Consider the following 144,179-nt stretch of genomic DNA (forward strand, 5'->3'; position numbering starts at 1 on the left):
GTTATTATGAAATTGGTTATAATTCGAAATCGCGGGAATTCGCACCCTCCAGATTCAAGATTCTGAATTGTCCGTCCGTGCGGTTAACAGACAAGTCCTGGCTTGCCCAGTTCAATCCAATCAAAAAGACTTGGGTTCCGTACGGGATTGCCATTCCATTAAAAGCTTAAATAGTTCTAACTCATGTAAGCGTAACTCAAAAGTGGCCAGTAAATTATTCAAGGGTAACTGTTGAACCTGCTCGGAGTTTTCGAACTCCTCACAAAAACTTCATTCAGCCATTCACATTCGTTCACCTTTGCAAAATTTGCATTCGCCATAAAGGTGGATTCATCCGGTTTAGAATCATTAACTTTGGAGCGTACTTCACACAATACCTTTGAAATAGGGAAATCGATTTTAAATTCCCGCCAAATCTAGCTACAGTCACTGTACAATTGCCATTTTCTCTAAGACCCGTGTGTTAGAATCAGAAAAGAATGCAGTTGTGAGATTTTAATATTATATTTTAATATTAACAAAATGTGCAAGAAGATGTTTGAATGTCACTAAAATTCATCGAGAAAGAAAGTTAGTATATACATTTGACATGTAAACATTTGACATGTTTGTAAAACTTTCGTCCCCGTTCAAATCAGCCTTCAGATGTTAATAAACACGGGTATGATTTGAATTTGCTTCACGAAACATCGTTGTCGGCAGCGAGCAATGATTATTACTTATCTATTTTAATCGGTAAGTATGTTGATAGGTATTTGTCTGTATGTATGTATGTTTATCTGTTAGATGCACGCGATATCTCACGAAAACGAGATTGAATCTGCTCCAGATTTTGCATGTGCATTCATCTTATCTCGGACCAGAAGCCTATTGATTTTGGGCGAATTATGCGTATAATTAGCGAGTTATCAATCAATTATTGATATAGTGATCTAGATTTTTGTAAAGCGAGTGAATTTTGAGACCCGCCGAGTGTGAGTGTGCGATGCGCAGTGCGCAAGTTACAAGAGCGGATGAATCGAAACTGCAGTTTCTGTTTTGGCGGATCCCCTAACTATCGTTCGATAAGTCTTCGGTTTCCAACCGATATTCTCGTTTATCAGTCATCAAAATGTCTACGGCGGGGAATGATAACGTGATAATTGCTATTTGATTATTGGCCGTATTCTGAGCACACAACACAATTCAATTGAGGTTAGTGTCTGAGTAATAGTTTTTTAGGAGTTTGTGACAAAGGTAAGAAAACTTACGCAAGTTCCAAATGAGTATATGGCTAATAAGTTTAGTGAACGATCCAAACAGTGATAATTTTTACTTAATGAAATAGGGGAAGTATTTGTAGCATATTAAAGTTATTTTAACAGCCTCCGGTTCAATAGACGTGTTTTACCACGAAATTTAATATGATTGACTCAGCCATCGAAATTAGAACTAACTAAAGTATTGAAGCGACACAATCAGACGAGTCGTCGTTCCCAGTACCATATTTTCCGACTTCTATTAAGCGGAGTCATCTTGTACAAATTTGCCGACTAAGAACATTGGTACAGGATACACATGCTTCGACACGACCTTGCTGTTGTATTTTGGTTTCGCGTTCAATGTTAGGGTAAAATTAGAAATCGGATTAGTTTAGAACAGGATTTGTTTATTCGTGGTATTCTGGCATGAAGATGTACTGTGCTATTGTTGAGTTCGAAATGTGGGCATTTTGACATCAAGGTGATGGTTGTGTATTCAAGGTGAATGATTGTGTATTAAAACCGGGTAATGAGGTGACATAAGATATCCACACTGGTACAAAAAAGAATAATTAAACAAGTGTTTAATATCTTGATTGTAGTTCAGTTGTTAACTGAAACAAAAATGGTTTACCACCAATGGTTATCTGTACATATTTACACAGCCTTTTATGCCCTTGTGCCTATTTCTTGTTATTTCATTTATAACAACGTCATAAGCCAAAATATATTGGTAAAATCGCCTTCCGAGAACCATTAGAACGTGTTCTGCAAACCAATCTTGCCTGATAGCAATTTAAGTTGTTTCGAACGGACGCGATTGTTACGTTCTGGTTAATTAAATTTTTCTATTGAAAAAAAGGGTACTCCTGAAGTATGCGCACCAAGATGCCGCACAACCTGAACCCTAACCTGGTACACAACCTGAGTTCAGTTTGTGCGCCATCTTGTTGCACATACCTCAGGAGGTCCCGTCCATGATTGCCCTTTTCAGTTTGGATGAAATTAAACGGGATTCAGCCTTTTCGTATACTATTAAATACTATTAATAAGTTTAGTAAAAATTACTAATATTCGCTAAAGCAGCACATCATATCAGTGTTTAGATTTCTTGGTTATTTTACAAATGGGAAACTTTATTGCCTGATTTAAATATTGTTGATTATCCAAACTGTGCAATTCAGTTTAATTACTTGACTGGTTAGTCGTACCGCCCGTAATGATTTGTTTCGTCTTCTGTGAGTATTTAATTTAGCTGACTCTGTATTGGGAAGTCTAATCATTCTGTGAATCTGCTTTTGTCTTATCTAAATCGCGTTCAAATTCAAACCAAACTACTGAAACGTCCTACTCCTGCCACCTTGCTAAACTCAATCTTTATTATTCATCACTGAATCTCGGACAAACCTTAGATTGGACTGGCAAAAGTGTAATCATCATCTAGTCCTAAGGGCAGCAATTATGCCGCAGGGAATTTTAATTATTACATTTGCGCTCTGTCGGAGTGACGACAGTTTGAGAATATATCCTCGGCGAAATGCAATATTGGCCTACCTTCCCTTCCGCTTAATATAATTATGTAAATCGTACACCTTATTTTTTTATCCATTGCACTCACAGGAGCTAGTCAGGTATCGTGCTGTAAACGTGTAAAGGACGATCTCACATATTTGGGTTCGGGGTATATATATTCTCTGCAACTGTGGGGAATCAAAGGTATGAGCAATTGAAATTCGACTGCAGTAAATGTACTAGTCGTACGTAAAGCTAGGCATCATGTTAGATGCCCATTGATGTGATATTTCCCATATTTATTCCTATATGTGAGTGTGGCGAAGTATATATTTGGGCGAAACTAAAGGTAGCTTTGAGGCAAGAAGCCTAGAACATAAGGTTGTAAAGAGCAAAGACAATAGGATAAAGCGGCATTGTCCGAACATGCACTCATAAAAATTTGAATTGTAGGAATGGATAAATGACAGCATATTAGTATGAAAAGACGGGTATTCGACACAATGTAGATCTATGGAATCTTCTTTATTATATTGTTGGTATTCTTCTTTTTGTTACCGTATGATAAAAATAGCTTCTCTCATTAATTACACTATCAATTACTTTGAAATTTTCAGTGGTTATCGATTGGATTTTTTCGCTAGAAGGCTATTACTTCCATCAAAACTTTCTGTGAGTTCTATGTGATTCGTTTTTTACTGCGAAATTTTGTGTGATGACCTATTGCAAATTGCTACAAATTATTTGTAGCGTTTTTCCGACCTCTCTCGTGGACGAGGTAGGCCTACTTTATTGCTACACGAAAGTCGGAAGTTTTTTTATGGTACCGTATCGGTACTGTATAAGGTAAGGTGGACAAGTGCTTCGTTTTGGTCTCCGTGGCCGTATATTTGAGTATCGATCTCTTGTTTTAGGAGTCATTCCACATTCACAAAAATGTGCGATGGAAGACAAGCTGCACGTTTCTTGGAGCGTAATTGTCTCTGTTAGATAAGAAAAATTAGTTTATTTCTTCTTCTTATTTCTAGTGATTAGATGGCATTGTTTAAACTAACGCTTATCTTCGTCTAGATTACACTGCTTCAGCTTCCCCGTGGTGAATGTTATCTTCGATGTTCTAGTCTTGGTTTAACTAGATTTCGTTGATAAGAATAGTTCTATACAGTTACATATATATATATATAGTGACTTTTTCTATCAATTGCCTTGAAGGAAGTGCGTGTGCGTCCAAAACGCATTGCTTACAACTTGAGCACACTTTACGTGTATCACTATAAAAAAAAGCCTGGAACCAAATGCTTTCTATCAGATTTCATTATTACTTTACTTCGGGAGTGTTTTTTCAGAGGGAATTATCGTTTCCTGTGATTTATTACTGTTGTTAGTTTTTTTTTGTAAGGTCGCGCACTTACCAACGCTAAGTCGCGTTTATAGCCGTGTATAAAAATTGCTCATCCGGTATTAATTCTTCCTTTTTTTGAAAAACTTCATAATTTTGATCCGGATCGAATTTTACCGATAATTAACATAGGTTATTTGTTGAACCCATATTATATAAACGTCAATTTATTTATTCGGTGTTTAACGTCATATGAGTAAATCAGTTATTACACCTGTTGCCAGCGGTTATTCATTGCAGCTTGCTGTTTTTACTACAAATCAGCTGTTCGTTTTCAACTTTTTTAACTTCGAAAGTTATCATGTTAGGTAGTTTTTACGCGAAATTGGAGCTTCGATAGTAAGCGCAGGTGTATATAGCAGCAAAATTATAGCTACGCTCGCGGATTTAGCTACGTTCATCTTCAGGGCGATGGAATAAGATTGTATTTCAACAATATATTGGAATTTTAGTGAGAACAGACCGTTGGCAAAGTTTTATCATTAAAAATTGGATTATGTGTCGATTTTAAGTTTAAAGTTGATGTTAATTACAGCACGATGTTAATTACAGCAATTAAAAAAATAATTATACTTAATTTACCACGTGATGGTTTCTGGCAGGATACAACTTTTGTTCATTTGGTCAACTCTTACAACGTCGGTAAAAACTAAATGTTACGTCGTGCAGTGGAATATTTTTCTTACATTTATTCTTATTACATTTATAATTATTGTATATTAGAAAATATCGTTTCTTTGAATAGTGTATTGTAAGGGATGTATCCTGCACTGCAATTAAATGGTCGCAAATCAGACGATGTGAATTGTTCACAAGAGAAACTTTATCTAACTTCAAGATCAACACACACAAAGTATCAAAAATATCTCGACCAGACAGAACGTCATGGTTATCCAGGAAACCATAATTTGATGTTCTCCTCAACAATTTCTTCTAATAACTCGAAGAAATGCAGTATACCAAACGTTCTAACCGACAACCAACACAGCGGAGTTACAGAATTCATGAACTGCCCAAGTTCACCGTTGCACGAGTATGTTGCTGGTAACTGCAGCAGAAAAGGGAATCTATCACATGAAACAATTACAATGTCGAGCAATAAGTCTGATCGAACTTCACTAATAAATAAAAAGCCAAAGGTATAGCAGATTTTTTTCATGTGTTTGGTGTTTTATGTAAAGGATTTGATAAATAACAAAGGGACATGGTTTTGTACGTAAAGTATATTATCACTATTATTTTAAATAAAAAATCATCTATAAGAATATAAAGTACGTATATTATTAAAGTGAATTCGCGATTTTTTTTATTTTACGTCATTCGACACCAATTTGTCCGATGTCATAGGTATAACTAACTTTCCCTTTTTATTCAGACCGCGCAATCGCATGGCAGCGGTACTTTACCAGTGCCGGGGCATCAACGAATATATTATCATCATATGTTACCTACGTTAGCTGGATCAAATACATCAACCAAGACTTATTCAAATTATCGCCAAGAGCCCAATCACACATCTGGGCAGCAATGCCGTGAACCGTTGGCAGGCACTTATTCGCAAGTAATGAGTAACCAGCAACAGCCTTCATTTTCCTATTTACCAATTATAGCCAATCACATTACAAACAACAAGCAGCAGACACAACCAGTCTACCGTAGCAAACGAATTCAGACTTCAAATTTTGAGCCAAATTTCTCACGGCAGTTTCCAATTCCTCCACGTGTGATTAATAAAATTTCAAATGAGCAACCAAAGCCTACATTACTCAATTATGGAAATTCACAAATCAAGTGTACTCAAACTAAGGGCCCATCTGTATTTCCAATTAGGACCAATTACATTCCAAATGAACAATTACAGCCATCCGAGCGCAATATCAAACATGCTGGCTATAAGACACAAAATTTGTCTCTTAATACGCAATATTTCCGTCAAACTCCTGTTTGCCAGTCAATAAGAATCAATCAGATGCCAAGAGAGCGATCAATACCTCTGGAAAACAGTAATTGGGTAATCTCTCCACGCGAGGCTCAATATTCTAGTTTTAATCAAGAATGTTTGAATGTAACAAACACGGGCATCGCTATAAAAAATCCAATTTTGTTTGCAAATCTGCAGTCTCGCACTACATGTAAATCATTGAACAAAGAAGTTCAACGACAGTGCGATGGACCTCCAAACAAACGTTTGAGGAAAGATGTTCAAGTTAAAGCGACGTCTGGCGCCTCATCGGAAAACTCGCCTGTTCAACAAAAAACAAGTTCCTCCCCAAACAAACCAGGCATAAGCACCGATCTATGGGATTTAATAAAGTCACCTCGAAGGCCTCGCGACTTGAATGATGACGAAGACATTTCAACGTTTTGGGTTGTGGATCCTGATATATGGGAAGCGGAACAACGCCAACGTCATCGTTTGATTGGTGATGTTGTTGTGCAAACTTCTATATCTGAGAATAGGCATTCCAAGCATGTATGCAATAAGGATAAAGGTGGAGACGGTACTTCCTTACGTTCAGCTCTAGACTCAAGAGCTGAAGCGACAACAAACTCTAATCCTTCAGCACCAGTCGAGAGCAAACATTGCGTAAAAGATTTAATCGCCAAATCTCCATCTGACATTTCAATGCAAAACTTGCATCCTCAACCAAAAGATTCCAATTTAAGTGGAACAGATTCAAATTTGTGTCAAATGATGTCACCACAAGATTCTCTTCATTTTAACGATGACGACGTGCCAACTTTTTGGATTGTGGATAACGATACTTGGGAACAGGAACAACAACAGCAACGAAAGGTTTCGGTAAAAAATGTTATCGCGGAAACACTTTTGAGTTCCCCAAATCGATGTACTAGAGACGAGAGACAAAACAGCCCTTTTGAGAATGTCAGTTCTTCTTTACAAACTGTAAAATCCCAAGCAACCGGAGCAATATCTGTTACGTCGGGGCCAATTGGGAACAAATCATTAACAATCAATTCCAAGAATGAATTCAATTACAAATGCTGTAAGCACAAAAACAGTTCCGCACGGTCGCTGTTCTCTAATTCAAATGCGAGCGGATTCTCTCCTGAACCCGGGAAAGACGAAAGAATGGGCGGTGTGGAAGAAAGCGTTGATTCCGATTGTGAACAAATGCCCGTGATTATTTCTTGTTATTCCCTTAGTAACAGAAACGAATCAGAAAAATTTGTTCACGATGAATTGCATAGCAAATCTATCACCGACAAAGATACAGAAAAAGTTTTAAAAGACGAAGAAGCGGTCTTTTGTGGAGAAAAATATTTTGATATTTATACTTTGCAAACTCTGTGTTGTATTGCTCTACAAAATCTTGAATGTTTCCGCGGAATTAATCGGACAAGGAAAGAAAAAGAACAAAGAGAAACTGCACCCACGCCGAATACTAATGCTTTACCTACATCCATCTTTAAGGAGCCAGAAATATGTGGTCAGGAAGAATTAACATTAACCTCCAAAATGTTTCCGCTCGAAAATAAATCGATTATTCAATATAACGATTCGAAGCTGATCACGGAAATGCTTTCAAATGATAAATTGTTTCGAGAAATAGTACCAGAAACAATTCTTCATCAAAGTAGTTTTGATTTGGACCGTAAGTTTTCTAGCGATTCTGTAGGAAGTGTAAATTCTTTTTGTAGCAATGCGTCTACTATTTCGATACTCTCAATTATGGAATACGATACAGAGTATGGGGAGAGAAATATGGATCAGAGGTCAAAGGGAGATACAAAATCATACCCGAAATGTCCTCATGTAGCAGTTTCTCCAGTGACAATTGATGAGCGAAAGAAAACAAATCCTGAAGTACTGATTTCCAGAGAAAGAAATTTGTTTGATGATATTAGTTTTTCCAACGATTTATCTAAACAATATTCAGATGAAATTTATAATCCGGATAGCGACAAACGAACTGAATCAGATTTAAAGTTTGCACCTTCAACTAAATGTGATTCAGCCAAATCTGATTCATCTTCCCGAGCCAAGCAGGTCTTACCGAAACGAAAGGTAGTTGTCAAATTTAATACGATACGTAAAAAGTCGGCACTCAATGAAAAATCCAAACACGCCGATACGCCTAAGCCGCCGTTCATATCGAGGAATCAACATGCTTCACAAAATATGTATAATTATGATGTAGATGATGAAGATAGCCGCCAAAATGTCCTCAAATCTGACAATTCGCACCACTCCCCTCCGCCACTTTTATACTATCCTGCTAATGGATCATACAACACTCCGGATTTGACTTTTCGTGGAAGCGGATGTAAGAAAGAGATGTTAAAATGTGCCGTTAGCCCTGCAACAAAATCTTCAACATCAACCGTCTTAAATATGCCAGCAAAAAGACAAATTGAAGAACGCAACGGGGTTGTTTCTAAACCTTGCCTCACAAATAAAGTATGCAATGAGAGACGTGCCACCCAAACTACAGTGAGTAAATGTATTGTATTTGATATGGTGATAAGGAATATGTAACTTTATTGTATCGTGCACATAAGGAACATACATAGTATATAAAGCGATATTGAGTCATAAATATGTCATTTATATTCCTTGTATTTCAAAATTATAGTCGTCGTCAGCTGACCAGCATGATGAGATTTTTGTAATGCAACATCATATTAACGCAGAAATAGACTCTTGTACATTGCCAAGAACTTGTGGTGGTAAGTGCTTTCGCGAATTAGTTGTTGTTAACATGAAATAGTATAGTTTGATTATGCATGGGCCATCTTATTTACAGGTTCACAGACATACTTATCAACGTCACCAGAAGATTCGACTTTCGAAAGGAATGAACCAAAACGGGACGGGCCAGAAAATGGGGAAATTGTTTTGAAAAAATGTTTTGTCAAACTACAAAGGATTGATGATATATTTTAGTGGCTTGACCTTGTTTTATCTACTTTATTTTCAATGTGAAATAAAAGTATTGTTGCTTCGTTGGAACAAAGTGTCGTTTTCCTAATTAAGTGTTGCTGAGGTTTTGATGCTGCTGTGAAAAAATTTGCAGTTAATGGATTTCAAACTTTAGTACTTACTCACAGACGGTTGACCCACGTGGCCTATGAGATTTTCACCAAGAATTGTTTCCTTTGAAATAACGGGGAACGCGTTTTTATTCCGTCACGTTCCACCGGTTCGGTCACGTTTGTTTGCACTCGGCACTTGGCCTCCTCCCTATTCCTGTACCATTGTGCGATGTTCGTGTCATTTATCTGTTCATTGTTCTCTTGCTCTTTTTTTCTTGTTTGCAAGATGATTTCATGCGCCGGTTATAAGGCATATAAAGTCAGTGTATAGACTACTGTCTGACTGCGTGGCCGGCTATCAACTCGGCATTGAATGCAATGAATTTGTAATGTTGGACTGTATTTTTTTCTTAATAGCAAATTTATTGGACACGAAATGATATTATGTTGTTGTTGTTGCTAGAATTTCTCTTTAATTAGCCCACTGGAGCAATTGCTATGTATATTTAGAGCGCTCCAGAAGCGTGTTTACCAATATGGAGGTAACTAATTTTGTTCGCCTACTTTACATTAAGTTGTAGAAAAGAGACTGAAGGGGGGAAGGGGGTATATTCACTTGGCTAACCCAGGCAGACCCGAACTCGTAATAGAACTAAAATAAGGAAAAATAGCAATAAAATTATGCCCTGACCCTAAACTGATACAGAGATACAGTTATTGCTGCAAAAGATTTGTTTATCTGTTACAATGGTTCCATTAAATTTGAACCCACGTACATTTGAACCCATGACAATTGCACCTGTATGCTATTGCATCTATGGAATTTTTTTTGTTTCACGGATAGTTAAACCCATACTAACCCTAACCCATGGGTTTTAGCACCCGCATATTGATTGAACCCGTGGATATACGCATGGGTTCAAATGTACGTGGGTTCAAATGTACGGTCACCGTTACAATATACAACATAAAGATTAGGTATGCTATGATGAGGCCCTGAAATTACTTATGGCCATAAATTGCAAATTGAACAGGTTTGAATTTTATTATAGATGGCCCACAACTTAGAACCACTGACCCGGAAGCTTTAACAATGTATGCTGCTGAATTAGTTTCATGTGAAAATACATAAAGGTCATTATAAATGAAGGACTGTCTTTGATGATCATTGATAAAATCTTGTGGAAGATGGCATGAGATTGGAGGCCACGTTGGCAAATTTGGTGGATGATACTTGACATGTGAAATAGAGGACTTGAGCTTAGCACATCTCGTGTCACATGTGCGTAAGAAAACGAGGGAATTGTCAAACCTTTCGAATTCTAAATCGAATAAGGTCCAGAAAACTAGAGAAAATGCAAATACCAATAAAACAACACCTATCATATTTTAATACAATTGTTTCCATGCAACTCCTGACAGATTAATTCCTAAATGTTTCAAATGCAGTCACTTCCTGAATCAAAGAGTGTAGGAATATGAAACGTGAGGGATTTGAAATTGTGATTTTCGTGTCTACAAAAGGGGCACTGGTCGAAGCAGTGCGGACGCAAGAACCCATGCATGGTTCCAAATTGTAAGCAAAAGCCTATACCACGCCACTGGTCATGAAACAAATAATCGTACTATTTCAAATGTTACTGAACAAAAGAAAAGCTCTGTTACGGACAACATTGAGATACCCCATTTTGATGAATCTAATTTTATTGCAGCTTGTTTATTGCTACGCAGTCCTTTTTTATCAACTACATCTCTTTATATAGCAAACTTGACTTTTACTTTCAAGGTGTGTGATGTCATAATCGTTTGGCATACATCACAATAAAAACCTATACTATACAACCCGAACATAGTATGTTGTGAACCAGGTTAAGGTGATCAGGTTGTGCGCCAATTTGGCGCGCACACTAATCAAGCACCAAAAAGGTTTTAAATAGCAAATATTTCAACAATTTGACCCGATGAGAAAAAAACTAGTATGATTTTCGTACTCAGCACCCCAAAATTCACCTAAATCCGCTCTGAAACCTTGGACACCAGAAAATGCGTTGGTCAGTGTAATAAGTGGTAATTATAGAAAAAAATATCAATCGAATATGAAAGTAGATTTTTTGAACACCACTATTGCCAACGGCTGGGCACAACAAACTGTCGGCAGAACCTCCGAATAATTTTCAAGGAAAGTGTGGATATCCATTTTTGCATGCGAGTTAGAGGGCAAATAATTCAAGTATTTCAATAAACCATTAACGAGAATATTGGTCGGAGACCGAAAACGTATCGATCGAAAGTTAGCAGATTCCCCAAAACAAAAACTGCGGTTCCGATTCATGTGCTCTTACTCCATAGCGACACCGTGTGTCCCGTCACTAATTAATAAATAACTGGCTAATTATACGACCTAATTCATCCAAAATCGATAGGCCTTCTGGTCCGTGATATGATGAATGAACATGCAAAATTTGGAGCAGATTCAACCTCGCTTTCGTGAGATATCGCGTTTTATCTAACAGACAAACACACAAAAAAACAGACAAATACCTATCAACATACTTACCGATCAAGATCGATAAGTAATGAGTAGTGGATCGGTCCATAGACACGTCATTCATGCATCTGTATCACAAATATCAATTTCCCATGTTTTGAGATGTCTGTTCTTCAAGTTGACACTCAAGAACATTGTACACCATATATATATATAAAGTACTTAAAAGAATGCATATTAAATAGAATATGCTTATGGCATTAGCGCTATATGTATAGCTATATATGCATATTTTTGGCTGCATTTGTATATCGTGTTACCAACATGATCGGTCGAGGCGTCGACACCGTCTGGTCATTATTAAACAACAAACGATTAAACAATTGTTAACACAATTGCAGACCAATTTAAACTGAGATTGAAGCGACGTTGCTTTAAGTAACAGACAATCTGTTATAGTATGAGACTTTGGTTGGTTTAGATCGCATAGTAAAACAGCTATGCATATACATCCAACTCAATATACATATACCGCCATTCGGATGATATACATATACAGCCAATGCCATATGCATATACAGCTCATTTTATAAGAATTCTTTCAAGTACATACATACACCAATACTGGTACACCGATGTTCAAATTACCGATATATATTACCACCACTCACAAATGGTTTATTGAAATACTCAAATTAATTGCCTTATAACTCTATTCACATGCAAAGATGGGTATCTACACTTTCCTTGGTAATGATTCGGGAGGTCCTGCAGACATTTTGTTGTGCACAGGCGCTGGCAATAGCGGTGTTCGAAAAATCTACTGTGATATTTGATTGATCTTTATAGTTACCGCCTATTATTCAAAATATAAATAACACAATTTTGGTAGCGAAAAAAGTCAAATATGATAAATTTGAGATAATTTGGATGATAAATCGACATGGGTTCAAGCTGTTGCGCACAGCTCTGACGCAAACATGGACCCAGTGGAAAACAGTCGACTCATTTGTTAGCAATCGAGCGGGATGCAATGAAAGATAATTCAGTTACGAGGACACGACTGAAGCAATCCTAAAATTTCACGGCCAATCCCCGAGGAATGACGCAATATCCATTTATGTTCTTTTGCAGTGTTTCCCACACTTTCACTGGTGATGCGTTTGTGCACCATATTGGATTTAAAAAGGCCAACAAACAACAGCGAAGGAATAAATTCGCTACAGTCAAAGAATTAAACAAGCAATTTGCTTTGATTGCTTGTTTAATTCTTTGACTGTAGCGACTTTATTCCTTCGCTGTTGTTTGTTAATTAATTCAGTCATCGCGATTGGCACTTCGTGAGGACATGTATCTTGTTGTCTCCATAAAACTCTTCCGTCCCCTGCCATGGGTTTGGTGACCCTTCAGTTTCGGAAAATATTTTTGAGCACTTTCAATTCCATTTAAAACTTTGATTTGCACCTGCTAGTTTTCCTGTCGGATGTAAGAAGTGTTCGTGGCACTTAGGGGCTTTCCACGGCCTAAAACTATTTTACAAAATCACAGGCCATTCTTTCCATAAGCTGGACCATTGTTTAAAAAATGTATTTTCCACTAATTATTAAAATGAGTGTGTTTTTCCTGTAATAATCTCTCATACTCGATTGCATGACTGTCAACAATACAGCAAATCTAAACGGAAATAATTTCGAATTCATGCCAAAATACAAACTCAAAAACCCACTTGCAAGTACCCTAAATAAAACGATATACCTAAACATGATTTCAACAAGTTATGTTTCAATATATTTATTTGAAAATGAACTAAAAAATAATCATGCGCAAAGCTCTTGCAATAAGGCGGAACTTGCAGAGAACGGTAGACATAAGTAAATATATAAAACCAATGAAAACGATATCACTCTTTATCCAGCTTGTATTACTATCTATAAAATTCAGCTACAATTTTGTGCACCAAAACCGTCGTCAGCTGTCCGTCAGATGATTTAACTTTGTAGTATTTGTCAATTGTTTCAGGTAGATTCAGAATAGTAATATTTGTATTAAAACAAATTAATTAATATAAATCAAGTTTCAATTATTAGAAGATTTTACAGAAATAGTTGAATAATGTCAGATCTTCATCAGTACATATCCCGTATTTAGAGCTCTCTCCATTCAGACAGCGCTCGTGGATGTCGTTTTAATGATTATTGGAAATTCAAATTAAAAAAAGGTTAAAGTATTGTTGGTTGTATCCCATGCATGTTTATACAACATGATAATGATTGATAGAATGTAACAAACGTGGTTATCCATCATTATGGATTCACGCAACATATATTAAGATGGCTAATGCTTCTACGACACAAACAAAATGATTTTACAACAAGGCAAATGTTTCAGCCATCTTGCTGTAACCGAATCAATTTTTTTTACACGGTTGGAAGCATATGAAAACGATTACTTAATATTCATATTGATGGCGAATAGTAATCTAATTCCACAATCATTGTCCCGCAATTGATACATTTTGGCTGTTTTCATTCTTATAAAGCATCTTAATTCCTTCCTTCCACAAAGGAGTATGCCAACTACCTGGTTATGAACAAGATATGATGGGTAGCTATACATAGTATTCCTTGTCCACCTCCTTACCCCTTATACTGGACTTATTATTACTTTTTACTGAGCCGTTTTTCTTTTTTACAATTGAACCAGCATGTCCGTTGGCATGCCCGTTGCTAACCTTAGCGCCAGGAGCGTTAGGGTCCATATGATAATGATTTTCGTCTTTGTGCTTGTACTTGTAAATGGCAACCAAAAGGATTACTATACAAATAACTGCAGCTCCTACTATTCCCGCAATCATTGCAGTAGTCCCATTTAAAATTCCCCCCAAGAATCCAGTTTTCACGTTTGACCCATTATCATTTGTGATCTTTTTATCTCCATTACTTAAATTTGCAGATCCATTGAATTTTGTGTCGTTAAAACTGGATTCAACTGTTTCAGACGTTGTCAACTTTGGAGTTGACTTTCTTGTAGACTCAAAAGATGCCGCACCAGTAGAACGAGTAATTAAAGGTGGTATGATTACTCCGGGAGTCATCTGCGTATCCTTGTCATCTTTTATCATGACGTTGTCTTTTGATCGGTTGCCTTAGTAGATGAATTTGTAACGATGATTAGTTCAATGTTGTTGTTGTTGTTAACGGTTATGAGTGACATCCACAACGAAAGCAGAAACGTGAGGTCGCCATTTCGTCGCACGGTCGTCATTTTGCAGGAGGTGGTCGGGTAAATTGGGAAGAAAAGGAGAAGAAAATGATGAAGATGTTGAGGGACATTTTAAAATAAAGATGCAAACAATAAACTGTTAGATTGAATTAAGTGGAATTGAAGTTGAAATTAATACATGATAGAAGAAAGATATATATATATATGATGGTATGTTTAGTTTTAAGATTTTGATGTCGTCCTCAAGATGTCATGATTTGTGAGTTAGCAAAATAGCACAAATTAAATAGTACAAAAATAAATGAACGTGAATAATATTCTAGATTTTGCTTTAAAAGCGCGGCAGAAAAACGGAAAATTTTTCAACGTCGCGGTGAAAATCTTATTTCGTTGCACAAAGGTGAGGTATATCTTAGCAGACTGTTTTGTTGCGAAATAAAGCGTCTTGCGTAATTAAACTACGTTATAATTTTTTTAGAAACAAAAAATATATATCATATATATAAACTTTTATTAATATGTTCATCGAAAACAGCGCAAAGTACTAATTATATTTCATAATTATCTGAATGCACCCGAAACGTAATAGCAATTTCAATACAAAACGGGACGGCTAAGATATTTATTTCGACTTGACTAAATTATTTTATAGGAAATGTTGCGTTATAAGACAAATCATAATAAAAGTACTGCTGTCATCATATCCGCATGGTAAGTTTATGTTTTAGGCTGCATAGTGATGTTTTGTTTATATTTTCAAATTTACGTTTATGCGGTAGCATCAATGTACCGATGAAACTATAAATTTAAAAACAGTCCAAATCAGTGACAAAATAAAAACTTTTCCGACTTCCACGCGTGCAGAATTTTCTTCAGAATTTTGAAAATATAGAATAGCTGTTGTAGAAAAGGAGAAACCAACAAGAGAATGTAGCGAAATAATGAGAAAGAAAAATCGAAATTAAGAATAGGAAAGCAGGGAAAAATAAAGAATAAAGTCAGAGCTGTGTTAAAAGGGTGTTGATATATATACGTACACATATAATTATGATAATTATAGAAATTTTCATTTCGCGATGATGGCCATTAGTTGAGCTTAAATATATTTATGTAAATTTTTCGAAATCATAACATATCAACCATATATTCGCATAAATTAATCTTCAAACTTCATATAAGTTTTGAAAATATTTTCCTCCATATTTAAAATCATAAAATCAAAATACCTGAGTCGCCAGAGCAAACTTCCTCGCCATCGCATTCAGTCCCCTTACTTGCGTTCTGGAAACAAAAATTTGTTCGCAAGTTAAAGCATTAATGACAAAAATTACAATTGTGTTGTTATTTATGGATTTGTTGAGTGTACTGAAAAGTAATTCACATTATGCATACACTGTAACATTTCGGGTATAAAATGAAAGTTTTTAAACTACAAGAATATTATTATACATTATATTACCTCCATGGAAACTGGCCGTGTTGATGACGTTGTGAATGTCGTCATTGTTGCCATGGTAGTTGGATATGGAAAATTCCCAGGTGGAGTGGGTACAACTGGAGGTTCATTGATTAAATTTACCTCTCCAATAATCGAGACTTGATTGCTCCCTGAAAAAAAACGGAAATACCATTTGAGCGATTGACAATGTACAAAAAAAAAAGGCCTGAAAATTACTCGAGGGCGGCCGAGGCCAAGAAAAAATATACAAAATGGATATTTTTGCGAATCATATATGTTAAATGCATTACACAATGTCTACTTTACTGAGCGAATCATGTGTATCACTAGCTGTGTCTTGGCGATTAAAGCAAAATATTCGTGCTCAACTCATGAAAATGGCATACCTTTAATTACTTCCATTCATAAATAATAAACAAAATAGTGATTCAATAAATTGAAATTGTTCATTTAGGAACAACGAAATTAATTTCCCATTGATCTCAGATTTAATTCAGAGGACATGCTTATGCTAGAAAACTTCATTTAAATTGAAAACATACAGAATTATAAACATATTATACCTTGAGCAGCTAAGGTAAATACACTGACGTCATTGAAGTAGAATCCTGACATTTGACCTCTGAAAGCTCGCACTACTTTCAAGGCTCTCTTCGATCTAGAATTTCTAGAAGAAGGAGGTTCTAGAGAGCTGTCCATCATGAGCCCACCAACTTGAATCATAGATTGAGAGTTAAACACAGTGTTTTTTCTTTCTGTAAACATTCGATGTTGTAAAAACTGATTTAAAACACATGTTCGAAGCAAATTATTCACATTGGTTGCACCAATGCTTTACTGCAGTTACAAGTCTCAAAATACAGTTTACTACGTTTGAGTGATATAAATATGACTCGAAATGAACCCAAATTTTACACTTTTTTAAAGCAATATTTTTTACGTTGTTTAAATAACTATATCACTTTTACGCGACGTTTCTTACTATTTATTTATAATATCTTTAATAAAAATAAACATTACAGCACAACATGAAAGTTAGCACAATTCATATTAATATATCAAACAAAGCATGCTATGGTATAAACATTTATAACTTTATAACATGTTTGGGTACATCACAACCGACAATCGCAGTTTTAACTTCAACTTATTCAACTGGATTAAATACGGGTATGAAAGAATATAGGCTTCATCATGGCCAGTATAGTCAGTTTAAGTTGGAATATATTATTAAACTTTATATCAATTTATTTGTTGAAATGTTTATGAAAAATAAGATAAACGTTTTCAAATCGTTCTAAAAAACGACTTTTTCAACCAACGACAGCAATATCTAGGTATTCCTGTATGAAAAATTGACCTCAACAAATATAAACAGTATTAAAAAGCAAACAAATTTAAATTGTTTTATGTTGAAATGTATACAGAAACTAAGCCTCTACCTTTTCCATACATAGTGAAAGTCACCAAAGCAGGCTATATAAGATATAATAACCGTCACTTGATTCTACTTGAACAAAACGGTCGAGTTGACAAAAATACTAATGAATTCCTTGTATTTTAAGCGAAGTTAGCAAAGCAGATAGCAAACATACAGCAGTGAAAGTGTGAAACTAGAAATTAGCGACCATTACAACAAAAGATTAGGAGTTGAAAAGTATAGGTATGAAATAGAAATGTTAGTGTATGATGAAAATTGTCCTGGGGTTTAGAATTACAAAAATGGTAAATTTGAACCTTTGTACAGTTGCAACTAAAAAGCAATTTGCGACGATACTGTAATACTGTAATTTGCACTGGTATCATATTATTATCGACTGCAAAAGTGACTGGTTTAAATTTTAAACTTCAGACCTTGTTATGCTCCGATCCTGTATGGTTCTCTATCACTTATACCAACTCACTGTGCGCAAAAATACTACTCCAATTTGAAACGATGCAATTCTAATTTAAAGTCTCATCACCGCAAATATCAATTTAGAATTTTCTACAAACAATCACGAACTTCCTCCAAGCAATAACAACAGTATGCGTAGTATGCTCTTGAATGACTATTTCTATTCCAGCAACCATCAATGTAGTAGAGGATGTCATATAGCAAGCGTACAAAAACAAGCATTTATTATTGAAATATTGAGTTTTGCTGACTATAACAATTTGCATGATTTAAAGTTGCATCTCTCATTTTTATAACAAAACTCTTCATTGTGGGCTTGTAAATATATAATTCACATATCTACAATGTAACTGTACATTTGGACATCGCACAAAACTCAACAAAACGCACGTATAATAATAGACAGTGCTTGATGGTTAGATACACGACAGACGCACAGATATATTTAAATTTAATTATACCTTTCCCTCTTAACCACTGATTCACTGTCGGTCGGACAGCAGGTGGTATAGAGGTAGCAGCAAGAGCAAAACGATTTCGGGCATTTCCTACAAAAATACACATTGGTATTCGTTAGTGGGGAATTTTGAGAGAGAAAAATTTCGAAAGAGGCAAAAGTTGCCGAAATTAGAATGCGAAAGAAGCGAAGTGTGAATTAGTAAAGAAAGTTCTTGAAATTTCAATAAAATAGAGTAATATAATTTTAAATTGAAATCCCAGAAATGGTAGAGGTTGGGGTATATGGGATATTTTTTTTCGTTTCCAGGTGCAAAGCGAATTGATAATATTTAATACCGGTTATGGCGTTAAAAAAAATTGAGTTGCATGAAGGTTCTACGCAAGCATAAGGAATTCGTGAGTAATTAGTAGAATGAACAATCATATCACTCACTATCCCAATTATACAATATGTTCAATATTAGTCAAAATTCGAACGAGTGATTATTATAAAGATATATGGAGAAGCAAACAACTACACATAGAAGTTAATAATGAATAAAGCGTGATAGAGCGCTCATTGGCGTAGTTGTATATATTGCACGTAAATAAAATGTCAAGATTATATCGTGTCACGATATTTACGAAATAGTGGTCAGAATAGTATAGCACACAAGAGGTTAGTAGTAAAAAATGTGATTGTTAGCGCCCTCTTGCGACAAAAATATTCACTCTCCACGTCTTAGTTATTACGCAAAACACACCGAAAACACGCAAAATAATAGTCGGAAGCTGATTGAAGGATTGCCGTTATAAATATAGTAGAACTGGTGTGGCTTTAGCGGAATCCAACAATCAGTTTCTGTTAAGAATGGATTAAAATTCACGACGTCAAAGAATTCTCACCTGTCTGTCCAACACTTCTGATCGGCCAGCTATTGACGCGCATGGTCGCGTTCATCCATTTTCTGCAAATTACCACACGATGATACTGACCATCCACTACACTCATTGGTTCCCGCAATACAACATCCTTGTTGCCAATATTAAACCTCAGAGTTAGTCTTCCATTTTCCTATAATAAATAGAACACAATAAAGTATATCAAGTATCAAAAATCATCTCTCCACTCTACACAAGTAACATCGATGAGAAGCTGTTTGCAATCATATACGAAATCCATCTAACAGCAGACTGTTGAGATACTATTTTACTAGAAGATGACAACGAAAAAAATATTTTTAATTTCTGTTGATAAAGAACTTCATCACAAAACGTTGATTCCAATTTTCCAAAATTTAAAAATAATATATGAAAATGATATGACAAATGGCTTAGTCTAAATAAATCCAACAAACTAATATCTAAAAAAGTTGAAAAATATTTTTGCATTGGGTCGAAATTGGTTTTAAATTGGCTTGCCTGCTTTACTGTTGTATATTTTGAAAACACCGTATGTGCGACAACCCAACTTACAACTCATACCACATTAGTAATTAGGAACGGAATAGGTAGATGATTTGTCGTTACGCTTTCACCTTTTGTAGGTTCGGTTAGATATTGCGATAAATTTAATATTGGCACATAAAAAGAATGTAACATTATATTTAAATAGCAAATTGTCTATCGCGATACAGTATTCATAACAGCAATACATCAGAAAATCGAGCAATATGTTTTTATATGCTGCAAAAACTCCTATGTACACAAGGCGGTCACTTACAATTCCTAATTCCATATAATCCTTGATGGTACTGCTTGCCATGCTACTGATTCTGGCTATAACGCAGTTTCGTTCTTTGGTCGCGAATCCCAAAGCTAAATTGTCTTTACGCGAGCTTGGAAACGAAGCAGACGGCCATTCATAAACTATCATGCCTCCATTGAATCGAAAAGATGGACCTCCTGTGGGTAAGATTATCAAATGCAGTTACAAAGCGTTATGTTTAGTAAGCATTAGTGCTATCACGGACAAAAAAAAATTTCTTGAAAACAATTTAGTTTTTATTTCTGAGAATGTTTCAAAAAGATTGTTAAAAATGTTTATCATTACACTAATTATGTGGTTAATGATCCAATGAGAGTTTGGAGCGGGAGAGATTACGCATGGAATTCTACAAAAAAGTAAAGCAATAATCATGCATTTGATTTATTTTGTTTTACATGGAATAACATGCAAAGCTCGACTGTTTTACTTATTAATTTCAAAAACGAAATATGTTTAAAGTTTCAAAATGATACAAATTAAAATTCTTGTAATGATAAATTTTACTTCAAGTGTTTTGTTAAAGACGCAATCCGCAGTCGTGTTACGGTGTTAAAACTCGTTAAATTTTCGTCATCATTCTCGTGCAATTGAAAAGATAGGTTAAATATAATCCTCGACAAATGAAAAATTTAACAGATATCATACATTTCAGATAACTACATTTCTCCATGCAAGATGATGATTTAAAACATGCAGGAAATGTTCAATAGAATAAGGCTGTGATTCTCTATATGTATATAATACAGACACTCGGTGATACAATCTATGCCAGGCGAGTATGTCCGACACTTCGTGTATGTCCGATAAGTTTGTGGGTATAAAACTAGAACAATGCACATAAATCTATGTTAGTTTTGTTGACGGAAAGATTTCTAAACGCAAACTGCAGGCATAAAATATTTATATCTAAAGCAAGTGCATTCCAAAGGCAGTAGTAAGTCCAGAATTAGTCATTAATTCGGTGTTATATCCATGCCTTTAGTAAGTTAATAAATTCATGCCAAAATATTATTTGTTAATCACGTTAAAAGCGGAAACGTTCTTACCGGTCGATGTGCTCACATCTGTTTGTACCAATAAAATAATAATTATTCATTAGCCGAATCACGCTAAATATTTTTAAATCAGAAAATAATCGGGATATTAATTTCTTGTTTACTTCAGCTTAATTAATTTCGCGCAAATGAATACAGGATATTGAAAAATTAAACTTCATTTAACACTACTTTACATCATGGATCATGTACATAAAACAGTGGTACTTCACTTGGACAGGCCCTCGTATTTTCACCAAAATACAACACAGTACGAATGTAAATAATGTGTAATGTAATGATTTTATAAGTGCTCCCAAGGCATGGTGTTCAGCAAAATGATAGAAGAAAATCGATATTGTAGAGCTTATGGTACTGGGAAATTAATTGCCGTGTTAAAAAATATTCTTTTACGAGGTGCTCGTCACTTATACGAATTACAAACATTTTCTATTTGTATAAAATAATTTCATTTTTGTAATATACTGATTTGGTAGAAATTCAATGATTGGAATTGGTAAATAACAATTAGTTGTTATTTAAGTTTACAACTGCAATCGATTTTCTTTGCATCATTTAAGCAAGCATCTGTGCTCAAAAAGCAACAAAAATCAGAAACCTGGATGTTCATGAAATTCGTTTGAATTTCAAAATATTACAAAAACTACGTTTTAATCAATAGTAGGGGAAAGTATTAACAAAACTTTTTTGGTGTTTCGAATATGCTCAGAGTAAAATGATTTTCAATTGTAAGGCATGACTTTAAACAAACAATATATATTTGTATATAGCTATAAATATAGACAGAACAGTAATCATCTTTTCAAAAAAGTCACGACTTGACGATATGACAACGTAATTAATTAAATTTGATAGTTCGTTCAGCCCATACCACAATTCCCAAAAAATGAGAAGAAAAAGTCATTTATTTTTCGAAAGAAGTAACATCATTTCATTCCTATAAAATTGCCCGGGATAATACTTACGTTCCGTACACGTTTTTCCTACATGTGACGTCATGCTACAATCGCAAGTGAAAGAATTCCATTCTTGAAGGCATACACCTCCATTTGAACACGATGTATTTGTGCAAGGTTCTTTCGGGCCTAGGTTAAATAATTATTCAATGAATATGGGCAATTTAATTTAAATATCAATCGTTCAAATTATACAAGATGTATTTGAATCATGAATTATATATTTAGTTGCAAAATGGCTGATCTCATTTTTGATATATGCATATATATAAAATACACAAATATTCTTCAACCATCTTCGTCGAAAGTTAGCTTATTTTCATCAGCTTACCAATACAGCCGCTCCGTACATCTCCAGCTGATATTATTCTGTCTTTGAGTAGTTGTGGGGAAACTCCATTGAAATCAAAAGTACCCAAACATCCTTGAAAACCTTTGCGAGAAGCTACTCGATCAGGTAGTCCATTGTAATACAAGTCATTCCTCACGCCACCAATGAATAAAAAACCTGGAATGAAGTCACAAATAAATATACCTTGAATCATATCTGTTATTTACCCTGGTTCAATGCAAACTCCCCCAGTATGGGAATTCTGTTGAGTTTGCTAAGGTTGTCGTAATAATACTGTATTTTACGTCTTTTCATACCTTTGAGGTCAAGATTCCTTCTCAAATCATTGCCATGGTGAATTACCATAGTACCATCCACTGACAAAGTGTGCGTATTCGAAACATCACGAACGATCCTAATTGAATGCCATTTGTTGTCATTGATGGGCTGTTGATCTGGTGTGCTGATAATCTAGAAATACAAAATTATCGCATTAATTGAGTTCACCTAATTCGGTTTTAACTTCAGAATTAATCAATTCCTTGTTGCACATGTTCCTATAATTTTGTAGCTACTACAACAGGTATATATTTAGAATAAATTAAAGATTTATGGTGCTCTAGTGACTATTTTCACTTTGTTGACTGCCAATTGAAGTGGTTTAACGTTTATAATATTTCTGTTGAGCAAAGGCTAATAATATTTGATTATATATCAGTATCAGTAGCAAACAAACCCATATAATTTTACCTGTGCACCATTTCCCAAGTTGTAAACGTAGTGTATAAATCCACTAACTAATTCAACAGCAATAAAATCAGAGTCTCGTCCTGCGTTATAAAGAATCAATCCATCCGATACTGTAGTTTTCAAATTAAAGAACAGAGTCATAGACCTGAAAAATTAACGTTATATTAATAAAATAACGTTATGTAGTAAGATCACTTTAATCCAATACAATCGAGCTTGTGCGTTTATAACAACCAATTTCATAAGTGAATCATTAGGACCAAGTTTTTCACCCACTTGTATGCATCAAGAGTAGTAGTAGAAATAAAGCTGTCCTTATCGTTGAAAGTTACTGCATTCGATATTATTTCTGTCTCGCCCCACGTTCCGGTAAATCGGCAAGGAGTTTGTTGTTGAAAACATCTGAATTTATTCACAATATTGTTAGATAATTAAAGTGATATACATACATATGCCATGGACTTTATATTATGTTTGCTAGATTAATGTTATTATATCCGAGTTGCGAATTCTGAAACAAAATAGAAAAAGTTGCCGTACCTTTCTATAAATGCCTCGTTATTAAACATAAGATTTTGAATTAGTCCTGCAAAGGGTGGATCAACTTCCGACTTTAACTTGGGTAGAACTTGTTCCGTCACTTTTCCCAAATGAATTGCATCAAACTGAAGTTCGGTATGACCAACCGGGAGTTCATCTGTAAAGCAAGTATCGTCATGCAAATGAATAATATCGAACAAAAGTACTAATTTATCACTAATATTCACTTTGCCGTATACTTGCTACTCATGCATGTAAGTCCATAACAAGTAGATTCTCGAGATAAAATAAATTTGATAAAGTATGAGATGACAAATCGACTGAGGCCCAAAAGAGTATGAAAGGAAAGCAAAAGGAAATAAAAAATGGGCCTAATGTCGATTGGAAGCGAGAAAGATAAAGAAAAAATATTTGCCGGGAGATATCAGAGCTTCAAAGAACTTGTTAATTTAAATTACGCCTTAGTGCAGTGGAGGAGATTGAAGTTTCTTGCTACCAGAGTGTCAAAATTAGAAAGCGTGTGTATTCAATCCAGATATGTTAAGAATATTGTTGATTTTTATTGCAAAAATAGAAATAAAGCATGAGAGATGAAAGAAAACTTATACTGAAGTAACTCATTCTTGACTAGAATATTTGTATTACTATAAAACTGTGTCACTGAAATATAGTATAGTACTGTTATTAGGCATGTTGAAAGAATATTAAACTATTACAGACCATAATTATAAATGGACCATGGTTTAAGAAAAACTGGTGTATATATAGATCACGTTTGGGTGAATTATAGAACTATTTTTGGCAAGCAAGAAATGAAGACAGCTAATTGTGCAGTGATGTGTATCTCTACAAGGAATGGGTTTACCGTTCAGGGTCAGTCTGCGCAATAGCATCGACCAGAAACTTTCGATCTCTAAAATCAATAAATCAAAAACGTTTTATTATATTGTTGAAGGTTCGTCGAGATCATTGAGATCAGTGTATCGATTTAAATTTTGAATATTATGAATAATGATCGACATGAATATTCAACACGAATTTCAAATTTCCCAGCAGTCATCATGTTATTCTAAAAGGACTCCAAATTCTTCTTGTGCAAGCAGTGAGCCTGCCATCAACGGCACTTTTATAATGTTTTTGTTTTGTTTCAAGTATATATCAGGACTAAGAAAAACACTTTTACCAAGATTCTGATACTACTTACTTCCATCAATTTTTCCGTCTACCTCAAGACTAACTCTCCGACCATGTCTCGAAATCTTTACAGTGTGCCATTTGTTGTCATTTAGACCCGATCCTCGGAATAGGCTATCCGGTCCTTGACCTGACAATTTTGTTCAAAACTTATTTATTTTGTTTTGGTAATATTAGTCGGGTTAACAAATAAAATTTAAATTAACATGATACTTAAAAACAACACAGAAGTGTTACAATCTCAAATTAGCCTTACACGAATGTGTCAAATAAGAGTTAGTATCTTATAATAATGATTTACATGCAATTAAGATGTATCACATGTACAGTACATAGAACTTAATTTAATGATCATCAAAAAAATAACTAGAAAAGGTAATTTGTTTCTCAAAAGATTTTTTTAATTGTGCGTACTAAGTTCTGGCAATAGAGAAAAGCTAATCAAACCTTGTCGCTAATTTATAATAAACGAAAATTATAGATAATACCAATTGAAAAAAAAACGAAAAGTATATTGGATTACTAATTCAACAAAAAAATTGCCAGATTTTCGAATAATAAAATTAGATGCAAAATCTATTGATGACCATTATATGGTGGAATAATCGGATATAAAATAATTATATAAGTATCGAAGTAATGCGGAAGAATTTTTTCAAACGCAATAATGAGAATTTAAAATATTGTTTTAGTTCAATGTCACCTAAGAAAATTTATATATCTGGCCGCATTGGTGCCTAACCACTTTATTTGGGGAATTGTGTCCAAAATGATGAATTGGAAAGAATGACCCGAATGTATGAGTCAACTAAAGATGATCTCCATATTATATTTTTTGACTGAACTCAATTTTTCTTTACTATAAACTGTAATCGAGACACTCGCTGTGTTGTATATTTAAGTTCAGAACAGCCTTTACTCAGGGCCAAAATTTTTCACCCCTGTGTCGACAACATGTAAAAGCTTTTTGCCTCTTCCAGTACGTGAATTATTGATGTTGTATGTAGACGGTAGGTTCCATATTTTTATTGCCAAAATATATTTTGCACTAAAATCATCGCAGACAGTTGAAACATTGTGAGGTCGACTAATCATTTATTATTCGTCTTAAATAAACTAAATTCGAGACGATCAGGTTTCACTGCGGACGGAATTAGGATTTTCCTTTCAGACTGTTGCAATGTCATTGGTTATTCAAGTAGTGTTATTTGAATAATGAGCACAACGGAACTCTTCAACATATTAGAGGGAATCACAATTACATCAAACGGTATCATATGATGTTTGATTTAGATTTGTATTGTAACAAATTAGTAACTGTCTATTTGTATTATTATACTTGATTGGAGCTCGTACATCGTGGGTCACATAAAAAAATCCTATAATTCTATATATACCCAACAGTACATATTTCCTTTCTATATACGATTTTACTGAAGTATTATTGCCTATAATTTCGACATGATTTTAACAAGTAGTATTCCCAATAGAGTCAATTCCACGTATTAAAGTCGTTGATGGTATATTAACTTTCAGAGTATCGTTGGTTTTGATATAAAAATATGAATTATTAAATAACTATTGGAATTTGATATGGCCCCTTTCAACAAATCTTCAAGCTAAAAATTACAATGACATTACAAGGACATATAACACCAATTCAGGCGCAGAGTTAAACTAGTAAATTTACACAAGCATGCAATGTCGAATAATAACAGTGCACGGTGAGAGTGCAAATATGACTTACGAGGTGCTGTGCAGTTTTTCTTGACGCAATCTGTAATGTGACAAGACAACAGGTACTGTATAGGCAGGAAATTTAACATAGCAAATTAAAAATACACTTTAAAATGACTATTTTTGGTCCATACATTGGTACTTGGGAATGATTAAATTATATGAATTGAATTGTATGGAGAATATGTTATCCGAACTTTGATACAATTATAGTTGTTCACAAAGCCTGAAAATTATGGAGAAATTATAAAATACAAACATTTCATTACAACACGAGCTAATATTCCATTGTAAATACATTTATATTCCTATTTTGAAGACAAATGATACGAAACCACTCCTAAAATCGCCTGAATCGCTATTGTGACAAGGTTAATTTATAAACTGTGCGATAAAGAATTTAGGAAAAATTCCTTAACCAGAAGAAATATTGATCAATTTAATTGATATTATAAATATGAACCCTGATTGGTACTAGTTTTTTGAAAATACATACTAAATATAGAACACTTAAACTGTATAGCTATAACGAATTTGACATTGGATTTATAGCGGTAATGGTGATAACTGGGGCATTGCTATTTTACAATTATCAAGCTATTAGTGTTGATTGCTGTTGGTGATTGGCGCTTCATGTGCAGTATTTATGAGCAATAGATTTTTTTTAATTGAAGTTAATGGTTGAAAAGCCAAATTATCGGGCTTATTTTTCATTCCTTTTAGCTTCATACCTATGTCAACAGTCAATTTAACTTGTCCTCCTTTTACGAGCTTGACTGTGACTCTATCGGCGGTTGTCTTCGACGTTGTGGTTAGTAAAAGGCCGGAACTGAGAGGTGTTTTAAATCGGAAATAAATCTCTTCTGCTTGCGTCCGTCTAGTGCTCGGCATAGGGAATAAGAGAGTTTGAGATCCGTTGAAACCTACTGTTTGAACAACTGTAAAGTATAATAGAAAACATTTCATAATACGGTGATATTTCCTTTCAGGCCAAGTTTTAACAAGAATCTATTTATCTTATATTACCGTTCTAGAAGACGCAAACTAGGTGAATAAAGCAATTTCGCAGTATCCAAACGTGTCTTAAGCGATTTTATAAAGTGCTAAGTGCTTTGCATTTTTTTTTGGGGCTCGCTGAAATTCACATACTTATTTATGCAGTTCATACTATACTGCGACTTCAACTCATTTCAGATTTACTCATTTCCGTTTCATGAATAAGACATGCGATAAAGGTATTTAAATGGACATGACAGATACGAGCGGAGACCAGTCGTCAGATTTCCAATCAGATATAATCAATAATTCCGATTTGAAAAGTATTTGCAATTTTTTGTCCAAAAATACTCAAAATCACAATTGCGTTCATGTCTATTCAGACAAGTATGCGGCAAGCGCATGGCAAGGATAATGCTTATGACTGCAGAGTGAGCGACATTTTGAAGCATATAATTGAATTTAAGATGCGGTAAGGCGTTGCATTATCTTTAGTGCAATCTTCGCGGATTAAAAGAAAATAGAGAGTGGCACTTTTCAATGTGCAGATAAAATGTATAAAGGCACCGCACGATTCATCACATACGTCAAACCATATAAAAAAAAATTGAAAATGTTCTAAAACAATGTTCAATTTTATTGAAGGTAATATTTTAAAACAATCTAAAAATATTTCAAAAGCGTAATACAATAACAATTTTTTTTATTTATTATTCTTGAATGTCATTTTGATTACGACTAGTCGTAACAGAAGGTTTGTGGGAAACATTAGTCACAGTTCAAAAATGATTTTCCATTAATGGATTATGAATTTATTGTTAAAATTCCGAGCACAAAAACAGCCCACATTTGACAAAACATGTAAAGTATTGACTATCGATTTCTCAACCGTTTGTCAGTCACAAAACAAAATATTATGCGGTGTATTACACGTGCGATGTCCCGAGAGTAGGTAGTAATGTCGACATCTAATATTTCCTTCGATTTTTTGAGTTATGTACTCGAAAGTAGGCATTGTCATAGTTTGAACTCAAATTAGAGTTATCCGTGATGAAGCCAAATTTGAACTATCTATTATGTGAAATTCTTGTTTTTCTACGGTTTTGTATATAATTGACATCAGAATGCAAAATGTCAATTTAGAACAATTTATGTGTGGCACTTCACAATCGACGTTTGCGCCATAGATTTAGTATGTAGGAGACCAGATATCAAAAACTCGTTCAAGTGTACCGCAAGTAGTATGTACCCACGTCAATGGGTTGACAAACATACGGCTAAATCGCGGTTCCCAAGTTACAACAAAAAAATTTAAATAACTAGAATCGGTCTCAAAGATCTCAATCGATACTCGATCGAAATAACATGACAACGCAATTACTGCTGATGTTGCGTGTTGGATAAAAGGTGTGGAATAACGCCTTTGTAACGTACCTACTGGATTATAATTAGAGAAAATATCTCTGAGTGAGTTGTCATGTCATCTGAAGGCGTACCTCCTAATATGTCAAAAATTACTTTCATAAATATTAAAAGATTAATTAATGAAAACAAAATAAATCATACTTAGTTCGCATGTTGGACCGTTGAATGATGTTGCCGAACAATCACAGACAAATCTGTTCCAACCTTCCCTACATTTTCCACCATTCCTACAGGGATTGCTGGTACATGCACTCTTTCCTGGATTGTCACACTCGGGAGCAATTTCTGAAGGATTTCTGACTTTGGATTTGGCGAGAGTCTGGAAAAATATTTGATTATTTGATTTGTAATTTCAATACAGTTTTCTAATTAAGTTCATTTTTAGAATACAATACAAGTCTTCACCAATAAATATTTTTGGTATTATCGCATTTAAGTCAGTAAAGCTTTGTCAGAATTAAATAAATCTATGTCTATATCTATACGATTTGTTGTTTGAAGTAGAACAGCTGTACTTTTATACAAAATCCATTCACAAATATTAGAGTAAACCAATTATCTAGAAAAGAAAACCAATAGTGTATTTCTTTCAAATTTAATCGCATCAACAAAAAGATTTGTTTCCATACAAAGGAATTGTAATTAACACATAATATTGCATAGACGTGCGTTAGCATATGCAACCGAAAAGGATAATCTTTCTCGGGTTGATCCATGTGTATATATATATTTATGTAAAGATATTTTCTCGACAAACGTTGACGAGATGTATATGAATGAAGCATTAAAAGTTTATTTTCCGGAACACTAAATAATTCATCCCTTTTTCGTAGAGGTTCAATTGGCAACATTGAACGAAATTTCCCTAAAGAACGTAAAGTATTAATTCTATCAAATAAGTAGCAAGCTTGTCCAAGCATGTAAAATATAAGCAATTTCATAATAATATTGTGTAAAAATGCATATAGCACATGTTACATAACAATTTTTAACTCTAATTATGAGACATATCGGATAACACATTTTTGAATCAATTTAACTTACAAACAAACAGTTTACCACATTTTACCCCGATGTTATTTTTTTCTGTAAAATGTTACCCCATGTTTGAGATATCGAGAGGGCAAAGATCTTTAGCTCATCGATAAAGAAGGTCAGTCAATTTTTTGAGTATATTTAATAATTATATTAATTCAATACAAGGAGGCCAAAAATTTATATTTGTTCATTGGGATATCAGAAACTCAACATGTCAAATTGTTGAATGAAAGTTCGTTATCGTTACGGTAAGCTTATTAAAAAAAAATTGATATTTACAACTGTACTTAAACACAGATGAAATCTATACTTGGACACCGCGATGTCCCAGTTTCTAGTTGTCTACGAAGTCGTGTATGTATAACTTTCAAGACGATAAGTGCTGCGTAAATATCGGTTCTTTTCGTACACTTCTATCCCAATAGTTATGTCAAGTAATCGAGTTTCAGATGTCTTAAATATTTTTATCAAAATTATGTATACTTAAGAGAATGTGATAATGACCAAAAGTTTAAACGTAGTTATTTTGTTATATCACTGTCGATTCTGACGTTGAAATATTTTAGTCGGAATACATTCATACAATACATTTATTGATATCAATATAGACTATGCCGACTTACTAAACAACAATATATTTTTCCGCTCGACATAATCATATCCTGCAAAAGCGTAACCCATTATAAAAACTTTTATTGTTTTGCGATACCATTCACATAAAAAAAAAATATATTTTTAGGCACATTTGATTAAATTTGATTTGATTTTTTCCATCTTAAAATAATTGAAATAATCTTAATTTGTATATAGAGATTGTTGGGATACTGTTATTTGAACACAGAAATGGATATCAGATTTTCATAATTCAATTTCGAATTTCAATAATTCAATAATGAATATGCAAAGCAATTATATATGGTGTATAAAATAAACTTTTTTGAAATTAATGATAAAATATTAGAATTAAAATTAAATTCATTCAACTTTTATATCAAATTTCTTAACAGCAATAGTTAGTTTTACAATATATATTTAGATCTTACCTCATAATAATATAGGCAGGCGTTAGGGATTTGCAAATGCATACATTGCAAACAAAGTAACGTTACAACAGGCATAGAAAAGTTTTTGGCGGCTGATAGACTTTGTAAATACATTTTGACGATGATAAATCCTTTTTTTTAATTTACTTGTGTTATAAATAAATGTACAACAAATATCTAAAACAAATATTTTACATATTCCATATTTACATATTGGTTACTTGATTTTTATAAACATTAGTAATTTCTCGGAAAATACCGCCTAACCTATAATAAAAAAAACTAACTTTTTCTCGCCCGCCTCTAATTTAATCTAAATTTAAATAGTTGACTATTCGTCCATACCCAATGGTGAATTCAAATTTAAATCTCAAACCTAGAACCTTGCATTAAATTTTATCCGATCGATTCTTTAAATTTCATTTCTGATCTGTCGTGATATAGCTTCATAATCCCTTACGAAGAACAGTCCCGCAGAGTATATTTCGATGACCTTTCCTGCTGTTGAATATTGTGATTGGGGGATTGGGCGTTGGCGAAAATGTTAGGTATTAGTTGATTTATATCTCAGTCCTCATTTCTTTTGGCTAACTTGTTAACAGTTATATAATATTTACACATATAAGAATATTCATTGCGCAAATTTATGCGCAAAGGGACATAGCCGAAACACAAATTAGGAATTAAGAGATTAAAAGTGAGAGCGAAAATCAATCAACGAAGCAATCGGAACTGGAAATAAATTTAATTTATGAAAAACTAGAATACTGAAGAAAATGATAACTCTAGCCCTGCGATGAACCTCTCTCTGTTTTGATTAATATATTTTTAAATTTATAATACACGAATATTGAGATCAAATTCAGCTAAACTAATGCCGAATAGAAAATATACACAATCTGTATGACCCCAAGTATGAAATCTGACATAAAAATCTACTCAATTTCTAGATTTTAACATCAACGAATATTACGCTTCCACTTTGATAACATTCTTATATAGAGTATAACTATTTATATTATATTACGGATTTAAATACTACCTCTACAAACTAAAACTAGGTACTTGTACAACTAAATAAAAGGTTAACTGTTCAACGTTGTAGTAAACAGCATAGGCTACTTCTATTTTCCCAGCAGATCCGATAGCACAAGAAAGCTCTAATCAGTAATAATTCAACTCAACGTTCTTTCAAATAGAAATGAAAGTGAAGAGTCTTATCCAGTCCAAACGATTTTTATTTTATTACCCCGAGAAAGAAACTTTCTTAATGTATAATAACTTTTTATCCGTCCAAAAATAGACTTATGGCGCCAATAACACTCTTTTGGGATCTAACTTCATTAGTTAATGTCAGTTAGACTTAAAAAAATGACACGTTTTGATCATTCTAATGCGCAAACCTCGTCATTGGAAATATTATAATTAGGAAAAACCAGATCAAGTCGATAGAATATTGAAGTTCGGTTCAGACAGATATTGACATAAAATGTCGATAATTGGGCGAATTACATGTCGATCGCAAAATTATGTGTATTACACTTTCGAAGGGCCTATGCTCGGATCTTATTCCGCCACTTTGAAAAACGTAATCATACAAGGTATTAGTGGTATTAAAACAGACAACGCAAAAGTAAATAATGTCTTGAGTACTTTAAAGTATTGTATTTAGATATTTTTATGGCGGAATCAGAACTGGAAACTAAGTCACATTACATTCAGCGTCTTTAGTTAAGGTATATATAATTTTGGGTTATAAACACGCCAAGCTATTTATTGTTTCTCGTTTCTTGGAGTCGAATGATTGAATGTGGATAAATCTGAGAAATATATAGATCCGCTTGATAAACCGATGGAATTCCACAAAATGGATTCAACTATACATTTCTCAAACATTGGCCAGTTTTAGAGCATATCACGAACGCTGTAAGAGATAAATTCTATCTTTCTATTGTCAGGTACCATAGCCCACTTCCAATCTTCGACCGTAAGAATTCATTCTTTCATTAAACTTCTCGTGGTGGCATACACTAATCTTATATATCCTAGAAATGATTCTAATACTACTCCAATAACTACGTGCAAACCACAACAATCTATAGCTAGTCTATGGGAATTTATAGGAAGTCTATAGCTAATCTATACTTGAGTGATTTATTGTCGTAGTTTGATTGCCGCGGATTCTTCTTTTTTTGTTGTTGAGAAAATGTGAAATTTATTGGACTATTGATTTTCGTTGATTCCCCTGTGGTTACTCCTGTCTCTTATTCTGTCTGAATATGCACAAATAAGAAATTAACTATTTTGCATCAAGTACTCGGCTGCGTTATTTTTTCTAAATTTTTAATATTGTTCATTAGAAATCAAAGAATTATTTCCTACATTCCTCATCATTAGTCTTACACGCCTTTAATTTAATTCAAATTCATCTCAACGAAAAGTCTATCATCCAGCCTAGATATTCCTTTACTGTCTGAAGATATTAGTAGATAATATGTGTCTGACAATTGATCTACCAGCGCATTGGACATTACGTATTTATTTAGCCCAAAGTTTCAATCATGACATAAGACCACACCATATAAAACTGAGAAACTCTAAACTCCCATGAGTTTAGAGAATAGGAATAGGAAATCTAACGATCTCAAACTATAGCTGATTTCACCGCAGAACTTTAAAGCCGAGTCATTTTTTAAACCACGTATTGCTTCGTATGTATCTGTATTCCCCGATCAAAACTGCAAAAAATCTTTTACTATATTACATTCAAATTCCCAGCACTTGATCCCAATTCGTGAAAATTACGACTAAAGGCTGTCAAATCTTGTTGTGTCAATCGAATGCACGTATATACTTTCTCTCTCTCTCTTCTTCAAAAATATGAAAAATTACATACATAATATTTTTCTACATTATTTGGCATAGTACTTGCAGAGATCTACACATCATTTATTATTCATCACCTTCGTATTCCTCAACTTTTTGAAACAGTGAATTGCCCAACATTTTATCAGCGCGAATGGACAAGACTCGGGGGAGTAAAACCGCGGTGAAAGTTATATATTATTTATTATTCAGCTTTGAATATGAAAAAAACGTAACTTTAAAGAATATTCTTCTAATATAAAAACCTACAAATCATGTGACACAAACTATCACAAAACTTAAAAATTTTCCATTTTTGATTTGATCCTTCTTCCTATCACTGGTGGTGCGTATACGTATAATGCAAAGATACTGTAGCTGTGTAGCAAGACTGGATATGCATATTCTGAGTGATTCATGTAATTCTTGTCGCACACTAACATAAATATAATTCTGTCTCTTATAACTTTTGTCTGGCCCGTTACAGAAATATATTTGTGTTATTGTGAAACACGTCATTTGAATCACTGTGTATAAAATTTACTGCAATGTCGTTGTAATTATGATCTTTTAGATAAAAACGTTATAAAAATATATTTATGACAGTAGACAGCGAGGTTCCTGAATCCCTATTTTTATGGAAATAAAATAAGAATACAATTTCAAACAGGAGGCGGAAAAATAAATTTCATAATACGCTTCAACAATTTGCCAAAATTTTGTCTTGAATAACTAGATTTCCCAAAAAAGATAATTTGGGCAAAATAAATTGCAGTAGATGAAGCAATGTTTTCAAAGCAGAAACATTATCTCCAAGAGCATTGGAAGAAAAATGGAAAGAATATAGTTAAGATAATATCTCCAATATGGATCGTGCTAATATCGCCCACGTGCGGATAAATAGCTGGGGATTTGTTAGTCTTATCAAAATCACAATAACGAATAATATTACGAATAATACTTTATTCATTCGTTTTTTTTAGTTTTGATGTTTTAATATAGAGAACTCAAAACATAGAAAATGAATAAAATGGTGGACATAATGATTAATGACTCACGTAAACGTCGACTCCAATTCCGTCCATGTATACGTTTCTTACGCATCCGACAAAGCCGTAGCGTAACGATGCTGTCCATAAGCCTTTGGGAATATTCCTAGACTTTGAAATGGCTTCAAAATCAGCTCCACCAAGAAATAAACTGTTTACGTTTAGATCCGTATTTCCGCCCTATGAACAAATATAATATTAATCAGATTAAATTGATTGTATTCTCATATCCAAACAATTAGTTAAATTGGGTTCACATCAATTGCCTAAGCTTTCACTTAGAACATTAGATACAGAACGGTCTGTAAAATTAGATTCAAATCCGCGACATGTACGCACAAATGGCTTTTTTGACATGCATCTTACACCATAAAATAGCACTGATATTATCCTTGCAATGGGGCGACAGAAGCGAGGACGGATATAATTACTGGATCGAAAGGAGGTAGCTTTCAAATGTTGATTTATATATCTTGCATGCATTCAAGTTATCTCATTAATACTACATCGATATTGAATACACGAAACACTCTTTTGTTCAGAGTTCATGGTGAATCATATTTATCACATTAGCTATGAAAACGATGTGTATACCAAAAAACGTGTCCAAATAGAAATATGTGATTGTGAAACAAGAGCCGTTTAGGTTTATTTAGTTGAACAACAAAGCTAGTTTACATTTAACAAACATATAGTTAATTAAAACTCAAAATTTACCGTCTTGCATGCTCTTATATATGCTCTGTATATATAGTTTTCATATACAGCCTGGTTTCAGCATGCTGCCACGCGGGACTTATTCAACTAACTTACACTAAGTACCATTCTCGTTTCATTTTCATCATCCACGTTCAGCATCAATTGTTTTCTGTCTCTCTTCAGACTTATCGAATGCCAAGCACCGTCATTCAATGGTCGTTCGTAGCTGTGTCTCGCCTGCAAATAGAGACAACAGCGTTTAATGCGCAGTAGTCGCTAGATGGCGACGTCGAGTCTTATAATGCCTCACGGAGAACACAAAAAATTTTCAACTCAAAGCAGTGGTGGGATTCAATTTTTTTGTCAGCCGGTTCCATCACAAAAGTCATAATTTTCACTCGGTTCTCTTACAAAAAGTCATTGACAGTAACCAGTGATGCTAACCGGTTCGCTGATCTCATAAAATTTTGTGAGACGATTCTATAGAACCGGTGCGAACCGGCTGAATCACACCACTGACTCAAAGTATGTGTGAAAATCGAAAGCATTACTCAAAGTATACAAAATGTTTTGGAGAGTGGTGATTGAAACATGTTTATAGGTTTCAAATTTAATAAATATTTCATGAATTCTTGATTTGCGTATTTTACTTTGTTTGTGAAGCCATATTATTATCTTATAAACATATTATAGCATATTTAAACTTTACTACAGTACTGGTTTTTGTGCTTTTTTTATCTAACACAGGCAAAAAGTACTGATCTATTGTATTGGGTGAGATACATTAAGTGTATGCTGTGCCGCCGATTCATAAGACGCAACTAGTCGGCATCAGCAATTGGGACTCCATCTACATTAGAAATATCTATCAATCCTAGCAAGTGAAAAATGAAAAATTTCTCAACCTGCCAGATGATATACTTACATTTTGTTTATACTTCAAACAAAACACTGTGTTTTCACATTGCATAATTTGATTATTTAGATTCGTGAAATTCTATCAATAAACACATTTGCATATATTGATCATAACAATAAGTTCAGTTTGTTTTCATTATTATTAGCATTATTATACATACATTCCTGTGTCCAGAAATGTTAATATATAATATTTGAAACACTGCCATATGTGTATATTTACCAAATACATTACATACATATATATATTACCTTTCTCAATCCAGATCCAAGATTGATGAGCAGATAAAGAAATCCGTGATAAAGTTCTAGTGCGATAAAATCTCGCGATGTTCCACCAGCTGCATACAGAAGAAGACCGTGCTGCGATACAAAAATATTCTATGTTAATAAGTTACATTCGCTCTTCGTAATTTTACGTACGTGTTTGAAATTATATGCAAAGGTTATTTAGATCTGAGAATATTTATGATTTGTGTACTTTATCCACTGTATCCATGTTATTCAAAATAGTATACAATGTATTTTAGAGCACTACATTATTATTTTGACGTATGTACTTGAATTATTTTTTCATGAATTGTTGTTTTTGGTTGGACAAAGAATCGCCTTTTACTTCAGCTACCTAACCAATGATTCCAAATGTTATCTCGTGCCCAAACAGTGATTAAAAAGAATATAGTCCACTTTATATAGATGAAAATCTGCTCAATGTAACATCACGCGCATTCAATCAGAAGTGAAGGAGTCTGATCTTAGAAAAAAGTTACGGGCGAATAAACTGAATAGAGTTATGGTGGACACTACGTGTTAATAAGTACCTTCAGAGAAGCAGTTAAAGAGGTAGTACTTATACATAACAGAAGTTGTTGGGAATACAAGTATTTTCTGATGGGTGCACGGACATTAAAGAAATGAAGGCTCACAGTTAGGGCTGGGCATTTTCGAATACCTGATGATTTCAGAATCGAATCGAATAATTTTTTCGAATAGAATCAAATCTCGAATACTTGAAAAGTATGAAATTGTACGTAACTTTCTTATTATTTTAGGTCCTCCAGACATAAATTACTGGAAACATAGAATACATTCCTGACAATAAAAAAACACGTTTTCATCAATACCTCAATACAGAAAAGCTTCATATGTCAAAATTGAAAAATTTACCTCCACCATTGGCGGAAAGAGTAAAACAAGATGGCGGTGATTCGAAAATTTGCTCTCAACCGATTCGAATAATTTACTATTCGATTCGATTCGAATATTCGATTCGAAATGCCCAGCCCTACTCACAGTCAACCACCGAGTGAAGCAATATTTTATTGATAGAAAAGAGTTTTCAGATTATACGCAAATGTGAGCCAATCATATTTGAAGCTCTTTTTGGAATTCTTCTTTGCTATTCCCTCTACTTTATTCTATTTCAAATATTTAAAATATTTGTCTAATAGGAAGCAAAAAAGGACCAATAATGACGTAAATGTTGCGTACTTGTCGATAAAGGCAGCATTATGTCAAAGCGTAATGTAGTAGACATTAGTGTTAAAAGGGCATGCATTAGGCGAGCCATCAGCAACAACTAGGTTTTCACCAACGATAAAACGTTCAATAAAATAACCCTTTATAGCTTGAATCTCAACCTACCGGCTCAGTGGTTCTGAAATCTAATTTTAATCCACCCTCGCTAGGATTGTTCCATGGTTTCAGTCTGAGAAATGACTTGGAAGTGCGGAATGTCACTGGACCGTAACTTTCAATGTTGGTGCAACGAAATTCGACTCCGCCTTTAACTGTAATCAATGAATCACGTGACTTTGCCATGCGAGAGAGTTGTAGGGTGTTGTCGTTATTCTTGTAGGTAACCTGAAAATTGCAATATAATATGCTATATAACAAATCACAAACAACAAAAAAACGATTTGATGATTGCGGCATTTACAGAAACGTTTCAAACAATTATCCGTTGACCACGTTTTGATAAGACCATAAAGAGGAGGAAAAAGAAACAGAAAAAGCCCAATCGTCAAAGAAAAAGGGCGTTTATACTGAGAATCTAAAGATTGTTAGATACAGATATAGGTGTAATCAATACAGGGTGCACAATTGAGAACATAATTCAAAATGGTATATGGAAGTTTACCACGGAAACTTCAGATATAAACCGATCTGCTACAAGTGACACAATGGGTGGTTAAAATGGCTAGTTTAAAAAAATCATAAAAATACAGATCAGTCATATGAATTTTCCAGTTTTCCTTGAAAACTAGTAATTTATGAATTATTATAGCTTTGTATGTATTCTGTTTGACAAAAGCACTAGGTACGATAACATATTGCAAAATCCTACAATTACCGATGCAAAACAGTGTAAATCAGATTATAATTTTACACCTGATTTACTCCGAAAATGTCGAAATAAATCAATATATCATTTATACCCAGTAAAATAAAAGCATTTTATAATGTCATATTCCCGTGTATTACCCAAAAGTAAATAATGAATTAATAAAGTTCATAAAATATACTTCCCAAAATACTCTTTTCATTGACTTTAAAAACAATTAAAAAAATATAATGTATTCAATCACTTGATGTAAATTTTTTCGTGAAATTACGTAAGCGTTGTCGATGAACTTTCCCGGCTGGGAGATAAATGTTTCAATGTTAATCTTATTTAATGGATAAACGTATAAACAAAAAGGAATATCAAATAAAAAGTGTCATCATCATGATGGACGACTGTATACGTTTGAGAATATGGAACAGTGGGATCACCTTCATGCCAGGTTATACCTGGCGTATACATTTATACTTGTACATTCGCATCCATCAACTGTAAACCAGATATTCAAACCCATTTATATGTACTCATTTATTTAGTGACTCTGAGTTAAAACTTTTAGGACGATGACAGACGATAAATAATTACACAAACAAATATTATAAGTCATGGATCTATAATAGCTAGTGTTCCAACTCCAGCTTGTGACACGCAACACACAAAATGAAAAGCTGAGCCCTATAGTGTTGCAAGTAGCGGCTATTTAACATAGACAAATATGGTTATTCAAACACCATTATGGTTAGACAACTCTTCAACATTCAATGCAGGCCACTTTGAGTATAGCTGACCGATTCGTACATACACGGACATATATATATATATAATAACTGCGACAAACTTCAAATATTCAATTTCTTTTACGTGCATATCAGTGATGACTCGAGAGGACAAACATTTTCAAGTTCATTTCAATTGTCAAGTTTTGGAAACTGATCAAACCAGAGGGAATTTTAAAATTGTGTGTGATAGTAATGGCATATTCTACTGGGAAAGAGGAGTATATGGAAAAACAAGATAATCAATATTTAATCCCTTGGGAGATTACGTTTATTGAACATAGTGGACTGGATGAATAATCGGGAGCCGATTTGGCTTTGGATTGCAGTAATCACTCAGGATATATAATCATACTTTATATATATATACTAAAATTTACATTATGATAAACGATTGGTAAATTCTGGTAAACTTGAAGCTCGGTATTGAAACAAAGTAATGTTTCAATACATCGGTTCCAAGACGTTCATAATATTAATACCAAAAGTGTTTGGATATATATAAATACCAATTCATGGGTGACGATAAATTCATTTAAATAGTTAATTTGCATTAATGGTTAATTAAATACAAATCCATAGTTTTTTTATTGCTATTGACAATTGCTTGATGATTGCCACGCCCCCAAAAGCAATCAAAACGTTGTTTTAATAACTCTTCTTCTCTGACTGTTTTCATACTGGTTGTCGCTGCTATGCTGTTACCCATGGTTATATCACCCTACCCGTACTTGGCGGTGTTTGGAGTCTTTTTAATCTTTGCTTTTTGTATGCAACGGATTAAATTCTTTGATATAAACTTTTTAATATATATTGTTCGACATCTTTCAATTCCCCTGTATCAATGTTAGCTCAATCACGGGTGTTGCTGCTCGATAACCAGCATTGGTTTTTCTCGCCTCCCTTCGCCTCGGAATGCCATTTTTACGTTTTGTTTCCATTTTGATGTTGGTACATTTTTATTTGCCGTTTGATGAAAAAATAACCTACCGACCGATTGACTGTTATGTCAATTGTAAAGATCAGTACATACACAACGAGTGCAACTTTATGTCCTTTCAAAACTACCATCAAGACTTCCATCATGTATCCCGCCAAATTTTTGAAACAGGTTAAACAAAATTAGCATCTTGCCATTTATAGTCAATAATTATGAATGCAAACAAAATTAGTTCATCCCCAAACTCGCAACATTGAAATTATATCATGTCAGGTAAACATATAAAAATATATATAAAAGAATCTTATAGAACGGTGGTTTTCAACTTTTTTCCTTTTGTGGCCCACTTTTGTTGCACAAAAAAGTCTGTGGACCATTAAGTTTCTAATACAAGGGAAAAACTATAATAGAAACAAAAAATTATTTTCGCAAAGATAGACCCTTTAATAATTAAAATTAAAATTAAAACCACTCAGTATGAAAAAACAGCATTATCATTCATCTCAATTCAAGTTTAACTAAATTATCACTAATTTAACAAATTTTTCAATAGGTTTGCGGCCCACCTGAAAATGTTTTTGTGGCCCAGAAGCGGGTCATGGCCCACTGGTCGAGAACCGGTGATATATAAATTAGTTGTGAGTTTAACAAAACCGTAACTTATAACATGCAGCAGGAACAACCACAAAGATTGCACGTTGGGAGTTTTATCAAACTCCGGGTTTATTAAGACAAGTTACTTACCGGTACACAAATCGGTTGACATATTCCAGTCAATAGTACAAAGATAATTCCAATCCGTGTTTTCATAATTTCCAATACGAAGAATGAGTAAGTATAAATTTATATTAAATATAATACCTATTTATTGCGTAAACCTATTTCGTTTTACATCTAATCATGTGCGTAGCTTTTCAACAATGAAGTAGCACGAAGTAAACTCTGTATCTCTGAACAAAAATAGAAATGCGTATAATCATAAAGTTTCCCTAAAAACTTATAATTCTGGATAATAATTTTTCTTTCTTTTTCTATTACAAGAAGCTGCGTGAATAATTTATTCTTTTTCGACATTCTTGAGATGTGCTGTCGTTTTTTCCTCGCTAGCTACATGTAGATAACAACGCGATTGTATATATAAAAGGGGAAATACAGAAATATTCTTTAGATACTGACGGACATCTCAAATATTTCTTCATCTTTTTGATATACAACCAAGAAACTTTCAAAACCTGGCCACGTCACTGAAAAAGCTAAAATTTTATTTCTAATGGAGGCCGCTTGTCATTGAATATCTATCAACAGTACATTCCAGGAACAGTATATCCATGCGTGTTTTGACGGGACTCAAAATTAAAAACGAAACTAATATTACTAGCTCGTGAAGATCCATTATCAACTATTTCATTCTAAACATTTGCTGTTTACCGATTCTATTTGAGGTAGTTTATGAAAGTTTAGTTCTGTTTTGGTAGATTGCGTATAGAATTGATTTGGAAAAATAGTATAATGAAAGTCAAACTGAATCAGGTTTTGAGTCATATTATTTGTTACGCACCGCATTCACTTTGTCGCAAGATCTACAATAATTGAAGTACATATTCGAAATTACACCAAAATCGACACTGAAACTTTTCTAAATTTTTAACATATACTTATATATTTCATCATATTTGTATGCACGTTATAATCATTTAATATCCCATGGCCTGGCAATGCTAAGCCGACGTGATGTGAAAAAATTTAAAATTGACATTCCTACGTCTTTTCTGGAATCCTAAGTAAAACAAATGCGACATAACCGTAAATGACGCGAATCTCGCTCTAAGAATACGGCATTATTTTACCAGTAGGAGTTAATGGCTTTTAGCGCGATCGATTGAAGCGAATTTTTTTTTTTTTTCAGCACATCGTATAAATTAAAGCTATATTTCGACGCCCACTGGCCTAACCATGTTTGCACAACAGATTTCAAAATTTCGATGGGGAGCACTGATCGGAGTAGACCATCTTAGTCAAGGGAAACAAAATAAGTTGGATCAATCTTTATGGAACACCGCTATATGTAAATCCTGTAATCTGACTGACTTTTGTTGTGGAGATTCTAGATAGAATAAGTTAATACTGCTATAATGTATACCCGATTAATTTTCAAACTTTTCAAGATTCTGGCATCTTTGTTAAATATAATGACGGTTTCTGCTATTCTCGTAACGACAATTTACAAACACTGCTTCTATGTCTTCATCATGAAAGCTGTTTCTATGCCCTACGCAAATTATTTAAAAATATTTAAACTGAAACATAGTGAACTGACAAAACTGATTCACGATAATGATAGGATTATTTAACGAATAACGTATAACGTTAACAAAATCATTCACAGAACTCCTGCACATACCATAACAAATGAAACAATAGCGTAAAGAAATTTTGATGCAACACGTGATAATATTTTTTCTTTAAATTGACTCTTCATAACCTTTCCAAATCATCAATTTTTAATTATTCTTGATTATTGGAACAAAAAGTCAGCACGTAATGACTAATTTTTTGTCTTATATATTAAGAAACTTTTCACAGCTTTTAAACTTTGCTGAGTTTCCCGGTACAAACTAGATCTATGGGATTACGACTAAAGTTCACGAGTGCATATGCCTCGCTCCTACTGAAATATTGATTCGATGGATGGAACGATAATGTTCTGGTACAAGAAAAATAAATTTGTAGATAATGCCATTTTGATCAAATAAAATAACTACATTCTCAAAACAAATTGAATGTTTTATTTTAATTCTTCTACAAAAATAAAATTAACGAAGCATTTTTTAAATTGCAGTTTTATTACAAACGGTACTTTAGACAGAGGAATGTATATTCTTGTAAATATTTCGAGCTCTACCAGGTAGATAATGATATGTTTCAGAATTTTACAGGAAACTCATTATCTGTTGAAATTTCGTTTTCACGTCAGAGACAAAGAGTAAGAGGCAAGAGTTCTTGTAAAGAGCTTTTTTCAATTAACCTTGCCGACAGTGTACCATGTTATTTGCACCGCATGTAATATAGATATATGCATATATATATATGTGAATCCGGAGACGTTAAACGACTCTATTTTATTCATCCATGATCAAATGCTGGTACAGGTAATTAGAGCATCAATATTTTTGTGAGTATCACTGAATACAAGTCCAGAATAGTTTGGAGTTATCGAAAAAAACAAATTTCTTAAACAGATTACTGTTTTCCCAACAATATTTTTCAAATGATGCTATATTATATTCTTAATAATGCTCATGTTTATTTATCATACTATCATTTATTTCAGTACCAGCTATTACATTTAGAAGCATCATGTAAAACAATCAAGAATGCAACCAATAATGATAGCTGCTCAGAGTTTTTATACAAAAAAGTCCGAACTGAACACAGAATTGAATACCGGGTGTGCGAAACTGTGATATATATGTAACCTATTACTTTATTCATAATACTCTGACTTCATACAACAAGTGATTCGCCATTCCAATCTGTCACAGAACATTACCTCTAAATTCTGTTCATTGACAAAATTTCACAATAAAGGCCCATGTCCTTATATTTATATTTTAGGTCTCATAAGTCTCTTTTTTCTACATCGATAAAGCAACCAAGTTATTATGTTATTCATATATATTAGCTTGTCTCTCTTGAAACTTCTAACTCAAGTACCAATAAATTCTGGGCTGTAACTAACAGGGAATACAAAAATCTGAATACCGTCTATAATCGATACTGTTGTAAGCCATAGATATAAATGAAAATCATAGCACCATGATATTAAACTAGCTATGTAGAATAAATCCATATTACACTAATCCTCTTGGGAAGGCATATGTAAGGAAACGTGCTTATTACATGATATCGATCGTGTAGTTTTGTTCATATAGATATTTGAAACGATAATTTATTTTACATAACATATCGCTATAAAAAAACGGAAATACATTTTGACGATAGCAAAAATTACTTGGGTCGCGACATTCAACTACTGTGTGCACGGATCCAAGAGCCGACAGTTTACTGCTGTTGGTTGATAATTTGAGTAAAATTGAGTTAAGATATGCCTAAAATACTCTTGTCTACACTTAACTGAATAAAAGATTACTTTCAACGCACTGTATAGGTACTTTCACTGTGGTTTTTGAGTATGGCAGTAGTCTGAAAGTTATGTCAATAATTCATTTCTCAAATTTTAAATATTCTTGATTTCATCTTACATCTAAATTTCTGATATGTTTTGCCCAATACTTATTTCACGCTAATTTCGTATCTTATTACAGAGAAGTATTGATTTTCCAATACTTTGACAAATACGCTGTATATTGATTTACTTTTTCAGGTGAATTGAAGGTGTCGGAAATACTTTATTCGAAATAAACTTCCATCTTCGCTCAGTTTCATTTACTTCTAGGAAAGGGATCTTTGTTTGCGCATTTTTTTTAAGTAAAAAAGTAAATAAAATAACAGCAATATATTTAACCATATGATCCTACGAAACATGTTACATAACTTTATTACGTTATCTTACATCTAATCAAAAATATCTGGGAAAGTATTAAAAGAACACTAACGTTCTCCCTTGCGAATTGTCTACCATCTGCAAAACTACACCCTTATCTTCTTCTCATCGTCAACATTGATCTACATATTTCTCTATTCAAAAAGTTGATTATATGTTTACATTTTACGCTACCCCTCCAGCTCACTTACTACGTTACTGAAAGCATAAACAGAATTTGTAAAACAAAAATCCCCTCGCAGCCAATATCTGAGCCAAAATTGGCCTTTTCCATATCTTCTGGCAATTCAATATTACTGATTACATATAGACATACTAATGGACTCTTGTGATAAAATATTTACAAGTGTTTATCTTCACGGTGCAAACTGTAAAATAATTAAATTATCTATTATGTTTTGATGTTGATATTACATACTGTTAAATGATTTGGTGAACGTGGCCCAGAGCGGCAAAAACTTCACGTCAATAATCATTTTCATTATGATTAATTGAATAAATTTGGTTAGTCATATGTAAATGGATTCATAAATCTTCAATAAATTGTTTTAGAATTCTATGAGTCCTGATAAATAAATATATATCAATAATTTTCCATGCAAACCAATAATCAACTCAACGCAATAACACTAAATGGGGTCAAGCATTGTAAGCTGAATATGAAGACATTTTTTAAATAATATTTATTAAAAGCAGAAAATAATCTTGCTTGATATTACTTTTTCTTTCTACATAAACTATAGTTCATTTCCGAATCATCTAATTATTATTTAAATTGAAATATTGTTTTAATGGGAGACTATAGTTTCGTCTCAATATGTGAAATGTTCTCACTATTTTTTATGTGGCAACAAATATAAAAACATTTTGAGAATTTTTCTGCCCAATACCATGAACGTTGAAATACTTTACTTATACTAAATATAATAATCGAAAAAAGCAATTTATCGTAAAAGATCAGTCATCATCTTTCCACCACATTTCCAAGACGGATTCTCCATTGCTCACGAATGTTGTATACTCCTTATAAGGCAATGGACTGCATTTTGTAAATTAAGTACATTAATGATATTCAGCAATAAATCACGAAAACAGGTGAAAAAAACTTTTATACTACCTATTAAACATTCTGTAGCCGGCTAGTTTTACATACTATAACAAGTCTCTTGAGCTCATTTATTTTTTAGATAAAATCTTACGACTACTGAATCCCTTCCCAAGAATCTGTGGTATCAGCAGCTCTATTTCATTCGTTTCTACGTCCCGGTGGGATAGATTATATTCTGCATTTTTTATTTTAATAATTAATAACGTACATATAGTGAAATATCAACTTATTATCGATCATCCATATCCATACAAGATTCGTGGATGCTCAGTGAGTGATAATTCTACCAAAATTAGAAAAATATGAAAAATAAGGTTTTAAAAAGTAAGCTTTACTAGTACAAACCATATTTTTATATTTTGCATCACTCAATTAATCTCATTACAATAATAGAAAAAAATATGAAAAATTGTGAATGGAAACAAAATTTTTCTATTGAGTGACAACATTAATTTAAAAATGTTGGTATCGGCAAAACTATCAACTAGTGGTTAGATAATTTTGTTTATATATACTAACCATATATTATTTCGATAAAAACTCAAATAATCAGATCGATTTTAAAAGACACAAAACATATTTGTCTAAAAACATATAAAATTCCGTTCACGTGCGTATTCGTCAGTGAGGTAATAGCGTATCTTTATAAAATATTAATGGAAGTTGATGAGAAATTTTGGAGTTTCAACTTTGAAAACTTTAATAGTATTATAACATGCATGATCATTTGCATATAGCTATATCGATCCTTCTTTAACAATGGAAACGTGTACTCAATAAAGAATCTTGATGCAACAGATCCTTCAACTAGTAAGATCAAAGAATATCCCCTTTAAATAATTCAGTTTTAATTAGAAAACAACTTCTTGTTTTTGTAGACATTTAACAATGAAGCTGACAAGACAAAAAAATAAAAATCACAAAGGCCTATTTATAGACAAAGGTATTTCCCACAAAGGCGTGCAACTACTAACCTACGAGAATATAAATTCACTTTGACCAATATGATTGCAATGCAAGTTTTTCATAATTGCTCACGGTCACTTCAATCGTGGCTGCAGTGCCAATCAAATCTAACACCCATTTGGTATTGAATATACCTCTTTGCGCTGATTTATAATACGTCCTGGAGAGGTACAGTGCCATAAATTAAGTGGAGAACCATTAAAATTAAACCATTCGACCAAGAATATCTTTTATAATTCGTAACTCTTTATTGCCACCCCGTGATAAAACATTTTCAGAAAACATAAAATACTTTTACTCACAACAAACTAGAACGTACCATCAAAAGGATTTGTTATGCAACTAACATTATTTCAATCGCCCACAGATAATCAATTCAGTTCCAGTCAATACATTATTATAAGGCTATTTTTCTGTTCGTGATAACCACAACTATTCTATGCTTGGGTGCCAATTGGTTTTTTATTAACGTCCAAGTAGGGTTGGATTTATAAGTGATCAAATAAAGGTCTTGACAACAATTTTTATAAAATAAACTTCTTTACAACAAAATACATGTATGGATCGTTCGACTAAATTGTTGAGGTTTGTCGGTTCATGCTGTTGTTGCGAAAAAAACGTTCCTCTCTTGACTACCAAGCCACTAACTCTTTTAAAACGGTAGTTGGCCTAGTTGAAGATTCGGATGTTTTCCAAAACGCCTTATTTTTATTTTGTTCCCGCAGAGCTTTGATCAGACACTATTGTTGTATGAAATTTTAAGAAATTTTGGTCACCACATGACTTTTCTGCAGATAAATCTAGCAATCTCACGCTTATCAAACAGCGTATATTACACCCGGCATTTCGATATTTGAGCCTTGCTCTATTGTTTTAATTTAAAGAGTATCTTATTCTAGGGCAATATTGTAAATTTTAAGTTGATTTTTGGCGTAATTTTATACATTAAAGCCACCAATCACAGAACTCTATGTCACTTAATAATGAATAATGAAATAGGTGTGCACAGCCTACCTCTTTTAAACATCCGATAAAATTATTAGTTTCTGGTGATCCAGGTAAATTAGTGGTAGAGGGGCTTCCACCAACGTAGAAAATGTCATTCAGAGTGAGCTGTGTGTAGTCGTTTTGTGTAAACCCTGCGTTCGTGTGTGCATCATCGACGGTCAAGTTAACCTGTGAAGTTAACGCATAAGTTAATATTGCCATACTAATATAAATGAGGTGGATAAGAATAAATTATGTATATTTTTTGTAATAATAGTCTTTATAATCTTTCAATTTAATGTAAACTGTATTTTTGAAACGTTAATTCTTGAATGAAGAAAATAATTTCTATACAATGATTATATCCATTTAGTAGTTAAATCCAGTTATTAAGTTATTGATATTTCGATATATGAAAAAAACATTAAATTTTGAGAAAGTTAAATAAAATTGCATGACTTCAACATTAAAATAACTTAATATAATGATTTTACGCATGAACATATGTGATAAATTTGTACATGCATGATAATACAATATCTGCTAGATGGCGCTGCTGGTCTACTTCAAAAGACCCCAGATGGTTTGTTACCACGCAAACGATATGACGGAGAAGAAATTAAACTTTTTTCTCAAAGTTCTCAAGCCTACTGGCAGTTTTTCAGCCCAAGTTTTTTTAGAAGAAAAATCTTTTTAGCTACAAGACTGCTTCTTCACAAAACACGCCACCAGGATATTTTTGAAATCATTTTGGAATTTGGTTCAAACATCGACTCATGCGAACATGTCAAACATGAATGAAAAATAGACTACGAAGCAGCGGAAGAAACCAGTATTACTTCGTTGTAAAGCAGTCATATATCTCCACTATCAAAAGTATAATACCAACATAACGTCGGACGATTACTGAGTAAGAAAATTATATAATGAACAATTCAACAATGTGATATATTATGAAATTTCCAAACCAGGTGCAAAATTACTGCGAAAAGCATTGAATATTCTGCGCGATATCTGTCTGATACAAGGTCGCAGAAAGAAAGAAATTCACTCTAAGTTAAGACTAGCGTGTCAGAGGATATCAAGTAGCTATTATATTTTAATAAAAATAAATTAAGTCAGGTCGTATAATCATATTATTAACGAGTTTTCGATAAAATAATTCATGAAACATTGTTAAAAAATCATGTTAAAGAATGGCTAACTGTCACTATTCTTTTTATCATTAATTTGATGAAAAATTTCAAATCAATTGAAATGCTTCGCGATTAGACATTTCAATGCAGGATTCAATAATTTCCGAAATGACGTTACGGTTACGCCAAGAAAATTGCAAATTCAATCAGTCGCGCTTCGTAAAATTGCGTCTTTCGTTCAATATTTTTGCGGAAATTTGAATGGGATCAAATCGAGAGCAATCAGAAAATCAAATCGCATGTTTTATTTATCAAGGTTGAGGCAAATCTGTTCAATAATATAGTAAATATAAATTTTTACCAACTTAAGAGTTCAAAGCGCGTCAAATTTCTAGGGTTGCTGGTTATTTAAATATGTTTCAAAAATAAGAATATTAAGTTGGTTTTATTTTATTACTGAATCGGAGTAGAAAAAGACTCACTGAGGCAAACTAGATGACCTGACTAACGAACAATTTCGCCTCAAATCAGTATGGGAACAAACATAAATTTCCATAATTTGTTATATTATAATCAGAAAACTGGTAACGTCTGTTGTTCCCAGGTTAGATAAATTTTCAATCACTCCACTAACGAAGAAACATTCTTCATCCTGCGAGCGTAGCATATAATAGAATATAAATTCCCAAAATTAGCGTAGATTGAGTGAAATAAACCATTGACGTAAGCCAATAACATTTCCGTTACGTAGTGACGCAAACGTCAACGCGTTAAATTTTACCCAGAATAGATATTCGTCAAAGACACTGTCGGGTAATTTGAATGTCTTCTAAAGTGTGATAATTTAATTATTAAACACAATTTTACGGTCACCTAAAACTAAGGGTTTTGTTCTATTAGCATTTTGCCGATGATTGGTGCGTTATTTACTAAAGCATCTTGAATCCGAACTCCTCTCTATCTGTTGTTTGCAAAAAAATAGATTTTGAATGAGAAAGTCAGTATCAAGGTATTGTAGATCTACCCTTCGTAGTCTTTGAAGACTTTAATTAGAGTAGGAAAAGCCAAATTCTTCTTTATTCCAAATATGAACAAAGAGATATCCTCAATTTCACAGGCTAATACAAGGATGTTTAGATTGTTTGTTACTGCATGTCGTGTCCATGTTGGCCAAGCTAAAGTATGTTCTTAATATGATCAGTCAGTCTAGAATGTAAGAACATCCAAAGATGACACTCGTCAAACGTCGACAACGGATTTCACTTTTACGTTTTTAGATTGAACCGAGTGAACCGCAACCTTGTATCTTCGTTTCAAGATGACCTTCAATCAATATTATTTCGACATAAGAGTTGAAAGGATAATGTGTTCTTCATCGCTGCATCAAACATAATATACCCACGTCCGCAGTGAAAGGAGTATGATAGCGTAGGCCTGATGGTGCTTTAAATCTTGTATGCTTCGTTTGAAGTGTTAAATAAAATTATCTTGATAATAAATTTCCGTTAATTGACTGAGTTTTAATCCGTTACGACGTATTTCGACATGACTTTGATAAAGTTCAGCTACCAAGAACCTGTTGCAGAACCAAAAATGCCAGAACCTGACACTGATCCGGGCTTGACATTTTTATTGAATTTGGTATGCACTGCTGCACAAAGGCTTAGCAATTAGCAGAAAATTGTTGTGATTCAGGAATTTAAAAGAATTATTCGCTAATACTATTTTCGCTATTGAAAAAACTTGAAATTAATACTTACACGATAAAATAGAAAAATAGTCAATTTAAACTAAAATGTTAGTGAAGTGACACAGAGATGCGCTTTTATTGTATTTTGAAGATTTTTCGACTTATTTTAGGCATCACGTGCTTCACCTACAGCCAAGTTCATTCAGAGGGTAATGTCATTCGAAATTGAATTCTCGTAAAAGTTCATGATTAATTCATTATAGAGAAAAGCGAAACAAGACAAATGGGTCTGTGTTAAATGGGCGGTTTCAATAGTAAATACATTTCTACTTTTGGGTAAAAAGTACTTATAACGTATTCGTACAATTTGTCAGACGGACATCCTTAGACAACTTTAACGTTAGGACAGGAATCGTTCCAGTTCGACGTTACAAACTGAATTGAGTATTAGTGAGTTTCTCCCTCATGAAACAATCATGTATATATTATTAAATTACTCAGAAGTCAGTCATTGTTATATTAGCAATTTTGTTTGGGAATAATTTATAATAAAAATGAAGTTTCGTTTTTCATACCATGTATATTTTCATAAGAGTCTCGAGTCTTTAGACAAACAAATTGTGGGAGAATGTAATAAAGGGCAACATTAATGAGTGTATAGTTTGTTTTTCTATAGAAATATATCTTGATTACTTTTCATCAAATGTTGGCTCAGTTGTATATTTACTTCATATAATATTGATTGAAAGAAAATAAAAAAGCGAAAGAGTGAAAATAGCAACAGCAACCAGCCATGTTTGTACACGTATTAAACATTCACACACCGGATATGACGTCACAACAAACATATATGGGTTTGAATTTTATAAAACACAATGTAATGAGGTATTTACAGTTTTTTGCCAAAGTTTTTAAAATTAGCCAAATTTTTTTTTTCGATAAAAATTTCTACAGCAATGTATAACAAAATGAACACAGGACAAGGAAGGACAATAACAATACCGATAGACAAACTGATGGTAAGATGGGAAACAATGACGTGGACGTAAAAGGTGGTGATGATTTCATGACTGATGACGTGTTTGGTGACGTTACCGAAGCACCCTCGCGACGACCATTAGTCTTCGGCTAAACGAGCCGTAACGTATAGCAAATAAGAAAACAAAACAACAAGTTAAAAAAGTTTTGTGACTTCCCAAAAATACATACTATCTTACTAGTTTCAAAAAGAATAGGCAAAGGAAAGATTTCGCTTATTATCTCTATTTTTCTTATTCTCTCTCATAGAAAGTTCATGAATCGTATTTACAAAAACACTGAAAGCAGTTGAAGATAAATTCAGAATTGGAATGAAGATTTTAAGATTTTATAAAAGAATTGGAACGGCTTCTAAAAGTCAGTCCACGTGAAGTCTATGAATAATTGAAAGCAAAATATACTGTTTTTAAATTAAACTTTACTGAACCACACTTTTGATTCAGAATTGGTGACGAGACTGTCAAATAATATTCTGCCAAAAATTATTCTAAAATAGGATTTTTATTCTTTTGTACATTCACTTTTTTTCTTATTTTCCTTTATCGCACCCCCATCAATCTATCTTAAATTTTAGAGTTCTCTTAACTTAATATACCTTATTCTGATGGAATGAGTGTTTTTTATATTAACTTACTCGCTTGAGTTCACGATAAACTTCCAGGAAATGCCATTTATCATCGTTAAATGATCCGACTGTGGGTTTCAGTAGAACAACGAAAGCGCCGGATCCAAGATTTACCACAAGTTTTATTCCTCCATTCTTGATCGATAGATTCACAAAATCTGCAGACTTTCCTGAAAAAATAAAATGATAACAATAAAAGAATATTCTTATGCATATCTAATTTTAGTTGAGAGCCACCAAAGTAGTTTTTCGCTTTTTTCCATCATAATCCCGAGTTATAAAATTATATACCAATCAAATTGTCTCGAAATATGTAACTATGAATGTTCTGATAATTTAGTTGAGACAAAAATATCCTATCAAAGTATCTAACTGCGTAAGTTTTTCAAAAATGTACATTTCTAAAGGCAACTAATTTGTAATAACTCATGGTTTATGTCAACTTTGACAAAATAAAGGTATTGCAGCACATCAGATTATTTGTATATGAGATTTTATATCTGTCTTATCAAACTATATTGAACAACATCTCAACTGGAATTGAACAGTCTTGAGCAATGTGATGCATTTTTGATGAACCTGATTTGAAGCGACTTCACCAGACAAAGAATGATTACGACATTAGAGATTGGCAAAGAATAGATAAAACAACTCATGAAATTTTTATATCTTTCGATTGTGTTTAAAAGTAATTATCTGATACTCCATATTAGCGTAATTTGTCTCCTTGTAAATGCCAAACTTTAATGAATAATGTTAACGGGCAACAGACGGGAATGTTCATTTAGGCAGCATCTATCTATAACATTGAATTTTTATTGATTATTTAGGTACTTTACAGCATTTAAAACTTCTTCAAACGACTTCTGACATTTGCCTCAACATGTATTTTAATGCCATCTGTCCCAAAAGTCTTTATTTATTCTGAATCATAAGAACTATATTTACATCTGATTCTATTAGTTTACAGCATAGCTGATAGATCATTGTTTATTATATTGCAATAAATGTAGCTTCTTGTACTATATTGGCAGAAAAATAACTTATTTTATTGCATACTATAGAAATAGTTGCAGGCTCTACAGCAGGGGTCACCAAACTTTTTTGACCGCGGGCCGGGTATGACTCAAACTGTGTTGAAACGGGCCGGATGAATATTTTTGTCAATGCAATACAATAAATTCACAAAAGTTGGGAAATCCATTCAATTCATTCAACAATATATATTTTACATTTCTGAGGACTTGAATATTAAATTCTATCTATATCGCAGAATAAAGATCGAGAACATCCCAGGAAAACAAATATACAAGATTTCTATATCTAGACAACTATCCTGAGTTTAGCTGTTATTAAAACGTTGCTGTCATGAATTTGGTGTAGTTTGGTGACCCCTGCTCTACAGGATAAGAACTTCTGTGTTATTTAATACAACAATAAAGTTTAATGACGCGTCGTATAAGTATGTCAGCATAATGACAAACTGGAATACTTTTCGAAGGTCACGATACGTGAGTGCCCTCTATGCCCTAATTATTTATTCCTCTGTGCTGTTGATATGGACTCTGCGAAAATCCCTATTTTTTTCGATGATTCTGTAATGGTGAAATCGTGTGAGTATAATACAATATTGCTATACAATGAATAAACATGACTAATTCAGATGATTCAAGAGTGTTACATTCTTTCAATGACTTTCAATGGCATTCATTATTATGTTGTTATATTTAAAGTGTGTGGGTAGTAATAAAAAAATTCCTTATTTCGCCTTTCTCTTTACCGTCCAGATGTGTGAACTATGGTAACATACGAGTAAATAGAAACATGTTACCTTCAAGTTGGTAAAATAAATTAATTTGGCAGTGGGTATTTCACATGTGAAATTAACAAAGGTAACTCACCAGTGATGAAATTTTAAGTATAGTTAAGTTGCTTAGACACGGTTCTCCATATCCCCGTAGGTAATTGGAGCCTACCAAACAGTATATAATATATTTTTAAAACCATTATGACAGTTAGGGGATTTCAAATTTTTTTCAACAATGAACTTACGTTTACATTTTTGTTGTTTTGACCACAATGTAAAAATTTATGTTGTTCGACTTTTCGACCCATTTCACGCTTTTAGTCTCGATTAGAAAATTCGTGTAATGGACCAAGCTACTAAATTATTGAATAGTCCATTCAGTCCGACTAAAAACGGATTTGCATGCATATATACCAGATAACACAGTCCATAGATTAACTGAGTCTAAGAAGCTTTCATCATCTTCTGCCCTACTTGATTAAAACTGATGTTAATAGAACAAGAAGTGACCCATGGTGGAACGAATTAAGAAACACGATGCGCTGTCCGATCCAATTTGTTTTCAACTGAAAATAACTTGCCAAATCTCTCAAACAGTCTGAAGTGGATTTAATAAATAGATAAATTATTCGTTAGTTAGTTAAAGGCAGTATTGGGCTAAATATTAGGTTTAGGCCAATACTTTTAGACTTGTTGGAGGGCTATAGTTACGACTGACACCTAGAGTAGGGCATACTGTATTTTTTGTTGACGTAAACCACTATTAACAATACATTTGGAAGACTAAAATGCCAGTTAGGTTCTTGAGATCTCGTGCCAAAAACACACGGAAGATTATGCAATTTAAATATTTTAAATAAGCACTTTTTCAGACAATACATTACGGCCAAGCACACTGGAGATGTTTACCGGGCAACAGTGGACTTTAAGAGATACACTAACGTAATTATATACCGTAAGTGATAAAACTTTTATGTTGTTTTCTTATAAATTGACATAGTGAGAATAGTGTAAAAGTGTAAATTCAAATGCTCGTTCTTTTCTGAGTTGAGAGACTAGGAAGAATAACAACAAATCGATAATGCGCTATTCAGTTTTTTATCAGACGCAATTTCGGCGTCTACCCCTCTAGGACGCAAACCGCAGATCTGTTCATTTGCTGTGAACTGCTAATTCATGCTTAAATCGAGCTTGAATCGTGTTCAAACAAACGATTCCCAACGTGTAGCCTTGTATTATCAACCGTCAGTTTCTAGCAAAACAAAAAGCACGAACGGCACTAAACCGATCGATAAAATTGTCAATTTGGAACTGAGAAAATTGCATGGCATTGTAATGGTTTATTTATGACGGAATTAGTTGAATAATTGCATAACAACACGTTGAAGTAAATCTCATCAAATTGTCTTTTGCACTAACAAATGTTTTTCGAAAGTGAGGAGTTCTTGGGGTTATTTTCCGGTGACGTGTATTTCTAAATTTAGCATGAAATTTTTTTAGCTTGAATATCGATGACTATATCAAATTTATATAATGTGCCACCAAGTACTTGAGTAATAAACGTATGTTTAAGTTGATGGTAATAATTTCCGAAAACCTATAATGCATAGTTTCCAGACAACAGGCGCATGTAAAGGATTATGACTAAATTATTTATTTTTTACTCTTTTCCCGACATACTTTCAATCATATATGAGCTCATCCTGAAAGTCTGGGACTTCTACGAAATCTGTCGTGCCGTTGTCCCAAACAATATTATATTCTTTACTAGTAACCACGTGGTCGTATAAGACGCACCGATGGATGGATGTTTACAGAACCTTTGACCCCAGGAAAAATTTTTTTTCCTACACTTTACCATAGTAAAAATAATATTCTAATTTAGGAGCGCTTTCGCGAGTTGGCGTTACAAACTACTGCGCATGTTGATTCATCATTTTGATTCAAAATATTTAACAACTTCAAATTGAATAGTTAGTTTTGGCCTAGTCTCTCACAGACTTTGAATATTGCAACTAAACTCGCGTTAAAAGACGATTCAGTCATTCAGCATTTTGAGAACACGACTAAAACTAATTGCTGGCAATAACAATGTGAAAATTTCTGTTGTTAGGTAACTTTTGACATTATGCTGATCAGTTAAAGTTATGGAAGTAAACACGGAATTCGATAATCGAGGAAACATCCATTATATACTTTGATACATTCTAAGGTGGTTTAGCCTCTAATCTCTTGTTTGTTTTTTCGACACTCATGACGATTATAGGCCAACGCATTTAACATTGTTTTTCTCCCAAGCGTATCAGAGGCCAATAATATTTGAGGCTGGTCAAAAACATTCACGCTTAATAAGCTTATTTCGAGCAAATTTGTGATGATTACAACTAGATTTGATTTAGTATTTACAAAAGAGTGATGTTGTTATAAAACTTGCCACCATGTTTTGATTTATCGTGATGGTCAGTTGTACTCTATTATGTATAAAGATCTTTTCGGGCAGTTGTTGAATCAATTTGTTAATTATGTCAAATTGGAAAGTTACCTGCTAAACCAATAACATAATAACACTAGTGCTTATTTAAATACGTTATTTACGTTGTTTGAGAATTCCTAAAAAACTTTCACAGTTGCGAAATTTCAGTACAAACGTTCTAAAATAGAACCCTAAAGACTTGACCTCACGTGAACTTGTGTATTTATGATGACGTCAAAATTTTAGTCGACTTTTGAAAGAAAATCGACCCATCACTTCAACGCCATATGTTACCCCACAACACATATGCGAGTTTTGATAAAGGGTGGCAATTTCAAGGCTAATTCAAGTCTATTTATTTTAAAGTCGGAGGTTGGCCACAGGGTCTTACGAATAGAGCGCCAGATGTCGAGAAGGCGATTTGGGACTTGAAACACACAGATAAGCTTATGTGGTTAAATTATACGGTTGCGAACGAGACAAGAAAATTTAAAAATGAGTCATTAACAATAGGAGGCATTATGAAAAATACAATAATATTCTCGAATTCTTTTGTTAAAAACAAACAAAAAGTGGTTATGTGGTTAACCAAGAAAAAAGCTCATGTGGTTTATGTATGGTTGGTTGAAGATTCAAAGCGAGTTGTTGGAAAGCATTTATTCATATTAAAATAACAAATAAAAGAAAATGTTTATAACTTGCTTTACCGTTTGAATTTAACACAGTCTTCATTCAAAATTTCATTAAACTTAAAACATGAATTCTATCGCCAAAACAGCTTTCGGGGATAAGAATTACTGCATGTATATATTTTGTTTCTGCATTTCAACGGAAGGTATATAATTATTGTTCTGGGACATTGCATAGGTATATTTTCAAAATATCATTTCCTTTATTGCGGCTTTAATCTGACGCACGAGGCGACATTTTGTCATTTCGCGAAAACTGAATCGGGATTGAATAGATTTTAAATATGAATATATATGTAACAGAATGAATCTCCAAATCGACTATATCATTTTAAAATCGATTTGATATAAAAATTTGCATACAGCCACAGATTACATCTAATCTTAAAAACTGTACAGGTTTTGTCATGACATCTATCGCATCTAATTCACCCTCGCTTCAATCGATACTGCAGGAAAGTCAAAAACACATATTGTATTTCACATATACACCAAGCGAGTATGCTAAAACTTGTGTGCAAGCTATCTAAAGCTAATTAAAAAAACACAATTTGTCAGAATTTTTTTTACCGGGAACATGAGTGAAATATCGCAAAATGCAAGTCATTTTACAATTTTTTTTTAATTGATGTAAGTAAAGGTGAACACAATATAGGCAGTTCCTTGACAAGAACGAAATGCCATACGCAGTCGCTTATTTGCATAAACCGACTACTCATTTGACAATGATCGTGGTCGGGTAGGAAAAATGAATCTTTCAGATACACATAGATTAAATCCAGGGTTAAATTATCTCCCAATATTTTTATTGTACAAATTAGTGGGTAGCATATTATGTTTTGAAATTTTGAAACCTATAGTCTAAACATGGAATGTTTTGTAGTATTGCGAACCAATTAATTATAATTGAATCGGGAAACGTAAAGTTCGATATAAAGGTATCGGTTTTCAATTTTCTTACTTTTTCAGATAATTAAGACATTAAAAGACAGTGACAAGAAAAATCAAAAAACTCAAGCTTGTGTACTTCGACTTCCATGAACTGTATCAGCGATATTTTTCCCTCGAAAAACACTATATATATATATAAAAAGTATACCACAGGGTAAAGCCAAGTAAAGCAAGTAAAATAAAAATTAGAAATTCTTCCTCGATCATTTAATGACAATTTAATCGATAATTTATTCCCCTTTTAAACATTCCATCATGTTATACACTAAATTATTTGTTAACAATCAATCCACTGTATATTCTCAGCATTGAAGGTCATTGACGGATGATGGTGATTGTAATCTTCTCGTGAAATGTTTATAGAGTTCAATTGTACAATCGAAAAGTTTGCGGTATTTTCTCATAAATTATGCGCGAATGTAATGGGGCATCGACTAACTTGACTGTTTTACCCCCATTTCTTTGCCAAGTCCAAGGCCGCACCAGTCTGGTATTTTCATTTTTCTCTCCTTATCAGCTGGCCGAATCCCTCAAATTGAATTTTCCATCATAGATAAATGTGATGAATTTCTGTAGTAAAGAATACCCTGCACCCAAGGTGGAGCGCGTCGCAGGCTGCGATAATTATAATTAACTTTGCAATTGAATGAAAAAATGCATTAACGGCATTTATATTGATTTACATTTACAAATATCAAGTTTCATAGGAAATCAAAATGTTAGCTACTTTTCACCGCTTATGATTTTGTATAATTTTTGATCAGTGGCGTATCTACGTAAAATGGCGCCCATGGAAAAGTTCGAAAATGAGCCCCTTAGTCGTTGACCGACAATTGCTGTACGTTAATATTTAGGTAAAAACATGAATTTCAATTATTTCCCAAGTTGAATTTATTTCATTGAAATATTTTACGGTCGAAAATTTCGCCTTCTGTGCGCGCTATTTAAACGAGCCATGGCTGCCATAAATGTACACCACTGCCCAGGGAATTCAAAATTTTGACTTTCGTACTTATATCAGTTATAACAACCCAAATAGGGCAAAGTGAGTAATTTGCAAATCATGAATTAGTATGGACAGCAATATAAGAACTGCATAGTACATTGATTGGTACATTAGCATTACACTTTATACATTCACTCTAGCTCCGCCTATACGATGTGCCAGAAAGCTTACACTTTAATATTTTGAGTCTGTTCAAAATCATTTAGTTGATTGTGAGTTGCCGTCTCTAGTAATCAAAATGTTACAAAAAAGTTGGAAGAAACTGTGTGTTTTCGTCGTTGTATGTATGAGAATTTAAAATGGATATTGTTCTTAAATCAATCTCTTGTTGATCAAGAACTTTATATTTCATTTAATACAAATTTATTCATTTTGAGATGCTGCAATTATCACGCTTTCAATAAATAGTTTGTCTTAAATACCTGATTCAATATGATGATAATGCTTCTAGGTGAGCATACTGCTCGTTGAAGTACTGGCGGCGTGAACACATGCTCAACTCCCAAAACTCGGGTTCTCAAGTTATACGTATGTCTTATGCTCTGCTTAACTGTACTAATAATCAAAAACATTCGAAACGCAGCCACAAGTCGCGCTGCGCAAAACAAATCGACTTGAACCCTAGGTTTTCTTATTAAATACCTTCGTAGACATGATAAATTCAATGCAATATATGTATATATTAGCGATAAATGTACTTCCCAGTCACATAAATAATTTCTCACCTGTGTGCAGTAAAAGTCCATTGCTTTGTTTTGTCTTGAAATACAGTGTGATCGTATCAGAATAACTTGATACACCATTTCCTCTCATGTCGTACTCAAACCACTGGTTTCCTAAAAATGTTGCTGCTGCTTCGTCGTAGGCTAATATTTGTATAAAAGTTATAGTTAGATTCACATAGAGTGTAGTACAATAGTTACAAATAGCGTATGATAATTGATTAATAATAATTGTGATGTCATGCTCGCAGACTTCATTATCGAAAATAAATGAATATCAAGATAACATCTTTCAGCCTTTGTTTCTATGAATGTAGAGAAATATGTAACTGCATAAATTTCGATAAGCATCGCAACAAATGAACAAACGCTTAGCAAAACTTAAGTTAACTAATTCTTTTGTGATTTTCTTTGGAGAATTTTGGTAAATTCAAAACCGTTTCAATGAGTCTGACAATAACTTAATTATTAAAAACAGCTTGTAAATATTGTTGAAATGAAACCCATATTTATATAACACATAATGATGCATGAACTTTTATTCTACAACACGATTATTTTTTCAATGGTCAAATATCTGACTGCTTTATATTTTATATATAAAAGCAAGCGCAAACGTTGTCTTGAATATTCTTCAATCTTTTTCAACAACTTTCTTTCAAATTGCTAGTAAAAAAGCAAATACCAATAGCAATAAGAAAAACTTCAAGATCACAAATCAAGTAAAACTGAGCGAAGAATATATGCTTGCTTCCATTTTGGATTGGAAAATTTACAAACTTCTAGCAAGGTTGTTATGAAATCTTCAGTATTTTACAAAAATCGTAGTAAGGCAGAAGTGAAATTTAGAATGATGATTATGAATATTACAACCAATTAAGATTTTATGCAAAGATGGTAACGATATAATTTTATCCTAATAATTACACAAGAGATAAATTTCAAATTTAAATAAATTGATCCATCAAAGTTATATGCATGAGGAATTTTTCCAAACGTAATTTGTAGTCTAGTCTTTACATGAGTGAAAATGAAAAATTCACTTCAAATAACAATAAAATAAGTTCAAAACTTTGTGGCGGAATTATTTCAGACGATTTGCACTGTCGTTAAATTGGTATTTTTCGACAGCAAGCGACTGACCGAAATAAGCCCATCACAAAGTTTTAAACGTTAAATGGACTTACATAACATGGACAATGCACCATTTTGCCAGTTCGCTAGAAAATGAAAGGACAAGACGAGAGTGATAATTTAACTATGAATATGAATCTGTGACGTAATGTGAGTATGAGAAAACAATACAACAAGTAAACACTAATGCAATGTTACTGACTCTATCCCAAGCTCTACAATATTAACTGCTCATGCCGATGAGGTTGAATACGTTGAATGAAACCCTAATTTTTCACCTACTCTCTAAGTCTAAGATATTCAATTGATCGAGGAAATCTTACTCATATAATCCCTAATGTAACCGATCACCCAGACCCACGTATAATATATTTTATAAAGAATGAATTGACTTGTCAGTTTATAAATATACTGATAGAAAAGAATACCTTGAGCCTAACCCCACACGACTTCAGTTTTTTAAATTAATTTTATAAAAATTTTGAATACTTAATTGAAGAGCAAATTTTTTGTTAGTTGATTTTAATGAAATTGTTAACATGAAAATTCCGATTTTTTATTTTATACCCGGATTAAACGAGGATATCGGAAGATTATATTTTTATCTGAATCATACCGGAAAGATAAAAAGGGTTTCTTATTAACATTTCATCGTTTCTTTGAAATAAGATTAAGGTGTTTGACTCTAATGCATATTTCATTAAGTTTAATTGGACGGCGGTGTGAGATAACCAAATTCGTCACTCTGGTATTAAAGACTATTTAAGATTAAAATCCCTCCAGATCAAGAATGGACCATAAAATTTTCTGCATAAGTATGACCAATTTTATGTAATTTAAGCATGATCGAATTGAGAAAAGATGGCACAATGCACACAACCGGTGGTTTTCGAAATTATCTCATTTCTCAGTGTGACGAAAAAATAAAATTACTCACATGAATCCTAAATTTGGGCACATTATATTTTGCTCTAATAATTTATCGCACAGTCAAATTATTTCGCCTCATTTTAGATAAAAGACGCAAAGCAAAAATATATTTTTTTTTCAGGAAATCTGTCTTATCTCACTCGTGACCTAAATTACGTGAAAAAAAAATTGAGTTGCAGATTTTTGAAAGCACGTAAAAATTTATGTTTTTTCTTTTTAGGCTAAAATTAGAAAACAATGTCATTGCAATATGATTTTTTATGCTTAGTTTTATCGATATTTTAGCCACTTTATAATGTTTGACGATTTTTTTTTTTTTAATAAGAAATGTGAGATACTGAGACTGATTGAGGCAGCGTTTAATGGGGGAAAAAGTTTGCATTTCGTCATGCTACTTTTCTGACTAGATGTTCACATATATAATTTATTACAAGGCTTGCATTATTTATATTAACAGTAGAACTGTGTTCCAAGTTCCATGATTCAAGATCGACAAAAACATTCAGACAAGATAAAACCATTTTCAGGAGTAAGCGTGTGGTGAATGAGTAGCGCATTAGATGATCGATTGTGAATTTGAATATTTACCACAAATGACTGAATTTTGGACAGGTCTTTTATAACTTAGGTTTGTCGAAAAAAGTTTTCTAAGTATAGGATATGGGTTCACACAATGCGTGGGATTGGTCTGCTGCTGCGTGTACCACTGTATGGCGTGCTGCACGGTATATTATAATAAGTACACTCTGATATAGGACAGAAAACAACACAACACGATGATTTGAAATATTCGCAATACAACACTCCAATATACGGAGATGAGTGGAATGTTTAATCCCTATTGACCAATGGTGTTTGATAGCATTCCTTCAGCTTACCTTGGTCGCTCATCATCATTACATCATATATTTTTGCAACTGCAAATCAAGCAACGTTTTGTACATGCTTAGTGTTACACTACAGGGAAGATATTAATCATTGATGAAACTCAAACTAATCGTATCTCAGAGACTAGCTTGGAGTATATATCAGGCTATAGTGTGGTACACCTCAAGCTATAGTAGCACCAAAATGGTTAAGGGGAGACTTTTAAGAATTTTATTTGCAGTACGTGCGTTAACTAGTCCACGTCATTTGATATAAATTATTCACCAAGTTTTTCATTATTTTTGGATTTTACTGTCGTGTTGAGGAGCATGTAAAAAATGATTGCTGATGACCTTTTCTTCACGAACAATGTTCGAGAATTAAATATTAGAACTTTTGAAAAGTATTTTCATTCACAAACATTTGGTCAAGTGCACAACCGGCGCAAACAAGGTAATATATACAGCGATAGTAAAAATAATATAACTTATATAGCGTAATCAGCTAAAATAAGCATTTTTGATTCAGACCCGCTATGGTCTAGATTCTAGAACAGTGATTCTCAACCTTTTATGGCTCGTGGCCCGCTTCAAGCGCCTTTTCACACTCGCGGCCCCATTGTTCGCCATGCCAAAAAACTAAACGTGTTGGATTGTATTATGTTTTAACGACCTTTTATGGAATGCAAAATCAAACCCCAGACAAGAAAGTAAAAACTTTTTAGTATACAATCAATGAGAGTCTTGCGCTTGGGACTGTTGGACGAGGTTCCTTATATTAGAAACCTTCTTTGATATAGATTGACAAATGTCACTGTCAACACCAAAACGGTTTCTAGATTTTGCTTTGATGGTAACAAGATCAGAACAACCATATTCGCACAGATATGTTGCGGAAAATTGAACTAGCAGTGAAGGAGCTTTCTTGCTAAGTAGTGGGTAAGAATGTGATATGCCACTTCATAGCTGCATTCAAGAGCGGGCTTTTCCTCCGACAGACACCATATCATAGCCAACGTTGTTTCCATGTAAATCTAACTCGGGCTTTTGGGTGGCTCTTTTGTCACGGTGGTTTCGGGGATGGTATGGACGTAATGGTTCATTGTTCATTACATACAAGCAATGCAAGCATTGAGCAAATTCTCTGTCCTCTCGATTTACTTTGGTTAAGCCAAAGCCAACGTAATTGTCGTTTCATTTTCGTATTTTGAGCATTAGGAATTTAAAAATGGGTTTTTGCGTCTATAATATGATAGTGAAGGTTATCTCGCAGTCTAGTGAAAACTACAGGATAGACGGCCTGTCGGCGAACTCTTTTGATTGGTAGATTCCAAATCCCATTATGATCAAACAATTCATACACAAGAAAGTGAATACACCTTGCGAACTCAAACAACCTATTCAGGCAATGAAACAGCGGTGAACGCTGAACGGGAAATTCTATTTTAAAAGGAAAGTATGCAAACGAAGTCGCTTTATGACCAATTATCAGCTTTGTGTCGTGGCCCCACTTGAACTGCTTCGTGGGCCCCCTTAGGGGACCACCGGCCTCCGGTTGAGAACCACTGGTCTAGAATCTAGATGTTAAAATAATAAATCTTTTTTCAAAACGTAAATAAAAAAACATTTCATGTCATCAATTTTGTGAAACAGATAACGTATGCTTTAAATATCAGGAAATAATTTATATATATATAAATATATATTCAAAAGTTAGACTTTATTATTTATTTTATGATCATGTATGCATACAGAAATGGATCAAGCAAACTTTAATTTCATACATAATTCGAGTGTTTTTTCACATATTTATGAATTTGAGTTTAATTCTAGTAAATAATAAGTGCAGCATGCCATCTAATATGCCTTCTATAACTATTTTCCTCCTGTTTGAGCAGACTGCCATGACAAGTAAAAGAATGAAACTGAAATATTTCAAAATTATGTAAACAATTCTCAAGGGAATTGTAACTCTCATTATGTAAAAACTCACAAATAATGCATTTCGGCAATATTACAGCCAAAATCTCATTTCAAAAACAGAGACAGTATCGATCACACATGCTCATCAAACATTTTTTGTTACTGCAGGCTAATACAAATCCATTGTAAATTTTCGGATGATCTGATATGGGACTAACAAGAAATTTAACATTTTACAAATTCATATGCTTATGAACCTCGTATTCTTTCATTTTTCAAAAAGTATAGATGTCATTTTTATATCCGAGCGTACTTGAATCGTATCTTTGAAGATAGTAAATTTAGTAAATTTGAAAAAAAAAGTTCATCTAAATACAACATCTCAATTTAATTTTGTAATTTAGGAAAACTATTATAAAGTTTTGTATAAATATGTCTTGTATATATTTGCCAATAAACAACATTATATATATCTTTAGTGGAAGACATACCCCTATCTCGCCGAGTCGATAGAGAAATTTGAGTTATCTGTTCCAAAATTAGAGGACCTCGTGTAAACATAACCGCTCATTAAAATATCGTTCATTTTGGCCTGAAGATAGATTCAATTATTGAAAATGGATTTCTAAAATTAATTTATTTCAGAAAAGCTGGCACTCCGGCAAGAATCCTTTAACTAGCTGAAATTTTAAATTCAAATTTTCCACTTCAAAATATGTGAATCTTTACAATGGATTTGCACCTCGCTTATATTATTTTAAACATTTCATATTCATATCAGCCATTTAGCAAGATTGTTTTTATCATCACCGACAACTTTGTTTCATGCAGACTTCTAACCAAGTTATTTTACAATTCGTTTTGTACACCGTCGATAAAACATACTCAACAACTAAATTGATTATGGTGTGTTTTGAAGATGATGTTTGATCGAGTGTATACAAAATAATTCCGAAATTTTTAATCTATCTGCCATGGCGCTAGTCTATCATAGATTAACCATGGTAATACCATTAATCATATTTGATAACTGATACACTGCGGCTGATTCGCATAAAAGAAAAATATAGCTTTGTATGTTACAGGCACATTGAATGTAAGAATAACAGGCTGGTGAAAGGTCAATAAGGAAAATTTGCGGTTTATTGCTCCAATAGTCGATTTTGAAGTTATTGTTAAAAAGAATATATCATGGATTCATGGCGTTAATAAAATGATACAATTTTGCGGATCTAAATGAGAACTGTTAACATGGGTCAAAGCAATCACTTACAATAGGGTAATATTAACCTTATTATACAAAAATTTTTGATTTCATGTGACGTTAGTTTATAGAATATAATATAGCCAATTTCAGAACGATAATTCGAAATAACAAACAAAGCTATATTTGAATGCAGAATATTGGATATGATTTGAGCATGTGAAATACATTTATAACTTACCTTCACTCCCTGCCAAAAGAAGAGCGTGAAAAGAAATGAAGTTGTAAAATAGTGCTCTAGTTTATACAGTGAAAGATAGAGTATTTGCTTGATTGTGACACAAAATCACTAACACATGTAAGAACAATTAAAAAACTACTCACTTCCTTCGCAATATTTTCCCGAACGTCTGGTTTCAGAGCAATCGCAAGCCGGTTCGTTGTTAAGTACAATACAAGTCCCATTATTCTTGCATGGGTTACGTTCGGTGTAACAGAGATCTGATCCAACTTCTTCGATAACTTCCGCTTTTCCCATTGGTCTTTGATATTTTCCATCAATCGCATATCGACGTATGGTGCCACGAAACCCGCTAACAAAATACACGGAAGGCAATGACAAGTCTTCAAGCCGATATTTAGAAGGAATGCCACCGATATAACAAAAACTCTGCGGAGAAATAGCACTCGCATCGGGCCCTCCTGCAGTCGCCACTGCTTTTTTGCCGTCTACTGAAAGAGAAACTTGTGTTCCTTTCACCTCCATAGAAACGGAATGCCACCGACGGTCATCTAAATTTTTTCCTACTGTAACTTTAACTGAGCGGGCGTTTCCAAATTTAAAACTAAGCTGGAGAATACCACTACGGAGAGAAAGCTCGATGTAATCCCGGGGGCCACCATCATCCAAATATAACAGAAGTCCATTGCGAAGGGAGGATCGAAATTCAAATGAGAAAACAGAGCTAATAGTTCGCCTAGTTCGTGTAGGCATCGTGGGAATTCCGAAAGACGGAATGGCTCTGAAAGTTGTCTGTTTTGGCGTCCATTTTGGCATTTTCAAAAACTGTCCCTTTTTGTTTTCAAAAATGAACATGGATGGCACTGTCATTGTGAACACGTTCTTTGTAAACACAGGCTCAGAAGAATCGCTCCTGGAATATTTATTTGAAAACGGACTCAGAGGTGTAAATACAGAAGGGGATGCTGATGACGATTCAAGAATCGATTCGGACGGCCATGCTTCTGTGCGTCTCGCGTCAGCTGTCGCCGTCGCTCTTCTAACTAATATGGTTAAAAGAGCGAACAAAACACGTGTACATAAGTTTATATTAAAGCAAAACATTTTAGATTTGCTTCAGTATTGAAAAACTCCAAATAATGGCTTATAATATTTATTTGTTCGTCTTTTGTGCGAAATATATTCCGAGTCAATATCCGTTAACTTGGCTACAGTGGAAGCAATCTGGATACAAGGTTGTTTCTTATCGACATGAATCAAGTCACAAGATGAATATTACACATTTGACAACAATATTCTAAATATCTGCATAACATAAAATCCAGAAACAGATTAATTCTCTATTGAAATGCAATGCTATACATTACCGATCTTTAGAGTTAGAGTCTAGATGTCACTCTGTGATAGATATAGAGAGAAGATAGGGACATGTATTAATCGACTATTTAATTTTAAGACTTTTAGGTTTTATACCCCCTATAGGTTCCTATTTAGTATTAGAAATAGATATAAGAATAATGTGTTGTCAGTAATTACGAGCAAAAATATTGTTCAACAGCGAAAAACTCGGGGAAATCTACCATGAAATTGTAACATAAACTTGCTTTTACTTTGTTCTTGTCGCATTATTTCAAACGTTTCATCACAACTTTGTTATTGTTGAATAACTGTTGTTAACCGTATAACACATAGAAAACGGTTACGGTTTAAATCAGATTAGCCACACAGACAGACATGATCCTAACTAAGTTATAGACAAAATTTAGCCAGACTTTATGAAATGTCTCTAGAAGGTGTGTGAGCAAGCGCGTTCTGATTATAAAATATATTTGCATTGCATTGTATTCGAACGAGCAAATTTATTGTAAATTATAAATTATTATTGGTATTAGTAATATATTATCATTGGTTCGCTATATCAGGAAACAAACCTGTACTAAAATATTCAATAAATCGGCGTAAAAGGCGCCCATGTAAAATTGAAATTGAAAAGTTGTTTAAATGTAAATTCAAGGTATTACGAAATTTTTAAATGATTGGTGACCTGTCATGGTTCCTGGCGAAAATGGGACATCAATAGATAGAGGAAGATCTTTCTTTTCATACATTCATACTAAACACAAGCGCGATTAGGAACAGCTAAAACGAGGTGAAAGTTTCAGGTTTTTCACTTCGACATTTCCATGCTATTCCACCACTTCCTACTTTTACATTTTAGTCTTAAAAATGACAAACACAAATAGAAATAAAATTGGAATAATTTATAATGTGATTTGAGCCGTTCATATTGAATACTACATTCATATTTTTAAATATACTTGCATACTACTTCCCATACTTGCACTATTGTATGAAAACCGACCATAAACCCGTCACATTGATATTCCAATAAAATTGATTCGCAGAAGACACCAATTGATACTGCCAAAAACTACAAAACTTAATCTCTTTCAAAAACAATCTTTATGTATTTTCCTAAATACCTGGGTCCATAAATCCATTTTTTGCAAGTAAAATCAACTCCCAAAACATATCATTAACTTGAAGTATATACTATAATATTAAAGTAATTTCGAACTTTTCTCATAAACCCAGACAAACTAATCTGCATTTTATCATACGTTCGACAGACGGCGACGCGGCTGTTTGGGAATATATTGCTCGCATATTACAAACAATAATATAATTTCAGTTGCGAGCGCACGGAATTGAAATTCGATTATATAATTTCAAAAAATTAGTTCCATTCCCTCTTCCCTTTTGCTTTTAGCATCCAGTGAGAACCAATAGTAAAAGTGGTATATAAGTCATGGACAGCAGGCGTATTGATCGATAATTGTTCCCATAAACAGTTTTACATCGAATAAAAACACTTCACCTCAAAAATGTTCTAACGTACAAAGTAGCACTATAGTACTGCGAACACATAGGTTTTAAATCTAAGTTATTTTTCTTAGCTTATGTTTAGAAATAAATATTTTAATTTCAGAAATATCTACATTGCAATATATATAAATTGCAAACATTTGGCGCAAAAATTATCTACACCCCATCGAGATGTATTTTGCCAAGTTACTCTGCATATGATTGAAAAATCGTAAAACGATAGGTTTTGATTTGACTCAGACTGTAGGCGTTGAGGGAATTTTTAATTTTTGTTCCGGCCGTATTGATTTGATTGAACATTAAATAAGTCTTCGGATCCAGCACCGTAATATAAAAAAAAAACTGACTGTACAAGTTGGTCCAGGTTAGGTACTAAGATGAATGTGGTATTTACAGTTTATACCAAACACTTCACCTATGCGGTGGAAAGTAGCTACGCTAATCGGTCATCGATTTATTTGCAATGCAACAATTCCCGATTTGAACTCTTCATTGTGATTTTACCTCATTTGCCAATTGTAGAAAAATCAATAATGATGTTTCTACTTGTGATCTGCTTTGTACTGATAATATAATAAATCAGATAATACAATATAGGATGTTGATGAAGTTATTATTTATTTTGCTACCAAATATATTGCAATATATAAATATGGCTGTGCTTATATTTATACATATGGACGCCGTCTATTGTAGAACAATTGAAAATTTCCTTACAATTTATGCAAGAAGGGGCATTTAGACCAATGCTGTGCTCTATCTTCGACGAAGTCTTGAATCATAGATATGCCTAGCCTGCCATCTTTATTGATACTTTTAAAGGACTTTGTGTACCATCTGACCATACATATGCTGTATAATTTATCGTCCGGCTATATTTACGTTACTGTTCCAGAAGAAAGACTGTGAATAGTGTCCATTGAAAATAAGCAGATAACAAAATCGAAATATGCCTCTCCAGTCAACTAAAACTTTTGTTTTAGTTTTTTTATTCTTATCCACTTCACCTAAACCAGAGATAAGCATTCCGTGCGCACCCTACTTTTAAAGAAAATTGTAACTTTTCTTACAACTACAAATACTAAAAATTACAAAAACTTCTCAAGGAAAATGCTTCTTCTGTTTTCACCCACTTACATATGTAAACAAATTTCTCTATAATAAAAGTATACAGGTCAAAGAACAGAAATTTTATTACGGCCCAATCTGCAGTCAGTTTATAAATCTCTCTCCTCGAATCAATTTGATAAATTGGTTAATGACAGTCATAAAATGCATCAGTCGCATTGACAATATTGTTTTCATGAACAGTAGATAACTTTGCTTCGTCAAACAAGTTTGTGTCAGTTGATGTTTTTACTTTATCAGTTGATACATTCCTTCAAAAATCATTATTTTTGGATATTTTACACGCTAAATTTTATCGAAAGGTAACTTAAGTACATAATATGGACTTTAGAAAAAATTACTACTCTCCTCAATGCAGCCTTTTGCATAAAAAGATGTTCTGAATCCCCTGCAAAAACAAAACACTTCGTTCACTCCCAATCTGAATAAATACGACGCACACTTTAGTTACAATGCTGTACGTTACACAGTTACTAAAAAGCCTGAAAGTTGCCTGAATTATTAGACTGCATTGTTCGCAGTTGATTTGCAATTAATATGAATAATACCTATGAACCCAAACTATAGATTTTTTACCAATACGCAAACCCACAGCACAAGTACCTCATAACGCTAATAATTCATTTAATCACAGATTAGATTTTGAAAAAATTGAAAAACAACAACACTTTCTCGAAAATCGACAAATGAGCTTCTCCGGAAATAGTAACTAAATACCTAATTTTTTGATGTACATATCCCATGTTTTTCAACATTCCTCGTGCACTGGCACAATACCGGTAGGTATTGATCAATATAAAGGTGTGTGATTAAGATAGCAAGCACACGTTCCTGAAGCTAGTTTATATGAAACAAGCTACTTTATAAGGTATCGAAATAAACCAAATTTGGTTGAAACAGACTAACTAAAATCGCAAATTAAAATTAAAATCCTATGCTGTTGTTCTGTTCTGTTTTAAAACAAACAGTATAAATTATACCAACATGGACCAAGATGAAAAGACAATACTTACATTGCATTGTCAATTTCGAATACGTACGTATTTTGAGCATACTTTAGTATTTTTTAATCTACACCCTGCTTTGATATTATTTTTATTAGCAACCTTCTCCACATTTTCTCACTTAAAAAACCTGACGTCGTTTCATATTTTTATTGATTCGCTTCTGTATGGTACTCCTGTGAGTATTTATCTAGCAATCTTAAGCAATTTATTGCGCGTTATGAGATCTCGTAGGTGAGTTCAATTACGAGCTGTAGGTCACGTGCAATATTAATACTAACCAAAATATCGGAGATCGATAAATATATTCACAAGAGTGTAATTTGTGCGTCGCTCGCTGCCATAATTATTGTTTTGTTTGTTTATTGTTGTGTAAGACCATAAACAAAGCAAAAAACAAATGTCGCGTGAAATTTAAGTTAAATAATCCGAATCGAATTCAATATACTGGAGGGCGTTGGTGTCTCAACCCCTAAAGGCTTCCGCTATCATAGGAATATTGTAATAATTAGAATATATATCTAGCAGTCAAAACCTTATACGAAACAGCGTAAACCATGTCGAATGAACCACAACAGTAAAAGCGCAAATGGGCACGCGATTGTAAGTGACCCTAAAATGGACAAACGAATGACTGAAATTATCTCACATTAAAATCAAAAACGACGAAAATATCGCAATAAAAATAAATAAATAGTAAATAAAATATGGTAACCGGTAATTAATGTTCACAGATACCGTTCACTCTATCAAAAAATCTGAGTTACTTATGTCACTCCATTAACTTTTGTTTTACGATTTTCTTATCTTTTGCTTCATATAACTGTCCTGTCTACGCGACACAAGCACGCAATCATTCAAATGTTGTCGTCGACTCTGAGTGCTCGACGGGACGAGGAAATAAACTCCCGTCCGTTGTCGATTATGAGCAAGTACATAAAATATTTATGTACAAAAAGAAGGCTCGGAAGAATACTCGTCCAGTCGAAGACCAGTTAAAAGATTATTCTAGTTTACCTACGATCGATCAATGTTTTGCCTTAAATAGAACAATTTATGTACAGGACATAGTTGAACGTGAAATAACTGATATGGTAGGAAGAGGAATAACGAAGTCAGACTTTCCTATATTCGCTTAAAACGTGGCGCACCTGGTCAATAAAAAGATTATGCCTTTATCTTATCGTAATTAACGTTTTAAATACGACAGAGTGTTTATTTGAAAATTACGTCAGGCTCCAAAGATCCTCCGAAAACGGTAATTATGGAGCAGTGGGAAGTCACAACACGTATTTTCAAAAGCTTTAACAAAGTGAAAACTAATACGTTCCTAAAATTTGAACCGGTAACTGACTGTTTTGAATTTTCTAATCACAAAACTGCATGTTCAAAGAATAGTACATGTCAAGTGTAGGAGTTCCGAGCATGTTGGGGGGAGGGATGGTTACATTGTGTCAGCCAGTTAAATGGCCTTCTCCATGTATACATGCCTACCATTGTTCGGAGTATGAAGTCGCGAAAAGACGCCGGAAACACCAACAAAACGTATTGTATAAAGAACACGATCACTATAAATAACCTTATTTTGAAATTCTCAATCTTACCACATCAATCAATTTGCTTTATAATCGCTCATATTCATATCACGTTGGGTCTCGAATAAACTTGGTTAATTAATATATGTACGGTCGAATAATATTAAATGCAATATAATTTGTTACATTGTGCAGCGTTTCCTTATCTTTTATAATAGCACTTTCTCCAACCGCTAATTTTTAACAAATTGATCGAGTGGTTTTTAACGATTTATCTAACGGTGTGTTTACAAGGTCGATAAAAATTTACACGGTTTAACAAGCGACATAAGGAAAATTTAACCCAATAAAACGATTGTGAGTAAATCGATAAAGACAAAACACAAACTAACAACTTGATTAGGGCAAATGTTTAAGGGTTATACATGGTAAATCTGAAAATACGTACACATAAGATTTTAAAATTTAACGATCAATATTGAGCGCTTTTATTTGCGCTCAGGGTTTCACATCGAGTCATCTAAAACAGTGCCTTCCAATCTATGGGTGGGACCCAAAACTGGGTCGCTCGGAAATTTTATTGAGTCGCTTAGTTTTTCAACATAACCTAAAAGATACTGATTTTATTTTATAGTTGATTTTATTGTTTATTTTGTATGTGTTAGTGAATTCCTGCTAAATAGTAATTAGTTTTATTGCGGTAAATACACAGCGTAGAATTTTCGAGGCATCTATTTTGCTTAAGTGAAGCTACGCTACGTTTTCAACAGTCGCTGATGAAAAACTAGTGCAGCTTTCTCACTTTGAAGTAATTTCTGTTGGAATGAATTTCGTGTAAAATAAATCTTTTTTATTAATAATTCAAATTGCAGCCATAAAATCAATACTTGTCGTTTAGTATTTGATCATTCTTGGATCGCAAGATATGCGAAAACATTTTTTAATTTGCGTGGCTTCTAAAAATGACCTGAAACATAAAATCTAAAACATAAAATTTTAAAGACGAATTCTTTGTTTGCATCCACATCTAGGCATTTTGATATTTATTCTTGTTTGTGAACCATGTATGTCGCATTCTGAACGGCTTAATAGACGTTACAGCTTTCTAGCTTATTCATCTAACGTGCAACGCAGAGATAAAATATGCATGTTTTAAACGTCCATTCGTTTGGCCAATATATTCTCGTCTGTGCTCCACCAATTAATTACCTTACATTGAATGGAGGTGGCACTATCGAACTTCGTGAGATGATCAAAAGTAAGAAAGCTGCACTAGTTTTTCATCAGCGACTTTTGAAAACGTAGCGCAGCTTTGCTTAAGCAAAATAGATTCCTCTAAAATTTTAGGCTGTGTATTTCCCGCATTGAAACTAATTACTATTTAGCAGGAATTTACTAACACATACTAAATAAACAATAAAATTAAACAAAAAAATAAAATCAGTATACTTTAGCGGCCCAATCTGGACACCCCAACATGTCAAGGCCGGTTTAACGTAACCGTTAGTATAAGTTACGAGTTCCTCTACCAACCATGTACATTCATATGCAGGGTTGAAACCTTTAACCAATGTTATATTATAATGGGCAATGTCAGGCTAGAAACCTCAATCTAAGTTAAGCTGTATCATTTATTTCTCTTTTTATCATTCGACATAATCATTTCTCATCCCATCCCATAACTAACAATCACATACTTTTCTTCTCTCAATGACAACTACGCTTTTCATTGCAAACTCAGTCCAAACCATGTTGAAAACTATGACATGCAATTTTCAAACTTATATGTAGATTTCAATATATTGTTACGCGTAACAAATGGAATTCGTATCTTTACTACGGCTTGAACAAATAGTTCTTGATTTGTTAAAAAGCTTTTATATCAGGGAAAAACACGAATTTTCAATTTTGGTTAAACTATATTATCTGTTTCTATTTTCTCTTTGATTTGATACTTGCGTTTTCTATAATTGTAGAATATTTACCTCTTCATGTATATAAGACAACCAATATTTTTTTTAATCCGAAGTTTATTTTTGAATAATGCGATACTGAACTGACTTAACATAAAATTCTATACTGCCCAATCTATCAAAAAATATGGTAAATAAGCAAACGAAGACAGCATCACCTTACTATTGTAATATTATCACAAAGTATATAGTTCATACTTATTTTAGAATATGTATAATTAGAGCTAGTGACATTTTCATCCCAAACTCATTGGGGTGAAAGACGAAGTTTCCAAACTGAAATTTTGGATTGCAATGATTAACTCCCTTTATACATTTCTGGAATAAAACTAAATAACAAAATATTCATCAGTTGCCGTCATTATTCACTTGATAAGCGAGAAAGCCCAAACGTTCGTAAAACGTATGTAATGTTTGGACGTCTTCTATTACTCTAAATATTTTATGTTAGCTTCAGACATAACTACTCCTATTTATAGAACGACCTGTTGCTAAAGATTTTAGATGATAAATCGATTTCAACTTCGACCGGAAGCCATTTTGACACCCAAAATTGCCGCCGTAAGACGAGATGGGATCACACGAGATGGTAACATACCACAAGTCGCTGAATTGGATTTTGGTCTCAAGACACCAACCCTCGTAATGGAGTTATCATGTGAATCAACTGTCCCACTCTCAAGTGCTTTATTGAAATTTAAGTGATCTTCAAACACCTTGTTCAAAAAAGGGGAATTGTATTAAGCATGTCGCATGAAAAGTTAACTGTGCATGGGCAAAGCAACCTGATTTTATGTCACTTCATGCTGCAAATAATGAAAGAGTTACCGAATTCCCTGGACGCCTTCAACAAAACAAATATCAGTCTTTCTTTTATATCCAACGAATCAGAAGACAATTTGGAACATACTCTAGCAAATAAATTAATGTTATTAAATCAGTTGGCGTGTTTTCATGTTCTGTATTCACAAGTATATTTGAAAATCAACGAGAACTGAATTTTTCTCCACAAATTGTGATGTCAATTTCTTCAGCTTTATTATATAGTTCCTTCCTCTAATTTACACGGTAAATCTTTGCGTATATCGAATTTTATTTGATTTGCGTCATCCGCAAAACTATGTTCAGAATCTCAGTTGGATTGAAATACCTTCTGACATATTTATATACCACTAATTTAACACTATTTGTTATGAGTTTTATGTGAGGATCACGAATGAAACGATATTGGCTAATTGGATTGAAAACTGACTAAAAATATATTCTGCAAACTGACAGAAAATTTAATATGCGAGGTTGTAGATATATACATTTGACAAAGAATTTCTCGCCAAATTGGCTTACGTTACTTTATTGAAATTTATCAAAATTGAAAATTCAGATGAAATTCTTCCGATAAAAATAAATTTCAATAAACCCTAAATATTGTCACAGTCGGGTCGGGCACATAAAAACTCTGTAACAGAAAGAGAAACAAAAAAGAACGAGAAAAATTGCAGATATAAATAGTAAGTATATATACGTGTTTCGTTAACAAACTTACGAGTTTTTTAAAACCGAATAGTTCAATCTCACAACGATCAGGTGTAAGTGTTTGTAGTTTAAGTTAAATCTATCAGAAATTGATTAAATATGTACACGCAAAACAAAGCTCTATTTTCTGTGACGTTCTGAAAGAGGCAATCAATACATAGAAACTTGGGTAAAATGTTATGACACAGTCGATTTCATTGACCATTCAGCACTTCAGTGTAACCTATGTGCCCTGAAAACACTCTGCTCTTCATCACTGTTCTCTCTTGGGAAAATTCAAGAACTTTAATCTCAAATATATGATCTAAAACTTCGCATAAAAACAAATTTAAATTTTAAAAAAGATTAATATTTATGCTACCATTGAGTAATAGACGCGGGATAATTATGTCACGTATTTAATAACAAACATAAAATGTCTTTCATAATTCGCTTCATTAAACCCTCCCTCCGAAAAAAATATGCCTAAGCAGTCGCTGCTATCTAAGGAGCAACAACCTTTTGTGCATACAGGATTTGAACTCGAGATATTTAAAGCGATGCGATACTTAAAATTGTGATTTTTACGATAATTTGAATAATTAAATGTCAAATTGAGAATTTAGTGATGTTGATAAAAGTACATAACTAACAAAATCGTTTTATTAAAAAAGAGTGTACCAATTTTAATGATATTTTTTATATCACTGATATGAATTTAATATGAATATATATATATATATCTATATATATCTAAAATAAAATTGCATATATACTAGCGAAAAAAACAATACATCCTTATAATTCGGTGGACTCATTTTAACACAAAATAGTGAAGAAAAGAATGCAATGTGCTAACAATTACAAAGAAGTGAATGGTAATCTTTTAAAGGTCGATTTGGTACTTCGATGTACGCATATGTGTGTGCTGTACCCAAACTCAGACTCACATTATAACAAACCGACGCTTTACTTAATAATTAATGGCATATGACCCCTTAAAATGCATTTATCCCCTCAAGTACGTGATTGTAATTTACATACCTTTTATATTTGGAACAACGAAAATTAACGTTAGCATCCACACTTTGTCGTTGTATGATAATTCTAGTTTGCATTGATGGTTGGGAAGTAATCGACAATAAGGTATAACCATAAAACGAAAAAAATTCGTGATTATTTAATCCTTCAAAATTGTATCAAATTGGCAACAAATTTGACCATGTCGGCTACTGTCATATAAGTTACTCAAATTGCGCTCTCATTAACTTGAATCACGCCATGGGAAAATAAGAGTTGGAAAACCTACTCTTTCTCTCTCAAAAAAAAACTCACTGTTAGAGCACCTTTAGAAACATATCATTTAATGTACTATAATATATTCCAAAACAATATTAGAGGTGCTATTTCATTTTCAAGATGGCAAACGTGTAATTGCCTATTTTCGAAATAACAAAGACGTTACTCTATTATACTAAGAGCTATTTAAGGACAAGCAGTGATAGTATTTACACACTCGAAAATATATACTGACACTTACTAACTCCACAGGTATAAAAGGAAAATAATTTTATCAAATACAAATCATGTAAAATTCTGAAATTTCATAGAATGTAATTTTTTTTATTATTTATTTTTCGTTATGTTATATAAAGGGCGGCACGTAAAACGAAAACATTAATTTTTAATAATGAGGTTTTGGAGTGGAAGCGCTCAATATTGCGATGAAAGAACAAGTTCCACAAACAAACGCAATTTTATCCGCAAGAAAAAAGCGGTGAAAGCGGCAGAAAAAGAAGCAACCTCATGTATTATTCATAAAAAAAGAGACAGGACGCTCGTGGACACTTTGTCCCCCTTTCAGCCGGTTATTAACGACGATTCAGCGTGAATAAAGTTTTTCTTTTTCATTAATATGATAGCAATTCAGTAAAATCAAGTAACATTACAAAGAATTCTTAAAGTATATTATGGTATTGTTTTATATATCATAGAAGGCTTTTTATACGACAAATCACGACCGCTTGTCTAGCTAACAATCCATTTAGAAAATAGAAATAACTTGAATGTTTGGTTTTCAAATGCGTGTGCGTTATTGTGAACAAGTAAACGAGAATATCGGTCAGTGACCGAAGACTTATCGATCGAAAGTTAGGGATCCCCCAAAACAGCGCTCTTACTCCATAGTGACACCTTGTGTCCCATCACTAACTAAATAGTAACTCGCTAATTATACGACAAAATTCATCCAAAATCAATAGGCTTCTGGTCCGACGTATGATGAATGCACATGCAAAATCTAGAGCAGATTCAATCTTGTTTTCGTGAGATATCGCGTGCATCTAGCAAACAGACAGACAAACAGACAGACAGACAGACAAATCAAAGTATATTTCGATGAAAGACTCATAAAAGTAAACCTACCGTATTTTTCTTTCTGTCTTTATTACTTATTTTTCTATATCACTTCTGTAATTAGGGAATTAACAACTTAATAAATATTGAATTATTAATTGAATAATTCTATTAGCATTACTTTCCCGGGTCCATCTTGTGCACGAGAGAAATACACTATAAATATACTATACACTATAAAATCGCCAAATTTTGAATATAAAATAGTGCTTTAGCAATATTAAAAACAACGAATTTAGTACGTGGCCCAGGTACTTCTATACTTGGTATTTGGGCTCACCAACGACATATTAAGAATGAATATTTTCTCATTTCAACTTATTTACCTCTTGGCAAGAGTCATGTTACGGTTGTTTAACAAAGTTACATGCATGGTTTCTATTTCGAACTGCACTTTGATAAAAATGAGCCAACTATACAAAATTTATTAATTCGTTCGTTAACAAAATTAAACAATTTCATAACCTATCATATCTGCAATGAAATTGCTATAGATTGTCTACGGGAAGGTAAAGTCACGACGCAATTTTCACCTTATAACCTGTATTTTAGTCATATTTGTAAGAAGTTTTTGCTGAAATTTGACTGCGAAACCCCACAAAAGAAAATATTAACGCAGTCTGAAGCTATTAGGAACTTGGTGAAATTTTCTGTGAACATTATTTTGTAATTGTTCTGCGTTTGTTAGCTTTTACACAGCAGGGACAAAAAATACCATGAGTCGCCTAATTGGAACAACGAGTGGATGCTGCACATTGAAAAGTCGTTGTTTACTATTTGTAATTTTTATTTGAATATTTACACAAATATTCAATAAAGTGATTATGTCTTAATTCTACATAAAAAACCAACATCATGCTGCATGGAAAAGCACAACACTTGATGACAATTTCAAATGAAGAATTACAGCGCATTGGGTCAAGTATTATCAAACGTACTTTTTTGTGGATAGGTTTAATTTGATTTTTGCTAGTCTATATAATTAGTAAAGGTTTATAAAGCTTTGAAAATAAATGCACAAAACGGGAAAACATTATCTGATAAATGTCATGTTTGTAAAAAGTTTGAATATTATGACCAAAACACACTTTTTACCCGCCATTGTGACGCCAAATATGAAATTATCAGTGATTCATCAGTAAAAACAAGTTAGATTATCGAATGTAACTGTTTTACGGGCCAGACGTTCCAGTGCTTGGCTTCTTGCTTCTGGCCTAGATTAATTGTGACTGCAGATTGCGACCTCGGCCATTTTCTCAACTATATTTCTTCAACAAACGTAGAAAATATATACGACCCATCCTCAATTTCTGGTGAACATAAACGTTTATTAGTAGTCCAGGAATATTTCCAAACAATATCCGTTGTCCTTGAAACGCCATTTACCAGTTCATTTAGATAGATGAGAGATAGATAGTTTATTTTGAAAACTTCCTAATACACCTAAATTAAAATTGGAAAATTCTGGAGAGCCAGCAAAACCTTTAAAGAAGTTTAAAACGTGGAAATATCATGTGCCAGCGCGCCAGAACACACACAAAAAAAAATTAGCCCTGAACCCAGCAAGCGTCTTACTGCGAACATATACCCCACAAAAAGGTTGCCAGAAAGCAATTTCATAATATTGAAATAAACCCTAGAACCATTATCATTAGCAGCTATTACCTTTATTATATAGACAAATTATGCATTGTACAAATTCTAATGTAATCCTGGGTAGATACGGCAATGGTTTTATACACATAATCTAATTACACTTTATTATTAATTCCATTTCAGTATTTTAATGCAGTGTTTAAGTGTTGAAATGAGATCGTGAGGCATCGGGTACTTTTGAGTGTTCATTACTTTTAATTTTGGATTCGACTGGAAGAGCAGGATACAATATCACTTTATCTGGATAGTTGAAAATGAATGTTTTAACTTTGAAATACCAAGTTGTAGCATTTTTTCCATTTGCTACGTAGAAAAGATCGCCACTTCCAACTGGAGCCGCTATATACAGGTTATTGCAGTTGCATTTTAGATTAACCCCTCCAGAAGATAAACGTACTCGGAATGTTCTAACAAAATAAATCAAAATAAGTAGGAATTATTAATAAAAAAATAGAAAAAATTGCATCCAAGCACATGAGCCTATTTGTATTTAAGTGCAAATTAGTTTGGCAATTTAATAAATCTTTATTTTTTCTGATTGCAAACGATAAATATTATGTATCTTTGCGCTGACAATACTATGTTACACATGTCCACCGCACGCTTATGAGTAATTTTTAGTAGATGTAGGGCTTTGGAACGGATAAGTATATGGCCTGCTGTAACTTCTTTTTATATAATACGCTACCTTATTCACTCCCTTTGCTCAGATCAAAGGCCTATTCAACGATATAAAAACGCAATCTTTCCGGTTCGGCATTGCCTACCCCAGGGTGGTCCAAACCCAGGCCCGCGGGCCACATTTGGCACGCCGCCTCATTATCTGTGGCCCGCGTCACATTGGGAAAGTAATCAAAAATGCGGATTCTATTAGCCTAGGATGACTATGTGTACAATAAAAGTGTTTGTTTTGCAGTCTTTTCCTATTCTTGGCACTATTGTGGCCCGTGAACAATGTAAAAATAATTTTGTGGCCCTCGGAGCCGACAACCTTGGACCACCCTGGCCTACCCTATTTAGTACACTATAGATGAGGTAAGGCCGGCATAGAGTAAATCTACGAGATGTGTAATAAACGAAGTTTCATTACTGTCTGCATAAAGATCTCCAGCTGCAAATTTAATCGACAAATCGTTTTCGATACTCATCATCCAATCCTGTTTAGCAGACAATTGTTGGGTTTGTATTGGTAGGTGTTCACTAGCTTCCCAAGAGATCCACTTTTGCGAGGAATGAGCTTCTAGAATCTGCACCATAAATTGTGCCAATACGCTGATCGGAAACAAAAAAGAATTTGCATATTTAGCTCCTTTTCTGGTAATATTGTGCGGAAGGAATATTCTAATTACCAAAAAAACATGAGAAAATACAAACCTTTGAATTAGAGTAAACGATGGAGTAATGAGCCACATGATATCTTCGGTTGGATTTTCAGTCGTCACCATATATAATTTCCCACTGGTATGGCGAAGATACCGGTCACGGGACTTTCCGGCACGCAGAAGCATACCATGTCCTGGGTAGATAAGAATAGCGAAAAATCTGCAAAACGATTGGTTATCAATCACTGTATCAAATAAAAAACATTTCTTATTGAATAACATGTCCTGCATATTCCGTTTATATATATAACCCGAGGACTTCGTAACGCAAGATGCGTTCACAAAAAAGTGCACTTGTGCAAAATCATAAAATTAAACACTTTTTTTAGACAAAATCAGACCATGTCAAACCATCTTTTCAGAACAGACGTAAATATAAATCGATTATTGTAAATTTGATTTTAGTCAGCGGGCTGACAATTCGTTATTGACCTATCGGCCCTATGCCGGAGAAACTGATCGTATGAAAGAGGTCAGGTTAATGATATTTCAAGCTCTTAAAAAGGTCTGTGTTACTACTATTAACACCGATTTATATAGAATGCTATTGTTGCAATTGATCGAGGTGTTGCCATTGATATAAGTCTTAAAAAATCTTGCCTCCCTTTTTTATTTTCTCCATTATCTTCATACTGAAGAGTGACGTCATTGTTGTTATCATTATACGTAACGTAAAGCTTCTTTCGGTTGACTGATGAAATGACGTGAAAACTCCATAAAGCTTCATCACCGCGCCTTTCGACTCTCCATTGTTCGAGAACATCTGGACGAAGTTCCACCGGAATATTATCATTCAAAGCTCTATTACTTGAAATCCATTTCCCACCTTCTTTGTCCCCGATTTCTAGGCTAATGTAAGATGAAACTTCACTGTCGGTCTCTCCACTTGTCGAGCTTTCCAAATTTTCAGATGACATTTTATTTTCACCATTAAAGGCCTAAAAACATTTATGATAGTAATTGTGATGCCAGGCAGTTAAAACACAAACCACTACGAAACTGCTAAACACATTAAATCTACATCGTCTATTTGTCGAATCAAGAATGGGAATACACCAATTTGTATATAGCTGGGATACTTGACGATTACTTAGGACAGACAGGAAATTAACTGGTTTCTATCGCGATTCCAGCAAATGCTTCAATTGGAAGACTGACTCATTATTTACTAAAGTTTTCTACCTGAGTCAAGCATCCGGCTTCCGTTATTAAGTGATTCAGAAAATTAAAAAATATCGTTACATTACTCATAATAAAATTACGATACATTGCTACTGTTGACTGGAAACTTCCTTAGCCACTATATGAAGATGGTATAAGTAGAATATCGTTCAAGTTTTACAAATTTTAAAATCGAGTCTTATGATACACGATATTTAACCAGAAATTTAGCTGTTGTATTTCATTTAAAAGGAGCACTTTTTCTGTATCGCTTGTTCGTTGATCTTTTCAGCAAACCCATTGGTCTCAGTGCTGATGCGTGATCTTTGTGATCGTATATATTTGTGCATCATCTACGCCATATCGCCAACTATTTACAGGCATTTTTTGTTTTTGTCACAAATTCAGAACAACCTACAAATAAGACACTGACAATGCACCTGTGTTGTTGTTTGAAATGAGATATGTAATTGACAATTCTACAAATAGCCACAGATGGAGAAAACACATATATATATATATATCATTTCTTGACAAACTTTGACAATAATTTAGTAGAAGACTAGTTTCTCAGACAGCATACTTGTATATTTATATATTTATTTACTAAGACTTTCAAAAAAAGATAATTGGCATATACATGTGCTGATGCCAGTGCTGAAACTATATTGCCATTAATATCAACACTATACATGCCATATAGACGTGAACACACTTCCAGAACCTCAAATATAACAATAACAGCCTGGGATGTAACAATAGGACACACGTTTAAGTGGTTTGGTTCTTATTTACAGGGTGGCCCCAAAAATAAATTATAAACTTTCTAATTAGTTTTACGAAAATTAAAAAAATTATTTTACATGTGAACTATTTTACAGTTTGTGTAAATTTTGTGACGGTGTAATTAAACACTAGTTCACATTTGTTGACAAACAAAGATTTTTCAAACTATATCACAATCAAACTATATCATAATATGGCACAATGATGGTTTTGTCTTTGTATTTCAAGACAATTCTTGTTGTCATTATGTCCCAAACAGTAGCATTCTTTTTTCCTGGTAAAAAGTGAAGGTCGCCGCTTCCCTCTGGAGCGACTACGTATTGATTATTAGATTTGCATTTCAAGAGTACTCCACCTCCAGTATCATGCCATGTAAATTCCCTGAAAATAATAAATATGGAATTCAAAAATAGAATTATTAACGTTTCCTTTATAACTGCCAGACTTTCATATGGGCTGGTAAATTTCAACCGTCGTAATACATATTTGGGATTTTGAGTGGGAAACGAATTCGGCACCGACACGAACACGATTGAAGCAGTAGAGTCTTGCTTGAAAATGAGCAAACCTACTGGTTAATTAATATTTGATTGGCCACTGATAGGCGTGCGACAAGATGGGTGGGAGTGCTTCTTTAAGTTCGTACTGCAATTATCGTACTAACTTGTTTTTCGGACGTGAAAGAAGGCAGTTCGCCGTTTACTCTCCGATGGGCGACAGACCGGACAGAAGTTTTGAGTTGAGTGTGTCTGTTTATGCCAGTTTGGATATATTTTAAAGCTATACAAACAGGGTCACAGTGAATATAAACGTGAAGTTTTGCCGATTGCAATGACATTCAAGTAAGAAATGAAACATTTCCGACATATAGGGCTGAGTTCATTTCATCAGTTTCTTTGTACCATAGGTCGTTCCAATATTATACAGATTTTCGTTACAGATTTAGGCATTTTCACTGGTTTAGGTCACCGAGAAAACAGTGCTTTGTCTCGAAAGCACTTTTAACTCGCAGTGGATGAATGATACTTACGCTGGGACTGAACCAAACAATAGTTGACTTATATTTACTTCTGCATACAAATTTCCGGCTGAAAATTCACAACTCCGACCACTGTCTCTAAAGTTAAGCTGCCATTCCTGCAGAGCGCCGGTTTGTTGTACTTGGATTGGTGCGTTTATTTTTGCATCTTGGTACACCCATTTATTTGCAATGGGATCATTTCGAATTTCTGCGAGACGGGAAAGAGACACACTGTAAAATATGTAAATTAATATTTATTATTCAAATTAATATTTATTGGAAATATTATGAGAATCCCTTATTCAGCAAGCATTCCCATGTCGCACGTTATCAAGGTTCTTGATTATATCAACCTTTAAAAAGTAAATGACGCACGCTGTAATATCTTCGAACGAAGCCGTAATGAACCATTCCATATCATCAGTAAGATTTTTTGATGTTGTCATTTCTAACTTTCCTCCGCTGTTTCGTACGTATCTGTCACGTGAATTTTGAGCCCGCAGAAACATCCCGAAGTTTGGTTTAGGCAGCATATAAAAAAATCTACAAAAATGTAGAGTTATAATGTAAAGAATTTTCTGCAATCTGTTGAGTGCAACCTGAAGTAGTATAAAACGGATGTCTCGGGACTAAAGGCTTTTTTTTCTTTTGAATCATTTAAAACCCCATTTGTAAGAAATGCAATAGAGTGGAATAAAATTTATTTTTAACTCGGAAGCACGCTACTTGGTGAAAAATATAATTGGATGGTCATGAGAAACTATCAAATGTCGGAAAATCTCTATCAAGAGGATTTTCATCTTAGTCCACCGGCGGCAAATAAATAATAGTGATTTATTAATTTGTATCTTAACTTACGGAGGTTCACGCGCCCCCTGGATCCATCAAAATATTTTGGGGGTTCATGAGCTAAGCATGCACATGATAAAAACAAAACAGCGAAATTCATCTATTTTTCTTTGTGGTCTAGCTCTCATAAACGGCAATAAGGTACAACGCAATCAACCAGATTACGAGTTACGAACACATGATCTTGCTCATGTGAACAAACATAGTCATTAGCTTTAAAAACTTATTCAATTTGTCATTTTATCAAGTTCAATAGACGCTTGGCACTTTGTTGTTTTTGTTTTTTCTTAAATATTAAATATTCAGAGTATGTTAATGTAGGACAATTGTCTCTACCGACGAAGAGTTGCCTAAATTTTATGGGATAAAATTAGCAGTACAAGACTGCCATGGGATCCATGTGTTAGGTTTTCTGATTAAAAGATCAATATACTTGAATAGGGAAATAGAATATGTGAATTAAAGTATAAAATTGTCAAAATTTTGTATGAAATGTCAATAAATCAAAAATATTCCTCGGCTAGGCAAAAATGAACTTACATGGGAAACACACCCACCTGGAGTTTTGAGATGAAGATTATACTCATGTTTTCAACGAAAATATTAAATCTAAGTTATGCTGACGGGCCAGTCAGTGTGACTAGCGATTGCGTAAGGCATGTTGAATGAAATATTTATAATTTCTATTTTATACTTAAAAAGTGTTAATACATTTATAAATCTGAATTTGCTTCACCTTCCTTTCCCGTTGTTCTGCGTGATGTCATCTAATTCTTCTAGAGTAACGTCATCGCTGTTGAAGTTATATGTGACGTACATCTTTTTCCCGTCATCTAATAAAATGTAAAAACTCCACAAGGCTTCATTTTTTGATCTCTCAAGCTCCCATGCTTCCGTTACGCTGGGATTTAGTTGTACAGGTATATTGTCATGCAAGGATCTATTTTGTGATATCCATTTTTTCCCGTCTCTGTCACCTATTTCAAACTTGAAGTTGATCGGATCGTTATCCTTTGTTGTTCCTGCCCAATGTGATTGCATAATCACAATATTGTTTACACAGATGTACCTACAGATTATGATTTCTGATTAAATAAAAGGTCATATAAAAATAATCATACTAAGCACAAATTTGAACTGTTCTTAACCTCGAGCCCTCTATGGTGTATGTTGCTTTGTACAACTTTAACCCATATAATGCTTTTATTATTCATTTAAAAGCTCAACCGAACTTTGAAAAAAAAAAATTATTATAACGATCGCGATCGACTGATCGCTATCGAATGGGCTGATAACTGCACACACGCATATACACAAAATTCCACCGCTGCCAATAAGAAGGCTTTGTGGGCACATTATTATTAAAATCGACATAAAATTTTAATTTTTTATGTTCCATTTAAGTTGTTGATTTGATCATTTATTTGTACCCGGAGTAAATGTTTCATCATTTATTTAAGCTTTATTGAAATCATACAATGCAGATAAAAGGCGTGCCTAATTTTTAGTCGTTAGAGTTAAAAATTCCTAAAGAAACCTTGCCAGTTATTATCCAAACAGCGAAAAAAAAATTCTCAAACCATGAATGTTACATGACTGCCCAAACTTCAGTATTTAAGTTACAATTTACTCCAAACGCGATTCTTTGCTTGCTTAAAATTAGAACAAATTGGGCATTTTTATGCCACTGCTACCATTGCGAAAAAAATCTATCACACTACTCTTGGAGTGAGACAATAATTTTTGCATACTTTTTCAGCGTGCCGGATATCGCGTGTCTACGGCATACTGCGGAAGTTATTGTAGGATCGTTTGTCAGTCTAGACACGCGATATTCGGCACGTCATTTTTAAACTTTGGCAGAGGAAAAACTGGCATTTGTTACGTTATAATATGCTTTATCGGGCTCGCCCAGACTCAAATACAGTGTATGTGTATTAGAGCTAAGATCTGGAGCCCACCCGACCCGGGTCGGGCCTGAAATGCCAATCATTACGTTGGGGTCGGGCCTGAAATGTCAATCATTACGTTGGGGTCCGGCCTGAAATGTCAATCATTACGTTGGGGTCGGGTCTGAAATGTCAATCATTACGTTGGGGTCGGGCCTGAAATGTCAATCGTTACGTTGGGGTCGGGCCTGAAATGTCAATCATTAAGTTGGGGTCGGGCCTAAAATGCCAATCATTACGTTGGGGTCGGGCCTTAAATGTCAATCATTACGTTGGGGTCGGGCCTGAAATGTCAATCATTACGTTGGGTCGGGCCTGAAATGCCAATCATTACGTTGGGGTCGGGCCTGAGATGTCAATAATTACGTTCGAGTCGGGTCGGGCTTCTCTATCGCTGACTTATTTTGAAATGAATACCTAAACTATGCGTGGATACTAAACAAAGGAATATATACTTGTTATAAATGAAATAATTTGAATAAAACAGAGAAGAAGCTGTAATGGACCTTTCCCCGACTTTGACCTCGAAAATATTCTTCCTACACCATACCCGGCTCGGGTCGGCGAATTCAGTTAATTGGTCGGGCTCGGCTCGGGTCGGGTTTAATACCCACGTGCCCGGATCGGGTCGGGCTGTAATTTTTGGGCCCTATCTTACCTCTAGTGCAAGCATGTAAAACTCATTAATGCTGTATTTATTCAATCTCCAATTACTTTTTATTGAAATTGGAAACTGGAAAGGGCATAAAATATCCAAAGAAGCTGAAAAGTTTTGCAAAGATTGACTTCATAGTTTTATTCAAATAAAGCACAAATATGTGCGCAAGGTCTTGATTCTAGCTCTATCATATCCAAGTGTCATAAGAAGATAATACCAAAAGCTTTCAGCTGAGCCTGCTTTTACAAAAATTGCTTTTGATTTGATCCAGCTAAATGGCGATGTTTCTTCAATGTAGTGTAATTTAGAAGTGGTAAGTTTTGTAATTTAACGGAATGGCCAAAACCGTATTCCTAATTATTTATTATTTAAATATGGAAGGAATTCCAAACTGTAAACAAATTGGTGCTTGGTTAGTGACAAACTTAGGTCTCAAAATCGACAATTCTCATATTCAAATATTTGAAAATTTTCCCAAAATCAAAGAATATACTAAATCGAATATAATAAACCTCTGATATGTTCGAATATTCAATTTGTTTTGGACATCCTGATTTTAGGCTTTCTTTTTCATCAACTGCTTATACTATACAAAAGCAGTATGCTCGCCAGCTTTGCATTTTAAAGGAGTTTTTCATGATTTAGAGGGTGATAAATATTTTGCAATTAGCCTTAAAACTATTTACAACCAATCAGGGATGGACAATATACAATAGGGAATTCGGAGGATTCGAATCCAAAAGGATCCGATAACAAGATTCGGTTTCCGCCTCTTTGGCGCTGTGCGTTAATTTTTGTATTTCGGATCTCTAATTTATTATTCGGTGGCGACCGTTTTCTCTCGCGACGAAATCTCCCTCGCTTTATTAAACTTGTGTTTTTTCGCAAAGAATCAGCAAAAGCGACAGACATCAGACACAGTAATCTCAGCTTGCATATTCAGAACGCAAAGACGGTGTGCACCTTTTTCACGTTTTACAATTTGACTATCTACTTCGCCTATAATAATATTTATTATTGGTGCATGCTGTAGACTTACTGGCGATTTTCCGATTACAACAATCTTAAATTTTTGGAATTCGTGGAACATTCTTCATTTTGATTTAAATGACTTTTCGCGGCCTTCAAGTTCTTCCGGAAAATGATTTGTACCAGACGTTAGAATAGATGATAAACATTTTTTACGAATAATTTATATCAAATTTTACTTTCCACGACACCCCGTTTCCGGAAATACGAAGTTAAATCGCAAAACAAGGCGTTGCATTACATTCATTTTGCATTCCCAATAAAATATATATTTTCCGTAATTGAAGTCGTCGATGAATCCATTTCTATTAGTATTAAAGTGTATAATGCGCTATTTATTTCAACACATAAGTATTTAGAGATCACATAAAATCGAAGTAAAAAGAAATTTGTTAAAATTCTTATATTTTATTGTCGTATTTGGTAAGGAATTGAATCCAATGCTCAAGGTCTTTTTAAATTAAATACAAAGGTAGTAGTACAATTTTGCGTTTTTTGAATTGTAATCCATAAATATGGTGGGAGAAATTCCACATTTGAATAACAATAAAAATAGAATAGGATTGATTCGGTACTCTGGATTTGATTCAAGTATTCTAGAATAGCAAATTATTCTATATTGCCCATTCCTACAACCAATGAAAACTGTTTTATGTGTTTGACTGACCATCTACACTGGTACATTCAACACTTTCTGGCTATTCAAATACAATTATATTCAAGTTAGAAATTAAGAGCCTGATGTCGGTTTCGTTCTTGAAAAATGAGGTTGTTTGGGCAATCACGCAATGGATATAAGTGGAAACAATTGTTTTTGACTTTGACTTTTGAAAAGAAAAAAATCAAGGGTATTACCGTGTTTCCTCGAAAATAGAACCTAGCCTAAATTTGTAAAATTATTTCAATATAAGACCTCCCTTTAAAATAGGACCTAGTCGATAGCGCGACCTAGCCGGAAACACGGTATCTGATGAAACATCAACGAATTTTCTCGAGATAAGATTAGTAGTATTCTTTTGGCTACAGCTACACTCTTACGTAACATAGACCTCCTGTGCCACCTTTTCTTCATGAAGTTGTAGAATGCATGCTAGTTATACTTGCTTGTTTAACTTATTGGTGTAATTTTAATTCGAAATCTACATATGCTTGTGAGTCTCTGTTTTTCATTATTAGTAGTCCGACTGTTGAAACTAATAGCCTAGTGTATTTCTCTGAAGCTTAAAATATAAACGCAATTAGAAATCTCTGTCAGTGGTCTCAGAAGTCTCACTGATACAGCATTAGAAAAGTAATCAAATTTTTTTGTCGGACTAACATTTTATTGAAAAGTAACTTGATACCTGTTTAAACGGTTTATTACCGTGAATTGGTGGAAAGTGTTGGTTGGAAAGTAGCAAAGCATTGTTAAAGGTGAATGAATTTTAGGTATATTGCGTTTTCACGGTTTGGGAGGATTTTTTTTCCTCCATGCTCTTTACATATACTTTTAATTTTGAAATGTCAGTCGTATGTTCTCACAAATTTCGACTGGCACGCGGAAGAATTTTGTTATTGAATTAAGTCGATTTGGGCACGCAAGCCGAAAAGAACCACCCCTGACCTAGGGTGTAACAGATCATATCAAATGGGTCAGTTTAATAATATTTCAAGCTCTTAAGGTCTATGTTACAACTTAACACCGTATTATATAGAATGCTATTGTTGCAATTGATCGAGCTGTGGGCAGTGACATTATGGATTTATGGGTCCTAAAAATCTTGCCTCCCCTTGCCATTTCCTTCATTATATTCATGCTGAAGAGTGACATCCTTGTTGCCATCATTATACGTAACGTAAAGCTTCTTTCGGTTAACTGATGAAATGACGTGAAAACTCCATAGAGCTCCAAGCGGTTAGAATTTAAAAATTTGAGCCGCAAAACCATAAGCTGCATTGCAAAACCCGTAACGTACAGTCGTCGATTTTCTGCGTCTTGTGGTTTGATCGCACCGGCAAAATTACGAAGGCTGTCAGAATGATGTCGAAAGCAAAACCTCTCAGTGGCGCACAGAAACGCAGAAGCACGTATGAAAAAAATCAAAGCAACGAAGATAAACGGCAAATTTCAGGTTACCATTGCCTTTTAATAGCGACATGTTATGCTTTTTGACGAAATAAAAAAAGCGTTGTTTTAGCTTATGTCCGAGAGTTTTTAGGGTAATTTCCACGAAATATTTTTGCGGGGGGGGGGCACGAGAGTCTTGCTACGCCACTAGCCTCTATATATGTCGAATCAAGTATGGGAATACAGACAATTTGTATATAACTGAGATACTTGACTATTACTTAGGACAGACAGGAAATTAACTAGCTTCAACCGCGATTCAAGCAAATGATTCAATTGACTCATCACTTACTAAAGTTTTCAACCTTAGTCAATCATCCGGCTTCCGTTATTAAGTGATTCAGAAAATAACAATGCCTTTACAATACTCATAATAAAATTACGATACAATGCTACTGTTGACTAGAATTTTTTTTAGCCAATATTTGAAGATGGTATAAATAGACGACTATCATTTACTTTTTACAAATAAAAAAAAAATCGAGTCTTATAATACACGATATCTCACCAGAAATTTTGCTGTTTCATTTAATTTAATCGAGAGCACTTTTTTCTGTATCGTTTGTTCGTCGATCTTATCAGCAAACCTAGTGATATCAGTGTTGATGCATGACGTCTGTGATCGTATATATTTGAGCATCATCTCCGCTACATCGTTAACTGTTTACAGGCAACTTTTGTTTTCGTAACGATATCAGAACAATGTAAGCACTACCACGAAGACACTGACAATGCACCTGTGTTGTTGTTTGACATAAGGTATGTAATTGACAATTCTATAAATAGCCACAAGTGAAGATTTCAAAAGCACTTGTCATTCTTGACAAAGATTTAAAGAAGTCAAGTTTTTCAAACAGCATAAATGTATATATATATATATATATATATTCACCAAGACTTCCAAAAGAAGATAATTGGCATTTACATAATGAAGCTATATTTCCATTAATATCAACACTATACACGCCATATAGGCGTGAACACACTTCTAGAACTTCAAATATAACAATATCTGAAATGTTACAATAGGACACACGTTTAGTGGTTTGGCTCTCATTTACAGGGTGACCCCAGAAATAAATTTCTAATAAAAAGAACATGAAGAAATTTATTTTACATGTGAACTTCTGTTTGTGTATGATTTTGTAACGATGTAATTAAACACTGGTGCACATGTGTTGCTGTTCGAAGAGATAAACAAAGATTTTTCAAACTATATCAATCAATCGTCAAATTTTTTCATGTTAAATATTCCTTCATATTTCCATTGAAACTTTCTTGATTTGCTGCATTATTTTTGCATATAGGTTCAATTTTGTATTTTATGCAAAATAACATTAAATAATGACGCAATAGTTTTTGTCATTAAATTCCTTTGAAACAATAAGCTATAACGATCAAGTGTTGTTTCTTGTTTGGACCATACACAAGGGCTAACAATACCGGCTACATGATTACTAATTACTATGGGGCAAGTTCTGAATATGTTTATGAAACAGGATAATTTTATATTTTTTAAACTAAAAATAAGACATTTTATATTGATCTACTTCTTTGTCTGCTTTACTTCTATTGGGTAATATGGAAAAATGATGGTTTTGTTTTTGTATTTCCAGACCATTCTTGTCCCGACTATTTTCCAAAAAGTAGAATTCTTCTCTGTTGCTGAATAGTAAAGATCGCCACTTTTCTCTGGGGCGACTACGTATCCATTATTAGATTTGCATTTTAAGCTCATTACACTTCCAATCCGATGCACTGTAAAATCCCTGAAAACAAATGAATATGGTTTAAAAATAAAATTACGAAAGTTTCCTTCATCACTACCAGACTTTCCTATAGGCAGGAAAACACCTAACTAGCGTAATACATATTTGGAATTTTGAGGGTGAAACGAATTCGGCACCTACACGAACATGATTGATGCAGTAACGTCAAGCCTTGCTTGAAAATGAAGAAATCGTCATATTGCAAACCTACTGGGTTATAGTTGATTGGGCACTGATAGACGCGAAAGTGCTTTTTTTAAGTTTGTACTGCAATTATCATATTAATTAGTTTCTCGGGACGTGAAAGAAGGCACTTCGCCGTTTACTTCCCGATGGGCGACAGACCGGGCAGGAGTTTTGAGTTGAGTTTTGTCTGTTTATGCCAGCCAGGATATATTTTAGAGCTTTTCAATTAGGGTCACAGTGAATATAGACGTGATATTTTGTCGATTAGAGTGACATTCAAGTAAGAAATGAATGGCTTTTGACATATAGACCTGAGTTCATTGCATCAATTCTTTTGTATACATTAATTCGCTTCAATATTATACAAATTTTAATTACAAAATTAGCCGCTTTGCCTGGTTTAGATCACAGAGAAAGCAGTGCTTTGTCTAGAAAGCACTTTTTATCTCGCAGTTGATGAATGATACTTACGCTGGGGCTGATCCAAACAATAGTTGACTGTTTGCATAAAAATTTCCGGCTGAAAATTCACAACTCAGATCACTGTCAGGGCTGAGCTGCCATTCCTGCAAAGTGCTGGTTTGTTGGACTTGGATTGGTGCGTTCATTCGTGCATCTTGGCACACCCATTTATTTGAAATGGTATCATTTTCAATTTCAACAAAATAGGAAGACAGCACACTGTAAAAATATGTAAATTAATATTTAATATTCAAATTAATATTTACTGGGAATATTATGAGAATTCGTTTATTCAGCAAGCATTTCCGTGCTGCACGTTATCAATATTCTTGATTATATCAACTTTCAAAAAGTAAATGACGTACGCTGTAATATCTTCGAAAGAAGGTGTAATGAACCATTCCATATCATCAGTAGGATTTTCAGATGTTGTCATTTCTAACTTTTCTCCGCTGTTACGTAAGTATCTATCACGTGAATTTTGAGCCCGCAGAAACATCCCAAAGTTTGGTTGAGGTAGCATATAAAAAAATCTACAAAATATGTAAAGTTACAATGTAAGTAATTTTCTGCAATATGTTGAGTCAACCTGAATTAGTATAAAACAGACATCTCGAGACTAAATCCCTTTGTTTGAATTAATTAAAGCACGGTTTGTAAGAAATGCAATTGGGTGAAATGATTTTTTTTTAACTCGGAAGCACGCTACTTGGAACTACAAGTTCAATAGATGCTGGACACTTTTTGTTTTTGTTTTCTCATAAATATTAATTATTTAGAGTATGTTAATGTCAGACAATTGTTTTTACCTACGGAGAGTTGCCTAAATTTTAGAGGATAAAATTTGCGGTACAAGACTACCATGGGATCCATGTGTTGAGTTTTCTGAAGTATTAAAAGTATCAATATACTTGAATAGGGAAGTAGAATATGTGAATTAATGATTAAAATTGTCAAAATTTTGAATGAAAATGGCAATAAATCTGAAATATTCATCGGCTAGGCAAAAATGAACTCACACGGTAAACCTAACTGGAGTTTTTGAGTGAAGATTATACTCATGTTCTCAACGATTATACTAGCCAGTCAGTTTGACTCTCAATTGCGTAAGGCATAAATGAAATGTTTATAATTCCTAGTTTATAACTAAAAAGTGTCAATACATTTATGAATCTAAATTTGCTTTACCTTCCTTTTCCGTTGTTCTGCGTGATGTCATCTAACTCTTCTAGAGTAACGTCATCGCTGTTGAAGCTATATGTGACGTACATCTTTTTTCCGTCATCTAATAAAATGTAAAAACTCCACAAGGCTTCATTATTTAATCTCTCAAGCCCCCAACCTTCCGTTACGCTGGGATTTAGTTGTACAGGTATATTGTCATGCAAGGATCTGTTTTGTGATATCCATTTTCTTCCGTCTCTGTCACCTATTTCAAACTTGAAGTTGATCGGATCGTTATCATTTGTTATCCCTGCACAATGTGATTGCATAATCACAATATTCTTTACACAGATGTAGCTACAGATTATGATTTCTGATCACATATTTAGAATATATATATAGAGTATATTTGTGTCTCACAAAAGGTCATATAAAAATAATCATACTAAGCACAAATTTTAACTGTTCTTAGAGAGCCTCTATGATGTATGTTGCTTTGTACGACATTAACCCATGTACTAGTGATTTTATCATTCATTTGAAACAGGGGTTTGCAAACCCCCAGGGGTTCACGAGAAGATTTCCAGGGGTACTTGGATGGAAGTCGAGTTTTTGTGTGTGTGTGTGTGTGTGTGGTTTGTTTCTCAATATCCTTCAACAAGGAAAACTAAGTAACTACAAGATGAAAATGCATGCCAATTAACACTCAGCTTAGATTTTTCCTGATCTAACGCTGTTGTGTTTATGACGCAACAATGTGAACTTGAGAGAGATACCAAGAATTCATTAGTTAGGGGGAGGACAAAGACAATAACATCAACATGACTATTTAATTAAGTTACAGCAGTTGGTCAATGAATTGCCGTTGCAACAAATTATCAGTCAATACATCACAACTTTGTTTGGTGTCTGATTACTGGGGGTTCGCGTTGATTGCTTCGTGACTCGGGGGGTACTTAACAGAAAGAAGGTTGAAAACCCCTGATTTAAAAGATCAAACGAACTTTGAAAATGGTCAATTTCTCATAACGATTGCGATCGACTGATCGGTAATAAGGTTCTACACAAAAACGAATGAGCACTAAATGTGCTAATAACTGCACACACGCATACACAAAATTTCACCGCTGCCAATAAGAACTTTGTGGGTACATTATTATTAAAATCGACAAAGGGCGTGCCTAATTTTTAGTCGATAGTGTTGAAAATTCTTCAAGAAACCTTGCCAGTTATTATCCAAACAACGAAAAAGAAATATTCTCAAACCATGAATGTTACATAACTGTCCAAACCTCAGTATTTAAGTTACAATTTTCTCCAAACGCGATTCTTCGCTTGCTTAGAATTAGAACAAGTTGGGCATTTTATGTCACTGCTACCATTGCGAATAAAATTCATCACACTACTCTTGGAGTGAGACAATAACTTTCGCATACTGCATACTGCGTAAGTTATTGTAGGATCGTTTGTCAGTCTAGAGTCTAGACCAGTGTTCTTCAACCTTTTTTATTGTGGTATACCTTTTACAATTTTTCAAGGGCTTTGTATACCTCACAAATACCCATGTTTATTTAATAAGGCTTAAAAAGACATTGAATTTCAAGCACATATTGTACTGCAACATCATCATGCAATCTAATAGGCTAGTGTCCGCAAGTTATAAATTTGACTGACGGCCTCATCGTTAACTGGAATAATGTTCAACATAAATCAAACTAAGTACACGGCAGCCGAAATCACCAACCCAGTCACGTGACCGCATTATCTATATAATTTGTGATGTAACAATGTACTCACGTCGGTTCTTTGCGTAATGTCATTTTATATTTCATTTGCGCAGCGTTTGCATTGTTGTCTTCACTTGAATATTTTATAATTTATTATATCATAATTTAGAATCCCCAACTTAGGCTGTACACCCTTCGTATACGCTTTATCAGTTGTATACCCAAATTATTGTTCGGTATACACTTGGGTATACCGTATACCCGGTTGAAGAGCACTGGTCTAGACCCGCGATATCCGGCACGTCATTTTTAAACCTTGCCGGAGGAAAAACTGGCATTTGTTACGTCATAATATGCTTTATCGGGCTCGCCCAGACTCAAATACAGTGTATGTGTATATTCTATATTGTATTTTGCGCATGTAAAGTACAGTATTCTTCCTGTTGTAAAGCACACAACTGGTTTGGGGCAATTTTGGGGGGTATTTCAATAAAATTCACTCAACATCAGACGCGATCGACTGCTCGAGACCTGGCGTGTTAGCCACCCCTGCTATCCATCAAATAATAAATTCAATTTAGAAATACATATATTAAACTGGAATGATTTCGTTGCGAAAGTTTCGAATCATTCGCCTGAAAGATATATATATATATATGTTACAAATTCAATTCGAAAGCTTAAATCTTGGAATAGTTCTAAAAAATCTTCATCGCTGATGGTCAAACATTTAGACTAAAATCTACGTTTACACATATAAGCTATGCTATACTTCGTCTGAGGATGCAAGCAAATTGAATGTGAAAGGAATCTTTATTCTAAGTGAGGTAGCCTCGCCTTATTTGTAGGTAATGAAGATTTATGAATACAACATCAGAAATATTCACAAGTCACTGTATTAAAAACTGACGCTTCACCGCGAGTTAAAACAAGATTGCTCCCTAGATCGAAATAATCAGGTGAATGGGGCCTAAGTACAGATATCAGTATGCTGCGCAGTTTCTTGGGTTTTGAAATTCCATCGTCAAAATCAAGCGCCTCGTGTTCACTGAATGCAAAAGTTACCAACTGTCAAACTACATGTTCACGATCAAGCCCTATTGCAATTAGCCTGCTGCAAATATTTTGAATTAGCTGTAATCTTCATCTATCTCGATGGTTATCATATTTTCATTTACCGGCACCCTTTTACAGCACTCTATATATTATCATCAATCCCCAGTAATGAACAAAATAATGAACTCATAAACGAATTCATAATAAATCCCATTAAAAACGAGTAGACGAATCATACATAGATCGTGGAGTTTCAAATGAGACAAGCGAGCTTGAGATCTTGAACCAAATTTTGAATTTTTGGAGATTTTTTTGTCCGAAACGGTCTCAAATCACCCCGTTTGCTGTAAGAAAGGCGTTTTCTTTGTTTCGATAGTAATTGCGTCGCGGATAAAAATCTACTAAATAAGATGCGGGAACTGAAATAATCCATGGTTCTACTTTAAAATGAGAGGTTTTGCCAAATGATTTGCACACAAATATATCACTTACTGTATATCTTTTGCAAAATTCATTCTGGTTTCGCCGAAATTCTAAAGTTTCAGAAATGCGCTACCGCCCTCGCGGGTTTCGCTCCCCAATTTGCCTCTTTCTTCGCCCAGGGAGCAATTTCATATCTGGAAACAGAACTATCAACATCATTAGGTTGTGAAACATAACAAGATGTTTTTTCGTCATTGGAAACAGTCGTAAAAGATAATATTACATCGTGTAAATATGCAATTATCCCGTCTCGACTCTATTCTATTCATTGCCCAAAAAATATACTCTTTAGGGACTCAACCTGCACGCGAATGAATCGCGTGACAATTGTCATACGTTCGAAAAAAAGTGAGGAGGAGTAATGTGCAAAAGATAATATTATTTAACGGAAATATGCAACTATATCCTGTCTCGACTCTATTCTATTTATTGCCCACAATATATAATCATCTTTATGGAATCAACCTGCACGCGAATGAATCGCGTTACAATTGTCATATACTCGAAGAATAAGCTAGGAGCTATTTCGGCTTAATTGTTTCATGTATATAAATCACAACATTGTAGTACCAATGAGCATCACAACGATGAAATATTGTTTATACTTTAGTTGATTCAAATAGTAGTTTTTTCACTTCCTGCATATTGGATATTTTGCGATTGCGCTATCCAGTAATTGCAAGTTTTTACTAGTTTATAAAATAAATGAGTAAATATATAATTACCCACGTATAGAACGTTGAAATAATAAATTTAATGCTGTAATGTGTAAGCGTAAACCTTCCAATGAAGTAACTTTGAACAATGAACCTCTAAATTGAATATATAACAACAGAGAAACGATGAAATTTATGGACACAAACGCCAATGAATCAGACTGATACATTTGTTTTTATGTACTTTCATAGGTACTCTGGCCTTCAAAGACGCAGGGGGGGGGGGGACGATATTTATAAAATGAATGAAAATGAGATTTTATCCTAAATAAAGAAATAAATTGAAAATGTGAAAGCATATATATAACACGTCAATATAAAGAAAAAGTACGGCTTATCTAACTGAGCCATCCCCTCAAAGAAATATAAAAAATGCATAAAAAATGACAAATATAAAATTGTAGCGAAGGGCTGGCAAACTCGGCGATGGGTTCTGAACAAAGAAATGTAACTGAAATATAATTACCGCTTGCCTTTTCCTATCAACCTGGGAGAAATTCTGAAACAATGATAGTTTCGATAGGAAAAATTTGATCAAATTATTAGATTAAATTGGAAATGATCAAACTGATAAATCTCCGCAGAAAGGTGTTGCAATAACTGCAAATTAAAATTGAGATAACTAGGACAAGCGGTATACACTAATAAATATATGGCATATATGTGGTCCCAAGCTCATCGCCGTAAGTTTGTGGAGGCATGTGGTGGAGAAAGAATGAAATACAAACAAACCAATTTGGGCCGCTGGATCAGTGGACTTTATTTTATTTATTTTTATATATATATTCATTATTATATAAAACACAGTTGATCGATACCTCTACAATAACTACAACATTATTAATCACTAATCATAGAAAGTACATAACCGCAATTCATCATATAAAATAATCAATTAATGTGCATACATCATAAAATTTTCCATTTTTATCATATTACTTTATTTTACCATTTTTATATGCAATGAACCGTTCAATTTCCCTTACTTCATACAGGATGGAAGTGCTTAACCAATACTGTTTTCAAGCAATGCTTGAAGGAAAATTGAGCTCAAATTCATATGTTCTAAACTAAAGCATTTACATTTAACATTCATTCGAAATGTATTTAAAAACTGGTATTTCTGTAAAATGTGCTTTTTGATTGGAAAATGTCAACTTTTGATCAACCTATATGGTACAAAAAAAGTATTTCTTATGCCAGAAAACAATTTTTTATCAAATCTTGGTATGAACATGGTATAAAAGCAGTAAGACACTTAGCAAATGTGGGTAGTTTGTTTACTTATAGAGAGTTGACTAAAAAATATGGCATGCAATATAGTGATGAAGAGTATGTAAATTATTATCGCATCACTGGAGTTTTACCTGATGATTGGTTATGCAATATTGGAAACTGTATTTATTCTAGTGTATTGAGTGACCCTGAAGAGAACATATATCATTTTATTTCTGAAACATTTGAATCAGGAAAAGGGAATAAAAGTAAATATGAAAAGTTGAACCTGATCAAATTTATATCCCCTGATGAATCGAGAAAAAATGGGCAAATCTGATTTTTTTAGAGAGTGATTTTAGTTGGAATAAATTGTATATGGATATCCTTTATTGTACTATTGAAACTAAATTGCAAGATGTTCCATGGTGCCATAGTACTAAACGATAGATGGCATAAATTTAAACTTGTTTCATCAGAGTTATGTAAATTCTGTCATTCTAACGTTGAAAATCCTAACCATTTTTTCTATGACTGTATAGTTGTGCTACAGTATTGGGAATCTCTGAACATGTGGATATATTCAAAAACTGGGATCAATTTTAACTTTTCAGTGGACTTCATTTAATGAGCGAAGGGCTCAAACGACTCAGGGAAACCACTAGTGGGAATCAACCGGCCGGGCCAATATAATTACGAAACACTCACGCGAACTCGCAAACACATCAATACAAGCCAAAGAGGAAGAATAAGATAAGACAAAGTAGAATGAAGTGTCAAGAAAGAGAGCGACGTCAGAAGTCCGCACCAGGCCCTCCCGATGCAATGGGAAACCCCGGGTGGAGTCCCTAACGCAGTTACGGGAGACCGCCGTAGCGGCACCCCCGGCCACACTCAACGCACGAATAGCTGTCTGGTTCCCCGCGGCATAACTGCCAAGGGAACCAACCACAAATGCGTGGAACTCCACCATCTTGCCAGTGACAAGACCAATGGAGCAACATAACTCTTCATACTTTGAGTGCTTCTGTCGGGCCGCATCATCTATGTCACCCTCATCGTTGTCAAATGGGCACACAACATCGAGAACTACGACCCGAGATGTACCGATTTCCTTAGAAATCAAGTCGGGCCACAGCATCTAGCTGTTCTCGCGATGCGCTCTCGACGAACTACGTTGACATCGCGTTTAGAAAACCTAGCTGGAGGTAGGTGAGCCAAGATCTTCTCCTGCACTGAATCATGCTTCACCTTGATAGTATTTATCATCGGGCGTCATTGATTCAGCACATGGAGAAGAGTCTCGTTTGCGTAACCACATTTACTACAAGTCGCCCATGGTTCCGCATATTCCGGTAACCACCTGCGAATGGACCGCAGCGGCAGAAGATTTAATCGAGCTTTCAAAACCTACGAAATCTCGAACTGTGCGAGAGAGGCAGAAGCGGACAGAAAATGGTTTAAGCAACTAAACCGGGAATGACAGGAAACTGTCTTTCCTTAGTCCCACAGTTCGTCCACCGACTCAACCAACGGGTGTTGGACACATGGTGCAACACCCGAGTTATTTTCTTGCCTCTCTCGATCGGGAAATTGTTAGTGGTTATCGTAAAACTCCCTTCCGAGGGGATACCCCAGCAAAGGCCGATACGGCGACTCATAGGGCGCAGTTGGCCCCAAAGATCACCAAACAGGCCGATGCGTCGCCCATCTGGCTCAGAGGAGTTTTCACAATTGAGAAAGACAATTTTCAGAGCCCGTGTCGTCTCCGGGACTCGGTAAAGCTTTGGCAAAATCTCGTCCAGCTTCACGTGCAACATTTGAGACGCCCAGACCCCCGGCTGCAGCCGTGGAGTGGAAAAACGGCTGACAGCTCCAGTCTGGTAACCACAAAATGGTTCTTATCAGACGGCGGATGCTAACATTTAGCCACTCGAGATCGCGCCCACGGAAATACCAAATTCGTAGTTAGAAGAAGAGTCTTGGTAGAACAAACCTCTTCAGCACCAACAGCTGTTGGAACCGAGCGATATCAGAAGATCCTCCAAATATAGATTAAAATTTAATTCAAAACATCACTCTGTCCGACGATCCGGTACCCCATGCTCTTGTCGACTTATCTCCAGAAGTCATCCCGGCTGAGAACAGCAACCTTGCCATTATTGAGATAGAAAATCTCACTGCCCCTGACCATCGTGCCTTCCGAAGGAACCAAGGTAGGAAAACGGCATTTGGTTGAATGGTTTGAATTGCATTCCGGACCATCGCGCAAACTCTTCACGTATTGAGAGTTGCACCTCCAGCTGTTGTTGCGACGACGCACACAGAGCAGAACCCTATGCGTAGCCCTGGCCGTTGATGGTCACATCCGGCGCACATCGCAATTGGTAACTGACGTCCGACAAACCTTTGACCCCCCGGGAGAACTTCCATCACCATGTAAAAACTGATTGCCAAGCGAGACCATTCTTGATGGACTCTCCTACAAGATGGAATAGGGGACATGTCGCCATCGATAGTTTGAATGGTGAACACATTATCCCTGTAAACGTCAACATCCATTTCCAACATAAGGTTGCAGGACTCCGAGAATGGCACCATGCCCTCCCGACCCAAAAGCAGTACGCTAATGTTTTCTGGCATCCGCAGTGATCGAATCAAGCATGAAAACATGCTCGAAGACGCGTTCGAAAGAAACGAAGCCCTTCTGTTCTGGAGAAATCACCTTTTTCCTAGCTGCCCAAGACTCAAGACGACGAGCAATCACGGCTGCATAGATTTTATACAGCGTGAGGCAGATCGCAATGGGTCTCCAGTTCCCGACGCCATTTATATTGTCCTTCAGGTCCTTAGGAATAAGGGTTATCCTAGAGCAGGGGTCGGCAAACTGCCGTCCGCGGGCCAAATGCGCCCTCGAACGACCCGACTTTTAATGCATAAAACAAAGTTGATATTAAATCTATTATTGTCTCAATTAGGATTTATAGGTTGTGAGTATAACTTAAGTCTATAATAATTTTTAATATTTAAATGTTTGGGAAACGGAGGGGAATTTGCGAAAAGGGTCGAACATTCCAAAGTGCTTGAAGGGAAAAATATTTTTCATTCTTACGCATTTCAAAACCAGTTTGCTTGATATGCCAAATCAGCATCGTTGTTATTAAGGGGTTTAATGTTAATTATCATTATGAAACGTGTCTTCGACAATACGAAATTTACGACGTACCGCGGGACAACAAAGTTGGCATTTGATTTTGACGGTGACCGTACATTTGAACCCACGTACATTTGAATCCATGCGTACATCCACGGGTTCAATCTATATGCGGGTTCTAAAACCCATGGGTTAGGGTTAGTATGGGTTTAACTATCCGTGAAAATCCGTGAAAAAAAAATTCCATAGGTGCAATAGCATACAGGTGCAATTGTCATGGGTTCAAATGTACGTGGGTTCAAATGTAATGGAACCGATTTTGACGCTTCGGCCATGACACAGAAACAACACCATCCTTCACATTGATAGTAAGTGAATAAGAACAATGTATTGCTTGATAATATATTGAAAAAGGCCACATACACGTCCAATTGTGGCAGGCTTTCACACAGTAATAGAAGTACAAGTGCCCCATGATTTTGAAGTTCAATGTTCGCAAGCGGGATGTTTATAGTTGGCCTGCGAGTACATAAAGTTTGCCGATTCCTGTCCTAGAGGAACGACCTGAACTTAAAATACGTCGAGAACTTCTGCAGATTTCGAAGAGCTTGAAGAGAATTTCACCTCGTTGATCAATTTTTCTCCAAAATCCATAGGTGAACCATATGGTTCCGGACCCCCTCTGGTCCCGGGGAAGTGCCGATTAAAATCGATAAGTAAAAACGGTGCAATAACGCCGTCTTCGCGTTCTGAATATTCAAGCTGGGATTACCGTGTTTGATATCTGCCGCAAACGCGTTTGCGGGCTCTTTGCGAGAAAACACAAATACTGTATAATCATGCGAGACAGATTTATCACGCGTACCGAACCGGCCGTGAGCTAACTATATTCAGTAAACTATGCTCGGTGCGGGTTCAGTTGATCGTCGTCATGTTTTGTATTTATGCTTCCAAGCATACTTCATGCGGCTTCTTGTTTTTGGCCTGTTTTATCGTGTATGTTGGTACTCAGTGCTCCTGATATGAATGCAAAAAGAACTGACGAAGAAATAGCGAAGGAGATGATGATAATGAAAGCGAGCAAAAATGAATATATCAAGGGACATTTCATAATTATGCAGCTATAGGTACAAAATCAGTGTTTATAGGACTGTCAGTGTGTTGTTTGACAGTTTGGGACCTTGTCTGTTCGGAGTTTGTTCCATGTAGTCTACATGCTGACATATAACATAGCTAGCCTATACAGGAATTGAGGCTCGTGTATTGTAATGGTATGCAGTGAAAAGTGCGAAAACTCAATAACTTCAAACATAGAAATAGCCTATGTGTACCCAGATCGGCAAAAAAAAAGTCATGTCACATATTTTAATGAAGGGATTTTATTTTCAAAATATGGCATTCTGAAATGCATATCATTATAGTAATCATATAGCGGAGTTAATGACTTCATACCTAAATTTTTTACAGATAGGAAGTATACTTGTCTGTAGGTTCTGTTAAGTGTCATTAATGTCAAATTGCTGATTTCCACAAATGGTATTACAGTATACAACCAACTGTATACCCGCACATCATTGATTCACCAACAAAGTTTAAGCATTAAATTACAGCATTTGAAAGCGATAAAAAATGACTTGACTTGATTTGACCCAGCTAAATAGTGATGCTTCTGCAATGTAGTATAATTTAGAAGATAAGTGCTAAGTTTTGTATTTCATCGGAATGGCCAACACTGTATACTTATCTATTCAGAATAAGCTCTGAAAGAATATTTTAAATGTGGAATATATATATTCCAAACTGTAAACAAATTGGTGCTTGGTTGGTGCCAAATTTAGGGCTCAAAATCAACAATTTTCAAATTAAATCATTTGAAAATTTTCCTAATCAAAGAAACTACTATATCGAATATAATAAACCTCTAATATGTTTGAACATTCAATTTGTTTTGTAATCGAATTTAGTCGATTTTGGCACGCAAATCGAAAAAGGTTGCCTACCCCTCCCGCAGGGTGTAACAGATCGTATCAAAGAGGTCAGGTTCATAATATTTCAAGCTCTTAAGGACCATGTTACAACATTAACACCGTTTATTTGGAAAGCTATTGTTGCAATTGATCGAGCTGTTGACATTGATATAAGTCATACAAAATCTGGCCCCCTAGATAAAAGAGACCACTTTTTCTTTTATTGCTTGTTCGTCGATCTTTTCAGCAAACCCAGTGATAAGTGATATCAGTGCTGATGCGTGTTTTTCTTGGTCGTTTATATTTGAGCATTATTTCCGCCATATCGTTAACTATTCAAAGGCAATTTTTGTTTTCATCACAAGTTCGAAACAATGTTCTACTATCAATAAGACACTGGCAATGCGCCTGTGTTGTGTTTTTTATATGAGATATGATAATATATAATTGACAATTCTACAAATAGCCACAGATGAAGATTTTGAAAGCACTTGACAAAGATAATTGCCATATATATATGCTGATGCCATTGCTGAAGCTATATTTCCATCAATATCAGCACTATACCCTCCATATCTGCGTGAACACACTTCTAGAACCTCAAACATACCAATAACATACTAAGATGTAACAATAGGACACACGTTTGAGGGGTTTATCTCTCATTTACAGGGTGACCCCAGAAACAACTTATCAATACACTATGTACCAATACCTAAAGTTGTGGAATCGGTCGTCAAATTGTTCATATTTTCAATAAAACTATTTGGATTAGTTGCATTATTTTTTCATATAGCTTCAATTTTGTATTTTATGCAATGTAAAATCACATTAAATTATGACTTCGCACTTTTTGTCATTAAATTCCATTGAAACAATGCGCTATAACAATCAAGTGTTGTTTCTTGTTTGGACAATGGCTGGCAATATAGACTGCCGCTACACGATTACTAAGTACGTCACGATGGCAAGTTCTGAATTTGTTTTTGAAACAGGGTAATTTTATATTTTTTAAACTAAAAATAAAACAGTTTTAATTGATGAGTTCATCTACTTCTTTGCCTGCGTTACTTCTATTGGGTAATATGGAAACACGGTGGTTTTGTCGTTGTGTTTCCAGGCAATTCTTGTCCCCACTATGTCCCAAGCAGAAGAATTCTTTTCGTTTGCTGAATAGTAAAGATCGCCGTTTCCCTCTGGGGCAACTACATATTTATTTTTAGAATTGCATTTTAAATGCACACCTCTTCCAATCTGATGCACTGTGAAATCCCTAAAAATAATAATAAATGTGGAGTTTGAAAATAAAAATTATAAACGCTTCCGTTTTCATTATCAAACTTTCATAGGCAGAAAAACTCTAGTAATACATATTTGTGATTTTGAGTGTGAAAATGAACGGCATCTACACGAACAAGATTGATGCAGTGGAGCCTTACTTGAAAATGAGCAAACCCATTGGGTTATAGTTGATTGGGCATTGATAGGCGCGCGACAAGGTGGGTACATGGGAGGGATCTTTTTTAAGTTCGTACTGCAATTATCGTACTAATTGGTTTCTCGGGACGTGAAAGACTGTACTTCGCCGTTCAATCCCCGATGGGCGACCGACTGGACAGGAGTTTTTAGTTGAGTTTGTCTGCTTATGCCGTTTGGATATATTTTAAAATTTATCAAACAGGGTCACAGTGAATATGATGTTTTGCCGATTAGAATGACATTCAAATAAGAAATGAGTAGCTTTCGACATATAGGGCTGAGTTCATTGCATCAATTCTTCTCTTTTTACGTTAGGTCGCTTCAATATCATACAGATTTTTATTATTATTACAGAATTAGGCGTTTTACCTTGTCTAGATTACAGATAAAGTTTAGAGTTTTAGTTTAAAGAGCACTTTTTGTCTCGCAGTGAATAAATGATACCTACGCTGGGGCTGATCCGAACAATAGTTGACTGTTTGCATACAAATTTCCGACTGAAAATTCGTAATTCAGATCAGGACCAAAGCTGAGCTGCCATTCCTGGTGCGTACTAGTTTGTTGGACTTGGATTGGTGCGTTTATTCGTGCATCTTGGCACATCCATTTTTGTGAACTAGTAGCATTTTGAATTTCAACGTAATAGGAAGAAAGCATACTGTAAAAATATGTAAATTAATATTAGAGATTTTGGTACTCCTGAAGTATTCGCACCAAGATGTCGCATAACCTAAACCCTAACCTGGTACACAACCTGAGTTCAGGTTGTGCGCCATCTTGGTGCACATACTTCAGGAAGTCCGAGATTTTTATATTTACTGGGAATATAATGAAACTCTTTCTATTCAGCAACCATTTCCATGTTGCGTTATCAAGATACTTGATTATATCAACTTTCAAAAAGTAAAATGACTCACATTGTGATATCTTCGAACGAAGGCGTAATGAACCATTCCATATCATCAATAGGATTTTCAGATGTTGTCATTTCCAACATTCCTCCGCTATTACGTAGGTATCTATCACGTGCATTTTGAGCCCGCAGAAACATCCCGAAGTTTGGTTGAGGCAGCATATGAAAAAATCTACAAAAAATATACAGTTATAATTGGGCTTACCATATTTCTGAAGCAAAAGTACGGGACAGTGCAAATTGAACAAGCCAACCTTTGTTCGATGCCGAGTATCATAGTAATAGTTAAAACTTTCTCGCTGCCATTTTGGGTAGATTATGGGCAACAAAATGAGCTGTAAATCCTATTGAAAAATACCCTCCATTGGATTTTGCTACAAATATTAGGATTCGTTCTTCAACTCGTTAGAAAACTTTCACTCTGTTGGTATACCAATAATATTGAGAATATTTGTGAGCATATCGCTGGAGGGGATATTTTGAACCCCGACTGTTTGCATTAATACACAGGGCGCATTTTTTTTTTTGTATGTTTGTTTTTGGGCGCAGAATTTTTGATCAATTAACACAAATAACTTGAAGTTTTTATTCATTACTTATCGATCTCGATCGATAAAGTATTTTTTATCTCTACTTACAGATACCATTCCTATTATCTACAATCCAGTAATTCCCAACAAGAAGCTCATGTGTCCCGTGGATCGATCGGAATATTTTGGGGGTTCATGAGCTATAAAAACAAAACAGCGAAATTGATCCCATTTTTTATTGTGTTTTAGCTTTCATAAACACGACACAATAAACCAGATTACGAATTAACACAGAATCTAGCTCACGTGAACAAACATATATATAGTTATAACCTTTCAAAACTTATTCTATTTGGGTACTCCTGTAGTATGCGAAACAATGTGGCGGACACCGGAACGTAGTTTTTAATAGAAGGTCATACTCATTAGTTTAACGAATCATTAAACTAAGCCATGTTGACGGGCCAGTCAGTACATCTTGCGTGATGCAGAAAGGAAAAGTTTATAATTTCTTGTTTTATACTTAAAAACTGTCAATAAATTTAAAAATCAGTATTTGCTTTACCTTCCTTTCCCGTTGTCCTGCGTGATCTCATCTAACTCTTGTAAAGTAACGCCGTCGCTGTTGAAGTTATACGTAACGTACATCTTTTTTTCGTCTTCTGATAAAATGTAAAAACTCCACAAGGCTTCATTATCTAATTTCTCAAGCCCCCACCCTTCCGTTTTGTTGGGATTTAGCTGTACAGGTATATTGTCATGCAAGGATCTGTTTTGTGATATCCATTTTCTTCCGTTTCTGTCACCTATTTCAAGCTGGAAGTTCTGATCGTTTTCATTTGTTGTTCTCGCACAATATGATTGCATGATCACAATATTCTTTACATAGATGTGCTCACTAATTATGATTACTGATTAAATTTTGAGTATATTTGTGTATCATAAAAGGTCACAGAGAAATAAACACACTAAGCACAAATTTGAGCTGTTCTTAAATAGCCCTTTATGATGTATGCTGCTATGTACTGCATTAACCCACGTACTAGTGAGTTTATCATTCATTCAAAAGCTCAAACGATTTGAATATCCCAATCAAAGTTCATACTACGTACACAAAATTTGGTTCACGGTTGTTTTCGCAGAAATCAAATAATAAATTCAATTTGGAAATATATATAATAAACTGAAACTGCAGAGGTTTTGAATGCTTCGCCTGAAGAAGATATATATCAAAAATTGATTTCGAAATTCTAAAGTCTGGGAATAATTCTAAAAACTCTTCATTTCTAATTGCGAAACATTTTGACTAAGTTTTACGTTTACACAGATAAGCTATGCTAAGGATGCAAGCAAATTTAATGTGAAAGAATATTTATTCTCAGTGAGGTAGCTTTCGTCCTTTTTGTATGTATCAAAGATTTATGTATGCAACACCAGAAAGATGTATAAGTCCCTGTATTAAAAACTGACGCTACATCGTGAGTTGAAACAAGATTGTTCCATAAATCAAAATAATCGGATGAATGGGGCGGGGCCTAGCTACTGTAATTTCTGGCTCTAAAACTTACTTTTATCTAGAAGAATTCACTCACGTACTCGGTTCCATTAGATTCAATTATCGGGGTTTTCTTCGTACATCACATTATAAGTTATATCTGTATATACAGAGAGGAGGTAGTTGAATCTTGATGAATGGGTGTTATTTCAGTAATCGAATACTATTGAAAACATTGCTTGTTATGAATACATGTGCGCTGACGCAAAGGCGAGAACATTCGTTGACGCCACTTTGGCAATTTAGGATGGTAACGCAAACCTTCGAAGGCTGGAAAAATACTATCTCAGGCCCTACGTCTCAATTAATTTGATAGAGCGCTTGCAAAATAGCCAATATCCAAAAAATGAAGTACCGTATATTCTCGTTTTACCGCCCGATCTTCAATAATGGTCCGTTTGAATAGCCGCATGTGTGAACAAAACATAAAAATAAATAAGGGCCGGAGCTTTGAATACCCGCCCCATGTAAAAGCTGATTTTCAGTGGTAGAGAACAATATGAAATAAGGAGCGCTTTTGTCACAACGCTGTTGAATTTTAAGCGCTGGTAGATAACACTCACGTCTTAGGCGTCCAATTACATACCAGATAGCATTGATTACGTGACACCGTGGTTCTCAAACTGGTAGTCGCGACTCCCAAATGCGTCTTTTCAATATTGATAGGGCGTCGCAAAACTTTTTTCCTTTTGCGGATTTGTACTTGCGGTGCGTAGAAAAAGTCAAAATTTTGTTATTCTGTTTAAATCATACTTGAGAACTGGAAATGACAATATTTTAGTTATTGTAACGATCGATCTTATCTATATATATATATTTTTTTTATATATTTTTGTGTATAATTTTACTTTAAAAATAACAATCGCCCGTGCTTGAATAAGATCCCGGTTAGTGAGTTTGGTTAAAAAAGTATGGGCCCGGGCAACAAAACGAGCAAATACGGTAATTGATATTCATCATGAGCATTACAGGTTACATTGATGAAATATTGTTTATACCTTGGTTATTTCGAATATCAATTTCTTCACTTCCTAAATATTGGATATTTCGCGCTAACCAGTTAATTGAATGTTTACAAGTTTTTACTTTGACTCATTATAATTCTCAAAGAAATATGAATAGCCTATGGACATGAAAGCCAAAACAAAATATGTTATTCACAATTTCCCCGAAACCATATCCTGAACCAAGCTCCAACGGGCTGGCCATATCCATGGGTTTAGTGTAGTTTACTACCACAAGTACTTCTAGTGAGCGTGTCGTAAATATTCTTTTGCATATGTCATTTCACACCTCAACCTAACTGGGCCATCTAAAAAATATGTCACTACACCTGATTGCTTGTCGTACTCGCACCAAAACATTTCCGGTAAGCGAGCAACGATTTCGAATCAAAGAGGAGACAGCCATCACGCTTGGTGGGATACAAGAACCGTGCTTCGATGAGTAAAAATAGCGAAATTCAGGGTCAAATATCAGATCTCATAGAATTCACAAGAAATTCATGAGTATTTAAATTTCTAGCGATGATAACAATTTTTAATAAAAAATTTAAAATCAATCGTAAAGTTGGAACGTGAATTCCAATCCACTCAACGTTATTGCAGTGGAGTCCTATTCGCACCCGCCTTGAAGAATTATGCGCAATCTCCCAGCTTCTAGTAACTGCACAACCAAAGTAAAGAGGCAACGAGATCCTTAGAAAACGAACTGTATTCATCAATCTCCACATATGGGTAAAATGTAGCTACGGCACAAAAACTTGAAAACAAACGATAAAACTAATTTATAACGACACGGATGCACTATGAACAAGCAATGAAAGAATGACAAAATAGCATTCACAATGACAAGCTATAATAACCAATACTAAAGAGGACCTAACTGAGCTAAATTAATATAACAGATTTCACGAAACCCGCACCCCTAATGTAAGCTATATCCAAGACAAATATCAATACTAAACGACACTTTCGCAATCCCACAATGCCGTATAGAACAAAGTATCAGGGAAGCGTTATCTCAAAACCCGAGGAAAAAGGTTCACTCCCTATATCTTCACTATGGCGCAATAATGAGTCACCGTCAACAGGTAATAAAGATAATGAAGATACAACATAATTCGTCTGGGATTGTTAATATAATAGAGAAATATAAATGGACAAAAGTGTGAGGCGTGCGAGGTCAAATCTACAATTCCGGCCCCAGATAATTTAGACTTATATTTATCTCAATAAAAGAGGTGATCGAAGTAGCCGAACACAAAACATATAAGTAAACCAAAAAAAAAATGATGAATACGAAATTGTGCATGGAAAAATGTGAACAGTGTGAAATGTGGGGCTGGGAATTTCAGGGAAAACACTTTAACCGTTAACCGGGTAAAATTAACCGGTTAACCGCCGCGTGACGTTTGACGTAATAATTTATAATTTCAGCTTGTTACGTCACAATGCTTATAAAGCAATTTCGCGTGTTCTTATCCCGGTATCGCTTATTAAAATTATTCACGAATCGAGATAGTTTCATGATTACTCTGCTGCAAGAGATAGGCAGCGTGGTTCATGTGGAAGTATTTTAGAAAACCTGATTCCGTTGTTAAACGTCATTTATGTCACAAATTATCAGTGTTCGATGTGCAAATTTTACTTCGAGATATATCATATAAAGAAAAACGTCATCAACTGCGCACTTGTTGTATGACATTGAATATCCGATTTTGCAATGAAATCGGAATAAATATTTCGAAATCGGAAAATATATTTCGAAATCGACCGAAAACTGATTCTGAATTCATCATTGTCAAATTTCCATAATCAGCAAACTTGGTACTTCCATTATGCACAGTCCTTACCCACACAGTTAATAATATTCATTAAATGCCACATAAGATAAATTTGAGATGACGTAATTGTAATGTCCATGGAATACTGATATATTATATGTCTTATATTTGGTCTATGACGTAATAATATGAGGACATCTAGTGATCTAGTTTAGGCCACATGACAGAACATTCTAGAACTACTCTCGGTGAGCGACGGACGTATGTTGTATTTCTATTTACTTTCATGCAATATATTCTGTGAACAATTGAAGCCTGTGTTACTTGGATTCAAGACCTTGAATATTACATCTGGCGACGAGGAATATTTTAAGTCTCCAACATACGTGGAATACAGAAGCTCGTCGGGGGGAAAAGTTTGCTTTAAGTGCTACCGTAACGTTACTTACAGACTTAGTGTCACCGCTAATTTCAAACGTGAAAAATGGCGTCTGCGTTACCGGACTATCCAATTTTTGATTGCGCTGATTTGTCAAGTGCCGGACCAAGATGGAAGAAATGGCACTTGCAATGAATATCAAAGATTCTGATGAAGATAAGCAACGGAAGAATTCTCTAATGTTGCACTACATGGGTGAGCAATGTTACGATATTTATGAAACCTTGAAGGAGGAAAATGATACTTTTGCTGATACAAGAAGAAAATTGACCGAATATTTTGTTCCCAAAGCCAATAGTGAGTACGAAATTTATTTGTTTCGCAACACAAAACAACATGAGGGTGAGTCACTTGATCAATTTTGTACACGACTTAAGAAAATGGCTGTAAATTGTGAGTTCGATCCTGAAAAGGTAGAAGGGGAAATCAAAAGTCAAATAATTCAGGGATGCAAATCGTCAGAATTAAGGAAAAAATGTTTAAGCAAAAAGATGGATTTAAAAACCCTACTCGACAATGGTAAAGCAATGGAACTGGCAAAATCTCATCTGTCTGTGATGGAAGGAAACACTGAAGAAACTGCACAAGAGAATGCGTATCGGATCAAATCAGTGAACCAAAACAAAACACGCAAGAAAAACAATTACTCAGTGAAAATTTGTTTTTATTGTGGCGGCTCGTTTCCACACAAAGGTCAGTGTCCTGCTAAAGGGCGAAAATGTTTTAATTGCAATGATTATGGTCATTTTGCAAAGTTTTGTAGGAAGCCAAAACAGAAGAAGTTTTCACGTTCTGTTAATAATTTGAAAGCAAGCTCAAACAACTCAAGTAAAGTTGAATCTCAAAGTTGTGCAAATTCTGAATACTCAATGAAGGTTGAACAGTCTCAGATTTGTAATAAGCTTCCAACAGTTGAAGTGGATTTTAATAGTGTTAAATGCTGTTTTATTGTTGACAGTGGTTCTAGTGTTAACATCCTAGACAACAAAGCGTATCAAGAAATACGGAGGAATACTTCCAAATGTTGCAGGTTGTGTCCTGCTGATACAAAGTTATTTGCTTATGGTAGTGAAAAACCACTGCAGTTAATTGGCAAATTTGCTGCAAATGTGAAGTCAAATGATGGCCAGCAACTGTCAGCTGATTTCTATATAACGAAACATGCCAAAGGTTGTTTAATGTCCAATGACACAGCAAAACAACTTGGAATACTGAAGATTATACATTCCGTTGAAAATGAACGAGAAAAGCGTACAAAGGAAATTCTGTCAGAGTATGATAGTATATTTCATGGTGTCGGAAAACTCAAAGGATACCAGTTAAAGCTGAACATCGATGAATCTGTGGATCCAGTACATCAAAAACACAGAAGAGTACCATTTGAAACCAGAGCTAAAGTGGAAAAAGCTATTAAAGAGCTATATGAAAATGATATCTGTGAAGATGTGGATAATACACCAACTCCGTGGGTATCTCCTATAGTTGTGGTACCTAAATCCAGTGATCCTGATAATATTCGATTGTGTACGGATATGAGAGCTGCGAATAAAGCTATCAAAAGGGTGAAACATCCAATGCCAACAATGGATGAGCTAATTCATGACCTGAATGGTTGCAAGGTATTTTCAAAACTTGATTTAAATCAAGGATACCATCAAATAGAGTTACACCCAGGCAGCAGATATATTACAACGTTCAGTACACACCTTGGGATCCATAGACATAAACGTCTCAATTTCGGGGTGAATGCAGCGACTGAAAAATTCCAGTTTATAATTGAACAAGTTCTTCAAGGACTAGAAGGCGTGAAGAATATTTCGGATGACATCTATATTTTTAGCAAAAATGATGATGGTCACGAGAAGCATATCAGAGCATGTTTACAACGAATCAAAGAAAAAGGTCTTACGCTTAATAAAAGAAAATGTGAGTTTTTCAAATCATCTATGGAGTTCTACGGTAATATTTTTGGTGAACGTGGAGTGTCTCCTGATCCAAAGAAAATTAAAGCACTCAAAGAAGCTTTCAGACCTACAGATAAATCACAAGTGAAGTATTTGTTAGGCATGGCACAATATCTCTCAAGATTCATTAAAGATTTAGCAATTCTTGTGAAGCCGCTGAGGGAATTGACAAAAAAAAATTCTGATTTCATCTGGAGTGATGAATGTGAAAGTGCCTGGCTGAAGTTGAAAGAAAATCTAACAAGTGACACGGTTATGTCATATTTTGATCCTGATCTAAAGACTGAATTAATTGTAGATGGATCGCCATTCGGAATAGGAGCAATTTTGACACAAAAAAGCTCAAAAAGTGGAAAAGTACAAGTTGTTGCTTATGCATCAAGAAGTCTTGATGATGTTGAAACTCGTTACTCTCAAATCGAACGTGAAGCACTGGCTGTTCGTTGGGGAGTTGAACACTTTCACTTGTACCTATATGGAATGAATTTCAATGTTATCACTGACCACAGACCATTGGTTAGTATATTTTCAAATGTTACTGCAAAGCCTTCTCCAAGAATAGAAAGATGGTGTTTACGACTACAGCAATATGATTTTGTTGTGATATACAGACCTGGAGCGAATAATCCAGCAGATTATTTGTCACGCCATCCATCGAAAGCAGAGAATAACTGTGATCTGAAAATTGCAGAAGAATTTCTGAACTATGTGTGTGAAAGTGCTTGTCCAAAAGCGATCACACTAAAAGAAATAGAAGAAGAGACTTTCAATACCCTATGATGCAAAATGTAAAAAAATGCATTGTTTCTGGAAAATGGCAAGATTATCGAAACTGTGAAGAAATGCGAAATTTTGAAAGTTTATCTAGTGAATTGAGCATAACTGAACAAGGCATAATTCTTCGTGGACATCGTATAGTAGTTCCTGTGAAGATGAGAAAGCAAATGGTCTCCATAGCACATGAGGGACATCAAGGAGTTGCTAAAACAAAAGCATTGATTAGAGCAAAGTTGTGGTTTCCTAATATTGACTCAATGGTGGAAAACTACATAAAAAATTGCCCAGCTTGTGCCGCTGTTACAAAAGATGAAAGATTCCAACCTTTACGAATGAGTAAATTGCCAAGAGCTGTTTGGAAATCTCTTAGTGCTGATTTCTGTGGACCGTATCGTAGTGGTGAATATCTCTTGGTAGTCATTGACAACTACTCAAGATTTCCTGTAGTTGAACTCGTAAAATCGACATCAGCTCGTAGCGTGATTCCAATCTTTGACAAAATGCTCAAGCCAGATAATGGAACACCGTTTCAAAGTCACGAATTTAAAAGATTCATGGACTACTGTGGAATTCATCATCAGAAAATAACTCCGTTATGGCCAAGAGGAAATGCCCAAGCTGAAAATTTCATGAAACCACTAAATAAAGCAATCAAAACTGCTACAGTTGAAGGAAAATCATGGAAACAAGAATTGTATAAATTTCTAAGAAATTACAGAGCGACTCCACATGTAACAACACATAAAGCTCCTGCTGAACTGCTTTATGGAAGAAATATTAAAGTTTTATTTCCTGAAGTAATAAAAGTTGCAGATGATAAAGAATTGCGAGAATGTGATTCGAAACAGAAAACCATACAGAAAAGGTATGCTGATAAGAGACTTTGCACAAGACCTGCTTCTCAACTGCATATTGGTGACATGGTGTTGGTTCGACAAAGAAGATATAACAAGTTAACTCCAGCATATAACCCAGAGCCTATGACTGTTGTTGCTGTGAAGGGAAGTATGGTTACTGCAAGAAGTCCTGGTTTGGGTAACAAAACCAGAAATATATCTCAGTTTAAAAAGGTGAATGATCGACAATTTCAGACTCATGTTCCTGAAATATCAGATGAAATGGAAGTGGCTGCTGATATAATTCCTGAGGCATCAAATGAATCTGATTCTCCAGCTGATGAGCAGATTTCATCTAGTTTCTCAAATAATCAACCTCATAACGAGATAGTGGCTCATCGCAAATCAAAGCGTTCAATCAAACTGCCTAAACGCTCCAGAGATTATAAATTGTATAAATGAACATTTATTTCAAGGACTGTACTGAGAAAACATAAATAATATGGACTGTTTAGCAATATCAAGCTTGGTGACTTACTAATACTAACACTATTTTTGAAACTATGATATCAAGCTTGATCAAACATGAATAGACTGTATATAAACATTACCAAGCTGTGTAAAAGAAATGAACTGTGATTGTGTTACACTTACAAAAGGGGTGTAGTCAATTAATGATAAATTGTTATGTATAAAGTTGATTATGCCTGAATTTTGATTGTTATAATTTCATTACTTTGTGAAGTGAATTTCATTGTAGTGTGTTAACTTTTCAATATCACAGTACTATATTTCATTTTTAAGTTTATTGCATGATACTTAAGTGTGCTTGATAACTATTTCAGACAAATATTTCATGAATGGAAATTTTAGGTTAGCCAAGTACTATCTAGTGTCATAACATATTGCTTATACTTGATTTACATTTGTGACAGCTATGTGTGAAATGTTCTACAGCTATGTGTGAAATGTTCTACTAGATTATGCATATTCCCAAGTGAAATTTAATGTGATAAATTCCAGATTTAAGTTAGGGAGGGATGTAATGTCCATGGAATACTGCTATATTATATGTCTTATATTTGGTCTATGACGTAATAATATGAGGACATCTAGTGATCTAGTTTAGGCCATATGACAGAACATTCTAGAACTACTCTCGGTGAGCGACGGACGTATGTTGTATTTCTATTTACTTTCATGCAATATATTCTGTGAACAATTGAAGCCTGTGTTACTTGGATTCAAGACCTTGAATATTACAGTAATCATATTTGAAGAAATTGTACGGTATGAAGATGATTTGTACCTGAGATGTCAGTTAACGGTTAAAATAAATCGTAACCGTTAACCATCTGAAATCGGTTAACCGGTTAACCATTCCCACTCCCCAGCCCTAGAGAAACAAAATGAATAATCATCAATGAGGTATTTTAATCAAGTTCAAGTGAACATATCTTCCAAACATCACGCATGAAGGTAGATTTAGAGGTTCGTACCTTCACCTTACGCACAATGCCTAGTTTATCGGGATAAACCTCATCCACAACAGCCATTGGCCAAGTACCACAGTGAAGTATGTCATCACACATAAGTACTAAGTTACCAGGCTTTAGGTTAGGGGAGGGATGAAACCACTTTGAGCGTTTCTGAAGCAGAGGTAAATATTCCCTAGTAAATCTCTGCCAAAATATATCCAACAACCGCTGGACATGACTATAGCCCTGTCTATACTCATCATCTCGCAGAAAAACATCAGGGGGTAGATCAGGATCTAATTTACTTAGTAAAATAGAGTTAGGTGACAGGGCATGGAGGTCTCTGGGATCATTACTTACTCGGGTAAGGGGTCTGTCATTTAAGAGACCAAAGTGAATAATCTGTTAATGGTTTATCATCGAGCATATTCCTCAGAATCTTCTTAACTTCTCTGATCAATCTTTCAACAACTCCATTCTGGTGACTCGCAAGAGGTGGTGAAAAATGCCATTGAATTCCCTTTTGTGCAAGAGCATTGTCAATTTGTTTCTTATTCCAATTTGTAATTCCATCCTTGAGTGCTTTACTCCCAGCAATAAAATTCGTACCATTGTCAGAGTACATGTGAGCTGGTCTTGCACGTCGCGAGACAAAACGAAAAAAGCTTGTAAAAATGCAGAGGTATCCAAACTTTCTGCAACCTCCAGATGAATTGCTCGAGTAGAAAGACAAGTGAATATAACTCGGTAACGCTTATGTTCGTTTCTGCCCAACTTGACCTTTATAGGACGAAAATATTCAACGAAGCTGTGAAAGAATGGTCTATTCCCTGTACAAAGTCTAACAGCAGGCATATCTGAGATCCATTGTTTACCAGGTCTGGCAGATCGAATCTTGCATGGCAAGACTGAAGATGCAATATCCAATACTTTTGTAACAAATAAGCCTGTACTTGATTGCTTCCACAATGTCCATGTTCACAGTGGAATTCTGTGAATTCATGGAAGCAGAATAAAAAATTTCAAATCAATTGTAAAGTTGGAACGTGAATTCCAATCCACTCAACGTTGTTGCAGTGGAGTCCTATTTGCACCCGCACCCGCCTTGAAGAATTATGCGCAATCTCCCAGCTTCTAGTAACTGCACAACCAAAGTAAAGAGGCAACGAGATCCTTGGAAAACGAGGCTATAATAACCAATACTAAATAGGACCTAACTGATCTAAATTAATATAACAGATTTCACGAAACCCGCACCCTTAATGTAAGCTATATCCAAGACAAATCTCAATACTAAACGACACTTTCGCAATCCCACAATGCCGTATAGAACAAAGTATCAGGGAAGCGTTATCTCAAAACCCGGGGAAAAAATTTCACTCCCTATGTCTTCACTATGGCGCAATAATGAGTCACCGTCAACAGGAAATCAAGATAATAAAGATAGAACATAATTCGTCTGGAATTGTTAATATAATAGAGAAATATAAATGGACGAAAGTGTGAGGCGTGCGAGGTCAAATCCAACATCAATTGATCCAGTAGCTGAAGGGAAAATCGAGTTTTCAACAGCAGCAATAACAACAAGAATACCACTGTCAACAACAACATAACAGTAACACAAGAGACCAATGCTCAAATATATGGACACGAAGATCAGAGCAAAGCAGTAGTCTACCTTACCTTTACAGCACGGTATCGTCAAAAACTTCCGACTTTTGTGTAGCAAGAGAATATCGCTAGAGAGGTCGAAAAATTGCATATATACAAATTTGGAAACATCCCTAAAATGAAAGTAATCATACATGACGAAATTTTGACACGAGCAGTTATGCGCCATGAAATTCAAATATTCCCTTCCAATACAAGACAGTATATTGAACCGAGAAGGAAGAATTTTTTTAAAAATGACTTATATAATATATATATATATGCTCAATGCTACAAATAATTTGTATCAATTTTCAAGAGGTCATCACACGAAATTTCGAACTGAAAAAAAACGAATCCTACGAAGAGCAAAGAAATAAAAGTAATAGCCTTTTAGCGACGAATACAATCTTTAATCTTCGAAAATTTCAAAATGAGTGATTCAGTAGTTAATGAAAAAATCGATTTTTCTCATACGATTACAACAAGAAGAAAATACCAACAAAAACAAGAGAGCAATGCTCAAATATATGGACACGCAGAACAATTCTCCAAAAAATCATATTCGGTGACTTACCAGTACCTGTATAAACAACGCACCACATCACAGGAATCAAACAGACAAAAACACGGTGGTCGCAAATTGGTTGACGAAGATATAATCGACGTATTGGAAATGCGCACCCCCCTATTCTCCCTCCTTTAAATGTAAAAACGCGAAACCTTCAAAGATGGTTAAGAGAAACACAACTCTACCCACCTGCCAAAGTTCATCTTTTTATCTCTTATATTTGTATGGATTTTCAAGCTTTTGACAGCTACGAGTTAGTTCAGTGTCACCGCGCTACCAGAACTTCTCTATCTTTGAAAACATTGGGCTTCTAATTGCATTTCTGACCGTCATATACGGTATTTTAAGAACACGGTTATTTCGAACAAAACTCGTCAAATTATAAACAAGAGAGCTATGCTCAAATATATGGACACGTAGCCATATAACCCAATAGCGTAACCTAACCCAATAGCAATAGTTTTGATGACGCCATAGCGAAAAAAAAAGTAATAGCCTTCTGGAGAAAAATTTTATCTTTAACCACTGAAAATTTCAAAGCAATTGGTCCAGTATTCGAAGAGAAAAGCGATTTTTTAATGATAATGACGAAAGAAAATAACAATAACAACAAAATTTTGAAACAATCGTTATGGCCACTAAACGTGTCCAACAAAGCACCACATCACAGCAAATAAACGGACGAAAACACGGTGGTCGCAAATTAGTTGACAAATACTGACATGACACAGTATCAGCATTTGCAAAGTTATAACTGTATGATTTAAATATTTATTCAGTTCAAAATTTTGTTAGGTAAGGATACCGGCACTGGTAGTCTATGCCAATTTTAGTTTTTGTCCAAAGTAGGCAAATCTGGTGAATGAAATTCATTTCACTACCGCTACTAGGCATTCTGACATTTGATATATTCCAGTATTCGGATACCGGTACAAATTTTGGTTTTCGTCCGAAGTAGCCAAATCTGGTAAAAGAAATTCATTTTACTACCGGTACCAGGCATTCTGACATTTAATATATTCCAGTGTTCGTCACTTACCGGTACCGGGTAACAGCGTATGGTACCGATGTTAGAACTGAGACAACGCAGTTACCGGTACGGTATTAGGAATAAAATATTTTACATGTTTCCTGTTTATAATACAATAACTGAATAACCGTATTGGTCTAGTTACGGTCTACATACCGGTACATACTTGGTCTACATACCGGTACTGGTCTACAAGACATAGCACAGTCTACAAATATACTGACACCAAGCAAGCAGTCCATGATTTCGAAAAACAAATACCGGTAGCGAAGAGCGTAGCAGTATTTACCTTTGACGCCACCGGTACCCACAAAAAATTCCGAGTTTCGCGTAGAAATAATTTACAGAATCAAACCGGACAGCCAGTGTTCCCATGGATAAAATAATACAGCGAAATTTTAGACGAAATATCAGATGTCTTATATGTCTTACGCTTAATAAAAGAAAATGTGAGTTTTTCAAATCATCTATGGAGTTCTACGGTAATATTTTTGGTGAACGTGGAGTGTCTCCTGATCCAAAGAAAATTAAAGCACTCAAAGAAGCTTTCAGACCTACAGATAAATCACAAGTGAAGTATTTGTTAGGCATGGCACAATATCTCTCAAGATTCATTAAAGATTTAGCAATTCTTGTGAAGCCGCTGAGGGAATTGACAAAAAAAAATTCTGATTTCATCTGGAGTGATGAATGTGAAAGTGCCTGGCTGAAGTTGAAAGAAAATCTAACAAGTGACACGGTTATGTCATATTTTGATCCTGATCTAAAGACTGAATTAATTGTAGATGGATCGCCATTCGGAATAGGAGCAATTTTGACACAAAAAAGCTCAAAAAGTGGAAAAGTACAAGTTGTTGCTTATGCATCAAGAAGTCTTGATGATGTTGAAACTCGTTACTCTCAAATCGAACGTGAAGCACTGGCTGTTCGTTGGGGAGTTGAACACTTTCACTTGTACCTATATGGAATGAATTTCAATGTTATCACTGACCACAGACCATTGGTTAGTATATTTTCAAATGTTACTGCAAAGCCTTCTCCAAGAATAGAAAGATGGTGTTTACGACTACAGCAATATGATTTTGTTGTGATATACAGACCTGGAGCGAATAATCCAGCAGATTATTTGTCACGCCATCCATCGAAAGCAGAGAATAACTGTGATCTGAAAATTGCAGAAGAATTTCTGAACTATGTGTGTGAAAGTGCTTGTCCAAAAGCGATCACACTAAAAGAAATAGAAGAAGAGACTTTCAATACCCTATGATGCAAAATGTAAAAAAATGCATTGTTTCTGGAAAATGGCAAGATTATCGAAACTGTGAAGAAATGCGAAATTTTGAAAGTTTATCTAGTGAATTGAGCATAACTGAACAAGGCATAATTCTTCGTGGACATCGTATAGTAGTTCCTGTGAAGATGAGAAAGCAAATGGTCTCCATAGCACATGAGGGACATCAAGGAGTTGCTAAAACAAAAGCATTGATTAGAGCAAAGTTGTGGTTTCCTAATATTGACTCAATGGTGGAAAACTACATAAAAAATTGCCCAGCTTGTGCCGCTGTTACAAAAGATGAAAGATTCCAACCTTTACGAATGAGTAAATTGCCAAGAGCTGTTTGGAAATCTCTTAGTGCTGATTTCTGTGGACCGTATCGTAGTGGTGAATATCTCTTGGTAGTCATTGACAACTACTCAAGATTTCCTGTAGTTGAACTCGTAAAATCGACATCAGCTCGTAGCGTGATTCCAATCTTTGACAAAATGCTCAAGCCAGATAATGGAACACCGTTTCAAAGTCACGAATTTAAAAGATTCATGGACTACTGTGGAATTCATCATCAGAAAATAACTCCGTTATGGCCAAGAGGAAATGCCCAAGCTGAAAATTTCATGAAACCACTAAATAAAGCAATCAAAACTGCTACAGTTGAAGGAAAATCATGGAAACAAGAATTGTATAAATTTCTAAGAAATTACAGAGCGACTCCACATGTAACAACACATAAAGCTCCTGCTGAACTGCTTTATGGAAGAAATATTAAAGTTTTATTTCCTGAAGTAATAAAAGTTGCAGATGATAAAGAATTGCGAGAATGTGATTCGAAACAGAAAACCATACAGAAAAGGTATGCTGATAAGAGACTTTGCACAAGACCTGCTTCTCAACTGCATATTGGTGACATGGTGTTGGTTCGACAAAGAAGATATAACAAGTTAACTCCAGCATATAACCCAGAGCCTATGACTGTTGTTGCTGTGAAGGGAAGTATGGTTACTGCAAGAAGTCCTGGTTTGGGTAACAAAACCAGAAATATATCTCAGTTTAAAAAGGTGAATGATCGACAATTTCAGACTCATGTTCCTGAAATATCAGATGAAATGGAAGTGGCTGCTGATATAATTCCTGAGGCATCAAATGAATCTGATTCTCCAGCTGATGAGCAGATTTCATCTAGTTTCTCAAATAATCAACCTCATAACGAGATAGTGGCTCATCGCAAATCAAAGCGTTCAATCAAACTGCCTAAACGCTCCAGAGATTATAAATTGTATAAATGAACATTTATTTCAAGGACTGTACTGAGAAAACATAAATAATATGGACTGTTTAGCAATATCAAGCTTGGTGACTTACTAATACTAACACTATTTTTGAAACTATGATATCAAGCTTGATCAAACATGAATAGACTGTATATAAACATTACCAAGCTGTGTAAAAGAAATGAACTGTGATTGTGTTACACTTACAAAAGGGGTGTAGTCAATTAATGATAAATTGTTATGTATAAAGTTGATTATGCCTGAATTTTGATTGTTATAATTTCATTACTTTGTGAAGTGAATTTCATTGTAGTGTGTTAACTTTTCAATATCACAGTACTATATTTCATTTTTAAGTTTATTGCATGATACTTAAGTGTGCTTGATAACTATTTCAGACAAATATTTCATGAATGGAAATTTTAGGTTAGCCAAGTACTATCTAGTGTCATAACATATTGCTTATACTTGATTTACATTTGTGACAGCTATGTGTGAAATGTTCTACAGCTATGTGTGAAATGTTCTACTAGATTATGCATATTCCCAAGTGAAATTTAATGTGATAAATTCCAGATTTAAGTTAGGGAGGGATGTAATGTCCATGGAATACTGCTATATTATATGTCTTATATTTGGTCTATGACGTAATAATATGAGGACATCTAGTGATCTAGTTTAGGCCATATGACAGAACATTCTAGAACTACTCTCGGTGAGCGACGGACGTATGTTGTATTTCTATTTACTTTCATGCAATATATTCTGTGAACAATTGAAGCCTGTGTTACTTGGATTCAAGACCTTGAATATTACAGTAATCATATTTGAAGAAATTGTACGGTATGAAGATGATTTGTACCTGAGATGTCAGTTAACGGTTAAAATAAATCGTAACCGTTAACCATCTGAAATCGGTTAACCGGTTAACCATTCCCACTCCCCAGCCCTAGAGAAACAAAATGAATAATCATCAATGAGGTATTTTAATCAAGTTCAAGTGAACATATCTTCCAAACATCACGCATGAAGGTAGATTTAGAGGTTCGTACCTTCACCTTACGCACAATGCCTAGTTTATCGGGATAAACCTCATCCACAACAGCCATTGGCCAAGTACCACAGTGAAGTATGTCATCACACATAAGTACTAAGTTACCAGGCTTTAGGTTAGGGGAGGGATGAAACCACTTTGAGCGTTTCTGAAGCAGAGGTAAATATTCCCTAGTAAATCTCTGCCAAAATATATCCAACAACCGCTGGACATGACTATAGCCCTGTCTATACTCATCATCTCGCAGAAAAACATCAGGGGGTAGATCAGGATCTAATTTACTTAGTAAAATAGAGTTAGGTGACAGGGCATGGAGGTCTCTGGGATCATTACTTACTCGGGTAAGGGGTCTGTCATTTAAGAGACCAAAGTGAATAATCTGTTAATGGTTTATCATCGAGCATATTCCTCAGAATCTTCTTAACTTCTCTGATCAATCTTTCAACAACTCCATTCTGGTGACTCGCAAGAGGTGGTGAAAAATGCCATTGAATTCCCTTTTGTGCAAGAGCATTGTCAATTTGTTTCTTATTCCAATTTGTAATTCCATCCTTGAGTGCTTTACTCCCAGCAATAAAATTCGTACCATTGTCAGAGTACATGTGAGCTGGTCTTGCACGTCGCGAGACAAAACGAAAAAAGCTTGTAAAAATGCAGAGGTATCCAAACTTTCTGCAACCTCCAGATGAATTGCTCGAGTAGAAAGACAAGTGAATATAACTCGGTAACGCTTATGTTCGTTTCTGCCCAACTTGACCTTTATAGGACGAAAATATTCAACGAAGCTGTGAAAGAATGGTCTATTCCCTGTACAAAGTCTAACAGCAGGCATATCTGAGATCCATTGTTTACCAGGTCTGGCAGATCGAATCTTGCATGGCAAGACTGAAGATGCAATATCCAATACTTTTGTAACAAATAAGCCTGTACTTGATTGCTTCCACAATGTCCATGTTCACAGTGGAATTCTGTGAATTCATGGAAGCAGAATAAAAAATTTCAAATCAATTGTAAAGTTGGAACGTGAATTCCAATCCACTCAACGTTGTTGCAGTGGAGTCCTATTTGCACCCGCACCCGCCTTGAAGAATTATGCGCAATCTCCCAGCTTCTAGTAACTGCACAACCAAAGTAAAGAGGCAACGAGATCCTTGGAAAACGAGGCTATAATAACCAATACTAAATAGGACCTAACTGATCTAAATTAATATAACAGATTTCACGAAACCCGCACCCTTAATGTAAGCTATATCCAAGACAAATCTCAATACTAAACGACACTTTCGCAATCCCACAATGCCGTATAGAACAAAGTATCAGGGAAGCGTTATCTCAAAACCCGGGGAAAAAATTTCACTCCCTATGTCTTCACTATGGCGCAATAATGAGTCACCGTCAACAGGAAATCAAGATAATAAAGATAGAACATAATTCGTCTGGAATTGTTAATATAATAGAGAAATATAAATGGACGAAAGTGTGAGGCGTGCGAGGTCAAATCCAACATCAATTGATCCAGTAGCTGAAGGGAAAATCGAGTTTTCAACAGCAGCAATAACAACAAGAATACCACTGTCAACAACAACATAACAGTAACACAAGAGACCAATGCTCAAATATATGGACACGAAGATCAGAGCAAAGCAGTAGTCTACCTTACCTTTACAGCACGGTATCGTCAAAAACTTCCGACTTTTGTGTAGCAAGAGAATATCGCTAGAGAGGTCGAAAAATTGCATATATACAAATTTGGAAACATCCCTAAAATGAAAGTAATCATACATGACGAAATTTTGACACGAGCAGTTATGCGCCATGAAATTCAAATATTCCCTTCCAATACAAGACAGTATATTGAACCGAGAAGGAAGAATTTTTTTAAAAATGACTTATATAATATATATATATATGCTCAATGCTACAAATAATTTGTATCAATTTTCAAGAGGTCATCACACGAAATTTCGAACTGAAAAAAAACGAATCCTACGAAGAGCAAAGAAATAAAAGTAATAGCCTTTTAGCGACGAATACAATCTTTAATCTTCGAAAATTTCAAAATGAGTGATTCAGTAGTTAATGAAAAAATCGATTTTTCTCATACGATTACAACAAGAAGAAAATACCAACAAAAACAAGAGAGCAATGCTCAAATATATGGACACGCAGAACAATTCTCCAAAAAATCATATTCGGTGACTTACCAGTACCTGTATAAACAACGCACCACATCACAGGAATCAAACAGACAAAAACACGGTGGTCGCAAATTGGTTGACGAAGATATAATCGACGTATTGGAAATGCGCACCCCCCTATTCTCCCTCCTTTAAATGTAAAAACGCGAAACCTTCAAAGATGGTTAAGAGAAACACAACTCTACCCACCTGCCAAAGTTCATCTTTTTATCTCTTATATTTGTATGGATTTTCAAGCTTTTGACAGCTACGAGTTAGTTCAGTGTCACCGCGCTACCAGAACTTCTCTATCTTTGAAAACATTGGGCTTCTAATTGCATTTCTGACCGTCATATACGGTATTTTAAGAACACGGTTATTTCGAACAAAACTCGTCAAATTATAAACAAGAGAGCTATGCTCAAATATATGGACACGTAGCCATATAACCCAATAGCGTAACCTAACCCAATAGCAATAGTTTTGATGACGCCATAGCGAAAAAAAAAGTAATAGCCTTCTGGAGAAAAATTTTATCTTTAACCACTGAAAATTTCAAAGCAATTGGTCCAGTATTCGAAGAGAAAAGCGATTTTTTAATGATAATGACGAAAGAAAATAACAATAACAACAAAATTTTGAAACAATCGTTATGGCCACTAAACGTGTCCAACAAAGCACCACATCACAGCAAATAAACGGACGAAAACACGGTGGTCGCAAATTAGTTGACAAATACTGACATGACACAGTATCAGCATTTGCAAAGTTATAACTGTATGATTTAAATATTTATTCAGTTCAAAATTTTGTTAGGTAAGGATACCGGCACTGGTAGTCTATGCCAATTTTAGTTTTTGTCCAAAGTAGGCAAATCTGGTGAATGAAATTCATTTCACTACCGCTACTAGGCATTCTGACATTTGATATATTCCAGTATTCGGATACCGGTACAAATTTTGGTTTTCGTCCGAAGTAGCCAAATCTGGTAAAAGAAATTCATTTTACTACCGGTACCAGGCATTCTGACATTTAATATATTCCAGTGTTCGTCACTTACCGGTACCGGGTAACAGCGTATGGTACCGATGTTAGAACTGAGACAACGCAGTTACCGGTACGGTATTAGGAATAAAATATTTTACATGTTTCCTGTTTATAATACAATAACTGAATAACCGTATTGGTCTAGTTACGGTCTACATACCGGTACATACTTGGTCTACATACCGGTACTGGTCTACAAGACATAGCACAGTCTACAAATATACTGACACCAAGCAAGCAGCCCATGATTTCGAAAAACAAATACCGGTAGCGAAGAGCGTAGCAGTATTTACCTTTGACGCCACCGGTACCCACAAAAAATTCCGAGTTTCGCGTAGAAATAATTTACAGAATCAAACCGGACAGCCAGTGTTCCCATGGATAAAATAATACAGCGAAATTTTAGACGAAATATCAGATTTCATGCAAAATTTAGAAATAAATAAAAGTAATAGCGTTCTGGCAAAAAAATCAATCTTTACTCACTGAAAATTTCAAAGCAATTGGTCCAGTATTCGAAGAGAAAAGCGATTTTTTAATGATAATGACGAAAGAAAATAACAATAACAACAAAATTTTGAAACGATCGTTATGACCACCAAACGTGTCCAATAAACGTGTCCAACAAGAGAGCTATGCTCAAATATATGGACACGTAGCGCCGCCCAATGGCAATCATTTTGATAACGTCGTAGAAAAAAAAAAATAATAGCCTTCTGGAGAAAAATTTTATCTTTGACCATGAAAATTTCAAAGCAATTGGTCCAGTATTCGAAGAGAAAAGCGATTTTTTAATGATAATGACGAAAGAAAATAACAATAACAACAAAATTTTGAAACGATTGTTATGGCCACTAAACGTGTCCAATACCAATAACAACAAAATTTTGAAACGATCGTTATGGCCACTAAACGTATCCAACAACAACTTAACTTCGTGTCCAAAAGCAATCCTTAGGTCCGTTTCGTGTCCAACCACGGAAATGTTCACTATTTAATATTTGAATCGACGATGACTGTGCCGTGTTACCTGCTAACAAAACTCCGTGATCACATCTCGATCATACGGTGGTCGGACTACCGGTACTGTGCAGAATTTGATACAATACTTCGTTTTGTCCTCCGTGTTCATGTATTTAAGTATTACTCTCTTGTTATTATTATTATGTTGTTGTTAGTGTTGGGCACAAATTTTTATTTAGTATATATACATTAATACAATACAATTGTATACATTTTATTATTGAGACACTCTGTAGCCTCTATTGAAAGCGCAATGATATTATAACACTGGAAATAACACGCCGTATTTTAGGTGGTTGTATCATTTTTCAGTTCAATTTGTCTGGTTCTAGGAATTATCTCTATGTAAAACTTTTGTCTGCATATTCTGACTTCGTTATAGTTTCAGATACAGATAGTTTAAGTCAATAACTAGTTCAGTTCTTTGTAATCCTTACATTCAAACAGGCATGTAAAAGAACCACTCTTCATCCGGAATAGTTTTTTGCTCGACTATTTCGGATCTTTATTTTTCTTGATGGGAAACTCAGGAAAAATGATTTTTTCACCCTCGCATTCGTACATTAATCTCATAATCTCTATATCCCAAGATGTCGAAGTTCCTTCGGTTGCTGAGAATAAAAGGTCGCCATTGCCCTCTGGAGCCACTACATACTGACTATTCGTGGTGGACTGTAAACTAACTCCACCTCCATAGGGATTGAGAGTAAAATTTCTGAAAAATGGAACATTTCAAAAACATTATTTATTACAGTAATTAACAATACAACATTTGCAAAACCAATACCTCAAACTTGAAATTTGAACTTAAATTATAGTACATGTTTGGTATAAGTAAGCTTTTATTCAACCTGTACAATCCACAGAGAAAAAATCTAGAATATCGGTTAGAAACCGAAGACTTATCGGTCGAAGGTTAGGGGATCCCCCAAAACAGTGGTCTTACTCCATAGTGACACCGTGTGTCCCATCACTAATTAATTAATAACTCGCTAATTATACGACATAATCCATCCAAAATCAATAGGCTTCTGATCCGAGCTATGATGAATGCACATGCAAAATTTGGAGCAGATTCAACCTCGTTTTCGTGAGATATCGCATGCATCTGACACACAGACATACAGACAAATACCTATCAACATACTTACCGATCTTAAGATCGATAAGTAACAACTAAAATATTCGTTTCCACCCTTTTTTAACTGTGATATTATTATATTACATGAGAATTTGTCTCAAAGGCGGTCCAAGTAGAATGAGAGACGTCTTTTTTCTGTAATACTACAAAGTTAAAATTGTGATTGATTGTTGCAACTTGCAAGATTACCTCACGTCATCTGTAACATTCACGTGTACGGAGGGACTAACGGAATTCAAAACCTTTTGCTTAATCTTACAGACTTACACGCATACAAGTTTTTATGCACTGAAAATTCCACATTTATTCATAATAAAACCCAAAAGCCTGAAATTGTCATTACTACGTGTATACTCCCATCTTATACTCTATAGCAAAAAGTTACAAGTAAATTAGGTTGTAAGCTAATAATTACACTTTTCGATGCAATATATCGTTCACTGTTGTATTACTCACGCTGGCACAGTTCCAAATTGCAGAGTATCATCGGCATTTAAAGATCCAACCGCAAACTGAACTTTCCTATCGTCAGTGGTAGATAAAGTCCAGTCCTGATCAGAACTGAGCTGTTGGACTTGAATTTGAGCATTCGCTGTCGCTCCATCACACAACCATTTCTGAGAACTGTTCAATTGGTGAACTTGAACAGTGAATTGATCAATTATGCTGGAGAAAATATAAAAACTCTAAATTTTATTCATGTGAAAACAATTTTCATCTGTGCCAGTGTTATTTTTTTACGAAATGTCCTGAATGATGTTTGCGCTAATGATAAACCGCATGCTCATCGGCAACAGTTACATAAAATCACATTTCACGTTAATCATTAAAATCGAGCGTGACAGTAAACTCCTTTCGTGAACAAATGATCAGAACCTTCACCATCTTGTCCAATTATGGATCAACTAATTTGCAGTATAAAAAAAACACACCAGACATGGTCGCGTAGAGTTCCGGTTTCAATTTAAAAACGAAAAACTAAATTTTCCTTTAAATATACATTGTGCAGTGCAGATGACACACTGCCAAAAATAATAGATTCTTAGACACCAATTGGGTAATTTCAATATTCGAGCACAACTACACAAGGTCTTACTTAAATAAAATAATTTTAGGCTCTGGACAAATTCGGGCCTTACAAATAGTTAAAAATGAATACTAACGAATCAATCAATTCAAATGATGGAGAAAGGAACCAGTGTATTGCAGAGGTTGGACTCTCGGTTGTCACCATTTCCAACTTTCCTCCGTTATTATACAGATATCTGTTTGTTGTATTTTCAGCTCGCAGAAACAGCCCGCGTTTAGGTTGAAGAAGCATCGAAAAATATCTTTAAAAAATAAAACCTGTTAGGTTGTATCGCAATTGATAGTGATATATCGAATGTGAGGAGATAATAGATTGAATACCAAATACACTGCAGGTTTGACATGCAGACTACAGTCAGTCAAGATCTACATTCAGGGTCGATTTTCTCAATTCGAGGTTGAGAGGCGAAACGAAAAAAACATCGTTCATGTTTCACTATCTGGTAATTGTGATACGTAGCTTTTTCTACCGTTGACAGCAGCGTTTATTGGGACATTAGTAATAACAGCATTAGCTACGTAGATTAGATAATACAGCATATGTATGGTTTGGGTATTTAATTCTCCCATTCAAAAATGGCCCAACGTTTTTGATTTGGCCGTGAAAAGTGTTTGAAAACAGTAACATACGCTAAGTTATTATCTTAGTAATTGTAGTATAATTCGTATAACAATTTTCTTTCTGGCTGTAGTTCTATTCGGAAAATAAAAGTATTATTCCAATGGACTCAGATCAGCTCATTTCCGCAAAATCATTGTATTTGCGTCAGATTAGGCTATTGTTTTGGCAATAGGAATGCGAAACTGCACGATCACGATATTTGGCATAAAGTAGCGTCTTCGTGTACATGAACCAAACGTTGGGAAACAATATTATAACGAGAATATCGATCGGAGACCAAAGACTTATCGATCGAAAGTTAGGGAATCCCCCAAAACAGGAACTGCGATTTCGATTCATCCGATCTTACTTCATAGCGAAACCGTGTGTCTCATTACTAATTAATTACTAACTCGCTAATTATACGACATAATTCATCCAAAATCAATAGGCTTCTGGTCCGAGATATGCTGAACGCACATGCAAAATTTGGGCAGATTTAACCTCGCTTCCGTGAGATATCGCGTGTATCTAACAGACAGACAGACAAACAAACATCAACATACTCACCGATCAAGATCGATAAGTAACAATATTAAATAATTTCAATCATTGGAATGAGTCAATACTATTTTTTTCACATAAGTCCAGTTTACAACATCTTAGATGGTGGATGTGATTATGGGGAAAAGGTGTAAACATGTATATATATTTCCTCAGTGAATGTTATCGCAACCATACAACTACACTATCAGTTATTTGCAGAGTATATCAATGAAAGTCATATTTATCTCCTCACCTCCCCTTCCCGTTATCGTCCGCGATATCGTCATCATATTCAAGTGTAACATCGTTGTTGCTCTCGTTGAACGTGACGTACATTTTCTTATTATTCTCTGACATAATATAAAAACTCCACAACAATTTATCGTTAGGTCTCTCCAATCTCCAGCCTTCAACACCTTCGGGACTTAGTTGAACGGGAATATTGTCATGTAAAGATCGGTTGCTGGAAATCCATTTTTGGCCTTCCTTGTCCGCTAATTCGAGTTTAGCATAATTCAGGCAATCTTTATTTTTCTTCTTCTTGGATTGTATGGGAATGCATCCACAGAATGTCGACATTATTTTATTATTGTTTTACTTAGGAAATAAAAATTGTAATGGTAGAATATCCGGTTTTAATAGATAAATACAAATGTGCGTACTTTGTTGATAACACTCTGGAAACGCAGACAATACCAATTTTACGATGTGAGATATTAGATAATAATTCTTGTTCCGAAGTTTTATATTAATGAAGTATCTTCAATTTTTGATAATTCAAAGGTCCCTCGGGCAATGCGGAATAGCTCGTTTTGAAATATATGAATTAGGTTTCAGAGGTTATGACTATGAGTCATTATCGCTATTTATATTTTCCTGGTACGGAGAGGAAAGTGCTCACGGTGGGTGACTAATACCGGCATTATAATACTAAATGTACATTGTGTGAAATCATACTCTATTTCCATTTCAATATTGTCAACAACTACGGGGTCTTGTACTGAATACATGTAACCATCATCACGTTTCCTTACCTTCCCCTTCTCTTTTATGAAAAATGCCAGTTGAATTACCATTGCGCTTTATAGACAAATTATTACAGATCGTTCGCACATTTGTTTCACTTATTAGGCATTTAATTCAGAAAAAACTTGCGGTTCTAATACTATAACGAAAACTGAAAGTACAATCTCAGCTCCCTTTATCTCAACTATTCGTTTTACAGAATATTTTCTTATGCACGTATTGAAACCAACGCCAATCAGTTCCGCTTGGCGCAAGCGCCGGAATGCCTACTGGCGTGTTCTGAACAGCAATGCCGCAGTTTATATATCTTCAATCGTTACGCACTATGAGCGGTGCAATTTTAAGGAGAAAAGCACTTCTAGTCAATAAATTGGCAGTGATCGTGTAATCACATTGCCGATGCCCATTTATGGATATATTCTGTGACGAATAATTCCTCATCTTATGGTGAATTACGGCATATTATTTATAATATGTGCTGATAAAAGTCTCACAAACTCTAGAAAAATCGAGTATTTTAACTCAATCGTGCTTTACAATTTCTAGTAATAATCCTTTATTTGCTCAACATCATTTTCTATCATGATATATAAGACATGGACTACAACATATTTTCAGTAGAAGTGCTTCGCAACACACTGATACAGAACTTTCGGCAGACTGCAGGGTTTAAAATTGACAATAACTTGCACAACATCAGTAACTCAGTTGAAATCTGACTGATGAAACTTATGTTTATTTTTGGTGTTTTGCGTGTAATAGCAACGGTTAATCTGTTTCAATAATATTTGTGACGATGTAACTCTCGAAGAAAATCAAAGATTTTATTCGAGCGCTTCAAATAAAATGATTTCATTAATCACGAACTGAAGAATATTATATATAAATCATAACAAAGCATGCGGTGAAAAAATTTGATCTTTTGTGAAATATATGACAGTAATATGACAACTATTTCTTGTAGTTCAACCTAATTTTATCATAGTATTAAAAAAGGAATAAATGATATAAACATACAATGTTAACAATTTTCAAAAGAGAGCTATAAAAGTAAAATTGTCGTGTAGATTAGTGAGTAATGGGGGAATTTGAAGACGTGAGGAGAGATTTCGAAATCAACTCGAACAAAATCTCATTTTCTCATTTTGTTGTTGGTTTCGCATCAGCGTACTTTCCACCGCCTATTTTAGTTCATGTTTTATTATCTGCGACGTAAGTAATGATGTAAAGAGAGAGATAAAATACCATTCTCCCAATTTAACTTGTGGGTAATATGCCACGGGGAATTTCTTAGTTGAGTAAACACTAAACTATGTGATCATAAAGATTACATCATGACTGAAAACTCCGCTTGTTAATGCCTTTTACTTCCGTACTAACAGTGTAGACTACTTTTGTGCATCGTAAGATTGATATTATATGGCAATTACTATTATTAATATATTGCAATTTTACCTGTTTCAATTTTTTCACTTATTATGCATTCTTCTTGTCAATAGACACGTGCTTGCACATAGCTTAAATAATTTCAAAACCTAATAATCGTTCGCATTGCCAACTCAGCAGCAAAAAAAAAGATTCTGAAAGAGATATGTCCGAAACAATTTGGTGTGGATTTAATTTAATGGTTTCCAAACTCGGGGTAACGCGCCGAACATATTCAACTACTTGGTCAGGTTCCACTTTATCGGACTGGAACAGGATTTATTTGTTGCAAAATATGTCATCAACATTGTTTCTTCATATTGCGTACATGATAAAGGAATTGCCTTCGTTTCGCACAAGCAAATACGGCTTTAACGTTTATACGGACTGCGACAACAATGCTAAAGCCTCATTTACTATATGCACATAAAGGTGAAAAGTATCGGAAACGACTGCGTTGGGCTCGTTAAAGACCTTATTTACTTTGTAGAATAACGATTTGTGTGTTTAGCATAACGGGAACATAGTTACTGTCTAGACTGGGGTCGCGGACGTAAAAATTTAATATCTCTAATGCAATTACAATATAGTATAGGTATTCAAAAAGAAATATTAATTTTTGTGATAGCAAATACGCGTTTGTCATATTTTTCGTGAAATATTTAAGATACCTATGAAATGTAGCGAACGATTGTAGTTTTTCAAGCAAGTACATATGCAAAAAGTAATTTCGCTATACTGAGCTTCTATGTAAATTCATCTGGACAAAACCGGATTGTTTCGCGAATAAAATGCGGCGATAATGCATATTTACGCCAATTAAATTTCGGGAACATGCAGTTTGCGCGAATCGATTTTGATAAGTATTCAATTTTGGGGATTTAATTGGTTCCATTAGATATGAACCCATCGTACAGTTGAATCCACGACAAATGCACCTGCATACTATTGCACCTATGGAAATTTGCACCTACGTATATTTGAACCCATACTAACCCTAACCCATGGATTTTAGCACCCGCATATAGATTGAACCCGCGGATATACGGGTGCAAATGTATGGGTTCAAATGTACGTGAATTCAAATGTGCACCGATTCAATTATATATACGTACTGTTTGCGTTATGCACTGCCTACCGTATTTCTTTCAATTTCAATGAAAATTATAGTATTTTGTTTTGATCGCCGTCAACGTTGAAAATACAGACTCGCATAGATACGTTGAGGCGAAGGGCAGAAGTACAGTTACTGCTAAATCAGATAATGTTGGAAATTCTGTTCTACCACTAAGCTGAAGCATTTTTATAGAGAATTCAAGGCTCAAGTCGCACGTTAGAATCAGAAGGTAGATCAGCAAATTTTTCCGGGTATTCAGTGCGCGACTCATAACGACTCTTACTGAAGTTAATACCTTTCATATAGCATCCTGTATAACTGCATTTAGATCAGGAGAATTTCGTTAGCTACTGGGGCCTTCGATGAATCATACAGTGGTTAAAAGTAATAGGTGTATCACTTACAGATTGCATTCCCGCATGAAATCCGGCTGCAAATAATGTTATTGCTACTGCTCCGTCGTTACACATGTCAGTACGCAGGAAACTTTCGCTATATATTCTTTTTAGTATGCCGACTATTTGTTTTCTCATTGTACTCGCGCCTATTCGATTCACAAATCGTTGTCGTATTTGCCTCTACTTCTGCAGAAACCACATCGACGGTTTCATCTTTTTAACCATCTATCCATTCATTCCGTTAAATTTACCTTTTCAGTATTTAGCCTGCAATATTATTTACCAGGCATAATAAAATGATAAAGCGACGAAACAAAAAGAAAGGCGGTTAAATCCTAATTTATATTTGATGTCGTGGCATATCTGTCATTAAGATTTCCGCAGCACCAGAAAAGTGATATAAATAACGATGTCTGGCCACCGATGGCATGGTAGTAATTCGGCATTGTTACTCAATCTTCATCGTCAATGATCAAATTTGCATAACGATCGGAGTCGTTATTGCGCGCCGCTTCTATAATTTCATGTCTCCAAATTGTAAGATTTACATTAGTTTTAGTAATTGTGTTTGAAACGAAAGTCCAAGAATATTGCGACCACTAAAATTCGTCATATCCGACATATATCACACGAACCCTGGACAGACGAAAATATACAAAAATATTCATATTTGTGTTAGTGTGCTGCAAGACTTAAGATTGTCTTCTTCGTTTTTATTATTTTGTAAATAGTAATTTTGAATATCAGATTGTTCAATATTGACACTTCGCGTGAATATCATATTCTTCGAAGTAAAATCTGCGTTGATGCCAAGGGAGAAAAAATACAACAAATTGTTCAAAAACGGTACTCTTGGTGAGTCGCAGACAATGTCGCTTGCTATTAATGAAGAACAAATTCCATACATGTTATGGAAAAACATTTGGGAGAGGATTTCTATAATGCTATGCTGTTTAAGCCGAGCAATTCAGGTGTCTGACTGACCACGTCTAATGACTAAAATGTTAGGTGCAAGTAGAGCAAGTCCTCAAACTCTCGGCAGTAACAATGAGGGATTTCGAAGAAAACTATAGAAGTAGGTTTTAAAATTGACAAAAAGCAATCTGCAAATGTGAGGTTTTTATATTTACTATATTATATATTAATAAATGCAAAACTTCTGAATTTTTAGCTACGTCATCCAATTTCGGACCAAGCGTCACTAAGGGGTAATATGTTCAGTTCTTGTGAATGCTTTGACAAGATGGTCACCAAGGTAGAAGACAAAATTGTGAATGAACCTGAAACGAGGGAATCGCAACACATGGAACATTGTGATAACGAACCATATTTGGACGATGGCTTTAAAATCGGTACTGTCAATGAAGATAAATGGTTTTCAGATGAATTCATCAAGGAAAATCATACTGTTATAGGTAAAGCAGATGCATCACAATGTCACATTTGGCAAGGTAAAGATTGGGAAATGAATTGCCATGGATTTTCGGCGTAATAAGAAAATCTAAAAAAGTAGCAAAAGTAACAAAAATTAATATAAAAAAGCTTTTCAAATTATTTAATTGAATTTCAGAATTTATCAGACGTGTACTTACAGTCAATATGTAGTATCAAAGGAGTGTTTGATAGCATTACAGTAAGGCTAAAACAAAATAAGCATCTAATTTATTCGTTACTGATATAGGTTGAACGTTAGACCGACAAATGCGTCGTTCTAGGTTGTACATTATTTGATTATAAACCTTCCGTCCTTCCAAATGGATAGGTGGCTGGTTTGAAATTCAATGGTTTCGTCTTCAGCAGCTCCCGAGCCGCAATATCATCAAACTGTGCAGCTCGGGCTTCCTAGCCACTGAAGTTTTTGGTAAACGTGATAAAATATTCGGATTATTAAGAACTGGATCCGCTGAAATTCTTCGGGAGTTCCGGGAGTAAGCTTGGTTCCAGTTCCAACAAGACGTCAGGGCTCCATGTCCCCACGCTCCGGCTCCAGAGTCCTGGGTTTATTGAGCAAAAACGGGTGTCTCAAACTTATGGAATAAAACATTACCTTGTCTACATTTCTCACTTGGTGCTACAATTCTGCTACGCATCAAAGCGCGATTTTTCAAAACTGACCATAAAATTGCAATCGATCTAACAATGAAACGTACTTGGAAATTGTAATGCTTTTTCGATACTAAATTTATTGATGTTTAGTGATGTATATTCCCAAACCATATTACTTTAAAAGGCTGTTAGTAAAACTAGCTTGTTTTGAGTATATATGTATAGATCTGCTACATCTCAACAAGACGCATACTACCTTCAAGTATTATACATAAAAATGCGACCTTGTTGTATCCTGACAGAACTCCCAGTTTATTAATATTTCCCAATTTAATGTTTTCCAGTGCTACTACTATGTTGACTAAAATATTATTTCAATTTTGTCAGGCTATTCACGCTTTTGTTGCAAAATGACAGAGGCATGTTATTACGAGCAGGTGATCCAAATTAATAGGAACTGATGGAAGTATACTTGAAATGATGACACTGATAATCCGACTGCGGATATGCGATGGTTTATTACACCTTCGTTTAAACTTTAAACTATGCGAAAGGTAATGTTGTATCATAGCCTATTGATATTCAAAGGCAAACATCAAGCATTAGCAAGTACCCGAGATGAAAATCATCCACTGAATGTTCGCCTCACGGATAATATACATATAGGATTTACAGATTTATCCCAGGGGAGGAGAAAAACGATCAGACGGCCTAATCATAATATGATAAACGCCGACCTCTGTCCATGTTGCCAGTCCATGTCGGGAATGTGGTTAGTCAGACAGTTCTTTGTTTCAGATGCATGGAACTCGATGATTGAGAAAGTCGTAACCGATCAGCGCTTACGTGAACCACCCTACGGCACCGAGAAGCCAAGCAATCCTCGCGCAAATAATTATTCCCCATTCGAACCTGTGATCCCATGCCAGGTAATCAGAGGTTCGGTGGCGAGCGTATTCTTGATGCTTAGCACGATGCGCCACGCCGACTAGCTGAGCTCATAACAATATATCAATAAGTAGGGTTTTAGGCTTATTGCGACTTTTACAGCCATGACTTACCTCTTACCTAAGAGCTTGGGACCTTGACTCGAGCAAACTTACATGAAACTACTTGTATATATTTTTGGTTGAGAGATATTAATTGTTAGAGCAAATATTTAATTATAAAAGTGGGAAAGTTTGTAACCGTTCCATATTTAGGTTCAAATATATATTTACGGGGTTTCCTGAAACAAGACTCATAAATTTGTTCAATTACTTGAAACAAAAATGAAAAAATATATGTATATTTAATTTGGTGAACTAGAAAGGGATGCAGCGAAAAATCAAGGAAATTTCCATAGATGGCTGGGTGCGATTGATTGACAATTTCGCGGGCAGTTTAGTTCACTGAAACTTTTTAGTATAGTCATACGCAAACAAGTTCAAACAAATTTAAACATTTACTTCATATTTAAAAAAGTGATCGAAAAATTCATGGATTCTGTTTTTTAAAGATAACCCTGTTTATATAATAAATAATTCTTGAAAACTGATAAAAGAAATTTTATATAGCTATATATATATAGTATATATATATATATAAAATACCTTCAATTTAAATAATGCTTTGAATACAAATAAGGCTTTCATCGGATTTCACGATGCAAATAGTCAATAGCAATTGATAAAATGATTTGCCGATGTACCAGTGGTCGGCTATCCTGTTCAACAAGTACGAACCGATACTGTACAATCATGGACAATGGGAAGCGATGGTGTGAATATGGGGTTTTATTCTGGAAAATTAGCGGTATTATCTACTCTGCATTTTGGCTTACCAATCGAGTGAGTTAGAATACTTCTAATACATTGTTTTTACATTATAAAGATATAAGTTTGTGTAACGCACATGCAAAACAATCTTGCATTAAAACAGATACTTCTGCTTCCCGAATATTGGAGTAGGATACACATTGCAGAGCTTAGTTCATGGCAATTGTATTCGTGGTATGCCAACGGACGGAGACGACAACCGATAAACCCGATGCCACAATTTGGGAGCTACCAGCCACGTGTTTGGTATTTGAAACAACAATTGGTACAATCACCAACCTACCTATTCCAACGACGTGAAAATGACTAAATTAGCCGAATAACAGTGAAGGCTTATAACCATTTAAATGTTTCATCATTTGTTTAGATTTTTTATAAAATGAAAGTCATGATTTTCCTAAGCATTTATTAATCGTGTTATTTAGGGCTATAGGCTATATATATATATATATATGGTATTTTTGTATATCGTGAGCTACCTCGAAGCCTCTTTTACAGATAAGTTTAAAGACTTGCTTTTCCTAAATATGATTTTCTTACAACCGATATAATTGTAGCCCGTTGACTATTTTTTGATTTTAATTAAAACCATACCATTATATTCTATTTCTATTGTATAAGCTCCATCTATATGTTACAATCCAAGATACTTGAAAGATTAGACGCGTCAAATATGCTTTGGCGGACCGAATTCGTAATGATGTAAAAGTCATTAAATCTTCGATACGTCTGTGATTTTTCATGAAATTCGTGGCACTGCTTGAGAACGTTGAAGATATTGATGTGTTTCATCTAGAAATGAAATGTGTATTTGTAGCTATAACTGGACAAGTATATACTGATACTTGAGGAGCTGCTAATTTGGGAAAGATTACAGTTTTCCTACTTCAAGTTTGTTCCCACGGTACTGCTCGGTAATTAGTCAAAGTGGACCTGTGGATGTTTTAAATATTGCTTTTTTACCTTTCCCCTTAGATTACTGGACAATACCATTCAAACTTTCAACAGTTACGAAATTGAAGATAATCCTGAAATGATATTTCATTCACAATTTTTAAATGTAAACGCATCTAAACATAGCTCATTGTTAACTAAATTCTAAATTACTCGCAGGCCGATCTAATCTAACAAAATCTACATTCAATTGTAAAGTAGAATTGGACGGCGCAAAATAAAATAAACAATGAGCTCGATGACCCGATAGGGTTGGTAACGTGCCATACATATACTGCCAAGAATATGCATATACCGCCAACTAGTATACATATACAGCCAACCAAATATACATATTTATTACCAAGTCATATATAGCCAAACTCAATATACAAGTACGACCATTAAAATTATGTAAAAATATTCCACAAGTGCTAGCTGATCGTTGATAACACGAGAAATGTGCTGGCGGAAAATCTCTTTTCAAAAAACTATTCTTTGGCTATTGTCAATAAACTGTTCACAAATTTATCAAATTAACGCTCGGTGGAAAATATAAGACATAAAACTGCCGGGGCGCGTAGTTCTTGATAAATATCAAATAGGCGCCAATCTATGATGTCATAAAACCCCACAAAAGCTGATAGTTGATAACACGAGAATGGTGCTTGCTGAAAATCTCTTTACAGAGAAATATTCTCCGGCTATTGGCAATAAACTGTCCACAATTTATTCGAATTAACGCTTGGTGGAAAATATAAAACTGCCGGGGCGCGTAGTTCTTGATAAATATCCAATAGTCGCCAATTCTATGATGTCTTAATAACCCACAACAGCTGATCGTTGATAACACGGAAATGTGCTGACTGAAAATCTCTTTCCAGAGAACTATTCTTTGGTTTGGCTATTGGAAATCAACTGTTCACAAAATACCCAAATCAACGCTTGGTGGAAAATATGCAACATAAAACTGCTGGTGCTCGTAATTCTTGATAAATATCCAATAGGCGCCAATTCTATGATGTCATAATAATCCACAACAGCTGATCGTTGATAAAATGATAACACGGTTTCACGGTTGCCAGGATAGATGTATATAAAACCTATTTCAACATTACTACCATGTTATTTTTTTATGTGAATTGCATTTCCACATTTTCTGTTACAATGGTCTTTGCAATAAAAAATTTCAGTTGAATAGCTGCTAGCTGCTAATTTGGGAAAGATTACAGTTTTCCTACTTCAAGTTTGTTCCCACGGTACTGCTCGGTAATTAGTCAAAATGGACCTGTGGATGTTTTAAATATTGCTTTTTTACCTTTCCCCTTAGATTACTGGACAATACCATTCAAACTTTCAACAGTTACGAAATTGAAGATAATCCTGAAATGATATTTCATTCACAATTTTTAAATGTAAACGCATCTAAACATAGCTCATTGTTAACTAAATTCTAAATTACTCGCAGGCCGATCTAATCTAACAAAATCTACATTCAATTGTAAAGTAGAATTGGACGGCGCAAAATAAAATAAACAATGAGCTCCATGACCCGATAGGGTTGGTAACGTGCCATACATATACTGCCAAGAATATGCATATACCGCCAACTAGTATACATATTTGGCCAAAGAATAGTTCACTGAAAAAAAAAAAGATTCTCAATGTCGCCTTTTGCTGCCTCACATTCTCACGTTATCACAATAAAGTGTTGTGGGGCTATCTCGTGGCATCATAGATTGCAACCTATTTTATGTATGCGACTGACATTGTACGAATCGTTACGCACAAATAACATGTAAGGGCTTGTCACTAAATGATGCTGATATCACAACGAGAACCGAACCGAAGAGTTATCGATTGGAAGTCAGGAGATCCCCAAAACAGAAACGCGGTTTCGATTCACCTGCTCTTACTTCATAGCGACCCCGTGTGTATTCAAACATAGCCTAGCGATATTTTGGTGCGGAATTTTGCAACCCTGAACCGGATAGAGGGATATGGAAATTGCTTAAGGAGTAATTACGAGAATATCGATCAGAGACCGAAGACTTATCGATCGAAAGTTAGGGGATCCCAAAACAGAAACTGCGGTTT

At 34.6% G+C, this 144,179-nt stretch overlaps 8 protein-coding genes across 18 annotated transcripts; 2 read left to right on the forward strand and 6 right to left on the reverse strand.

The window, feature by feature from the left end:
- The first annotated feature begins 642 nt into the window (after positions 1-642).
- LOC120335633 (uncharacterized) lies at positions 643-9,132 on the forward strand. Of its 2 annotated transcripts, XM_039403175.2 has the most exons (4): positions 910-5,291; positions 5,528-8,608; positions 8,751-8,844; positions 8,922-9,132. In XM_039403175.2, exons 1-4 carry the CDS (start codon positions 4,911-4,913, stop codon positions 9,059-9,061), a joined length of 3,696 nt encoding a protein of 1,231 aa, XP_039259109.2. In that variant the 5' UTR covers positions 910-4,910; the 3' UTR covers positions 9,062-9,132. The 2 variants fall into 2 exon arrangements, with proteins under 2 accessions (XP_039259112.2, XP_039259109.2); XM_039403178.2 differs by lacking the exon at positions 8,751-8,844 and having other exon boundaries at positions 643-5,291.
- A 4,281-nt stretch (positions 9,133-13,413) lies between these two features.
- On the reverse strand, positions 13,414-68,428 carry LOC120335643 (neurexin-1-like). 10 transcript variants are annotated; one of them, XM_078110026.1, is made up of 28 exons: positions 67,282-68,428; positions 63,783-63,821; positions 60,844-60,984; positions 53,202-53,362; positions 52,625-52,657; positions 48,731-48,892; positions 38,663-38,881; positions 37,271-37,381; positions 36,215-36,337; positions 35,411-35,581; positions 29,548-29,725; positions 27,717-27,923; positions 26,996-27,025; positions 25,259-25,378; positions 24,055-24,211; positions 23,791-23,916; positions 23,515-23,659; positions 23,082-23,235; positions 22,765-22,941; positions 22,443-22,562; positions 21,469-21,486; positions 20,378-20,559; positions 19,561-19,729; positions 18,678-18,764; positions 16,883-17,074; positions 16,320-16,468; positions 16,087-16,141; positions 13,414-14,782 (listed from the first exon to the last, which is right to left on the reverse strand). In XM_078110026.1, the coding sequence occupies exons 1-28, from the start codon at positions 68,240-68,242 to the stop codon at positions 14,247-14,249; spliced, it is 4,923 nt and encodes a 1,640-aa protein (XP_077966152.1). In that variant the 5' UTR covers positions 68,243-68,428; the 3' UTR covers positions 13,414-14,246. The 10 variants fall into 10 exon arrangements, with proteins under 10 accessions (XP_077966152.1, XP_077966148.1, XP_039259127.2 ...); XM_078110022.1 differs by having other exon boundaries at positions 36,224-36,337; positions 52,532-52,657; XM_039403193.2 differs by having other exon boundaries at positions 52,532-52,657.
- An 11,929-nt stretch (positions 68,429-80,357) lies between these two features.
- LOC120336317 (uncharacterized) lies at positions 80,358-83,820 on the reverse strand. Its single transcript, XM_078110131.1, has 4 exons — positions 83,230-83,820; positions 82,622-82,789; positions 82,338-82,519; positions 80,358-81,654 (listed from the first exon to the last, which is right to left on the reverse strand). Exons 1-4 carry the CDS (start codon positions 83,544-83,546, stop codon positions 81,614-81,616), a joined length of 708 nt encoding a protein of 235 aa, XP_077966257.1. The 5' UTR covers positions 83,547-83,820; the 3' UTR covers positions 80,358-81,613.
- Positions 83,821-84,002: 182 nt separating this feature from the next.
- LOC120336308 (uncharacterized) lies at positions 84,003-87,532 on the reverse strand. Its single transcript, XM_039403965.2, has 4 exons — positions 87,183-87,532; positions 85,973-86,140; positions 85,607-85,828; positions 84,003-84,957 (listed from the first exon to the last, which is right to left on the reverse strand). The coding sequence occupies exons 1-4, from the start codon at positions 87,485-87,487 to the stop codon at positions 84,753-84,755; spliced, it is 900 nt and encodes a 299-aa protein (XP_039259899.1). The 5' UTR covers positions 87,488-87,532; the 3' UTR covers positions 84,003-84,752.
- Positions 87,533-92,582: 5,050 nt separating this feature from the next.
- On the reverse strand, positions 92,583-96,208 carry LOC120336277 (uncharacterized). The gene is made up of 4 exons (XM_039403921.2): positions 95,795-96,208; positions 94,972-95,139; positions 94,616-94,825; positions 92,583-93,958 (listed from the first exon to the last, which is right to left on the reverse strand). The coding sequence occupies exons 1-4, from the start codon at positions 96,097-96,099 to the stop codon at positions 93,736-93,738; spliced, it is 906 nt and encodes a 301-aa protein (XP_039259855.2). The 5' UTR covers positions 96,100-96,208; the 3' UTR covers positions 92,583-93,735.
- Positions 96,209-106,851: 10,643 nt separating this feature from the next.
- On the reverse strand, positions 106,852-110,963 carry LOC120336131 (uncharacterized). The gene is made up of 4 exons (XM_039403733.2): positions 109,576-110,963; positions 108,485-108,652; positions 108,016-108,225; positions 106,852-107,361 (listed from the first exon to the last, which is right to left on the reverse strand). Exons 1-4 carry the CDS (start codon positions 109,875-109,877, stop codon positions 107,139-107,141), a joined length of 903 nt encoding a protein of 300 aa, XP_039259667.2. The 5' UTR covers positions 109,878-110,963; the 3' UTR covers positions 106,852-107,138.
- Positions 110,964-129,642: 18,679 nt separating this feature from the next.
- Positions 129,643-134,577, reverse strand: LOC120336529 (uncharacterized). The gene is made up of 4 exons (XM_039404221.2): positions 133,574-134,577; positions 132,248-132,415; positions 131,541-131,750; positions 129,643-130,658 (listed from the first exon to the last, which is right to left on the reverse strand). The coding sequence occupies exons 1-4, from the start codon at positions 133,897-133,899 to the stop codon at positions 130,436-130,438; spliced, it is 927 nt and encodes a 308-aa protein (XP_039260155.2). The 5' UTR covers positions 133,900-134,577; the 3' UTR covers positions 129,643-130,435.
- A 3,472-nt stretch (positions 134,578-138,049) lies between these two features.
- On the forward strand, positions 138,050-140,820 carry LOC144419942 (uncharacterized). Its single transcript, XM_078110202.1, has 3 exons — positions 138,050-138,361; positions 138,458-138,737; positions 139,720-140,820. The coding sequence occupies exons 2-3, from the start codon at positions 138,500-138,502 to the stop codon at positions 139,791-139,793; spliced, it is 312 nt and encodes a 103-aa protein (XP_077966328.1). The 5' UTR covers positions 138,050-138,361; positions 138,458-138,499; the 3' UTR covers positions 139,794-140,820.
- The last annotated feature ends 3,359 nt before the right edge of the window (positions 140,821-144,179 follow it).

The sequence above is a fragment of the Styela clava genome, chromosome 2 (genome assembly GCF_964204865.1).
Source record: "Styela clava chromosome 2, kaStyClav1.hap1.2, whole genome shotgun sequence".
Taxonomy (NCBI): Eukaryota; Metazoa; Chordata; class Ascidiacea; order Stolidobranchia; family Styelidae; genus Styela; species Styela clava.

What these genes read in the sequence shown, in the direction of transcription:
- LOC120336277 (XM_039403921.2), bottom strand. Translation starts at nt 96,099, where the DNA reads ATGCAATCACATTGTGCAGGGATAACAAATGATAACGATCCGATCAAC. An exon ending in TCTTTCGAAGATATTACAGC is followed by an intron (nt 94,826 to 94,971) that starts GTACGTCATTTA and finishes ATATTTTTACAG; the next exon opens with TGTGCTGTCTTCCTATTTTG. An exon ending in TTGTTTGGATCAGCCCCAGC is followed by an intron (nt 93,959 to 94,615) that starts GTAAGTATCATT and finishes ATTTGTTTTCAG; the next exon opens with GGATTTTACAGTGCATCGGA.
- LOC120335643 (XM_039403193.2), bottom strand. Translation starts at nt 68,242, where the DNA reads ATGTTTTGCTTTAATATAAACTTATGTACACGTGTTTTGTTCGCTCTT. An exon ending in AAACGAGAATGGTACTTAGT is followed by an intron (nt 35,582 to 36,214) that starts GTAAGTTAGTTG and finishes ATTTGTTCATAG; the next exon opens with GGCGGAAATACGGATCTAAA. An exon ending in AACGAGGCATTTATAGAAAG is followed by an intron (nt 23,917 to 24,054) that starts GTACGGCAACTT and finishes GAATAAATTCAG; the next exon opens with ATGTTTTCAACAACAAACTC.
- LOC144419942 (XM_078110202.1), top strand. Translation starts at nt 138,500, where the DNA reads ATGTTCAGTTCTTGTGAATGCTTTGACAAGATGGTCACCAAGGTAGAA. An exon ending in ACAATGTCACATTTGGCAAG is followed by an intron (nt 138,738 to 139,719) that starts GTAAAGATTGGG and finishes CAATTTTGTCAG; the next exon opens with GCTATTCACGCTTTTGTTGC.
- LOC120336308 (XM_039403965.2), bottom strand. Translation starts at nt 87,487, where the DNA reads ATGCAATCACATTGGGCAGGAACAACAAAGGATAACGATCCGATCAAC. An exon ending in CAGAACAACGGGAAAGGAAG is followed by an intron (nt 86,141 to 87,182) that starts GTGAAGCAAATT and finishes ACATTTTTGTAG; the next exon opens with ATTTTTTTATATGCTGCCTA. An exon ending in TTGTTTGGTTCAGTCCCAGC is followed by an intron (nt 84,958 to 85,606) that starts GTAAGTATCATT and finishes TATTATTTTCAG; the next exon opens with GGAATTTACATGGCATGATA.
- LOC120335633 (XM_039403175.2), top strand. Translation starts at nt 4,911, where the DNA reads ATGTATCCTGCACTGCAATTAAATGGTCGCAAATCAGACGATGTGAAT. An exon ending in GACGTGCCACCCAAACTACA is followed by an intron (nt 8,609 to 8,750) that starts GTGAGTAAATGT and finishes TCAAAATTATAG; the next exon opens with TCGTCGTCAGCTGACCAGCA. An exon ending in ATTGCCAAGAACTTGTGGTG is followed by an intron (nt 8,845 to 8,921) that starts GTAAGTGCTTTC and finishes TCTTATTTACAG; the next exon opens with GTTCACAGACATACTTATCA.
- LOC120336529 (XM_039404221.2), bottom strand. Translation starts at nt 133,899, where the DNA reads ATGTCGACATTCTGTGGATGCATTCCCATACAATCCAAGAAGAAGAAA. An exon ending in GACGATAACGGGAAGGGGAG is followed by an intron (nt 132,416 to 133,573) that starts GTGAGGAGATAA and finishes TATTTTTTAAAG; the next exon opens with ATATTTTTCGATGCTTCTTC. An exon ending in CAATTTGGAACTGTGCCAGC is followed by an intron (nt 130,659 to 131,540) that starts GTGAGTAATACA and finishes TCCATTTTTCAG; the next exon opens with AAATTTTACTCTCAATCCCT.
- LOC120336317 (XM_078110131.1), bottom strand. Translation starts at nt 83,546, where the DNA reads ATGTCATCTGAAAATTTGGAAAGCTCGACAAGTGGAGAGACCGACAGT. An exon ending in GGAGAAAATAAAAAAGGGAG is followed by an intron (nt 82,790 to 83,229) that starts GCAAGATTTTTT and finishes ATCGTTTTGCAG; the next exon opens with ATTTTTCGCTATTCTTATCT. An exon ending in TGGAGATCTTTATGCAGACA is followed by an intron (nt 81,655 to 82,337) that starts GTAATGAAACTT and finishes TTATTTTGTTAG; the next exon opens with AACATTCCGAGTACGTTTAT.
- LOC120336131 (XM_039403733.2), bottom strand. Translation starts at nt 109,877, where the DNA reads ATGCAATCATATTGTGCGAGAACAACAAATGAAAACGATCAGAACTTC. An exon ending in CAGGACAACGGGAAAGGAAG is followed by an intron (nt 108,653 to 109,575) that starts GTAAAGCAAATA and finishes TATTTTTTGTAG; the next exon opens with ATTTTTTCATATGCTGCCTC. An exon ending in TCGTTCGAAGATATCACAAT is followed by an intron (nt 108,226 to 108,484) that starts GTGAGTCATTTT and finishes ATATTTTTACAG; the next exon opens with TATGCTTTCTTCCTATTACG.